Source organism: Macrosteles quadrilineatus, unplaced genomic scaffold (genome assembly GCF_028750875.1).
Source record: "Macrosteles quadrilineatus isolate MER2022 unplaced genomic scaffold, UCM_ALF_1.0 Scaffold_1__1_contigs__length_201487025, whole genome shotgun sequence".
Taxonomy (NCBI): domain Eukaryota; kingdom Metazoa; phylum Arthropoda; class Insecta; order Hemiptera; family Cicadellidae; genus Macrosteles; species Macrosteles quadrilineatus.
In genome coordinates this window covers 128,568,763-128,712,941 of record NW_026542594.1, presented here as the reverse complement: position 1 = coordinate 128,712,941, position 144,179 = coordinate 128,568,763, and the positions used below count along the sequence as shown (strand labels likewise).

Below are 144,179 nucleotides of genomic sequence, written 5' to 3'. Positions count from 1 at the left end.
TCATAATCGGTGAGTTTAAACTATCAAAAGGATTACTGCGGACATATGTTCCATCTCGATCAGTAAAAAAACACATTTTTTACAGAGTTTCGAGATCTGAAATCTGATCCCGCCCTCAGATGACAACGTATCAAAACATTACAAGAATATGTAATATAATTCTAAATATTAAAGTACAAAAAGGACAATATACAGGGTGTTTTTAAAAAAACTAGTTGTTGCTCTGCCCGTGCTTCGCTACGGGGTGAGAATGCAGAAAATAAAAATTCGGTTTTACTTTGAGATAGGCCTACTATAATATACTATGAGAAACAGTTACAACACACTTACCAGGAAACATATATGCAAAAGCTCAATTCTGCTTATTGATTATTTAAATTAAGATCTCTTAATGTATTACAGTACTATCATTTTATATGGTGTATAGCATTTAAAATATATGCAAAAGTATAATTCATTGACCACATGGCACCAAGAAACAATTCTCCTAGTAAACAAATTAAATTAAATAGCAGAACAGCATTTCTGACAAACAGCTGTAGTATAATAACAATGTTTGTTTCCCATGTTAATCTTATGGAGAAATACGAAACTTTAAAGGGCCCCAAGGCCTCACTCTCTAATTATTTTCCTATAAAAAGAAAGTTTCCTGCACAACTTCACGTTACGCTCTTTCCAATGACACCAAAAACATGTCAATCGGTTCAGTAGTTTCGGAGGAGTAATTGTCACAAATTAATAATTGCGTATTAAATAAGTATAGTTGCCGGGATTTTAAATGATAATTGCTTGGGTACTATTCAAGGTAACTATACGTTTTATACGTCTAAAAATTTGATTGCCCGTCGAAGTCTTCAGCTGAACAAACCTAAATTGGTCACTTTATGATGTTATCTGTTAGTGCCTAAAAAGGTTCAGTTAAGACATCAGATAAACCTGCCGATCGCCTTAAGCGTACAGACATTGCCAGTTTTATGCTCATATAAGATTGACGAAAACCTGAATTTTATTAAATCATTCTGAATTGTATGAAAGAATGAGGAAAAAACGTTGTTCTTTTCCCTTCAATTTGACTTTAAATCGTTTAATTATCTTGAGTAGTCCCCGAGTGATTAAAATCCCGGCATTCTTTTAAAAACACCCTGTATATATATATATTAATGAAAACAATTATTATATATTGGACTTATTGTACTTTAAAAATTTGATTGCATTAAATTAACTTGCCAATATCTCCAAAATAAATATTTACAAGAATAGTACACAAACTCAGCTGAAGCTGGGTGGAAGACAACATTATAGTAGAAACTTTAATGTTGATACTATAACACCCACAAAATTTAGGAGGTTTGAGAGGAAATTCCCCCTACAATTTTTTTGCTTAGTGATACATATGTTGCAGCTTGACAGTTCTGTTGTTTTAAAGGTAGGATCAAGTGGAAGGGTTAGCCATCCACTCTTTGTGTGAAAATATATAATGTAGTTGGATATGTTTTGGTATAGAAGAATACAATTTAACTTTAAAGTACACTATGCACATAGGGGTAACGGATTTTTATCCCCTTGGAATTATACCCCCTTGGCAAAACTGACATCACTAACCAGGGGGTAAAATTCCGCCGCGAACTTTTGAGTTGCACAACATCAGTCCGATGGATTAAAGGTGGAATTAAACGTATATTTTCACAGTTGTGAATTTAATTAATCAGAACACATCAAATTATAAAACCCTAGAGTGTACAGGCCGGAGTACAGCCTCGGGTACAGCCTCGGGAACTGTCATGGCTGGTGGGCAGAACGAAGATATCTGTCCAGTCTGTAAAAATGCTGTTTTAGATGATGGTAAAGGAGTTTTCTGTGAATTTTTCTGCCGTAAATGGTATCATTCTGAATGTGTGCTAATAAGTTGCGAAGAGTACAATTATATGAGTTTATTAGGTAAGAAGTCCAAGTGGGCTTGTAGTGCATGTGAGGTTAGGTTTGAAAAAGTCATTGAGAAGGCTGAAGATGTCGAAGAAATTAAGTCAAGTATTTTGAATTTACTTAAAATTGTTAACAAAGTTGTTTCTGATAATGCTTGTATCAACAACAAACTAGATTTAATATTGGATTCACATACAAAGCCGGTTGATCCTAGTGTCAATATTGGCCTAGAAGCTAATATATCTAGTCAATTAGTTTTACCTGAGTCTTTCACCAAAGAGGAAGATCTTGCTGTACAAGTAACTGACTTTCCATTAACCTCTCAGGAGTGTATAAACTTAGACCCAAACAACACCAAGTTATCTGATAGGCCTACAGTGAAGGCCAAGTCCTATGCCCAGGCTACACAAGGTACTGGAGATAGGGCTACCGCGAAATCTGGTAATCAGGAGTGGAAATACAAAGTGGCTAAACAATCCCGACCTAGCAATAGAAAGCAGTCTATCATTATTGGGAGTAAGTTAAACGATTCCAGTAATTCCCAATCTAAGGTTAGGGCGGTTGAGAGGAAAAGTTGGGTGTTCGTTTCTAGATTGGCCAGTGACACTAAACCTGATGAAATTACCTCATACCTCCAAGACAGTAAAATAGCTGGTGAGTGTGTAAAATTAAATACTAAGTACGACTCGTACAGTTCTTTTAAAGTAGGAATATCTCCAGCGGAGATTACCAGGGTTCTCGATTCGTCCTTTTGGCCAGTAGGTACCTTAGTTAAGGAGTTTGAGGTTAGGCCTAGACAAAACCGAGACTACGTGCCCTCTCGTACTTTTTTAGGGAAAAGGATGTGATCTGTCAGCCCAGTGCTGCTTGTGAAAATATCTTAAACTTTTGTACTGTAAATACCCAAAGCTTGAGAAACAAAATTCCTCTTTTGGAAATTCTGTGCATGGAACAAAAAATTGACATTCTATGTATTCAAGAGCATTGGATGGTAAACGATGAAATAGACTATTATAGTAAAATTTCAAATCTCAACCTTGTATCCCACTTTTGTCGTTCACGCCCCTGGGGTGGTGTGGCATTGTTTGTGCGCAATGAACTAACCTGTATACCTTTGGACCTGAGTAACTTTTCTATTGAAGTACAAGGTGAATTTGCAGCTGTAGCAATACATGAACTATCTCTTGTTGTTGTTACCATGTACAGGTCACCAAGTGGTAGTATTGTCACTTTCTTAAGACTTCTGAACCAATGTCTTTATTATCTCACCACTCTTGGTCTCTCTGTGGTTATTGGAACTGACCATAACATAGATTTACTAAAGCCTACAAGTGAGGCTCGTGATTTTTTAAACCTACTACGTAGTTTTAATATCTATAGTAGTATTATTGAGCCAACAAGAGGTAAAGCATCTCTGGACACATTCTTAACCAACTTTGACTGCTGGAACTATCGTGCTTGGGTTAGCAGAGACCAGATTGCTGACCATCAACATGTCATCCTAAGTTTGTCTACTGGACCTAAATTTGACTTGAAGGGGGAGGAACTGTTAGCTGGTAAACTTAGTTTTAAGGTTAGCTTTAGGTTACTCAGCCCATCAAATGTTAAGGCATTTCACGATGTGTTGAAATCATATCAGAATTTATGGAATGAATCTCTGGCCTATCTTCCAGCTTGTATGTCATTTACATATTTTTTTGACAACATTAAGTATGCTTTTGACTCTTGTGTCCCCCTCAAAACAAAGATAACTGATAGTAGGCCTACTCAAAACAATAAAATTAAGAAGTCTGGTAACTGGTACAATCCAGAGTTGTCTAAGTTGAGAGATCAACTAATCCTAGTTAGCGATATTTCAAAAAGTAGCCCTGCTCTCATACCTTATTTAAGGAGTTTGAGGACTGATTATAAAATAAAAGTAAAAGAGGCAAAACAAGCTTACCTGGCCTCATCTATCTCACAGGCACCTAATCCCTGTAAAGCAGCTTGGGATTTTATTAAGGGAACTAGGACTAAGTCAGCTCCTGTTAGTTGTGAATTTGCTAAAGCAGAGGATTTTAATGAATATTTCCTTAACTCTGTGGAGGAACTTGTAAACAGCTGTAGCACTGTAAATAATATTTCACAAGGGGCTAACCCCAATGTAGACAGTACTGGATGTAACCTGGAAAAGGTTCCTTTGGTTCCCTTCGACTTTTCTTGGAAGCCTGTTACTGCCCTTAACATAATTAAAATTGTTCACAGTTTCAAGCAATCTAAAAGTAAAGATTACTTTGATATGTCAACTGATCTACTAAAAGGTTTTGTCCACTATGTTGCAAATCACCTTGCAAATGTGATCAATGCTTGTCTGAAAGAGGGAATTTTTCCTGATGCAATGAAAATATCCAGGGTAGTCCCAGTGTTTAAGAAAGGAGCCCATGACAATGTCAGTAGTTATAGGCCTATTGCTATTATCCCCATATTTGCCAAAGTGTTTGAAGCTGTTATGCTAGAACAGTTGTACGAGCACTTTGAGGACCATCGCCTGCTTGTGCCAGCTCAGTTTGGTTTTAGGAGGGGCAGGTCTACTGTCTCGGCAGTGGACTCCCTTCTCCAGACTGTGCTCAACTCACTCGAAAATAGATTAAATGTCTCAGTTTTGCTTTGTGACCTTTCACGAGCATTTGATTGTGTTTCACACAATATCCTAATCCTGAAGCTGGAAAGATATGGCGTACGCGGCGATGCACTCAAGGTGCTCAGATCCTATCTTAGCAATAGACAACAGGTAGTATCTTGGAGAGGTAGAAACTCCTCTCTTTTGTCTGTGAATCATGGTGTTCCTCAAGGCTCCATTTTGGGCCCATTTCTGTTCCTTGTGTCTATTAATGACTTGTACTACCATGTGTCTGGTAGAGCCATATTTTATGCTGATGACACAACCCTGTTTGCCAAGGATCCCATCCTCAGTATTTCTAGATCTAAGGTTGAAAGCCTTCTTGTCATGGCCACCTCATGGTTCAATGATAACAAACTTGTTTTGAATGAGTCCAAAACCCAATCAATGACCTTCAGTCTGGACATGGCATGTGAAAAGACTGGACCTGTGAAGTTATTGGGCTTCACTCTGGACCCACACCTCACCTGGGGAGACCACATAGAGTCGGTGTGCGGTAGGCTGAGCAGGGTCATATTCCTGCTCAGAAGACTGAGTACTGACTTGTCTGGGGAATTCATTCGAGCCTCTTATTTTGCTTTTTTCCACTCCATCATTATTTACGGAACCAGGCTCTGGGGCCATTCTTCTGGTGTAAGTAAAATTCTAGTGTTGCAAAAGGAGGCTGTCAGGGTGCTGAGTGGAGCCCAGTACCTGGAACACTGCCGTCCTCTGTTCCAACAAAACCACATCATGACTGTATATAATGTATATATCTTTCAATGTCTTTTAGAAATTAAGGCAAATGAAGTGCACCTTTTGAGAAACAACCAAGTACACAACTATGCCACAAGAAATTCTTTAAATGTTTTTGCACATAGACACAGGCTGAGCAGAACAATTAAATGCTTCCCTGTTTCAGGTTACAGATTTTTCAACCACCTACCAGTAGCCATAAGGGACTTGCCTATTTCAAGGTTCAAGGCAGTAATGAAGGACTGGTTGACAGAAAACCCTTTTTATGACCTGTCTGAATTTTATAAAGTAGGACTACCAGTTTTGTTATAGGTAATGCTCATGCACTGACTGCCTTGCATGGCTATTTTCTTGCCTGTTTTTTTTGCATGATTTTGCTACAGTTTTGTTTTGCATGGTTTTATTTGTTTCCTTATTATTATATTTATCTAACATGCATTCATTTGTGAATCAAGAGACTATTTATTATTTAATTACTTTGTATTGTATTGTATTGACTTAGCCTATTGCTTTGCTTAATGGCCGAATAAATCATTGAATCATTGAATCATTGAGTTTCACGGACTTTTACCCCCTTCGTATGAGGTCAGCTCAAAATGTATGGCCCAGATTTTTATCCCCAGAATTTTACCCCCCAGACTCTTACCCCCGGATTTTGATCCCCGGAATTTCACCCTCTGGCCAGATATAGAAATCAGTGAGAATGATTTATTTTCTTCTTTCAGTTTAAATTTAATATTACACATTTTATTATTAAGTAGCCTATCTTTATTTATTTGTAATCTCAACTTAGTAAACAGGTTTCGCCGTTTAAGTTTGATGTTTGTGGCCAACTGTTGGTTAATATGTATGTAAAATAAAATGAGTAGCTCAAATTCTGGGGGGTAAAAATCCGGGAGTAAAAATCCAGGGGTAAAATTCCGGAGGTAAAAATCCTGGGTTAGAAATCCAGGCCGTACATCTACAGTTGCCTAAACGCTAGTTATATGGACAGGGGGTAAAATTCCGGTTTTTATTGCTAATCCAATTTATCGCACTCTGTATCTATTTTCAGACTTCCAATCCGCCCGTGAACAAACTTTAGACTGCTCAGGAATTACTACGTCATAGTGACGTCAGCTTTGCCCTGGGGGTAAAATTCCATGGGGATAACATTCTGGCGACCCGCAGTAAAAAGGGCCTACCAGTATAGAAATTGGTGACTGCCAGATGCAGGATTTTTTTGTCCTAGGACACTAGGCACGAGCCTGGGACTGTTTTTCACATTACTTCAGGCTAGACCTAGGGGTTGCGGCATTATCACTTAGATCAAATCCATTGATGGCTTGGTCTTGGTGGGGATCGAACCCGGGACCTCAAGGACTGAAGTCCCGCGCTCTAACCACTACGCCAGCTCGCTCCCCAGATGCAGGGTTAGAGCTTACACAGAGTAACGTACATTGTTAGTAGTGTTAGTACTGTATATGATTACATAAAATACGGAACCTACACTACTAGGACTGCAATAGTCCAAATTCTAGTCTAATCCAACCTCAAGGTTCTTAGATAAAAAATATTGTTATAACTTATACTGTGAATCAAACAATATCTCTGCTATTATTGAGTAACATCTAACATCACGGTTAATTAGATAAAACAATCGTCTGTTTGTTTTAATCGTTGGTTATTATTTTCACTCAAGCTATTGTGGGCAACCAGCAGCCTTTTGATGAGACTGCAAAACACATTATTCTGGATTGCGATAGACTTTGGGTCAAGAGAAGGGCTATGTCTGGTTTAAAGCAGCCGGGTTCAGGCAATGAACCATAAACGCTAACATTAGCAAAAGCTCCTGCACCTGGTCAAAAACACGTGTATAGGATTTCCTATAGTTAGTTGCGATTGGGGCATGAAAAATAACCTTTGGTTGACATGCTGGCCCCTCCACAACACAATTTTACACCATACAACAACTAATTAAGTTAAATTGGAACCTACTAGTAAGACTACAAGTAGCGTGTAAGATATATCAAGTAGCCATGCTGCAGACGGAACAATCAATTCCTCAACGTCTTCAAGCCACACTTACAAAAAAACAACCTTATTCTACATTGGGATGAGAGGTCTATTGTTTTTTAGTTAACCTCTCCCCAAGGTGGTCGAGACTCCTTGTCGGGGGAACCTAGACGGGAGCGTGCACGACAACCTCCCACCTCAGATAATTTTTTTATGGCAGGATGTTGGGGTAGCACCTTAATGGCGGCCTGCAGCCACAGCCACCTTTAACTCCAGGCCGTGGCCTTCGAATTGGCAACATCGCAAGTAGGGTTGTAACAGCTGTTTTGTTTGGAGGCGGCTAATGGTAATTTGTGTATTTTTTAAGAATACAAAAGCTTGTTTACTGGGCTATGAAAATATTGACTCTAATTTAATGTACAAAAATAGATTTTCAATTTAAACATTGTTTTGGTTTTCAATTCTGTATATTTTATTTTCAATCTTTTAATAAAATTATGTTCATAAATTTAAATGAATAATACGCGAATTAATGAGCTGGTGTCACCTGTCTGCCATGTAATCTTATGGGACGACTAGCGCTAGACAACACCACTTGCAACGTTGCCAATTCTACCAGGCCGTGGCCTGGAGTTAAAGGTGGCCGTGCCTGCAGCTCCGCTCTCATTTCATCCTCCCTAGAGTTAGGCCAACTTGAAACAAATTTGACTTATAATTTTGCACTATAAAAATCCAAATTAGGCAATGTTACACTATTTTATGATTGTACGACGAGAGACTTCATATGCATAATTAGTCTGACAAATTATTGACAACCAGGCATTTGGCACGGCCGCCTCCTTCAGGCCGTGGCCTTCGAAGTGGCAACGTCGCAAGTAGGGTTGAACAGCTGTTTTGTTAGGAAGCAGCTAATGGTATTTGTGTATTTACGAAAGATTGGTTACTGGACTATGACAATATTGACTCCGCTTAAAATGTACATAGATTTTCAATTCAGATTGTTTTGGTTTTCAATTCTGTATGTTTTATTTTCAATATTTTAACAATTTATGTTCATAAATTTAAATTTAAATCAATAAAGTGCGAATTAATGTGCTTATATCACCTGTCTGGAGTTAAAGGCGGACATGCATTTAGTCATGTACTATGAAACACTTGTTATAATATAATATGTTATGTGATGTCACTTGTAATTTATGACCATTTTAGCAGAAGCTTCATGACATTTAGTCAAACTTGCCAAAATAAAACCAGAAAGAGAGGAAATAAAAGTAAGTTTCAATCAGAGTCAGGCACTACTTGTCAGTTGTCAGTGTCAGTTGTCATTTCCATAAATGTTGGTATGTCAAAAAAGTGTGTTGTTACACTGACTAGTTGTAGATGCTTTGCTTTGAGAGAAAGACGAAATGTGAGGTCAAAAGTGACGACGATAGAATAATCATGATCATTTCTTACCAAATCAATCGATAAAATCATTTATAAATGGAAGTTATCTGACATCAAGATCATTATTGTAAGTTTTAGTTTAGTACTGAAAATCAAATGTTCCTCTCAAGTATAACCTAACTTAGATAAAATTGTTGTATATTTTAGACAGAGTTATTCAACCTCTGAGACATAGGTGTACATTTAAGTCCCTTAACATTTTTCCACCATTTAAAACCTAGTGAATGCCTTTTCCCTTTATTTTAGATTGCATCATTAATTAACCTGTGCTGAACACTCAAAACTAGGAAGGTGCCTAGTTGGCCTATGTTGGCACAATTACTTACTTGTATTCTTGAAGGTATCCCACTTAGTTTCGAATTACACACTAATACCACCATCTCACTAGTCGCAGCCACCGTCCTGTACAAGTTGCAGCCACGCTTGTCCCAGTTATACAACAATTATACAGTAGGCCTAAGAAATATCTGCTATATACTAGGATTACAATTTATTGCTAAGCCCGCTAATATTTATCCTCTATTATAGTGGGGGCCACCAGCCAAAATCTCGTCTTTTTTACACATAACCATATGGCCTCCCTACTGTGACCTTCTCGCTAAAAAGTACTCCGTTTCGTGTTGTATGATTCTTTTATCAAGATGGAATCAATATCCTGCTTTTTCCTTGTCAGATACGTTTCCTTTCTTCTTTGGTTTACCTAAAGATTCAGAAGGCCTATCCAAGCTAGGCTTGATTACAAACTTTCACTTTTATCAAAAAATGTATTGTCCTCTTTAAATCCATATTGTTCATAAGCTGCAATAAAATGAATACCAAACAAGCGCAAACCAAGAAAGTATCATAGGTGTGTGTGCAGCTTCAAACAAGTGGACATCAGTGACAGACACATGTACAGGGAAGGTAGTCAGATGACAATACAAGTTGCGTGCATCCCCGAGAGCTAGGTTGCAGCTACCTGGGCCAGGTCCCTATATTACAGTATTAAGGAGTAATTCTGAGAACCTAATGACTTAAATGTAAGCCATCAGAAAATTCTTAACAAGTAGAGTATCGTGTGGTGAAACTTGCTGCATATGTATCAGCAGTTATTATAACTCCACCATCTTCAGGCTTAACAAAAGGATCCACTTATTGGTCATCAAGAATGAGTTTCACAAAGCTTACACATGACATAAAAATTAAGACAAACATGATAGGCCTACATGCATGTACTTTGCCGCAGAAAGGACTGGAAGAGTCTGCTATCGTATAGGCCTAATCCTTAGGCTATAGCAGTGAATGAGCCAAATAATTTGTCATCTCTTAATTGTGCTACAAATTTCACAGCTAGGCCTAATCCTTATTAATAGCAATGAGCCAATGGGACTTCTTGATTCCAGAACTATCCCTGATCATGGCGACCAAGCAATATGATTATCTCCTATGATTACAGTGGCTTCATGATTATATCTTGCAATCACAGCAACATTGTAATTTTTTGATTGTAAAACCTTGAAGTTGTCTCAAAGAGAGTTAATTTCATAAGGCCTCACTATCCACTTTCGCTGGTCCGGTCAAACGGTAGCCATTCAGCAGGATGATTCAAACTCATAGGTTTTAATGGGCGCAGTCACATCGTTGAGGTTGCGGTGCGTCGACAGGATCCACCGCATGCTGCGGCAGTGTAGTGGGACGACCGGACGACGGGACAAAAGTTGAAACACATGCTTTTAAATGAGCGCAGCCACACCATCCTGTTGTGCCGTGTGTTTATCCCTACTGTTGTCGCTATCAACAGTGCACAGCATGTGATGCTCACTCTCTTCACTCAAAGTATATTGCGGTATAGCAGGATGGTGTGACAGAGTAATGTCAATGTGGGAAAAGCACATCCTTCTCAACTGCATCCCACTAAACGGGATAGTGTGGCGCCGGCCTAAGATTCCCAAAAAGCAGGAATATCAAAATAACTGCAGCTCAGAACATTCTGCATACCGCTGGAAGGTTTTAGGAAGATGGCCAGATGAAATTTTATGTTTTTGGGTAGGCTTTACAACTGCAGGGTTAGAAAATCCTATATTGCTAAGCATTTGGCCGTTCAACTAGAAACAGATCCAAGAGCATTATATAGTGAAGTAGACCCTAGTGACTATCAACTGCACACAGCAACATCGCTGCAGTGGCGCTAACACCTAAGTCTAACCATCAAATACATCAATGGAGTTCCAAATATTGTGAAAGGTTCTTCAAAAAACGAGTAAAGTCTGAAACGATGTCGAAATTAAATATCTACTTCCAGAATGTAAATGGACTGAGAAGTAAATTAAATCAATTGAAGCTTTCTATATTAACCCATGATTATGATATAATTGTTTTAGTGGAAACCAACTTACTACCTGAGATAAGTGATGCTGAGCTGGGTCTCACTGACTTTACTGTTTATCGATGTGACCGATCTGAAGGGACTTCCCAAAAGCTGAGTGGTGGTGGAGTTTTGATTGCCATAAGTAATAGATTGGTTAGCAGGGAGCTTTTCCCCCAAATACAGTCTGTTGAATGTGTTTTTACGCTTATAGAATTATCAAAATCCTATCTGCTCCTCAGTGCTGTGTATCTTCCTCCAAACAAGCCTGTTAATCAGTATCTCCAGTTTGGTTCTGCATGTGAAGAAGTTATGCTTTCAAATGGTTCTAATGGTCCCATTCTTCTGGTTGGGGATTTCAACTTACCTGATACTATATGGGATGATACCGACAATACTATATTTGATCCAAATTCTGTTCCCATTCTCAATTTAGCTCAACTTTTTGAACTTCAGCAATTTAATGGCATCAAGAACGACCGTGGAGTTTTACTGGATCTGGTTTTCTCATCTTTGGAGCATGTTGAGGTTACTCAGGCCTTGGATCCTTTGGTCCCGGTTGAATCACACCACCCTTCCCTTGAAATTGAAATTGAATGCCCGGGTAGATTACGGTCAAGAAACTTAACATACAAGCTAGACTTCAACAAGAGCAACAAAGAAGAAATATTCAATAATCTACAAAATTGGGAGTATCCATTACTGAATTGTGTCGAGGACATGGAATCGTCATTTATGGCTTTTTGTTCCAGGCTAAGCCTCCTAATAAAATCATTCACTCCACTAAAATGTCTTGGTAAATCTACATTTCCTTGTTGGTTTTCTCAAGACTTGAAGAGACTAGTTCTACAAAAAAAACTACTTCATAGAGATTACAAAAGGACCTTAAACTTACAAATTTATATGGATTTCTGTCGTGTACGAACTCAATGTAAACAACTCACTGTGATTTGCTACAGAAACTACATCAATCGGGTAGAAGATTCCATGCAAGAAAATATTAAGGCCTTCTGGGGTCACATTAATAACACCAAGAACACTTCCAAGGCTGTATCTTCGATGTACCTGAATAGTGAAACTGCCGACACACCTCAGCACATCTGCAGACTTTTTGCTGAACATTTCTCGTCTGTCTTTAGACCACCATCAACGTCTCCCTCATATGAAGACTCAATTACAACCCTCTCATCTCTTACTGGGTTTTCTGTATCATGTGAAGAAGTTGAAGCTGTCTTGTCCTCTCTGAATGCTAATAAAGGAGCAGGACCCGATGAGATTCCTCCATCGCTACTCAAGTACTGTAGCTGTATTCTTGCACCGCACATAACAATCTTCTTTAATTCATTTCTTTCATCTGGTGTTTTTCCTAACTGCCTGAAGACAAGCTTCGTTGTACCAATTTTAAAGAGTGGTAATCCCTCGGATATCAAGAATTACAGGCCTATTGCGATTCAGCCAACGCTTGCGAAAGTGTTTGAGTCTCTGGTTCTTACTCGTCTGTCTTTCTTTGCCAGAAGTTTTCTGTCTACAGCTCAACATGGATTCTATAGTGGCAGATCCTCAACGACAAACTTAATAACATATCATGACGACATTATCTCAGCTTTCAATAGAAACCACCAGGTGGATAGTGTGTATATAGATTTTTCAAAGGCATTCGATAGAATCAGCCATGATCACCTTATGGCAAAGCTTGGTATTTTGGGAGTGGCTGGACCTATGCTGAAGTGGTTTCGGAGCTATATTAGTGGACGCTACCTTATTGTAAGATATAATGGGTTTGAATCGGAAGCCTTTCCTGTGTTATCTGGAGTGCCACAGGGCTCTCTTTTGGGTCCTGTACTGTTTTCAATCTTTATCAACGACCTAGTCCATGCTGTCAAGGATTCAAGAGTGTTGCTGTTTGCAGACGATGCTAAAATCTATAAGGAAGTAACAACGGACTTTGAATGTGAGGAGCTGCAAAGTGACTTGGACAATGTGCTGCGGTGGTGTTCGGAGAATGAGATGGAGTTGAACATATCTAAGTGCGTTGTACTCTCTTTCTCTCGACGCAGGAATGTAACGGTGTTCAACTATACCTTATTTGATTCGACTCTCCGCCAATCTTCTACAGTGAAAGATCTGGGAGTAACTGTTTCCTCGAATCTAAGTCCAGAACCTCACTTAAGAAACATAAGTAAGAAGGCTTATTCTGCTCTGGGATTTGTTGTCAGAATGTCTCGAGATGGGTTTTCACCTCATGCCCTAAGGACTTTGTATGTGCAGCTGGTTCGCCCTTTGTTGGAGTACTGCTCACCAGTTTGGTCACCATACCTGATATGCCATGTTGATCTTCTCGAGGGTGTACAGAGGAAATTTCTCCGAGTACTTGGAGTGAGTCTGGGCTTTCGCTACCTTGAAGTACCACTGGATGAGATGGAACGTCAGTTTGGACTTCTTCCTCTGAGTTCGAGACGCAAAATCTTTGATCTGCTGCTCTTAAAGAAGATCATCACAGCCTCGGTTGATTCACCGGATTTGCTGAGCAGGGTTGATTTTCGCTGTGCTCGTGTGGTTCGATCCAGAGGACTCTTTGAGAGAGCTCATTGTTCGACTCAATATTCTTACCACAGTGCTCTGCCTCGCCTTCATCGTCTGGGAAACAGCCTGCCCAGTTACATCGACCTCATTCAGTTCTCCGAGAATCGTCTTAGGAGGGAGCTAACCAGCTTCTACTCGTCAGAGGAGCATGTGCATGTTTGATTTTTTTTTTTTTTTTTTTAATTAGCTTTTCGTTAGGAGTGTGGCGATGACTTAGTGTTGGGGCCGTCGACTCCCCTCACTTCCGAGCCAGTGAGTGCATGTTTCTGTGCAAGTGTGTGGTAGTGTTGGGGCCGTCGACTCCCCTCACTTCCGAGCCAGTGAGTGCATGTTTCTGTGCAAGTGTGTGGTAGTGTTGGGGCCGTCGACTCCCCTCACTTCCAAGCCAGTGAGTGCATGTTTTGTTCAAGTGTGTGGTAGTGTTGGGGCCGTCGACTCCCCTCACTTATGTGCATTACTTTTTCATATTTATTAATATTATGGTCTGTCTTGTTGTTACCTTATTGTTAAGTTTTTATATTTCTTCAGAGTTTACCGTACCTTTTGCACATTGTTTTTTTTCTGTAAATTTGCTGGTTTTGCCTCCATTTTGTAGTGTTTCATAATTTTGGGTTTGCGTATTGTTAGTCTCTACTTCGTCAATATTTATTGTTATTATTGTTCCTGCATGTTAACTAGTCTCTACTCTTTATTGCCACTTGCTGTGATATTTATCATATATTTATTTTTTTCAACTTTGTTTTGTAATTCTAAGTGTAGGTAGTAGATAGCTGATCTTTTTAGTATTAGATCTTTTTTTTGGCCATCTGTAAAAAATAATTGCAATGTATGTACAATGTAAAATGGTGTTTACCGTATATGGATAAATAAATAAATAAATAAATAAACACCGTTCGCTTAGGCCTATGTGTACCATATGTGTTCCATTTGTCTCTGAGGTCTGCAAAGTTTCTGCTCCTGAATTTGTAGCTTATGTGTGCCCAACATAAGACCCCTGAAATGTAACCAAGATACCCCTTAAAAGTGTGAATTTGATTTTCAAGTTTTAGCGAGTAGGCCTACTGTGTTTTTAGATTATGAATTATAATGTCATAGACTTCATAAAAACCTCTGTCAAAACTTAGAGGACAAGAAAAATACCTGTTAGGCTCCTTGCTATAAGGTTATAAGAATGAAAAACCCATTAACTTAATTACATGGTAACCGACTTCAGTAAATTGTATTATAGGCACAGAGGTTTTTCGGTTTAGCTTGGATCCAACCTTAACTTGAAATGGTTTAGATAGAATAGTTCTTCAATTTTCTAAGAACAAAAGTAATTGTAACATTTCAGAACTCATGAAGTGGTCTAATTACATTAATTTAGTTAGGCCCTACCTAAAAATAACAGTATTTTATATGTTTTAGTTAAACAGTTGTGGTTGTGAAAAATATGTATTTATGAGAGTCCTTCCCAAACTGTTGACCTAGAAACACCTTTTCATATTTTTACTAGTGATACTATTCAAATCAAAAAGAAACTTTCAGAAAAACCGATTGCACTTTGTCCTTATGACATGAATTCATTTTTATCCTGTCAACTGTAATCTTAATATTTTTATATATTTATTATGTGTAATCTATTTATAATGCATGATTTGTACTTACATGTCACATATTCATTGCTGATATTTAGCCTGTATTATGAATTTTTGTGATGAATAAATTGATTTGATTTTGATTTGAAATCAAAATATACTTTATTCATAAAGTACAGTTTTGTACATTGAATGGCGTCAACTAAATCTATCTTAAATTAATAATTTACAAACTTGCATATCAAAGACCATTATTTACATTAAAAACCAAGAACCAGTAAATGCAAATAATCAAAACTAAATTAATTACCAACTAAGGCTATTTATTGTAGGCTACCACACAAGTTTCACTTATTTGTGGTGACTAACATTCCATTTGATGCCATCTTATTCTTATGTATGCAGTAAAATAAGTCTTACAGTAAAGGACGGATACATTTTGATATCTAAGGTAGGCTAAGTATACTTAATAATATTGTATTTATTAACTTAATAAGGTTAGATTAACATCTTATTTCATGTAAACTGGGCTTAGGCATAGTTCTTAAGTTTTTATCTTTTCTTCATTCCTTTCAATCTATTGCAGAAAGAAATGGAGGCACAAGTATCAACAGTTATCCATGATGGTACAAAAAATTTTGAAAATGAAAAACTAATTAATATTGCTGATGACATCAAGTTGAATTTTAAAACCAATTATGATATTGTAGAAAATCAAATTGCAAAATCAGATGAATTAAATATCACTAATCTATCAGAGACAGATAACCCACAAGATGCTCAAGGCAAGAATCAAGCCCCAAATTTTGATCAGGGAAAGTGCGAAGGAGAGATCAGCAGTAACTGTACCGATGTTGGAGTATCAAAGGAAAAATCTGACAATGAAAATGAAGAGAGCAAAACCAAACAGATTGAAGAGGATGAGAAGGTAAGAATAATGTCCTGTGTATTTATGTATATTATAAAGTACAATACTGTAAACCACCATTAAATTGGGCTAGAGTTGAATGTAGTCCAGATTAAATCAAATAATTTGATTAAATAAAGGCAAAGCTCTTCTGGTTTTTTTTTTGTACCACTTTTTTGTAATAGCCTAGATCACTCTTTCTTCATAGAAAAACGCTAATTTGTCATTCAACACTTTGGACTTGGTATTAACATAAACATAAAAAAATTATATCCAGATTTTGATTCATACTGTTTGTGAAATTTCATTCAGATTTTTATTTTGTTATTTGTGAAACAATTTAATTTATATTTGGATTTTTTAATTTGTGAACCTGCATAGTAAAGGTTCATCTGCATATACAATTACTCATTAATATATATATATATATATATATATATATATATATATATATATATATATATATATATATACAATTTATAGTAACCTTAGGAAAATTTTATGTGTAACACAAGCGCAAAGTCTCTTTGCTGCACTCAAGTGGCTTGTGCGTGAACATTTCTCTCAAATGCAGCAAAGTGTCATTTTGCGCACTGGTTACACAAATAACTATTTAACTCCTCAAATATATCAGTTTTTTGTTTTTAATTCCCTTTTTACTACACACTAAAACTAAATATCCTAACTATCCAAGTAAAAAGAAAATCAGAGTCACTATAGACTAATTATAATGGATATTGAACCATAAGTAAGGACTTACTCTAAATAATAGTCTCTAAAACTTTCAGGCAATGCTACTTTCTTTCATTAATGAAGTGGAACAAAGAGCTCAAGCAAAACTACAACTGCGAGAAAAAAACCAGGCACCTTGCAGACCTGAAGAAGCAGCGCTCGCTAAACTGGATTCTAGTCTAAAGAAAAATACTGCATTTATCAGGAAACTGGTGTGTTAAAATTATAATTTATTTTTATAATTCTAAACTAGTAACTTACTATGGTTGTATTTTGTAAATAAAATTAAGGGGTATTATTGGAAAGAGATAAAAGTTTTGTTATCTTACAAGAGAAAGTTTGAGTCAAGGGACTGAGAGCACGCAATAAAAGGTTGCATAACATAACACTAATATTTTGTTCTAATACAGAAATTCTTTAGGGAGTAGATTGCAGGAAATAAAGAACTCTACCCCATTTCATAGTACCCATTTTGCAGCCACTTCTTTAAAATTCAGCCAAGATTCTTCAGAAGTTTTTTATCTAAATTTTTAAAGTGTTAACTAGTAAAGCTGTAAGAAGATAATAATATGTTTAAACACTTTGGATGCATGGGTTAAGTGAAAGAAAACCCAAGTCTAGACATACTACCTTGGGGGATCAGTAAATGAAGAACATTGGCAGTGTCAGGCTAAAAATGGCAACTTTACACATTTTATACGTTTTTAAAAGGGGATGAACCATATTATGGTATTGGTACCATTTCATGTCGACCTTTTGTTACATAGCATCCTTAATTAATAGCCCAATGAAAAATAGCATTTGGGTAAGGAATCAATCTTCTCTTTGATTCAAACTAGTGACCTTCAAATTTTAAGGCGAACACTATAACTTTTCAGCTACTCATACAATCACCGGCCTGAGAAACGTCAACTAAAAAAATATCCAGCTATTGCTCAGGTGCTCTGATGATGGTAGAAACTACACCGGTGTAGGGTTTGCTGTTACAAAGTATTTTTTCTTAGAATCTGTAATGGTTTATGGCTCAAAAGAGCTGTAGCTCCTAAAAATGGGGGAAAGCTGAAAATCATTTTAATCTGCTCTGGAGATCCTAACTAAGTTAAAAACGAGATTGCGACAGATTCTGAAGTCAGCTAAGTGGATAGGTGGCAAAAAACTAAGCCGATTTTGCTCATTTCTTTAGCTTTTCGCTTATAATTGAAAAACAGTGCATCTTAAAAAAAAGTGTTTACATACTTTTACAAAGAACATTAAATTCTGTGTCGAATGACGTTAAAATCATTAAAATCGGTACAATCGTTCTGCTACAACAGGTTATCAAACAGGGTGGCTAGTGACCGGGAAAACCTGGAAATGTCAGGGAATATTACATATCTGGAAAAGTCAGGGAATTTTGTCATAAGTCAGGGAAAATTGTAAAAGGTTTAAAATAATTTTAATAATTGTTAGGAAAGGTCGATCTGGTGAGAGTACGTGTGGGTGAAAACTAAGATATATGTCTGTACAAATAAATTTTGTGTTTTTGTACAAATTAAATTTTGTTATAAACTGCGTATCATCTTATCAAACTCAGTTTAATTTTATTAAGGTAAGTTGCAAAGTTTCAATATAAGCTAGCCTGTATCTAGATTTTATGTATGTTTTTCATATAAACAAACCTAAGATATTCTTCAGATAAAGATTAGTCCTTTTGAAGAATTAGTTAGTATTAAAATTGTAATTTTGAATTTGTCGATCAGAGAAAGTTTAAAAAAGTCATGGAATTGTCAGGGAAAAGTCAGGGAATTTTTCAATGTGATTACACTAGCCACCCTGTAAAGATCAGTAATTTTAACATTCTCCTTGTCATCGTATTCTTGATGATTACAGCGTGTTCCGCCAAATAGTGCTATAGTTTTAGGTTAAAATTACTGAACTTTGACGACCTGTAGTAGCAGAACGACTGAACCGATTTTAACGTCATTCGACATGGAATTTAATGTTCTTTAGAAAAGTGTAAAAACAGGTTTTTTGTAGGATGCACTGTTTTTGAGTTTTAAGCGAAAAACTAAAAAATGAGCAAAATCGGCCTAGTTTTTTGCCTCCCATACACTTAGCTCACTTCAGAATCCATCGTAAACTCATTTTTAACTAATTTGGGATCTCCAGAGCAGGTTAAAACGATTTCCAGCTTTCTCCACATTTTTACGCGCTACAAGTCAAATTTGCCTGGTCTATTATAAATCAGTGAAAGGTTTTTCAGTTTATTTTATAGTTTTATCTTTGATTTAGGTGCTCTGTAGCTATCTGTCTTTACTAATATGATTGCCACGTCTAAAAGACATATGGTATTATTCTCTGATAGCTATTTTGTGTGTTTGTCTATGTTATACCTCTTTGTCAGTGCTTGTAATTAATAGCAAACCCTGTAATTCTAATGCAAGTAATGGTTTGTTGTTTTGTTCAGCGGAACTTCACAGCACCACAGCTGGCAAGTTTGATAAAAGACATGTCTACCTTGAATCTGTCCAAGTACATAAGTGAGGTGGCTTCAGCTTTAGTAGAAGCTAAACTTAAACTGAACGATGTTCCTGCAGCAGTTTTGCTTTGTAGCCAGATGCATACTACTTATTTAGAGTTCTCCAAAGTGCTGTTGGAACATTGGGTGAAAACTCTATCTTTAAAGAAGGACGAAAAGGTACTATGTCTATCTATTTTTATCTTATTTGGTTCTTAGAATGTTTCGTTTTAAATTAATTGATTACTATACTTGTAAATCTTAACTTGTAACTGCATAATATTCATATAACCTTGTGTTTACATTTGTTGAATTATCAATTATCAATTATTTAAGATGGGGACACCACTATGTGCGTATTTTAACCCAAATATGAGTGAAGGATGAGTGTAGGATGAGTGGCGCGATCTTGTAGTCTTGTTAGTGACTAAGGCTGACATGTTCCTTAGACACAGCTGTTAATTAATAGCCCATACAGTTAATGGCAACTAAGGGACCTACAGTTTATTTTGGAATCCGAACCACATTTTTTCCTCATAATTAACGAATTGGTCTAATTATTAGGATAGTACTGCGGATAGTCGTAGTACTCACTAGTGCGGACATTAATCCACACCAGGGTGCATCGCATCCACAGTGCATCCCTATAATTATCCACAATACGTGACCTCCTAGTAGCTGGATTACAGGACGACGTTACCTGTCCCAGTCATATGAATGCAATACTATCCTTGGTTATACAGATTGGCATTGTGAGGACTCTTGATTGTACGGATCAATGTTTAAAAAAATACACAAATATATTTTACTTACAGTCACCCGACAAAGTGGGCTTCCTTGCATAGATTATAATACAGAAAGCCTTACTTTAGCGGACAGTTTTTAAAATTTTTATTTCTCCATTCATGTATACTTTTGTATATTTATGAACAAAGCATATTTCAGTTGTATTGAATCAAATTGAATCTCCAGGTCTCCAATTATCTAGATGACCCCAAAGAGAATAAAATAAAATAAGACGAAATCTAAGTTTATTGTATTTTTTGCAGTTAACGAAAATCTGTTACATATTGTAATGTGTGACGCAAAATTCTAGACATATTGTAATGTGTGACGCAAAATTCTAGGGGGGAATAAACTAGTATTCACCAAAGTCAGGCTAGGCCTACCCCTAGAACCAGTAACACTCAAATTTCTTCCCCGGAGTGCTCAGAAGGAGCCGAGAAAAATCCAAGGGTTGATATGAAGTTGTCACGGCTTAGACTGATCAATTTATTAGATTTAGTCTAAGGCTCAGAGCTCTAGAAGCGCTCAGGAAATCCTGCAGACGCTCAGTTGGAGCTATATCATTCCAGCCTTTGTTAAAGTGTTTTGGAGAATTTTGCCTAACTTTAGGCTCCACTCTGTAGGGCAGGCGAGTATTCTATCTTAGCCAATGTGATATAATACTCGTATTAAGCTTTAAAATAGTAAACTAAAGGCTCTAGTTAAATAAATAAAACTACACGATCGAATGAACAAAATATAGTGTAAAAATCCCTACAGAGAAAGTAATATACAAACGAAGAATTTGGCGTGATGTGGTTAAAATAAATTCAATACCAATATTCATAATTAATTGTTCAAATCTAAACACTCCCTAGACTTGGTTCTATCACCTGACAAATACTGGGTTTGGAACTCAGAAACAAGTCTCGGGGTATCAAAACGGTGAAATAACGGGAATCAATCTAAACGGTGAAATAAAACGATAAATTTAATAAACAAACGGGGACTGTTATAATTTTGAACGAATTAAAATAAACGAAGCCAACTTACGGCCACCGCTAGTCACTGGCAGGCGGGAACTGGCGGGTATGAAACAAGTCAGCAAAGTCGTATGTTATAAATTTAGGATTTAGAATAGAATAAAAATTAGATATCTAAAGTTGAATTTGGAAATGTGGATGCGTATTATAAATGAAAACTAACGTAAACGTGATTAACTATCAGCTAACCTTCGGAATATTGGAGATCGACGTGTAAGTGTAAGTAGTCTTGTAACTGCGATGTTACTTCGTTGAGGGCGTGCGAACGAATAATTCTGTCTTCTAGTAAAATCCCTCATTCCAGTCCGGTCGAGGCTTACACGCTCTGGTGGTGAGTTTAAGGACTAGCCAACAGCTGATCGGACATTTTATGTTAGGCTAGTCTTCGTCTGCCGTCTGTCAACAAACACCAGTTTGGCGTTAAATACTCGTAAAATCTGTCGGTTTAACTTTATTTGGTGAAATGGAGTGCTATTACTCATAAATATGTCGTTTGAGTGTGTGTATGTACACTGTGATTAAAAATAGGCCTACGTTCTTTGGCCCATAGCCCAAGCTATGGCCAACACATAGGCCTAGGTGTAGGCTATTGTGGATGAAAACTGGTAAGTTATGGTGTTTGTTGAATAGCAGTACGTTTTAACCCCCCTAAAATTTTGGTACCTCACAATGCAATGCATGCTTACTGTGCCTATGTTGTTTCAATCGTGGGAAATGAGTTTTTAAATATGCTGCTTTTTGCCTCTATCTTTTACTAGGTATTTCAAACGTTTACCCACTTTAGTCGGCACCACCGTCCTGCATGCATTACTATTACAAGATAGGAGGTGCACTAACGGTCTGAAATACAACGGGTATTTATAAGTTTGGCCGTTGACAAAGATAGTTATTACTGTGTGCACCATCAGATTATGTCTCTTCATTTCTGCTTTAGTATTGTACTGCCATGAGAGATTAGTATGGATTTAGTTTAGGAAATAGAATCCATAGGATTTAGCCATAAGAGATTGCATGCACTTATTCGTCAGTATTGGGCGTTAAAAAACTTCATCTTGAAAGATCTAATCATCCATTTATTTTACCATCCAGGTACTGGTCTGGTCCCAGTTTATCGAGATGATTGGAATTCTAGTCTAGATTGTTAGGTAAAAACTTCAGTTTATATTTTCATAAGATTTTTCACACTTTTATACACTTTGTGCTACTTTAAAAAGAATGATACTACGTAAATTATCAATGTGATTTTGCAGATTGCAAATCCTAGTAAGCTGCGAGTGGACCTCAGATTTTATGGGGATTTGATCACTTCAGGGATATTCCAGTACAAGGAGGCTCTAACACTACTTGGAAATGTACTTACGTTTCTCTCAACATCAGATAGAGAAGAGCACAATAACATAAGCATCATTCTTAGCTTCTGCAAACATTGTGGAGAAGATTATGCAGGTAAGTTCCAAATACAGAAATCTTGATAAGTTTAAAACTACTGTAGACCCTCTGATGACACACTCTGGATCAAACCCTGTTCAGATTGACCACCTCTGTCCTGGAAAATACTGTCAGTTTATCCAACCTGAATTTGGAAACTGGTTTGTTTAAGTCTACCTTTTTGAAGTCTAGACACTTCAGTTCCTATCTTTAACACTATAATAAAATAGAATTGTGCCCTTAAAGGTCTAGTTTTGTCATGAAACACACGGGAAAACTATAAGGAAACATACTACAAACACTTGCCATGGTTGCCGTGACATCATCATGGTCTCCTTTGATCATGGTGAAATTGTGAACATCACCGGCTTTTGTGAAGATATCATCATTGTCTCCTGCAATCGCAGAAAAATTGAACATTTTTGATCATTAAATTTCTGCAGAAAAGCTTGGCTTGAGTTTATTGTAAATTAGTACTCGGTCACTGAAGGTTTTAGGCTAGGTTCGACTCTGCTCAAAAATCGAGCAGCTTGACATATGCTTCTTTCATCATGACATATGATCTTTCACAAACACAACTTCACTCAAAGTGAGGCAACTGTACTGCTCAGTACAAACACATATGAAAACTGCTATAAATATAATATTATAATATCAGTTTCTCAGACTACAGGGTGACGGGATGGCCCAGACTAGTGCAGGCAGAATCACAGAGATTTGACTGTACTTTTATGCCTTAGCTTTTTAAATATTTATTAATTTTGTAAGAATGGCTAACTTGGATCTTATTTTCAGGTCTTGTACCAAGAACTATGCGAGTTCTGTCAGATAAACACAATATTCCGATCCCTAGAAGCTCCATGCTCCCTCCTGAGAAGCAGAAGAATGTTCGGTCACTAGTCAAAGACTACTACAGTTCACTTTGTAAACATCTTCTAAAGGTAGGAAAGTTTGTCTTGGGAAGTTAATAGTTGAGTTACTTTCAATGGTAAGCGTGCAATTCAAAAACAGTTAATTGTGCTCAATTCTTATTTTAAATGATGTGAAACCCTGTTCTAGTCTTACTTTGTGTTTCACATGGATCTTAGATTTGTGTATGCAAGTAGAATTAATTGTTGATTGTCTGCAAACCTGGGATTTGAACCAACTATATACTTTGCAGGTTGCTAATGCAGTTTAACTTCAACGTAAGTCAAATGCTTCTGCTCTGACTTACGTTTTATATAGTGTTGATATAGCTATTTTGTCTTCTTTTAAAACAATCTGTAAAGGAATTTTATATTTCCATTTCCTCGCCCAGTAACTTTAAAAAATAACATTGCGTCTCATGTTTACTGTTATTCCAATAGATAAATTAGTTGATTTAATATAACAAACCTTGATTGAAAGAAGCGGTATGCGAGTACCCAAGCTGTAGAATATTTTTGAGTTGAGCAGTACATGAGCACTGTGGGTTCAGTGTTAACCCCTTCCTTACAATTTGTACATTATCACAGAATAAAAGCATGATAGTTAAAATACAAGCTATTTTATAACTCTTAACTGTCAAACGACCTAAAAACACCCTGAAATAAAGTTATTAAAACTAAGAAGAGAAGTATACATTTCTTGGTTTGAATACTGCAAAAAAAATACTTGAATGAAATGAGAACGAATGAAATGAGAACGAATGAAATGAGAACGAATGAAATGAGAAACGAGGGCAGCTTCCTTGATTTTAGGAATAAATTATAAAAGCATATTTTAAAGGTTAGGATGTGGAGACTAGCGTTTATTGGTGCAGTAGAACCTCGATTAACCGGGGGCTGATCAACTAGGTGGTGGATTAACTGTGGTCAATACATGCCTCTAAACATAACCTCATTATTCAAGAAAAGTAACAAGAAAATTAAATTTTTTTTTTTAGTCTAATCTGTTGAAATGCATTGTATATTCTACTATTTCTGGCCATTATTTATATGTAGTTGACTCCCACATCATTGTTTTTAAAACATCACACTTCATTTTCGAAAAAAATGGAAGCATAACAAAGAAATATCAGTCCACCACTTCAAGGTCAAGCTATGCACTTGTTCTGACAGTCGTCTGCTCCTTACACATCTATCGTGTGCTATTTTACAACAGTTTTGTTGACAACATAATGCTTGTGATTGGGTGAAGACAACTTAAGTAGTCTTGGTTGGTTGATTGATTAGTAACCATGGCAACTTTATGAATGTGTGGACAAAGAGAAACCCAAGAAAAATAGAAGGACAAAAAGGAAGAGTAACTTGTTTTTATGGCATTATTATATTTATCTTATTTTTACTAATGTTGTTATTATCTTTAAGTGCCAGTATTATGATTTTATACTTTTTTAATGAGTTATCTAATGTTTTATCAACATTAATATTATTAATGTAATATTACTATGACTAGCAGCAGCTTAGTAAACTTTCTATTGGTCAGTTCTTTGCGTAATTTATTGCTGTACAGTATTAGACAATTTTTGTTTGTTTGAACAAGTTACGATTTTTAACTTTACAGTTTTTATTACTGAACCAAGGTTAATGACTTACCATTATATGATTGTGTCATACTAATTATATTTTGATGATGTAAAATGTAATATATAATCACAATTAATGTCCATTTATACAGTACCTATTAGGCGGTTTTTATGGGTTTGTAATATATGTTTATGTCATGTTGGATTAACCGTGATTTTTAGTTATCCGTGGTCTCCCTCCCCCCATTACCCTGGATAATCGAGGTTCTACTGTAATCTTAAACATAACATCACACACAACCTAAACTGGAATGTAACATCCCTTAGCATTTTTGTCTGTAGATTTTTTAGGGGACATGTTTAATCTATGCTATCTGTTGCATTAGACTATTAGGTAATCTGATTTTCCATTTACATGAGAACAGTTAAGTTAAGTCAGCTGAAATTTGTAAAATATTTTTGTATTTTAACCTTTGGTATGACGGTATGACAAAAACTTTCAATTTCCAGGAACATGGTGAGTTGCAAGCTTTTGAACGACAAAACCGAAGAATTCTGCAGACTAAAGGAGAGCTTAGTTCTGAGAGGAAGGAGCGAGGAGAGGCCCTTGCTGCTTCGTTCCAGAAACTTCACAACGGGACTGTCAACTTCGCTGAGATTCTTGATGAAGATGTTCCAGAATTACCTGAAGAAAGTGAGTAAAATCAGAATTAACATTTTAAATCGCTAAGATATACAATACATTTTGTGATAAACTCAAAGCTCGATTCATTAAAATTGTAAAAAAACCTCATTTTGTTTACCTAAGATATATTTTATTATACTTTAAAGGTATCTTTAGCAGTCTGATTTTGTTGTTGTTTGTTAGGTTTGATTTTAAAGTTAAAACTACTGCGAGCCAGGTTATAAGTACATATTATAGCATCCATGTGTGGGTTTAGTCTTGTAACTTCTGTAGAATACAACTGTAATCATATGACCTTGACATTGATAGCGAAGCATTGGATTTCGGCGATCAATAACATAATTTCTTATTTATATTTGCAAACGCCATTATAATTTTTATGGAAACGGTCTAAACCCTGGTCCAGTCCACATCCAACATCCAACATCCTGGAAAAAAAACAAAGTTTGGTCCTGGATCCAACATCGACATTTAATCATTCTTTGATACCCCAATGACAAATGAAGAATCCGTCTCCTTGGAATCGTTCCAGTGGACTTCAGATTCGAAAGCAAAACTACCGAGACAATTTGTCTCAACCTATAACTTGAATTTTTGATCAATCCACTATAGCCATGATATCTCTATTGTTGTCAATCTCTGTACCTACCTGATTTATTACATTATAAGTTATTCGTTATAAATGTTGTAAAAAGGACAAGACAAAAATCCTCTTCTTGGTAAATGATTGGGCTTATATATTCCAATTAGTGATGGGTTAGTTGCTGATTTCATCAATTCGGTTTTTGGTTGTGTCAATCAAAAGATTAAATATGATTAGGCTATCCATAAAAACATATTTTAAGTTATAAATATGACTACAGATTAGTTAAAAGTTAAATAACTTAAGAAACCATCAACAGTTTGACAGTAAGCAGAGACCAGTGGCGAATTGAATGGACAAGACAAAATACTGTACTGTAGAGTCAGAGGTGGAAATTTACTTACTAGCCATCTTAAAACTAATTCCAAGATAAAATCCTTAAAGGTTTGCGATTGTATAGTTACCCTAAGAAAGTCATAAACGAATAAAGTGGCAAACTATTCAAAGTGATAAAACTTTTACGAGATCAACTACTGGACTGATGGTTTTAACAAATACTTGAAACTACTCAACCAACCGAACCTACCTTGAGTATTCAAACTGACCTTGAGTACTCTGCAGAATTGTTATTGTCTTGTTGAATTTTTAATGGAGTTCCTAGTAATAAATTACGAAAGTTGTAAACAAACATCCGATAGACAGTTCTTGTTCTCCTAACCAACAACCGAAGCACGGTAGAATTGTTGCACAGCAACTGATAAATCTAAAACCAACTTGTTATGTCAATTCTAGGTTTTCGGTCTATTTGGCAAATAGCAGACAAACAACCGACCCATCCCTAATTTTAATGTTCCTGTTTCTGTAAAAGCTAGCAGACGATAAGTTTTAACTTCAAAATCAATCCTACGAGGGTAGTTTTTTAAATAGGGGCCGTTTCGCGTATAGCTCTGCAGTTCCTGTGTACGCCTTGCAATGAGGCTCCTTGCCACTTACTGGCATCATTTGTGATCAGAATAACACCATTTGCAGCTCGACACCATTTGCAGCTCTGTAGCTGATGTGTACGCTTCGCCGTATCTTTTTAAAACTTTTTAAATTATTGAATCTCCCGCCGCACGCGAGATAAGGTCAGTGATACCTTTTTTGATTAAAAGAAACGTATATAATGCCAACACTCATCGCTAGATGACTGAAGGTTATAGCCCTAACGCAATGAGTGAGGGTTAAGTGCCACAATGGTTTGTGGAGTGTAAATATGGCTGTGGGGACCTTTTTCCTTTAGTGGTCTTCTGTGAGAAGTCTAGGTACCCACAAAAAAATCCTTCCTAAATGAACATTTGCAATGCCATTTGTAAACTCCCTAGCCCATTTCTGCACTTTCCCTTCTATAATTGCACTACGGTCATAAACTTCAGTCATCTGCCAACTAATGGCTTCTGCCCATGTGTTTCTTGTGGTTAAAAACGCATCACTGACCTTTTTCTCACCCGCGGTTGAAGATTCAATAGTTCAAAAAACACACAGCGAAATGTACACATCAACTACAGAGCTGCAAATGGTGTAATTTTGTTCACCAAGGATGCCAGTAAGAGGTGAGAACTGATGCTGTGGATACACAATCTACAGAGCTATACACAAACACGGCCCTTACTTGAAACACTACCCTTGTACAATAAATCAGATTACCAAGGAAATATGGTATGAAAAAAGCTTGGTTATTTTCTACAAGTGAAACTTGTTTGTATCCAATATGTCAATGTACCAGAATAGATTATGACAATGCTTAATTAACAATTGTAGCCTAGTTTAGTGTTATCTAATCTTCAATTTTCAAGCAGGTATTTAATAAAATCTCAAATATATGGTTATATATTTTTAATTACGGTAGTGCTGTTAAAATATTAATTCTAGTTCTTCTGTTAATAATTTTACAACTAATTCATGTATAATCTTGAAGTTCTTAATAGATTTTATAATCATAACTATTGTAATACAGGTCTTGCATCAAGGACCAACACTTATACTGAAAACTTTGGCAATTTTAGAGGTATCGTCCGTCTGTTTGCTAAAACCATGCCTATTTTTTGTGGATTTTGTCACTTTGCATGTTGTAACAAAACATATGCTACCAAAAAAAAAGCTCTGTGGTTGTTTGCATTTCTTTTTAATTTCATGTTTGGAATATTTTTTGTTGTTTAACCAGATTTTTTATGTTTATTTTGTTTTGATTTTATGGTAGTGAGTAACACCCCTTGATTTTTTTATTCGCCAAAAAATACTTATGTGACAGATGGCATCTTTCATTTAAATATGTACAATGAAACAGTGGTTGTCTATATATTATTATCAGCAACCTATGTACAGGGTTTAATACACAGAATAAGTTAGAACCCTCTGGTAATATATTTACCTACTGACCCACCAGTCTATAATCCGAGGTCAACTGTATGACTAGGTAATTTATAGATTGTATTTATGACTGTATTTGTATGTGTGTTTTTCATGAATCCTTTAGCAAATAAAAAACTGTTTCTTGTTTAGGTTACTTAACTTGAAATTTTGCTCAAAAGTTTATTAGTTTAGTAAAATAGTTACTCAGTTATGTTTGTATATGGTTCCAGCAGTGGTTTCAAAATTGTGTAAATTTAATAATTAATGTCAAATCTTTTTGAAACTGTTGAAGTCAGCCACACAATTTTTTTACACATACCAAATAGTAAAAGGCCATCAAAATGATTTTTTTCAAAATGAATTGCAGATTGACAAATTTTAAATACTTATACAAAAATCATTGCTGAAATTTTGAAATAATTCTGTTTTTTTAGAGCTTAGTAAAGCAGAAGCAGAAATGTTCAGTATTGGAGGTATAACAGACTCAGACGATCCTTCATGCGCCATATGTCTTTGGGAAGATGAAGAAACACAGCGATTCTATACAGAGTTTCCCAACCTCAAAGATTACTTGCCAAACTACAAAGTTGTCAAATCAGATAAAGCCTCTTCTGCTACGGTATAGTACTCTTTCCTACGTTATTCAATTATTTTTAACTTTCTCACTTAATATAGGCTCCTGATTATCCATAAGTAGATGCCGTCGTTTACTTTGCCGACTATTGATGAGTCATTGATTACAACAAGCGAGTTGATAAATTAAATTTCATTTGTGTTTTACCTTTATTATTACTAGATCTATACATAGTCTTTCAAATATTATTTGTTTTGTAAATAGACGTGTGTGAAACAAAGTTGAAAGGTATTTAAACTGCATTTAAAATGTTTTCATTTTTACCTAAATGTATATTTAAGCTTGAACAACTTAACTATAAATTTAAAGTCAATGATAGTTTCTTCTCGGCCATTTTAGGTTAGAATTACGATCATGCATTACTCAGCCACTCATTATCGTTGATACTCGGGAGTCTACGGTACACAGGATACTCATTTGCTTTGCACTTTGTAAATCTTCATACTTCTTCACAAATGTGATGTCTCATTTACTTGTTTATTTGTCATACTTGTTCAGAATATATAAAAAAAATATAAAAATACCGTACTAAGTGAGATAAGAGAAATAATATGCATGCATATATGCTCTCTATCTGTTCAGTTTATATCTAAAAATAATAAAAGATAAAGAATCCTCATAAAAAACAAACATTTTAATTGCCTGAGACTTGGCCCATACATTCCACACACACATTTTACCGTAACAAATTCACAAAGCCTCACTTACCTACACAAACACAAATCAAATCTTACACTCACCAGTCACCACTCACTCAGATCAAACATTTCACCGCCACTACCTTCACCGTACTCACCTTGCAATGGTTCACAACTAGGTCCAGCTGACCTGGCTATGACTAAAGAACCAGCTGGTCTTAGCCAGTAAGAATGATAAAATAAGAAGACTTTTACCTGGAATACATATTTTAAATAAAAAGTACGTTCCGTTTAGAAATATATAAAATGTACTAACGATTATAATAATTTCTTGTATATTTTAGATGACGGAAGAGAAACTCGATGAAGATCTCAAAGAAGAAGAATTGGAAGATGACAAGAAAGAAGAAGAAGTGGTGGCTGAAACTATTGAAGGTACAGCTAAACGTAGCAAAGTGGTATTTCATCAAGTCTTATTTTCATGGATGCAAATAACTATAGTTCAGCTAGCCAGACGTATCACTTAAGAGATAAGGAGACTTTTAACTCATAACTCATAGGAGGTGCACATACGCATAAATACCATGAATAAGAATAAGAATAATAAATATTTATTTCCATTGATCTTTATAAAAGAAATAGGACACGTCATTTGTTATACATAGTTACAAGGTGATTCAGTGTTTACAGTACAATATATCTAAATTTAAATGGCCACTTGCATGAAAATAAAAGCTTCAACTTGCTCTTCAAAATCTAAAATTTATTTCACAACTTCAAAAATCATCAATTTTGTAAAAGGGATTTTTAACAATCCAGTCATACAGCTTATTTTTAAAAATACTGTAAGAAACTAACTTTGCTTCTTCAGGCAGCTTATTAAAAAACATTATACAATTTAATTTATGTGAATGTTTGGTTTTTGCCAATCTGTGCTGCAATATATCTATTTTATCTTTTATCCCTACCTCTGGCATAGTGGTTGTGTACGTCTTTTCGGAAAGAGAATTGATCTAACTTTGACTTTGTATATATTAGAATTTGTAACCAAAATATAAAGATTTTCCATGGTTGGTATCCTGAAATTAATGAAAAGAGGTTTATAGTGTTTAGCTGAGTATTCTCCAGCAATGCTTCGAATCGCCTTTTTTTGGAGTAAAAGGATGACATTAATATGTGGAGAGTGGCCCCACAAAATAAGACCATATAGTATGTGTGATTGAAAGAGTTCAAAATATGCCAATCTTAAATATTCTTGACTAACAAAATCCTTAAGTTTCCACAGCAAGCACCTCACTCTTGAAATGTTGTTACAAACAGATTGTATGTGTGCAAACTGATTCAAATTTCTGAAAACCAATCATATGCTCTCAGTTCAGCCTCTTGACTAATTTAGTGCAGGGTTGTTAAATTAGAATGGTTAGCAAGTAAAGTTGTATCATAATCAAATCAAATATGTCTTTATTCATAATATGTTCAATGTACATCCGCATATATAACAGATTGTGTATTTATATTTATAGGGAGATCATTAATGTAGACGTTAAAGAAAAAGGGCCCTAGTACAGAGCCCTGAGGAACACCGGTTTGAACTTTTTCAGTTTTAGAACATGGAGTTGGTGGTAAGTCAGTATTGGATGGTAAACGTTATTTTCTTTATACCAACCACAATGTTCTGGATGCTGCAACTATCGGTAGAATCTCACACATAGCATACAAATGCAGATCCCAGGAGTTAATTGTGTCGGCTTCTATCAAAATTCGTACAGTCATAATAATTCGCTGATATTCCAACCACTGTTGACTAGTTCTCGAGGAGGATTGCAAAGGATTTGTCTTTATCTCCAGAGCAGTGTCAATTAAAGATAACACATAACTTTGCTCAATGTCCTTTTTTGTTTTTTGACCGGTCATAATACCCTCGAGTATGTCACAAAGTTTTCTGGACAAATTCTTGGAAAGTTCCATGTTCATTGGGAGGAAAAACCTCTGACACTATTAGGGTATTGAGGGCTGCATCTACAATCATACGTCCTCTCTTCGCCCTAGAAACAGCTTTTCCAGTCATCAATAAAAAATAAATACTCCTGATCCATTCATGAGAGTGCCAATTGCACCCAATACATTTCATCAGCCTATGGAATGTTCCAAGCATTAAAGTAATGTCTTGAAGCTCGTTTTCAGTATTCATGATTTGAGAAGCTTTCCATAATAAAGGCTGATCAAAAGTAACTACACATGGAAAACTATGGTTGTATGCTAATTTGTTAAAGTATGTTAGTGTAGAAAAGATACAACTCATGTCTCCCGCTGCCATATCAATTTTAGGATGAAATAAAATTGAAGATTTCCCTGGGTGTGTAATATCAGATTTTATTCAATTATATTTCAAGAACCCCTCGAGGGAGGGGAAACCCTATGTGAGTTACCTCGTTTGACACCTAGAAGCATCGGTCCACCCGATTTTGAATGCATTATCTGCATAGCTCCAGACCAACTCAACTTTGTCCAAGTTTTTGATGACAATATCACCAACATTATCCCTTTTCACAGTAGGGTAGATCGTGTTTTTGGAGCAATTGCCCCAATCACACCATGAAAGGTAGCCTATTCTTATCGTCAAAAATACAAATATTGTGATCCTCATTGCCTGCTGCTAGGAAAGGGGTTGTGTCTTCAGCAACATTAAAAGAAGTGCAAGCACCTGAAACCGCTGTTTTTTTTTAATATCTAGATACTTCAGCGTATGATGAACAAAATCCAAGATTGTGTAGACCGTCAATAAGGCCCCTTGATCTATAAATGATGAAGCTGAACAGACTGACCAATTTGTAAATGACATAGTAATGCTCTAGGGTGGATAGATTGCATGATGGTGGATAGATTGCTCTATTTTATCTTAAAAATAAAAATAAAATACTATCTCATCCTCTTATTCCCTTATTCCCTAGATGATTTTATAAATTTATTTAGTAAGGGGTTTTATGTATGGATTTATAAAAGAAAGTAATGTAGCATTAAGGTAATTTTTGCTAAGGTAGTACCTAAGGGTCTATCATAAACAAGTCATATATGTGTATATGTGAAAATCAGAACTTTGTAAACATGAAGAATAAACATTTCATTTAATTACGTTTTATTTACAGAGATTGAAGAGTCAGATAACAATAGTGCCAACAATAAAATATTGTTGGATGGATTTTTGAACCTGCTTTCAAATTGTGTCAATCGGGAAATGATTGACAATGCTGCGATTGAGTTTCTCATGTACCACAACACCAAACATCATCGCAAGAAACTGGTCAAGTAAGTAAAAGTAAATATTTAGTAATAATTTAAGAGGTTTCGATACAAACATACATTGATTCTTGATACTGTTTTCTATATTAATTGCATCACAATTAAAGCCTTTATAACATGTGTTGATGTGAAACCAAACAACAAACAAACAAACTGCTTAGTTCATAATAGGGATAACAACTGCATAGTAAAACCTTGTAAGCAATAACAAATTAGTTGGCTATAAAATATTGAAATCAAACATGTTGTATAACTCACGTTCAACAGACAATTTATGTTTTTTAAATGGGTGCTATAGTTTACACAGTTGTATATTGAATGAACTATTTCTAGTTTATAAAGCAATAAATTCCATCCCACAAAGACCAGCCCAACAGCTCTCTGAAGGTATTACAGACTCCAGACATCTTCCTAACGTCAACCATAGACTATCCAACACAAGTATACTTCTCACTCCATTGTAAAATCTCAAGTTTGGTTTTCATGTCTAGTTCATGTTGGTGACACTGGGCACTAGTGTTGACAGAATTTTTTTTCTATTTTTTAGGACGAGTTATTTTTTATTACAATTTTTTTTTATTGGATAAAAGATGTTTTTAATAGCTGAAATAACAAGGAACAAATTATAAACAAAAACATGATCCTAGTGGCACCGGACGAAACTATCAAAAAAAGTGTCAAGCATACTGTGCACAAGTTTTTATCAACTTTGTTCTTGATATTATATTGTAAATGTCTTGTGTTTCTATAAAGCCGTGTTTACACTGGAGTTAGGAACACGTGTTTACAATAATGTTTCTAAAAAACCAAGAAACACAACTTTTAGAATATAAGAATTTTGATGTCGGAAACAGTTTTTCAGTGTTTACAATAGAAATTTGTTTTCCCACCAGTTGTCGGTAAAGATCAAAGGGTGTTCCAAACATAAGAAACATTTGTTTTGGAACAAAATGTTTCTATATGTTTTTCCTACAGTTACCTAACAATGTACATGTTCTCTCACTGATTTGAGAAAGCAAAGTGGCCAATTCGCTCATCAGTGAGACAATGTTAACCCTTTTAAGGCCGACGGCCGTAATAGGCACCCGCGGGTAAAACGGCGTTCACGGCCGGCGGCCGTAATAGCCCCCCGCGGGCAAAGTCACGTTCGCGGCCGACGGCCGTAATAGGCACCCGCCTCTTTCTTTCCATTCACTGGCTGCTTAATTTTTCCAAACGCCACAAACCTTGGTATTGTTGTGTAGGGGGATTTCCAGGCTACATGAATAACAGCAATGATTGCCGTTTTCGTAATTTTTTTTTATTTCTGTGCATTCTGCTAGCGAAATCAGCTTGCTTACTACGTACCGTGGTCTTCCGTCGTGAGTGAGGTATTGTTTACATTTCGTTGTGCGTTTTGGTAATGTTTATTGTTGATTGTACCTTTAACAAGATTGTTGTTTGTACATTTTAACATAAATTATGAGTAAAAGACATCGTGAAAAGTCACCCACAAGTGAAGGTACTCTAATACAGAACGTTATTACAAGTGGTGTTACTTTTATTGATGATGGTGACTTGTGTCCTACTGTTGAAAATGAACTGAGAGAAAATGATTCTGGTGAGGAGGATAGTGATTTTGACATAGCCGATGATACGGATGAGGACCCCGATTTCATTCCAGAGGATCATGAGGTAGAAGAAGAGGAGGGCGAAGATATTGATGATCCAGGGCCATCAACTTCCTCAGGTAGGCCTAGGCCTAGGGGTAGACCGCGATCATCTAACCTAGGTAATGATCAAAATAGTGGTGGTGGAAGTTTTGAAACTAGGCCTAGGCCTAGAGGTAGGCAAAGGCGTGTGGTAAATGATGACAAGGATGTCTACAATGTTCAATGGCCTATATTTGAGTCAGACGCCAATGCAGGGTGGAAAATCGTTTCGGAAGAAAATGATCTAGGTAATGTCACAGAGCAAGGATTTTATGAAGAACCAGGACCTAGACATTGCCCTGCTAACAATGCTAGGCCTATTGATTATTTCTACCTTTTTTTTACTGAGACATTACTGACAACCTTTGTTACTATGACAAACTTGTATGCTGCTAGGTACTTGGAGAAATTCCCAAATTCTTCCATAAAGTGGTCACCAGTTACATTGGCTGAAATCAAGGCTTTTATAGCAGTCATACTGAACATGGGCCTAAACAAAAGGCCTACAATTGACTGTTATTGGAGAACCAAAAGTAAAAGCCAATCCTTACCCTGGTTTAGAGAGATGTTCAGTCGTAACCGCTTCGAAATTATTTTACGATTCTTCCATATAACCGATTCAAGTGTCCTCCCTAAGCCAGGAGAACCAAATTATGACCCATGCTCTAGATTCTCCCTGTTAGTAGAACATGCCAATAGAGTTTTCCGACGTTATTATGTACCACATCGAGAATTGTCCATAGACGAGAGTTTGATTGGTACAAAAAGCCACACAATGATGACACAGTATTTGCCCAACAAACATCATCATAGGTGGGGAATCAAATTATGGATGATGTGTGATTCTGTCAGTAACTATTGTTTGGGCTTTTTCTGTTATAAAGGGAAAAAAGAAAATGAACTGAATGAAAACAAGCAAGAAGGTTTGGCCCATAAAGTTGTAGTTAAATTACTAGAAGTGGGAAACTACCTAAATAAGGGATACCACATTTTCGTTGACAATTTTTTTTTGTCCATACCATTAGCTAGGTTTCTGTTCTCAAAAGAAACATATATTACTGGGACCATAAGGAGGAACAGGCAGGAAATCCCATACATAATTAAAGAGAAATTAAAAGTTGGTCAGCAGTGCTACGTAAGAAATGAAAATGAAAATATCCTTATGCTCAGTTACCGAGAAAAGAAGACCCAGAAAAACCCGGTTCTTTTGCTGTCAACTAAGTTTAAGGCAAAAACAGTGGAGAAAACAAAGAAAAGGCAGAATGATTTTATTACTAATAAAAAGCCAGAGGTCATAGATAAATACAATATGTTTATGGGTGGTATTGACACTTCGGACCAGATGGTGTACTGCTATCTAGATGAACGCAGAACTCTGAAGTACTGGCGTAAAGTAACATTTAACATCATGGCTCGAATGGTTTTGAACACTTATATATTGTATAAAGAGAATAATTCTGGTAAGATCCTGAATAGATACGATTATACAGCTGACATTATTGATCAATTAGCTGAGGAGTGGTTTGAAACTCGACAAGTTGTTGCGCCTGTGGGAGGAGGTGGAGATGGAATCGACCATTTACCTGGTAGGTTAGAGAAAAACTGTACAGTGTGTAGCCCTATCAGTACAGCAAATGGTGGACCAAGGAAAAGATCCAGATATTGTTGCAAAAGGGGTATCCATCCCCTATGTTTTGGACAACATCGCTGTAAATAAGCCTGTCGGCGTTGAAGATGTATATAATTTTTGTGTGTGTATATAAGTTAGGTTAGGTTGATTAACTCTTATTTTTTGTTTTTATTATGTGTAGCTGTAATTTATTTTGACTGAAATTATGGAACTACAAGTGATATGGAAGTGTTAGGGCATTCGCTTGCATTTCGCATTTTGGATGAAAATCAGTGTGGTGTCACCGTTCATATGATACGCCATAACTCAACTTCAAATAAAGGTAGGCACTTCAAAATTTGTAATTTTACTAATAATTAACTATAGTTTATATATATGTATGGTTACAAGTGATATATGAAGGTAGAATATTTTTAAGTGAAGGCCAAACATAAAATTTATAAAAAAAAATTAAAAAAAATATTATTTTTGAAATTTTTTTTTTATTTGTAGAATTTGTGGGTAATTTGTATATTTACTGAAAGCCTATTCGATTTCCAACAAGTAAAAAAAAATTATTGGTTTATGATAAAAAATAAAGCTGTTATGAATTTTTAACCAAAACTATGCTCGCCAGCTGGAAAATCACCTGGCCTTTCTGGGACAAACCACAATAAAACAGCTGGCCTTTGAGGGATGGGCGCCGTTTTGGTGCTTGGCCTTAAAAGGGTTAACATTGTCTCACTCTAATTACTTTGTCTCACTCCAGATTTGCAACGTGAAGGCACGAAATAGTGAGCGCGTAACATGCAGGCAACGTCGTATGCGCGCGAAATACGTTGGCAGCACTGGCTGTTAATCAGCTGGTCAGTTGTTGTACTGTTGTATTTGTCACTTCACATTTAATGTTATATTAAAAGTTCACTTCTGAGTAAAAATAGGTTATGTTTCTTCACCAATTTATTTGTTTAATGGTAACTGTAGGAAAAGTATAATGTGCAACTCGAGTTCAAAGTACAATTGCCTCACTCGAGAAACCATTCCTCACTCGCCTACGGCTCGTGAGTAAGGATTTCTCTCGAGTGAGTCAATTGCTCACTTTTCTCACTAGTTGCACAAATAACTATTCTGTACTTCTACGATCTTTAAAACACTTCCCTGCTACCCCTCCAAACATTTTGTTCCAAACTTTGGTGTAAACACGGCTTAAAACATCCACGCTGATGGGTTGATATGTCAAGCATTCTGTTCATAAGCTTGTTATCAACTTTGTTTCAGAACTTTGTTTGGAGTACCAAGGACCAGGCTAGATTTGCTTCCGTTCTATGCAAGATTGGTAGCCATTCTCAACCCATTGTTGCCTGATATTGCCACGGATCTCTGTCTCCTACTGAAGCACGATTTCAAATATCACGTGAGGAAGAAGGTGAGTTTTCATGTTGGTTCTTAAGTTGTATAGTTTGAATTTGGGTAGTTGCAACTACATCTCTTCAATTTTCGCATTTCCTCTTGAGGAAGAAACTTTAAAAGTCATTATAGTAATGTGTAGAATCAAGCCAGTCAGTTGTCTTATTAGGGTATGAGGACTCTAGAAATGAACATTGTACAGAACCAATTGAAGCTCAGTTGACAAGTTCAACAGCTGTAATCCAAGTTTAAGTGTAATCCTTAAAACCAGTTAAACTTTACTTCTCAGCTAGGAAATATTTCTTGATTCAAATCAGGAGTTCGGAACAAGACTTATTCTTGTAAGGGCAGCACGTTCAATTATAAATCATACAGTTTTGCGTTCAAATGACCATTTTTCTGCAGCTGTGGAAAATCTATTACACTAGCAGTTTAATTTAGGGATTAAACTAAATAGAACTGGGTATTTGTATATAGCTCGCAAAGAGGTATTTAAAAAGAATTTTTATTTGACACTATCCAAAACTGTACTAACACTATATAACTACTTTATTTCTGCGTACAGGACCAGATAAACATTGAGTCAAAGCTGAAGGTGATCCGTTTTATCGCAGAACTGGTAAAGTTTGAGCTATACTCCAAAATTGAGGGACTTTACTGCCTTAAAATTCTACTGCACGATTTCTCTCATCACCACATTGAAATGGCATGCACAATGCTGGAAACTTGCGGCAGATTCTTCTTTAGAAGTCCAGACACTCATCAGAGGACCAAGGTCTACTTGGTAAGTATGAATTGATGAGAGTTGTGCTAACAAATATCATTGTCCTTTATACTCAAAACTGAATATAAATAGCAATAATCTTAACTACTTGGCTATTTCCTACTTTTGAAGAAGTAAAGTAACTTACTTAATACATTCATCAGCAGTTTACCCTTCATGGTTGTAGTCTTCAAAAGAGTATCTATACACTGCAATTGCAAATAGTAGGAATGAAAATAAAATAGTTGTTTACTGTATTTAAATGGATTTGGAAAAAACTAATTGTTTTTTTTTTTACTTTTATGCTATTGGGTGTTCAAATGATTGTGTAGTTTCTGGTGCTTGCCCTCTTCATTCCTATGGCTACATTGGATGTAGTAATTTTACATATTCCCATATCCATGATATCTTATTTTCTTATTCTATGGTCTCCCAAAATGATTGTTGATAATCAACAAGCTTTTTTGTCAAATTCTTTGAATTAGAGATTCAGTTTGAAAGTAATTAAAATTCTATGAGATTAATTTTTTGAGTATAATGCACTCGGCTTAGGAATACATTAAAGGACAGGGAAAGGAATGCATCATCAGCTTTAATATTAAGTTCATAACTCTAAGTTGTAAAGTTCATTAACACTTGAGCACCCCTATTTTAAACTCTTTATTTTCATAACTTTCAGGAGCAAATGATGAGGATGAAGTCAGGGAAAGCGTTGGATTCGAGATATGTAACAATGATAGAGAATGCTTACTATTTTGTGAATCCGCCCGAAAGTCCAGCATCAAAAGTAAAAGAACGTCCTGTAATGCATGAGTTTATACGACATATTCTATACCAGGATTTGACAAAACACACTGAGTCCAGCAAGGTTCTTGACTCAATGAGAAGGTGAGTCATTAATTATTCTGTGAGTGGCTGGGTAGCTTTAGTCATATTGTCAAGTTTTACTTAGTTTATTATTGTTCATTAGTTGGACTTTACCTACTCTTCAATTGTTTAAACATTGAACAATCCTGTTCAAATCCTGTTTGAACATCTCCTGTGTTTTAGCAGATGAGAAATTCTTGGGGCCAACTCTCCTTAAATTTCTTAATGTACCAAATTTTATGTTCCATTATCCCTGCAGTGACTTAAGCAAATATTCTATACTATTGAAAGAATAAATGGTATCTTTCTATCTTGGTAAATATTTGGACCAATTCCGCTGAAATGTTGCAAAAGTATATGAACAACCAACTATAGATTAAAAACAATGTGGCTGCCACTTAATTTTTATGTTTATGAGTACAATTCAATTCTTCTATGCTTGACACATTCCAAACTCAGACTTTTGATGCCCATCTGAACGGGAAAATTCAAGGTAAAAAAAAAGGCCACTGATCTCTCCTTTAAAACCCTTGGTGATAGGGTGGCTCAGTTGGTAGCGCCATGTACTATGGCCCGAAGCAGCAATATATTGGGTTCGGATTCTGTTACCGATTAGCTCTAGTTCTAAGCTGTTGATAGCACACAAAAAGTTCACAATATAAATAACTTTTTTTATTTACAGTGTATTATTGGATATTTTTCTCCAAGGAGATTTCTTCAGAAGAAAATTAAGTTAGTTATGTATCCGTTCCTCCTTCCTAATTTTATTCTCAAGGCAAGTTTTTTCCCTGTAAAAATCTATTTATGCTCTATAATTAATTTTCAGACTGAATTGGAGAGACCCACAAATATCTGCTTATGCCATTAAATGTCTGACACAAGCGTGGAATGTTCCTTATCCCAATATCAAAGACTTGGCCAACCTCCTAGCTGGCCTTGTTGAATACCAGGTGAGTTGTGAAATCAATGTACCATTGCCAAACGTAAAAAGCCAACACATTGATACACTTACAAACAAGCGCCTTTTATATTGGATAATGGTTCAACGGGGATCAGATTTATTGGTACTAGTATTGTTATGTTTTACAATCGTATTGACCCTATTTATATGCATTATGTGTACCACTTAAATAAATAGAAATATTTTGAGTTTTTACTAAGCTATTGGCATTTTAAGTTGAATAAACACTTTTAAGGGAAGTGGTCCAAACTCATCAAACATAAAGAAGATCCACACTACTGGACCTTAGATTAAGTTATTGAGGATTGAAAAAAGTCACAGTACCTGACTCAATGTATCAAACTGTAATTCCTAATATGTTGCAGTTAAATATCGATAAACTGACACATGATAGTATGACACGCTCGGTAATCCGTAGGTGTAATGAATGAGTTTGTATCCATACTGTTATTGTATTGGCCGATATACTGGTATTTAATTTGTGTTGAGACAGGAGTCTCACGTCTTTCCAATCTGGTTCTGGGGACCTTACAATTAACAGGGGTTATTAGGTGGAATAAGTAAATTGCTGTGCTTTGTTTAGTTATTTGTCAACTGAACTGAAGTTCCTGACTTGTTAGCATTTCGCTATGTGATGCAGATGGGCAGAATGTAATTTTTTTTAGGTTATTGTGAACAACATTCAGGCTATGAGAAACAGCTGTTAGCAGTTAGCAGTTAGCAGTTAGTAATCTAAATCAAATAGGTTTTTGTAATGATAACAATTGTTGTTGTCAAAATAATGCCTAAATTGATTATTATTACTGCCAACATTTCAGTACTACATAGTAAACCTTCCCTAGTCCCACATTATTGAGCCAACCATGTATTTCTTCTACAGGAGTTTGTGGCAGCCCATGTTGTTGATGGGGTGCTAGAAGACATAAGAATAGGAATAGAAGTGAATACCAAAAATCTAAACCAGCGACGAGTGGCAATGGTGAAATACTTGGGTGAACTGTACAACTATCGAATGGTCGAAAGCAATGACATTTTCAAGGTAACTATAGTTTTAGATTAGAAAGTACAACTAAAATAGTAAACGTGTTTAAAGCCATGGAATATTTAAGTTTAACTCGTATAAATTATGATGTAATATCACTCTCATTGTTTTCATTGCAGTAATCAAAATTATTGAATTGTTTTTATTTGCAAGATATCCCAAATACAGAGACAACAAAAACCTATCCCTTTTTTATAGGTGGACACGCAGCTTCGTAAGAACCTAAACCACAGTTACCAAATGGATTTAATCGCAGGCCTCCTACATCGTGATGCCACACTAGACCAGTCGAGCCTCATTCATAACTGAACCAATTAAATTATTATAATTTTAGGCTATTTAATAGTTGAAAACATAATCAATGTTTTAGACTGAATGCAAATTTTTAATCATATGACTTATAACACACTGTATTGTTTTGTTGGAAAGGTCCTTTATTCTTTGATCGCCTTTGGGGTTTCCTTTGACTACGACAGAGTTTCACCAATAGATCCGCCAGATCAATTGTTTCGCATTCGCCTAGTCTGCACACTCCTTGAAACCTGTGGACAGTATTTCAGCCACGGACCCAGCAAAACAAAGTTGGACTACTTCTTTGTTTTCTTTCAGGTAAATTACACTTTACGTTAGGCAAGAAATAAAGCGGTTAGCGATTTTTTTTTAAATTTGTATTCAAACTGTCAAAATTATGTCGGGAAATAATAATATGAGGTGTAATATTTTTATTTATTAATTATTCATACAATTAACTAAATAATAATTTAATATATGATATAATAAGATTTTGTGTTCAGTTTACTTTTGCTGTAAAATGTAATGTAAAAAAAAAGAAAATGAAAACTGATCAATTGAATCCGGAACACAACTGAATTAAAAAGCAAAAAAATTACAAAAGATAAATATGTACATTTACTTAGACTTAAATAGTTCTTTATTGATGTGTTATCAAATGCTATTAAAATTGCTTTTATGATTGAAATTTATGAGATCTAATAAAAAATCTGTTAATATAATAAAACAATGAGCTATACTTAATTTATAGTTCTTAAAAGATAAACGTTACTTTTAAGATAAATTAAATAGGTAGTTAAATGTTAAATAAATATTTCATCATAAGTTACGTATCATACAAGATAGTAAACTATTTTATACAATGAGATTACAGTTATTGTACAAATATCACCCATACAACGTTCTAAAATGTTTTTTATTATCAGATTTAAAATTTTGTGTGTTTATTGAAGATCCACAAGTTACAACAATGTAATTGTCAGTTTATGCAGATTACAATGGTATACACTATACAATATATGTTACTAATTTGTTTTGACGATCAGGGACTGTTTTATCAAAGCGCAGCACCAAACCCCGCTTTATCCCCTTGCATTGCTTGGGCTGAGTTTCGGCGACTTGTGTGACGTCACCCCGCGGCTTGACTCTGGCCTGTAGTGTAGTGGGGTCTTGGCTTGACAATTTCTTTCTTGTAGAACTCAAAAATATTTTAAAATACCATTACGGTATTATATCCTATGTAAAATAATCCATGTGCCCCAGTATACCATCTTATGCCACTGTCTCATTATATAAAATCTTATTTTATGTTGAATATTTAGTTTACTGGCCTTTGTAAAAGTTAAAATCTACATACTACAACATATTTCTAAAATCAAGTTTTTTTTTACTTTTTCCTCCATGGATTAGATACAATCATATTTTAAGTTGCATTTTTGATTTTGCCATCCTTGTAAACATTGAATTTGATATACTACACCCTATATCTAAAGGTAAGTTCCTCCTGCTTAATGCATTCCTACCAACCAAGAGTTCAGTTTTCCCTACAAAAAACTACTTACAACCTGTAAAAACTGTAAGATTTATTCTGTTTTTATGGTATGATAGAATTAGAATTAGATTAGAACTCTGCCTCATTTTAAAATGTATAATATTCCCAGGTGACTAATTTAAATCTGTTTCTGTTTCAGCATTACTTCTGGTTCAAACACTCAGACTCAGTTTGGACGGATGATAATCCATTCCCAACAAACATCAATCACATGTTCAGGGACTGTCTTACTAGTCTCAGGCCTACTATCAAGCTGTCAGAAAGTTACCAGGAGGCTGAAGAAAGTGCTCGTCAACTTACAGAGAAAATGAGGTCCAAATGGGATCCACTCATCAACTTCCAGCATGTAAGAATGCTGTGTTATTGATAATTTTAACAGGCTTCGTTTTTTTTTTAACAGAAATTAAATAAAAATATGTCTAATAACACTTAAAATATATATTTACACATATACTGTTGACTCCAAGATAGTAAATACATGTAATAGATGGTAAGGTGTCCCTCTTATCCGGACACCTTTTAACCGGACATCGGTTTAACTGGACTACACGCGGTAGAAATGACATCTCTTTAACTGGAAAACTTTTATCAGCACATAGGTTTAACCGGACTAGATCAGCAGGAAGTTAGCGGTACTGAAACAACTGTTCTTGTGGGAAAGATTTGAGACCAGTGATTACGTGTCTAAATACAATGCTCTCCTATATTGAAGTCGAATATCACAGTAAATGGTCCGTTTATACGAGTTTTAGGGACGTCGGCTTAACCGGAAAACCCGTTATCCGGACTGGCCTCGGTCCCGAGGAGTCCGGATAAGAGGGAGTCTACTGTAGTTATCGATTTCAATTTGAAACTGCATTCAACATCAGACTCAATAGGCAAATGACAGACATATTTTAATTTTCTTTCTGTAAATTTAATAACATTTTTTGTCTACTGTATTTTATCATTGACCACTCTTGCTAAAATGCATTAACATGGTGCTTGACAATAAAGACCACATAGTTACTGCATCATGTGGCAACAGTTTGTTCTTCTGGGGACTTGAGCTGTAAACCTGATAACTGTCTTTTGGAGGGCAAAGATTTTTTTCCTTGGCTAGGTTATCCCATACCATTATTCTTATTCCATTGTATATTATTGAAGAAAATATGTATGATAAATCATCAAATTGTTGTAGCGTCTCAAATCAAGCACTACGTTTGCTGATTATATATACATATAACAGTCAAAAAGTTCCCAAAATGAATTTTTTTCAACATTAACGAGATCATCAGCGGGAGATTTGCCTTGCAGTAGTTGGTACGACTCCTGGGGAGGGCATATCGGTAGTGGGGGTATAACTGACGAGCCATAATGCAGCATTGGTAAGCGATTTTCGTGTACCTGCAAGTCTACTTTGTCGGTTACTGTCGGTCGTGTTCCTGCATTGAAAAATAAAATGGCATTTCATGAACAGAGTGCGAACATTAAAATGCTGCACTACTGCTTGTCAGCTATACCCCCACTACCAATATGCCCTCCCCAGGCGTACTAACTATTGCAAGGCAAATCTCCCGCTGGCGATCGCACTAAATGTCTACAGAAATTCATTCCGGGAATTTTTTTACTGTAGTAGTAGTTTGTATTGGTCATTTCCAATTTATATTTGTATCTATTTCATAGCAAGATAACTTATGGATTTTTAAACGTGATTAAAAGCTTATCAGCCTACTTGAAAGTAGTTAATGCCTTTAATGGAATAGTCTGAAGCCAAGGTATTTTGTAGCTGTTGGCCTCTTTGGTAAATGAGACTTTTTGCATTATTAATATTGATTTTTGTTACTTAACATATACAAACTGTTGTCAAAATGTGTCAAAAAGGTTCAAAAATTAAAAAAAAGTTTTTAACTCAAGGATTTTGATTCAATTTGGCTTGATTGAGCTGTGAGTTTGTGAATTTAAAACAACAGTTTGGCTTGGCTTGAATAGATAAATTACTATTCCCATACTTCTAGTGTTTGTGGTGTTCTTCAAATTTTAAACTATGATTTCCTCCTTATTAAATCATATCCATCATCATATTTATTTGTTTGTTCCTCTATATTTTTCTTTGTAACTTCAAATAAACTTATTGGGCTACTTTCTTACCACATTTTGTTTTTTATATTTAGGTTTTAAAATCTCTGATCCTGATCTACTGATTTTCCAAAATACTCCTGAATTTTAAGAGGAGTGAAAATCCCTTCCAATCCCAACCTGCAAATCCAATCATACCCAATCAAACCGCTAAAGGTAAGACCACAACTTTATATGAATAAATGTGAAGTTTAATTATTTTACACTTTTACAGAGGTATCTTTCTTCTTTCAGTAACTTAAAAGTTTGCGTAATGTAGCATTGCTTAAAAATTGTTTGTTTTTTGTTCAGAATGATGATGAGCTTAATCCAATTATGGAGACAGAGAATGAAAATGAAACAAATGATGAAGAAGAAGATGACGTTGAGGAAGATTTGACTGGAGTTGATAATACCAGGCAAGGCTCATTGTCTGATGAAGGTATGTTTATTATTGTTTGAAACAAAATATTGTTTTGTAGTCTTTTATGATTATTGGTTGTGATAAAAGAAGGGAATAAAGAAAAAGAATATCTTCTCTGAAGGATGTGAACAGGAGCATAACATAAAATATTTGAAATAAGTTAATGTTCTTTAGCCAAAGAAACAGCTGAAGAGAAATCCTGTTTAGAAAACTTTTGCCAGGAAGGTACTGTTGGGACTATTAGCCTGGGCGCGCGGCTGGCTATGGCACGTGAGGAAAGGAGGTGGATATTACTCGTTAAATCCAGTAGGTGGGGGGTCTGAGCCGTGTGCACAGACTAATGGTCCCAACTGTCTAAAAACTGTAAACCACTAGTTTCTATAAATATAGTCTACAAAACTCACAACAACAACTTTGAGTTACTGTACTATCTATATATATAAAATCCAATGTATGTTTGTCTGTTTGTCCTTTATGGACTCTGAAACCGCTCAACAGATTGTGATGAAACTTTCAGGCATTATTTAGCACTATTCAAGGATGGTTTGTGTGAAGTTTGGTGCAGATGCGTCAAAAGAGCTCCGCCCCAGTGGCTCTGGAGTTTCCCATGTTAACCTTAGGAGTACTCATATTTAAATGGAATTAAATAATCTTAACAGCTGGTTCAACTAAACAATTTGATTCTGTGATGTTAAATAGCATTAAAAAGTTAATAGGTTTACCAACAGGGTGCAGCACTATTATTTTTTTAAATTTATGACAACAGCTAATTTGCAACTGAAGGTGAGTGAGCGTATCGAACGAACTTTAACCAGGACGTGATTGAGCTATGCGAACGAGCTCATCTTGAAAATGAACGAGCATTTTACATAAAACCACATTAGGACAGGACGAAGTCTGTCGGGCCAGCTAGTTTCAAATAATTGCCAAGCTATATATCCAAATTATAATACAAATTGTGAATAGCTTTACTAATACAGTAGAACCCCTGTCAACCGAATTTGGATGAACCGAAACCGGGGTTAACCGAAATGGTTCTCTAAAATAATATAGGGCTGTAAAATGTCTTCAGTTATGTTAGTACAAAAACTTACTATATAATTGGTATCACAATGTTTATTAGATAAGCAATCAATAACTTTACAATTAGCGTAAAAAAGAAGAATTCATAAAGTTAGCTATAATTTCTCAACATAAAATAAACATACAGTAAAATCTCAGGAATCCGTCAGATATTGGATCGTGAAATTGCCGGATTACTGGAATGTTATCAATAAAACAAATAAAATGCACTTAAAAAATGTCTTCGAAGATCACGCGATCAGAAACCACTATAATCCGACATTCCACCGCGATCGGACATAACGACAATGATGTTTCCGAAATTCTTCTTCGAGACGATGTTAATGTTTACACGGCCGTGGGAGATGTTCATGACTTTGCCACGATCACCCAAGACGACGATGACGTTTCCGTGATTGCGGGAGTGGATGGTGATATTTACAGGCCCGGGGGAGGAGATCAGATTTTTGCCGTGGTCGCGGAAGACAACGATAATGTCTACATGACCACGGGATATGGTCAGGATTTTGCCGTGATCGCGCAAGACAACGATGACGTTTCCGTGACCGCTGGAGTTGATGATAATGTCTAAACGGCCGTGGGAGATGTTCATGATTTTGCTGCGATCGCGCATGATGGCAATGACGTTTCCGTGTCCGCGAGAGGCAATGATAATGTCTACATGACCACGGGATATGGTCAGGATTTTGCCGTGATCGCGCAAGACAACGATGACGTTTCCGTGACCGCTGGAGTCGATGATAATGTCTAAACGGCCGTGGGAGATGTTCATGATTTTGCTGCGATCGCGCATGATGGCGATGACGTTTCCGTGTCCGCGGAAGACAACGATAATGTCTACATGACCACGTGATATGGTCAGGATTTTGCCGTGATCGCGCAAGACAACGATGACGTTTCCGTGACCGCTGGAGTCGATGATAATGTCTAAACGGTTGTGGGAGATGTTCATGATTTTGCTGCAATCGCGGAAGACCTCACCCGCCAAAAGACGCCGGATTACTTGAGTGCCGGAGTGGCGCAGTGCCGGATAGAGTCTCCTGTACTAGACAATTTTACCCACTCAATGTTGGTTCAATAAAAATATAAATTTAAAAAAATATTAATATAAAAAATATAAATATGAAATAAAACTTGAGATAATAATGTTTTAGGGGAAGAATCAGATGAGGAAAAATCAGTCGCTCAAAGTTTGAAGAGCTTAAACAACGAAGACGAACACAACAACATAAAACACATGAAAATCATTGACAGAGGTAAGTAAACAGATTTAACCATAGGTTGAATGACAACTGTCTACTTTTATGGTTTTGAGGTACTTTACCTATTGCTTTTTATAACTGTCCGAAGTGGACTTAATGCATACCGGTAATTAAGTGTATGAATTAACTGTTTGTATTTAACCTAGAGTCATTAACCCAGATTAAGCACAAATGAAAAGTTTTACAACACCTAAGTTTTACATTTTTTATATCTGTTAGCTCTATATTATACATTACTAATATAGAGTATCATGTGCCTTCAAAATGGAAAACAGTTGAGTGTGAGGCATCACACAACGCAGGATTGGCATGTGCACAGATTATATTTTGAGAAACTTGATTTCAGCATATAAGGCTCCATTTTACAGATGAACCCTCATTTCACTAGGGACTCATTGTGTTAGGTCCAAACTGCCATTAAGTCAAAAGATTAAATATGGCTTTCACTATTTCAAAGATAATACATTTGCTGTGAAGATTAGGTCCAAAGAGGTAAAAGTCATTGCTAAAACATACAAGTTTGTATTCTAATACTAGTAATACAGTTTGTGAAAGTTTTAGTTTGGCCACGATAGTCACTGAAGTAAGTAGTAGTATAATGATAAGTGCTATTTTCCTATTTGGAAGTAGGTAATAAAATGTTAGGTCCTATATCTGCTAATGCAGTTTTTGGTATTCAAGAACCTTTCAAATGTTAACTACACCTTGTAGCACAGTTTAACTTTGTATAAACCCAGCATTAATGTAAACTAAAATACTCAAAATATGTTTATAAGTATCAATGATCAGGTACATGATCTTTGATTGATTCCACTGTTTGATAATCTACAGGGTGTTTTTTTATAAAACACAACCTAAATAATTAATTACAAGTACACATTGTCACTGTTTAATGACAAAATAAGCTAATAAGTAGCTCTGCTTTCTTTACTTCATTGCCGATCAGCTGAAATGCATTTTTCATTCTTCTCTCCATCTGTTATTGTTATTGGGGATTTATTTCTTATAATACTCATTATGTTTTTCTTCAAACCGTAACTGGTATTTAAGATTGATTAATTCATACTTGTGAAAATATCAGATTATTCATCTTTACATTTGTTACATGTTATAACCCTAGTTGAATAATTAGGTACTAGAACCTGTAAACTTAACTCTAACCATTTCTCAATTTATAAAAAAGTCTTAACGTTTAAAATGGTATTTTAGAATACATTATCTTTGAACTTGCAAAACACAATGTTGAGTTTTATTTACAATTAATTCCAAATTACACTAAGCCATTTAGAAAACAATGAAAAAATACTTATCAGTTGGTCGGTAACGAAGTAAAGGAAGCAGGGATGCCAACTTATGACCTTGTTTAGTCCTTAAACCACGACCCATTGTCCTTTTAATTTGGTTTAAGTTTTATAAAAAATATTCTGTAGAATATCAACCCCCTTGGTCATGTCCCTGATTCATCATTGATATATTTGTCCAATCGTTAATGCTTTTCTGTTGTTTAAAATTTTGATGTTAAATGTTAGATTATGGTATATTTTGTTATAGAAGAGACCCAAAATGATGCTGTAGTGGAGAACGGGAAAAAAGACTGGATTAATGACAACGATGATCTTGACGTAGACTCAGACAACGATCTATCGGACAATCAGGTTAGTATTACTCAGGTCCATTTTAAACTCATTCCACTTCGTGAGAATTTTTGTTGTGTTCTAACCAAACAGTGAGAGGTTTATCTTGTCAGAAAAAGGTTTAATAGAAGTAAAAAATTGCTGTAACCAAAATAGATTAATGAGTGCCGGCTGATGGCATGGTTGGCTGTACGTGAACAATTAATACACTAGACATTATGAGGTAAATAAAACACTTGAACACATAAAAAAATACTTGTGTATTCATGTTATAAAATATGAAGCTTCAGGTGTATTCAATAACTATGCAAAATATATTTTCTTTGTCTTGAGTATCGTCTTCATTTGAGAAATTATATCTAGTAATATTTTCTTCAGGGCAACTACATATATACTATTCTCTTATCAATTTAAGACTATACTCACTGATTCTAATACAGCTAGCCAACAAATGTTCCAAACGGGAGGGTTGGCTGTTCAATTGGTTTAAATAATTCTTGCAGTTACTGTACTTTTGGACATGATGAGATTTGGAGGTTGTGCAACAGTCGAATAGTGTATTTTGATTTTGAACGTCGTGACACTTACTTAGGCCTATATCATTACACGTCGTGCAACACTCCCCATTTAATTGTAGTCTATTCAATATTATTTGGCAGTTTATACACACTTTTTAACTTGGAAACACACTGTTATGTCTAATTCTATAATTTTTTTCATTGCAGAACTCAAGAAGCCATAGTCCTGAAGATGATGATTTCCTCGCAGCGTTCGACAAAATGGTTTCAGATAACCTTCAAGATCGAATGAGAGACAATGTCAAACCCCAGCATGTTGATATTCCCGTCCCTCTACATGTGAAAACAAATGCAAAAAAGACCTATGGTATGTGTTTGTTCTATAATTGCTAACTTGATCTTGAAATCAAACTATTAATTATTGTTACAAAAAGGACCATTTTTGTACAGTGATGAAGGAGTATAGGGTGCAGCGTTTCTTGTATTAGAGCACTAAACTTCTGTCCTGTAGGTCTAGGATCAAATCCTGCTATTCACCTATGAATGTAGTATTGGATTACTGGTGTGTAACCTTCACCATAAGTTGTGATTGGTTCAGTGCTCCCCTCAAGCTGGAGTTAATTCTATAAAGTAAGTGAGTAGTGTGATGTGTTGTTACTGAAATTTATCGATTCCCGATACCGAGATACCATAAAAATTGATTCTCAATTCTCGAAAAAAGTATCACATTTTCTGTATGGATTGGTTATGGTTATATTACACCAACCAATTATAACTAGAGTTGTGTATTATTCCAGCTTCAAGAACGAATTATTAATAACTAGTTTACCTTGTGGTTGCCAGATTCTTGAAATGTGTAGATATCTTGCTCGATGTACATTTCGCTACATGTGTAGCATCGTCAGGAGCACAGTTTGTCACATTAGGCTATTTAACACAAACACTATTTACAAATATTTACATTTTCGGTCGGATGACGATTTACGGTAAAGTCATAGGAACCCAGCGCGCGAACGCGTGCGCATACCGGAGGCACTACATGTGTCACTATTTGACTGACAACTGGCTTGAGGAGGTATGTTTGGGGAGGTTCGGTCAGGGGATGGGGGTGAGTTTACGATGTTAGAGCTTTCTCTTCTTGGACTGCGACGTTGCCAAGTCTCTGCGCTGTTGCCACAATGATCTTCTAGATGGTTTATAAGTTTGAAAATTATTGAATTGTTGTAATCAACAATGCAGGATATAAACCAGCATACAGAGTAAAAACAAATCCCGTCCCAAACTACAGAATAGCTGAGAAAACTGACATCCCAATAGAACAAGAAAGAGGCATATATAAAATAACATGTGCACCACCATGTCAAAAAGAATACATTGGTTATACTAACAGATCATTTAAACAGCGATTCAAAGAACATAGTGCCAGCCACCACGCCAATCCAGAATCATTAGTCGCCAAACACCTGAAAAGTAATCAGAATCACCACATCTCATTTCCAGAATCATTAACAATCCTCAAACGCACCAATTCTAAGTCAATAGCGAAAGTCCAAGAAAGCTACCACATATATAAACATACCCATATTTCAAATGCAGACACCCTGTTAAACAAAAAAGAAGATTACAACAGTTCAATAATTTTCAAACTTATAAACCATCTAGAAGATCAATGTGGCAACAGCGCAGAGACTTGGCAACGTCGCAGTCCAAGAAGAGAAAGCTCTAACATCGTAAACTCACCCCCATCCCCTGACCGAACCTCCCCAAACATACCTCCTCAAGCCAGTTGTCAGTCAAATAGTGACACATGTAGTGCCTCCGGTCCGCGCACGCGTTCGCGCGCTGGGTTCCTATGACTTTACCGTAAATCGTCATCCGACCGAAAATGTAAATATTTGTAAATAGTGTTTGTGTTAAATAGCCTAATGTGACAAACTGTGCTCCTGACGATGCTACACATGTAGCGAAATGTACATCGAGCAAGATATCTACACATTTCAAGAATCTGGCAACCACAAGGTAAACTAGTTATTTATAACTAGAGGTGTGCCAGTCTGAGATTTTTTGGTTGTGGAGACATCATCATCCTCTTCCCCATTCATTGCAAAATCTTGAATATCTCCCTCAGTAACGGAAACATCATAACTGTCGCCTGCGGAAACAGAAACATCATCATCCTTTACTGAGATTGTGGAAAAATCATGAACATATCCCGCAGTCGTATATACATCATCGGGAAGATTCTGATTATCTCCTGCGGCCGTGTATACATTATCGTCGTCTCTCGCGGTTACGGAAACGTTATCATTGTCTGTCATGCACAATCGCAGTAATATAACGATCACGCGATCTTTACAGACATGTCAGGTTTATATTGGTATTAACTTTTGACGATCAAATCTTAATACTGATACCAATGTCTTAGGTATAGATGGTATCGAGAATCGGTACAGAGAATCGACACATCCCTAATATAAAGTAAAAAACAGATATGTTGTGTGTCTATATCTGTATTGAAAATTTCTTCACAATATTAATTACATTAACTGTAGTGCAATACATAATTAGTATAGTTATACTTATTGTGTCTTTAGAGTTTTAGGGATAGTGCAACTGGTAGAAGGAGAATATAAATCAATTATCTTAGTGAATCCATATTGATTACCAAATATAGTGTTTGTGCTATATCAGTAGATAAATCGTTCATTTTTATATTTTTAAACCAAAACAATGTTTTTAACAGAACAACTTCAAGATCCGGAAACGGAAGAAAAAGGAACGGTCAATTTTGTTCTAATGTTGAGGAAAGGGAACAAACAACAATACAAGAGTGTTGCTGTGCCTACTGACTCTGAACTGGCTCTTAACCTGAGATCACAAGAGAAGGTATAATTGAACAAGATAATTCTTTCATATAAAATACCTAGAACTTAATTCAAAGTCTTGCCTAAGAATTAGGGAGCTGTAATGGGGTTTTAACAACATGATGAACATAGAGGTCTAAACGATCAACTCCCAGAGATTATTCACTGATTTCATGTATATTTCCGTATCATGTTTTCCTTTACCTTATATAGAATACAAGACAACAGATAAATAAAAATTCACATAGAAAGGTTTTTAATGGACATTGGACGTGCACACAAACACACACAGTTAAGATAAGTGAAAAGTAAGAATATTCTTGATTAAAGATTAAACCTACAAAGAGACTACCCATCCTGTCAAATTTCACTCTAGCCATCTAATGTTTATATTATGTGAACCTCACCTACCAAGTTCATGAGTGTCACACCAGACCTGACCAACACTAGATTTGACACCCTCAACCAAAAAATAATGTTTTCTCATGACCAGGGAGACTATTCAATTGTTGAACAGACCTAACAACATAGTTTAATACTGATAACACTAACACTAGAGTATTAGTTTTACATATTTAATCAAATATCTTTTACTAGGCGGAACGAGTAGAGATGGAAAAAGTCAAGAGGCTAACTCTCGACATAAACGATCGTCTGGAGGAGGAGGATTACCAGGATCAATTGTGTCAGGTAAGATTCTATGTTCTTTGATGAAACATTTATTTTTATCATATTTTGCAGTCACATAACCAAATATCTCAATACAGTAGAACCTCGATACCAAGACTCTCATGGGGACTGTTAAATATGACTTGTTGTTATCAAGGTTGACATGTTATCGAGGTTTCACTGTATTTTACATGTTTTCAAAGGTGTTCAGTTAGATTGAACTAATTATAATATCTTCAATCATCCAGGAAGTGCAGTGAAATTTAAATAAATTTGAGTTTTTTTGTCTTCTTGTGATGGTGAATTGTTTCAGTAAAATTTTTAAGATGTTACTTCCTCATCAATATTAAAAAGTTAAATCTAAAGTCTTTGCTTGTTATAGCTCTTTACCAACATTAATGTAGTTACTATGTAGCTTGAGCCGTTAATGACAGCTAAACGATTTTTGCCATTGTCTTTGTGTGAATCCTTCCGAGTAGTCTGTGGTGATGTGGAGTAGTATGAGTGTAAATGAAGATACCTGGGCCCTATATACCTTCCTCTCACCACTTCCAAATCACGCACATTTCCTGTCGTTGTTCAACTCTACTGGAAGGAAGCTAACTACCTTGTCAAAGTGCACAATATTACCTTAGCTGCATATCACAGCCAGCTTTTATGTTATTTAATATATCTAATTGTAATATAGTGAACAGTGAAATAAATATATATCTGGACTTATTCTGATTCGTGAAAAGTAACTAGATTTAGCAAATGTGAATTCTAAATTTGGGATATTGATTACCAGACCACGGCCATTGGTGAACCTAACAAATCACATAATTAATTATTATCTACCCTAACCTACACCCTTCCCCAACCCCTACGAACCTATCTAGACATAGTCTTATGCTAGTAGTTATCCGGGCTAGTCGACTGTTGCTGGTGGCACGCAAGACACTACTCAGGTACTCTACTCTCGCCGGCTCGCCGCAGTGCTTGCCGTAGCTGCGCGCGCACCTAGCTGTCTCACGTGACTTGCACTATTGTCTTGTATCGAGTCGCTATAAGTCCATTTTGGCAAAGATCCTAAATCCAAAATTTCCATACATTAATCAGACTTAAAAAAAAACTAGAAATTTTTTTTATATAGTAATCTAACTACCATTGTTAAATTCTGATCGTTTCATTGTCAGCAATTTCAACTAAATGAGGGGAGTAACGAATGTAAGATTCAATTCCTTCACACTTATCCAGTTTGGTCTTACATACCTGGCCAAAACAGGTTTGTAACACATGAGTTTTGTGTATAGTTGTCTATATACTGGCAAATCTGGTCCCTGACTCAACTTGGTGTTTAGGACTTTCATATTGACAAAGAATGTTTGGTCAATATAAAAATACGGTTTTTGTGGCACACTTAGAGTTAATTTGAAACCAGTTTGTCTCTCGAGAGTATTATATTGCAAAACCATACACGGTAATAAATTAATTTTTATTTTCAATTTACAGAATCAAAAACCAGCTATGGTCAACCTAAACCGAGAGAGGAGACACAAATATCAGCATCCCAAGGGAGCCCCAGATGCAGATGTTATATTTGGACGGAAAAAGGTCCAAAGATAATTGTTGTAAACAGGCTACAGATTTTAATTAAGATGAGTTTTAAGCAAATTTCCCAAAGGAAATAAGCTTTTTAAATTTTAATTTTTAATAAAATTTTAATTTTAACAATTTTTAATTTTAAATATTTTTTAATTGTTATATATATTTATTAATATTAAAATTATATATATTTTTAAGATATTTAAATTTTACAGACTTAACAATAGAAACATTGGATTAATCAACTTGTAATTTCCATCAGTCAACTTTACAAGGGTGAGTCCTTTAGCATTTATAGCCGTTATATTTTTTCTGGCTCTTTAGAAATCCTAGTCATTATAAAAGTGTTAACACCTGCCTTGATCCCTAATTTTTTTGGTGTAAATATATGTCTGTAATATTTTTTATTATATCAGCATATTCATGTAATTATATTTATTGTCTATGTATTAGGTATCTTTGATTTTTGAGGTTTTTGTTTGATAATTTTACTAATTTGGTCTCAGGTTATAAAATTTGTCTGAGGTTCCTTTTTAATTATGATATTTTTTTGTTTTAATTATTTACTAGTGATAATCATTTACATTTATTATCGTGTGTACAAACTTTAAATATGTGTTTTTTTCTGTTTTCATAGTGATAGTTTATTCTATACTAATTTAAAAATTATTTTAAGTGGTTAAACAAGTGAAGGTTTTTGTTTGGCTCCACAGAAACATTTATGTTCACATTTGCATCCGTCTCCTCTCATTGTGGCTTACAACTATTAAGGAATGGATTGTAAATACAAAAAAAATGTTTACAGATATAAGCATGTATTTAGACCTTAACTATACGCCAATGAATTGTCTTCTTAATTTGGATTTTTGTACCTATCTGTGTGGGTAAATCCTTTAATGTCATTTTTAAATTATATAAAACAATATGTCATGTGAAAATTAAATACATAGTATTTTCAGAAATGAATAACTGAAATTTCATGAGCGTTGTTTAACGTGTCGCACAGTGTTTATAAATTCACCACATCACAGGGAACTACACCGTCGTTTTACAGTTCTGGCCGCCAATCTGTTGTTGGTAAACTTCTATAGTATCCCCTTCCTCCATCTCTAGGGTAAAGGGGGTGTAACTCTCGTTTATTGCTTGGCCAACAAAGCGGAATCTGACAGCTGCCATGGCTAGCCCCGCTCGATCACTGTAGGCATTTATCAGTTTACGTAGCCGAATGTGTTTTTAAATTTTAAATTGAATGATGGCATTATCTTGTCCCATGACTTTCAGGTTGATGTGTTCAGTTTCTCCCGCTTTCTTGTCCTCGGCCATGTTGAATTATAGATGTTTGAAGATAAAGAAATCGCACAATAACTACGAGCTACAAGATCCCAAGTAGTACCTAAACATTTGCCCGACGAATAATCTACTACTTGTTTCCTCTCATTAGTTGCAGGTTTGTATAGTAGTACATTTGAAACTGGCTAATCGGGCATGTTTGGGACATCAGCAGTACAGGGCTATTTAAAATTCTTGATTGCTGCCATTTAAAAACTCCCATTATTGCTAAGATAGCACAAACACCCCTAAGTCATGGTCAAAAGGGCATTTTACTGAATACACCTAATTTCACCCAATGCTCGGTTTGACAATAGCACATGGAAGGTTTATTCAATGTAAAGGTAAATGGTTCCAACAAACTGGGAGAAAGTATGTTCCCTTTAGCTTGTCAAAAACCCTTATATGTCTACAGACTGAGTTTAGGTGGTATTATCAAATGTGAACCTTTACCACTGCTATAGCAAATTTATTACATTTCAAGGTAGCAGTTATGAAATACCTTTGATGTAAAATGTAACCAAATCGGTTAATTTTATCATAGTTTGTGCCCAGTAACTATGGATGGAAAATTGTATGCTTAACACAAACTCTTTTCCTAAAATTTTATCCAACATAATGATATTATCAATGGCTTTTTTAGAAACTGCCTTAAGTATTCCATCGTAAATGTATATTGTGTTACATCCAAACCCATAAAAAACCTTGTAAATTCGACTTGAATAACAAATTTGGAAAACCAATAAAAAGGGCCCCTCGACTTGCTCAAGAAATTTATTTTATACTTTGTGTTAAAAACTGCAAATGTTTTAAAAAACTGTTTGCATTTCAAGCTTTATAATGGTATAAAGCATGTCATATTTTATGTCTGCCTAAGTGGAGGCATATTGCGTTAAAAATAAAATTAATTATTTTTTCACTAATTGCCATTAATTACAAGAAAGCAGTTAATTACATTAATTAATTCAGTGAAAGTAGTGAGCAAAGTTGGCTGTAATATTTTAGTACAGTTAAAACTATTCATAGTTTATTGAATACTAGGTAAAATAAAAGTAGAGTATTTTCTAAATACAAGTTTTTTATTTTTACACCATTTGACAGTTTTCAATCTAAAGTATAAAAAAATACTCTTAAAAACTTTTGGCAAACTTTTCATTGATTTTTCCAAATTTGTTAATCAAGCAAAAAAATTGTGAAATTTTAATTTATAAGGTTTTTTTTGTGGATTTGGCTGTAACAAGCTATATGTTTTCTAATAAATAGAATATTTAATGCAGTTTCTAAAAAGGGCATTGATAAATATCATTATGTTAGTTAAAAACTGAGAATAATGAGATTTTATTAGGCCTTGTTATCAAAATGAAAGGTAAATTGGTCCTGGGCCTATGTCTTACCGTGCCACATACGGTAATAGCTACTTTCTCATTGGGACATTGGCTAAAATGGCTGCCAGTAGTAGCAATAAGATATATATACTAAACAATTATCACAAACAAAATAGAAATCGGACCAAAATGGCAGTTAAAAATTACTTTCAATAACCATTGTCTTAATAATTTTTAGCTGCCATTTTGTTATTAGTTGTCCGATTTCTATTTTCTTTATGTTTATTGTTTAGTTTTGTCAAGACCTGTAAAATGATACCAAACTCGACCATTCTTCTTGTTTGACAATTTTGAGCTACCCCCAACCCCTAAGGGCAAAATTTTCAAATTCAACCATCATTATTGTAGCCCCTCATATCTAAACAGGTTGCCGCAAACTGATTTCAAATATATCAAAAGGTTTGAATGTTAAGGGGGGTGCAAGTTAATTTTCAGTCACCCTCATGGTTATTTGGATTTGAAACGTTTTAGGGTGCCATTTTGTTATTAGTAGGGATGGACGAGATTGGATTTTTAGTTCGAGACGAGTCAAAACGGGATTTTTAATTTCTCATAAAATTTCGAGACGAGATCAAGACGGGATTTCCCTTCTCATACATAACAGGAAATAGCACGTTCCACATTTTAACCTGATTTTTTAAACATTTTTAAATACCTACTGATTTAAGACAGACTGGTTAAATACAAAAATAATAATAATAGACAAACATATTTAAAATATTTTATTCAAAATCATTAATAAAAACATCAGTATATAAAAATAAATATTAATAAGGCCTAACTTATTGAAAATAACTCTTCGGCCTGAGAAACATGGAGATATCAGTTAGTATATAGTTAAACTTTGAAAAATATCAAATTTATAAGTCTAAAACAACAGTATTAACAGTAGTTAAGTATCAAGTAACAATTTTTAAGTCTTGTGTTATTTTTAGAATGATTTTGGAGTGACTTATTTTGGCTATGTTTTCAGTAGTGAAACATGTCTCACACTGCTTACACTAACAAAACTTCTCATCATTTGCTATGTCAAAAAAAAATGATAAAACAATTGAAGCAATATTTTAATCTTGTCTCAAAAAAATCTCGACCAAAATAGAATCTTGTCTTGTAGAACAAGATTTCAAACTTCCCGAAATTTCAAGACCTGTCCATCCCTAGTTATTAGTGGTCTGATTTTAGTTTTCTTTATTTCAATTGTTTATTTTTGTCAAGACCTGTGAAATGATACCGAACTCGACTATACTTGCCATTTGAAAATTTTGAGCTACCCCCTACCCCCGCTACCCCTAAGGGCAAAATTTTTTAAACTAACCATAATTATTGTAGCCCCTCATTTATAAGAAGGTTGCTGCAAACCGATTTCAAATATCTCAAATTGTTGAAAAGTTAAGGGGGGGGTGCAAGTTACTTTTCAGCCACCCTGTATGGCTATCAAAATGGTGTCTTTTTAATGCAATTTGCACGTATAATAATGCCCTAAAGTTTTGACACTGACTTACCAAACACCCTGTCAATTTTAAATTTATCAGATTTTGGGTAATTTTTGCTAAATGTGACCTTTACTTTATCAAGATCACGCTGTATCATTATATCCATTTAAGCCAATGGAAGAAAATAGGGGGAGCGAGCTGGTCTAGTGGTTAGAGCGTAGGACTTCGGCCCAAGAGGTCCTGGGTTCAAATCCTGCCAAATCACCAATGGATTTTATCTAAGTGATATTGCCGCAACCCCTAGGTCTAGCCTGAAGTAATGTGAAATACCCCCGCTGCAGCAAACCTGCCGACTAAGCAAATTTCCATTTGTCTGAATTTATTTTCAATTAAATCTATTTAAATAACGTTAGGTTTAAAGAGTACCTAGGTTTGCTGCTGCAAGGAAACTAATGAAGTTGTATACTAATGAAGTATACTAATGAAGTTAGTATATTATTAATAGCTTAATTTAAAATAGAAAATTTTGCCAAGTTTGATCAAAATATGTCCATAAACAAGCAAACTACAACATTTTACAAGCAATCTGACACATACTTTCTCCCATTAGATTGTCAACAACCTTTATCATTGGAAAGTGGTGGGAGTAACTTTGATATATCATGGGGGAAATCATGAAAGTTGCAATAACTTTTGAACTGTACATTTAACAGCAATGGAGTGTGTGCCATTTCATTTAGAGTTAAAAGGGCGATAACATACTAAATTTTAATCCAAATCGCCGTCATTGATTTGTGGTCTGATGCACTGAGCCACTGACTCACCCCTGTTTACTGCTAAATAAACGGCGTTTAAGAAGTTTTGTTATTGTGATTAAATTCAAATAATTCATTTCTTATGTCTAACACTCTGATAAAAAATAAAATGACCAGAATTGTTAATTTTTAGAATTGTTTTTGAAATTCACATAATTAAAAGCTTTGCTTTGATGGGGGTATTTAACTGTAAATAAATGCATAGTACAATATTCCATTATATTTTCCCTAACCAAATCTCTACTTTATCTACCAAGCACAAATCCTAAAATTTGTAATTGCATTTTTAAGTTGTCATGTTATCATTAGATTTATCATATTACATTAGTACATGTTATTTGTAAAGATCAGATCATTAGTTAATGTTTCGAATGATTATTTTTCATTAGTCTTTCTTGAAAAAAATTTTTGTGTACATAAGTTAATGTATATGTAGTTGAGAAATGGTTCCCAAAGAGTAATTGAATGTCTAGGGTTGTAAATTTCTTTGTTTTTAACTTGTAGTATAGTAAGTGTTTTCAATACAAATTCTGTTATTTTGTAACAACAAGGTTTTTATTTTACGTATATTAAGGTTTTTAACAGAATTGAATGCTATTTTACATATATTTTTATTAGATTTACCAATTGAAATCATTACTTTGGCAGTCAGTAATCAAGGTCAGATTCCATCACTACTGTATGATGATGTAAATTTGTAATTTCAGTTTTATGTTTAAATTTACATCTTGGATGTTTGGAGGATAAATGCAATGATAATTAAATGTCTCAGTTTTTTATAGTAGTTTACAGAAAAGATTCATTTTACAGCATTGTTTACTTACTTTATAGCATTGTATTTTTACTTCACAACAATGGTAATGAACCAATGTGGTTCCAGGATTGATAGAAAATAAGTAAAATTGTTTCAAACGTCAACTAATCAGCTGTTGAGACCAATTTAATTGTTATTGAGTGGTGCAATTAGTGTTTGGTACATTGAGTCTTGTTGCATCACTGTCAGTGGCAATGAGAGGTTATAAATGAAAACATAACCTCTCTTAGAAGTTTTGAGTAGTGATTTTTAGTAATTAAAACACTGTCGTAGGTAAAGTAGTGTACGCAACTCATGTAAATAGTGTTAACGACACTCATAGAAGTTACTCGTGTCGTTAACACTAACCTAACGCAATTGTTGCATAAACTACTATTATGCAATTGTTGCGTTAACTACTATTATGCAATTGTTGCGTTAACTACTATTTTTTACTTTATTGTGATGATGTTTACATGGCATTGGAATGGGTACTCATTTATTTATTATTTTATTTTGGTTCCATTGAAATTATGATGATTAGCATGATGATGATGATGCATTGCAATTATTTGTTCTCACAGGAGATAAGCCTGTTAAAGCTAATCTATAGTATTAATTTGTATTGTTTGAATCTGATCTTGGATTTAAGTAGTTTAAGTTTTTACATATTTATGTGAAATATTTTAATAATTAATTAGTATCCTATTAATAAAAAATATTTTCTTTCGAACTACAATTAATTATATGACGGTAATAAAGGAAAACCCCCTGTTTTATATCATTTCACTGAAATAAAATTTTGTCGGAAAACATGTTTTATTTTCCTATTTGTATACATAACAAAGATGTCTTACAATAAATGGTGCCAAGCAAATAATATAATATAAAACACAAAACATTTTGCCAACAAGAAATTCCTCTACTATTAAACAAATTACATCTTTTTAAGTATGATGTAAATGTAAAACACAATGAATCAAAATGAAAAGGTTTGAGATTAACTAAGAAGAATCACTACAGTAATCATGTGACAATAAAGTTTGATTTGATTTGATTTTGCTTGTCTCCCCACTTAGGTGGAAAATAATACAAAGATGCAGGCAGAAATCACCAATGAAAGGTTATGTTTGACAAAGAAGAATCACTACACTAATCACAGAACATTTATGGAAGGTAAAATTATTTATTTAAAAATAATTATTATTCATAAATTCAAAATGTTAATGAATATTCAAAATGTAGACGTTGGCCAAAAATGTACTTATATTATATGATATTCAAAAGCATAAGTGTTGTAACTCTTTATAACATAATAAAAGATAAATCAGGTAAAAAAGTGTATTATTCCATTAACATAGAATAGAAACTAAACATAAACAATAGTAATCAAAAAGAATAAAGATCATATGATCAGCTGGTAATTCAAATGCAGTCTATTAGAAATTATAACAATAAGGCAAATTGTATGCTTTTTGGACACTAAAAATGTTCTATAAACTTTCATAACTAGACAAAAAAGACCTCTAAAGATTAAAATGTAATATATTTATGGTCTGAAATTATCTACAGCAAATAAAAATATAGATTGAACACAACTCTGGCACTATTTGGAACTTTAACAAAGGATTTCTTGTGTGTTTATGAACAACTTACTCGCCTACATCAATATTTTACATGTAAGTATACCCTTTAAGCACAAAACGATCATTTCTCCCAGGTCTGTTTTCTGTGTTCGTGTTTTCGAAATGTCATGTGTAGATTTGAACATAATAATTGTCATCTTACAGAGTACCGGATGATTTTTAATTAAATTGTTTTTATATAAGTTTGAAGATTTATTAAAAATTCTAAACAAAGACAACGATACGAATAGTATTTACATTGCAGCGGATTTTAGTATTGATGTTTTGGAAAGCACAAGTAAACCACAGCAATGATTTGAGTTTCTTGGTTTTATTACAAACATTGCTTCTCCCACAAGGATAACAAACAATAAGCTTCTTGTATTGATAATATACTTTCACTAAAGTTAAAATCATTTGAAGAAACTCCATCAATGAACTTAGAACTAGGTAAATCTGATCATAGGGCAATCCTTATGGATATTTCTAGAAATATTTCATCCCAGCAGAAAAAAAACTGCTATACCTAGGTTTAAAAGAGGATTTATTTAAAACTAGTGTACATGTTGCTCGAAATCGAGCAATTGCAAAGAAGTAAAGTAGTTATTTAAACACAAATAACTTATTTAAAAACTAATAAAAGTCACAATTTCCGATAAGTTTAAAAGACTCAACTCATAGATTACGTACCTAACAGTTCCATATAATAAACATTTCTTGTAAATATTTTATAATTTTTCAAAAGCTGATCTGGTTTTTAGTGTATTTTACAAATCTTTCCCACAATAGCCGCATTAGGTTGTCAATGTTGATCTTCGTCAATGATAATGTAGTCAGCATGGTACTACTACCCATTGTTGCCAGTACGTTTACAAATTTTAGTAATTTTTTATAGCGATTAAATTGTTTTTACATTACTTAAGAACTGCCTGATTTTCTGCATAACCTCTCTGTCACAATTTTATTTGCTTAAAAAATGACAATTTTAATTGGCATTAATTTGGCTAGTTACTGTTATAGCGTAAGTTATATTTACCTGAAAAAATGCAGAATTGAAAGGCCTAATGTTGTTCAGATGGGTTTTGTTTCCCTTGAATGTGAAAAGTGTGAATCCTTTAATGAAAGTTTTATTAAAGTTTCTTGGATGTAGTCAAATTATTTTAAAATCACTTGACTTTTATGAATACATATATTTAATGACCTTGCTTTAACAGTTTTATTCTGCCTTAGAGGGGTTTCCTTTGCCAATCATCATAAAGTTAAGGCCGTGTTTCCTACAAAATAGTAGCACTTCGGCTAACATCCTTCTTCATTGTTTGTGGGAATCTTCATATTTGTAGGTGTACGTCATAATATAGAATGATTACTATAGTATTTTTCTATTTTTTTAAATCTCTATTTCTTCTACTTGGTGGCGTTCTGTTACTTTCCTATGTTTACATGGTTAACAAATCTATTCTTTCAATGATTAGGCCTACTCAAGAATTACAGTACCCTGTCAATTTATTTTTCTTATTTGGTAAAATATATCAAAATGCCCCAGCTTTCTCGATTTTTTACATTGTAATATGTACAAATGTAAATTAAAATAGTAAATATTTAATTTCAACAAAATCAGTAAATGTACCGAATGCGTTTCATTGAATTGAAAAATAAATAACAGCAATTAAATTATACAGCTGATCAAAATGTAAACAATTACGTTCTTCATAAAGATAACATGGGAACTTTAAAAGCCACTGGGGCAGAGCCCAAAGGACTTTTTCAAAAATGTAAGGCCAGTTTGCAAATCTACGCGACACGCTCTTTCCAATGAGACGTCAGTGGTTAAAATCGGTTAAGAAATGGCGGAGGAGTTCAACCGACAAAGTTTCATGTAGCGTATTAATTATATAGATTAAAATATTAATTAATTTATTTAAAAAATCAATGTTACAAATTGGCAAGTTTCACTTGATAAAACTTTCAACAAAAATTGTTTAAACTTTTTTGTAGTTTTTAACGAATTTTTGATGAATCCTTTCCTTTGAAATTTTTTTAGTAATGGTAAGGCTTAAAATAATAAGAAATGGATAACAAATGAGTAAAGCAGTGGCAGATCCAGAGGGGGGACGAAGGGGGCGACCGCCCCCCCTCAGGCATACAAATACATATACTTTTTACTGCATGTAATACAGTATTGCATACACATTGTGTAAAATAATTTGTCAAACTAACTTTGGACAAAGAAATGGTATAAAACTGCCATTTTGGAGGCTTAGTCTACACAATTTTTTTTGGGGGGATACCCCCGACCCCCTCGTTCACCCCCCCCCCCCCTTTGTGACTGTTCTAGATCCGCCACTGGAGTAACCATTTTTTATCCATTTCTTATTATTTTAAGCCTTACCCTTAACTAAAAAAATTTCAAAGAAAAGGAAAAATGTCAAGTTTTAAGATTGCACTTTGCACTCGAGTTGCACATTTTTCCTACAGTTACCATAAAACAAATAAATTGGCAAAGAAACGTGCCTTCACGTTGCAAATCTGGAGTTAGACAAAGTAATTAGAGTGAGACAATGTTAACATTGTCTCACTGATGAGCAAATTGGCCACTTTGCTTTCTCAAATCAGTGAGAGAACATGCACATTGTTAGGATCAAGTAACTGTAGGAAAAATAAATTGTCAAAGAAAATATATGATTCTAGTCTTAAAAACAATTCAGAAAATAAGAGTAAGGCTGCTTGGGAAGTTGTGACATCTGAGCTTAGTTGTAATAAATCTTGTCATAACTTCCCTGATATTGTAATAGATGACAGTGTGCCTATTAAAAATGGAGATGATATAGCTAGTTTTTCAACAAAAATTATTTTGAGCTGAGCAATGATTCAATCTTGTGAGCAGGAAGCATTAATCTTAACTCAGACTGACTTTAATTTAAATCAGGCAAAGTTTAGTTTCACAAATGTGACTGCAGATGATGTTATTAAAATAGTAAAAATAAAAAAAATAAAAAAAAAATCAGCAAGATGGGATGTAATAACATTGGACATTATGAAAAAAGTAATGCACTCGATTGCTGTCCCTATATCTGTTTTAATAAATCAATCTTTCAAAATGTCTGTTTTTTCTGAAAATTTAAAATATGCAGAAGTAAAACCTCTGTTCAAGAAACTGATCGTCCCATTTCAGTTCTTCCTTCCTTTTTCAAAATGTTTGAAAAGATAGCTCTAAATCAAATTTCGACATTTTTAGAAGCACATTCAATTCTGGGTTCTGAGCAATTTGGATTTAGAAAGGGTCACAGTACAGTAGGGGCAATAAATAAACTTGTTAACGAAGTATCTTGGGCTTTGGATGGGTCACAGAATACCATGGGGGTCTTCTGTGACCTTTCCAAGGTCTTTGATTGTGTTAACCACATCATACTTTTAAAAAAGCTTGATGTGTACCAATTTTCAAAACAATCAATTACATGGATTAAATTATACTTAGAAATCCGGTTTCAAAGAACTGTAATTTTGAAAAATTATTTAAAATCAAAGTCTTCTTGGTAAAACATTAAAATGGGTGTTCCACAAATAAGGGTCTAACTTAGGACCTTTGCTCTTTTTACTCTATATAAATTATTTACCTAGAAATGTTTCATCAAAAATTATCTTATATACAGACGATACAACTGCAGTTATCAAAGCCAGGTCTCATAATGAATTGGGAGTTTAAAATTAATCAAACTTTCTTTGAATTGGCAAGCTGGTTTGAAGCTAATGGACTAAAACTTAATCAAGATAAAACTCAACTATTAAATTTCCGTTCTGCACGGTCTAAAGAAGGTTACAATTCAGAAATCATCTTTCAGAATCAGTTGATACCACAAAGGCCCTATTACACTTGGTCACCAGGCGACGTCACCGGTGGCGTCACTAGTGACGTCACCGGTTACTGTACGAGCAGCCTCCACTCCAGTGTCTACATACATTCAGCGCTGTCACCTCGTTGAATGACTTGTGCTCTGTTAATCCACGTCTTCTGTTCTATAAATTACTCTCCAGTTTAAGTTATTAAGTTATATAGTTATAGTTAAGTTATATAGTTATTTCAGTTATTACTCTTCAGTTTAAAAAATGTCCAGTGATCAAATATTAGTGAATAAGCGGGGAAGAGATGCAGGGAAAGGAAAAAGGGAAGACGATGACTCAGTGAAAGGAAGCCAGTCTAGTGTAAAATGTAGTGCTGAAAAAGATACCAAGAAAGGGGAAAACCAGGAGGATTGTGTTAAAAAGTCCCAGTCTAGTGCGATGGTTGTCGGAGACAAAAGTTGTGGAAGTGATGTCACAGGGAAAGGAAGCAAACAAGTTGATAATACGAAAAAATGTGAGTTGCTATTGGGCCAAAAAGTGAACACTGAAGATTTTATTTGTGCTGTTGAAGGCCATCCCTCGATTTGGGATGTAAGTTCCGATGATTATAGCAATAAACATGTCAAGTTGAATGCATGGAACGAGATCATGACTTCTTTCATTCAGGATTTTGATGAACGACCCTTGGCTGAAAAGAATACTCTAAGTAAGTAACTCAATTTAACTACTATACTAATTTTTTTAGGAGTCCGAAGGTATAATCACAAGGGTACTGTAAATGCTCTTATTGAAAATATAAGTAGGCTCGTGACATCTAAGCTGGCACTTGGCCGATTGCTACTAGCATCTATTTAAAAAACAGTATGTCTCGTCATGCTATACTGTATTTGTACCGAGCTGTGTGATTTAACGATGAGTGATGCGTGTACTGCAACTTGTTATTTATTGTTGAGTGGTGAATATTTTAAGTTAAAATTGAATAACTGACAGCTTAACGAGGCACATGTTTACCCGGTAGAAAAACGTCCCAGACTGGCCCAAGGTGGTCCTCGCTCCGACCTGCGCCTTTGATGTTTACTGACAACCTACCGGAAGTGACGCGCAACCCCACTCCGCGCCACTCTGGCGCTTGCCATCACGGGCATACCCTGTCACACCATGTGACAATTGTTCTTGCACACAACAATATGCAACACACACGCGTCGTGGTACCAATGAATACAGAACCTTATAACAAACAAAACCATTATATTAAATTAGACGACGCTACGAAAGATTTCCGCCAGCGGCAGTTCCCAAAGTAGGAAGCGCTAGCGTCGCCAGCCAAGTCCTCGAGAACTACCATTAGCGGCAATTTAAGTGTCACGAGTATACTTATATTTTCAGCACATAAGTGTGTTTATTAGTAGGCCTTAAATTGCACACTTAAAATCAATGTAAAAATGTAAAATCAATCTAGGTGCCATGGAGGCTAGAAAAATTACATTGTTGATGTAAAATACAGGTCATTATATTCAAAAACATATAAATATCCACAACACACAAACTCACTAGGTTATTTGAAAATTTTGTTCTGAAAAATTGTAGAGTTCTGAAAACAAAGGAATTGCTATGCTACCTATACAAGTTTGCATTAAACAAAATAAATAGTCCTGTCCTTGGAGGTCATACTCCAGTATCTGACTTATAACACCTTGTTTTAAGATTGTTCACTAAATTCTTTCCATTTGCCAAGGTACGGATCCTTCTTCACTGACGAAATAGTCACAGAACATGTCCCTGAGCTGTGTTGCCTTTTTAGTCGATGCTTGACAGCCGTCACTCCAATCATACAAACCATCGATTGATAATGTGTCTTCAACTTTGAATCCATCATGTTCTCTGACAAAATTATGTAATAAACAGCAGACTCTAATAATGCTCTCACACAATGGAAGGTCTACATCTAACGGCCGATGAAAAATTCTCCACTTGTTTGTCATGATTCCAAATGTACACTCAATGTTCCTCCGGGCACTGCTGAGTCGGTAGTTGTAGACACGTTTCTTAACATTCAAACATTTTCCTGAATAAGGTCTTAGCAATTTGGTCGATAGCCCGAAACCTTCATCCCCAATAATCACATAGGGCATTGGCTCATGGAAACCCTGATAAGACAATTGAGCTTCAGGGATATTTAAAGAGCCATCAATGAGTTTCTTTTTGAAGGTACTGTCCTTGAATATAGTAGAATCGGATGACTTTCCATAAGCACCTACATCCACAAAAATTAATTTATAATTCACATCTTACATAGCAAGCAGCAAAATTGGGAAAAAGTGTTTATAGTTTTAGTACAACGATCCACGTCCTATCGGCTTGGTTATTCTAACTTGCTTTCCATCTATGGCTCCTATGCAATGTGGAAAGTTTGTTTTCTCGTAAAAATCAGCTGCTGTTTTTAGCCAAAACTCTTTTGTAAATTCTGGAAAACAAATTTCTCTGACGTTTTTCCAGATAGAATCCAAAACTTGTCTTAGAAACAGTGAGATTGCGGGTTGGCTTATTCTATATTTGTAATGTAGATCTTTCATTGAAGTTCCCGTTGCCCAACACCTAAAAATATAGATGAATATTAATTAATTGAAAATCATCAGTCCGTACTAAACAAACAGTTACTGTATTAGGTCATCGCTCTCATAAAAAAGTCCTATGGCTGCAAAACAATTCATTTTATTGGTTTTATTCTTGATCTCTTCCACTTGCCCATGTTTATTTGTTTCAGTAACTCTCATCCAGAGAAAGTGGAAGTCCATCCGAGCTTGCTATACAAGGGAACTTCTTCGTTTGAAAGGTATCAAAAGTGGATCGGCAGCAACCAGGAAAAAACAGTATATATTTTTTGAACAACTCCGTTTTTTAGAAACCACCAGGAAAGAAACGATGTTAACCATAGACGAAGAAGAAGAAGAAAATGAACATACAATGCCGGCTGATAGTGAACAAATCAAACGTCAATTTAAACAGGGATCAAGGAAACGGCCAAACAATGACCAAGAACTGATTGGATTCCTAAAGAAAAAGGTTTTATCCACAGAAAGAACAGCTCAAACTTTTGATGAAACCAATGAGGACAAATTGTTTCTTCTCTCCATGGTATCAGAAATGATAAAAATACCTGTTGAAAGAAAACTGAAACTCCGAGGAGATATCATTTCCCTCGTTGCTGCTGCTCAAGCCCCCTTGCAACAACAATGGAATGCAGAGAGTCCATACAATAATAATCCAGGACCAATCGTGACAACAACCTCCTACTACCCATCAAATGTATCAGCATTCCATCAACCAGTCTTCAATGCATTATCATCCTACTATGAACCAGCCTACTTATCATTCGTTACCAACATACCACTTTACTTTTCGTCAGCAATCTGTGAACCAGCATAATAACAATGTCGAAGGCCATCTAGAAGGCCACAACACTAGTTGTAAGTAAAATTGATTTAAATTGTAGGAGAAAAAGAGAGAAAATGTTTAGTACATGTTTATTTGAAGGTAACAGTGGACTGTAATAATTATAATGTTGTTTTTAAATAATGTATAAACAAACAAAACATATGATTTGAATGACATAGAAAACAGTCTTTTTGATAATTAAATGCGTATAAATAAATTATGTGTTTTTACACACTAGTGACACCATGCAATCTTCATCATCCGGAAGAACATCTGTCGTATCCAATGAGAATTTCCAAACTCAAATGAGTGATAGTGAAATATTACTGTTTAAAGCTAACTAATTCAATCGTATTAGTAATATTGGTGGTTTTATTTGTAATTTCAGTATTAAATTTTGTGCCCTTGTACTAAATATTTTCATAATTGTAATTGTTATTATAACGCATTAATAATTAAGTAATTTTTGGCATGGCACAAAGGCATTAATTATTTTACCTTAGGTGTTAGTTAACTGTTTTCAATATAATTTGTAAGAAGATTTGGTTTGGAAAAATGTTTACTAATACCAATGTCAATATTTATCTTTGACAGTAACACGTCCTTATTATTATTACAGTTTATGCTTATTAAAATATTATAGCCCTGTGAAAACCATTAGCCTTTTTTAATAAAGACCCACTGTCATTCATAATTTAAGTTTGCCTATTTTAAATTATTTTAAACCTGTTAAATGTTTAACTAAGGGCAGCCTATATTTTGGACTTTTTTCATGTATATAATTTTATTAATTATATAAGTATAGCACCTTATATTTTTTTACACTAATAATGACGATGTCAATTACAATAATGTATTGTTTAAAGACTGAATAAATTACTATTCAATGGCCCTAGTGATTTATTATTAATATAATTTTGCAAAAATAATGCAACGTTTTAACCAAATAAAAGATTTACCAGGCAGCAAAGTCAAATAATCTATAATATATATAAATAATATTAAAATATTAATGAACTCAGCAGCTATGTATTGTGATAAAAATTTTACCACAGTCCAAAACTCTTGAATCATTTAAATCAGTATCATGGTTTGATATACTTAAATGAAGTAAAACACATTTTTTACTTACCTTAAAATAACTACAAGTTTTTCTTCTGGTGAAACACATTTCCTCATTCTATTATTTGTTCCGGTAATGTCTACCTTTATTAGTGAAAGCAGTTCAAAGAAGGATGATTTTGACATTCTCATGTAATTAAAAAACTTGTTTTCGTTAGCTAAAAGTTCATCAAAAAGGGATAAAACAATCCTTTTGTTTCTCTTAACACGTTCACTGCGCTACGAGATCCCGAGGTCTTGTATCGTACCTAGCCCGTAGTGCGGGACCCATAATTTGGCTTCTTTCCTAAATATACGACATCCATATTTCGGTGTACAGTTATCGTAAAGAAATGAAACTTGTACATATATAATGCATTTTTCTTGATGTATCAACTAGTAAACATTAAATAAACGAGATAAATAGATCTCGTAACGCACTGAAGTAATAAACTTTTACTTTATTACGATACGAGATCTCTGGATCTCATATCACAAATAGGCTAATGGAGTGATTAGTAACCATGGCAATTTGTTTTGTTGAATGCTTGGATGAATGAAGGAACCCCAAGAAATAATTCATGAACAAAGAGAAAGAATAATGGTGTTTTTATGTTGTTATCTTTATGAGTTAGGCCTATATCTAATTTTCTAATGTTTTATAGGCTTACATAATAATGGTTTTCAACTACGGGAACATAAAATTATTTTTAATTATCGATGTGTTTCTCTTCTGAAACAGCACTAACGGATGCGTAATAAAGGTCATTGGTCAATGACCTAAAATATCACGTTTGTGCATTGTTGTATTTTCATGTAAAAAAAAAATCATGGCAGTAATTCGATTTCTACTGGTTCCTATTAAATCATACAAAATCAATGCTAAATAATTGTCAAACCGGACAAGGAATTTTCGATAAACAACATTGTATCATTCTTTTGTGATTGGAATCCCCTTTTCCAGCCCTTTAGGGAAGTGGTGCAAGAATAAATATAGCTTCAAGCATAGATAAAACAGTTAATGCTTCAAGGTTGCACCCTCCCCTTCCCCTCACCCACTCGACTCACTGTGGCTCGCACTCATTTTGAGGTCATTGCCCAACCCCAAAATTATAACGGAATAAATACAGTAATTTTAAAACATATTTCATTTCTACTTTATTTAGCCTGAAATCAGCCGTAAAAGTGATAATAGAAAGTTAAAATATATATTTTACTACAGTTACGATTATTAGGAATTCGTAAATAAACAGTTAACACATATTTTTTCTTAATTTGTTATTGTAGGAAAAGAATAAATACAAATAAATAATGAACTACCTATTACAGCTGTGCATACGAGATCTCAGGGTCTCGTACAATGACGTCAGATTCTCTTCCTGAAGATTGTCAACATTGTACTGGTTCACATAAACAAACACTGTGCACTCTCTCGCCTTTCATTGTGAGGTTGATGCGCAAAAGATTACTGCGCAACATAATCTCGGGGTCTCGTATCACACCTGGGTAATCATAGCGGACGAGACCTATAGATCTCGTAACGCACCATTGGAATAATGCAAGAAAATATTCAGCACAGTGAACGTGTTAAAGATAATATCGGGTGCACGTGCATTTTCCTTGCTCGTCTCCTCCTTTTCCTCAACAAAAGAGCAAGAAGTAGCATTTCTTCATATTTTTCCGACATTACGTCCACTCACTACACTGGCATTAAACAATCTGAACTTGCAGAACACAAAAATACAGTGGTGACGCAACCGCGGTGACTGTGTGTAATATGTGCCATTTGATTCAATACCCAGCGACAAATCTTGGTCACCAGTGGTTACTCGTCTGGTCACAGGGCACCAAAGGCTGGTGACGCAACCGGTGACCCTAGTGTAATAGGCGCCATAAGAACCAGTGCCCATCAACCAGTCAGGTGTAAGGGCCCTATTACACTAGGTCACCAGGCGACGTCACCGGTGACGCCACCGGTGACATGACTGGTTGGTGGGCATTGGTTCTTATGGCGCCTATTACACTAGGGTCACCGGTTGCGTCACCAGCCTTTGGTGACGGAACGGTGACTCTGCCCCGTGACCAGACGAGTAACCACTGGTGACCAAGATTTGTCGCTGGGCATTGAATCAAATGAGACATATTACACACAGTCACCGCGGTTGCGTCACCACTGTATATTTGTGTTCTGCAAGTTCAGATTGTTGCCAGTGTAGTGAGTGGACGTATTGTCGGAAAACTATGAAGAATTGCTACTACATTCAGTTTCTTTTTCACCACCACCTTTCACAATACACTGGCTTTTTTACCGAGTCATCTTCCCTTGTTCCCTTCCCTGCATCTCGTCCCCGTTTAATCAATAACTTTTGATCACTAGACTTTTTTTTACTGAAGAGTAGTAACTTATATAACTAGATAACTTAACTTAACTATAACTTAATAACTTAAACTGAAGAGTAACAACGAGGTGACAGCGCTGAATGTAGACACTGGCTGGAGTGGAGGAACTTTGGGGGTTGGTCTCACTCCTGGTGACTTCTCTGGTGTTCAGGCTGGCTGCCCGTACAGTAACCGGTGACGTCACCGGTGACGCCACCGGTGACATCGCCTGGTGACCTTGTGTAATACGGCCCTAATAGGGCCTGTAACAGTGCAAAATTCCTTGGTTTGGAACTGAATATTATTTTTTCTTGGAGTGACTGTATTGATAATATTATCAGTAAACTAATTTCAGCCAGTTATCAAATGCTAGTACTATGTAATTATATTGACCATAAAACTAGAGTTAACATTTACTATGCTTTCTTTAAATAAATTATAGAAAAAAAGTTTTTCAGAATAATGACTTTCTCATATTTTTGGAAATATTTTAAATCACTGTTTAGAGAATTAAAAATATTAACTGTTCCAAATTTATACATATTCAAAACATTAGTAATGGTACAATCTAATTATGAAAGGTTTTTTATGAAAGTTATGACCACAGATAACACAAGGTTTTTAAATAATTTTCAGTTACAAATCCACCGTCTGCGTCTCATTGAGAAGACACCAACATACATAGGAAAAAGGTTGGACAATAAGTTACCAGTAGGTTTAAAAATATAGGCAATATAATTACATTTAAAAAGAATTTGTCAATGTTTTTAATAGAAAAAACTACTACCATATTAATGAATATTTGTTGTAAAATACTTTTAAAACTAAAGTCAGTCTCTTATTTTTAACTTTTATATTCATCTTTAAAAATTTAAGATTGACCAATTATGTATTTATTATAATTTGACAATGTCACCTTTTCTATAGCCATGCTATGTACAACGTTCTTGTGACAATTAAGTTTCATTTTATTTGATTTGGCCTGTCTCCCCGCTTAGGTGAAACATAACACAAAGATGCAGGCAGAAATCACAAATGTGAGGTTATGTTTGACTAAGAAGAATCACTACATTAATCACAGAACATTTATGGAAAGTAAAATGATTTATTTATAAATAATTATTATTCATAAATTCAAAATTTTAATGAATATTCAAAATGTAGACGTTGGCCCAAAACTTTGGGTAATTTTAATTCTAGTTTTTCCTACTCGATTCTAATAACTTTAGCAAGCATATCTGATACTGATGTGTCGAATCTTGATAAAAGCAGCCTGAAAATTTTGTCTAATTGAAAATTGACAATGATGCAGTAATTTAGGGGGATAGGTTTTAGAATTGGTATTGAATCCAAAGTCACAAAGTATAGAGAATTGGACGACTCCTCAATATAACCCGTGTCAAAAAATTTGATGAATTGGGAACTGTCCTTAGCAGTTTGGGTTTCAACCTGGAATTCGTGGCTCATTTACGGATTTAAGGTTTTCACAGTTGAATGGGTCCCGTGTCGATAAATAGACCTATAGAAGGATCGATAAAATCAATGTGCAAGACCATATAATCTACTCTCATTTTAGAAGGCATTGGATTTAACCATTTTAACCCGTTTTACAATGACCACACTAGATTTCTGAGAATGCCCATAGGCCTACGACTAAACGGTTTAACAAATTATAAATGAAAAACTCTCATTTTGTACCATAGTTTATTTGTGCAACTGTTGAATCGTAAATACTTTGTACAAAATTACATCTATAACAATAATACTTTAAAATTAACTTTGTGTAAACATTACAAATATATTTATATATACTTTACAATTACATAAAAATGGACGGAACAAGGCACAAAATATTTGTGTGGACGTCATCATTTCTTAAAATGCACTCTTTAAGAGAACAAGCTAGCAATAATATAGGTAAAAACAATACAATACCATTTGCCTAGTGCTAGCTGCCAGTTGTTTAACTGACAGAAAGTCATCTTAAGTGTATTAAATATATATAAAAATCAAAGCAAAAGAAAAAAGCAGAAACTAAATAATAAGCTAAGTGTGATCAACACATTACTTGGAAACTAGTTTTACAGCTTAAGAGTTACCAAACACTTTGATCAACTATCTGGAAATGTACAAATAAATACAAATTTGTTTCAAAACTAAATACAATAGGTATATAGTTTTGATAAGGGACAGTCAAAATTTGTTCTATTTTTGTTCTAAAAACTAGCTTAGAAAATAATATGCTTTATAATGTGCTTCACACAATCATATTCAAAAAATCAAAAATGTTAAAAAAATACAAAATTAGTAACCTAATACTATGACACTAACAAGGGAAATTAAAAGTATGGTTTTATACAAGATGAGATATCGATAGCTCCTCAAACTTATGTTTAGCTTATATAAACTGACAAAACATTCGAGATTTTGCATTTACAGAAATTACTTAACTAAAACCTTTGACTATTAATACAACAACTAGTCATTCCATCCCCATGTTAAAGTTGTAGCCAGGTTTTTAATAAAATAGTTCTTAGTATGTGAGCCACCTACAGATTGCGCTGATCTAAATTACTGATTTCTGCCAATTACACGATGGTTTTTACCAAGTCAAACTGATGGAATGACTTATTATGTGCTATAGCAACTGTTGTGACCCAGCAACTATGTCAATAACAAAAAATAAGGTACAAAATAGAGTTTTAGACACTAGTGCAATCTGTGACTGGCTCACACAACTACATTCTTTTTTAGTAAAAAATTGGCGACAGCTGATCCGTATAGATGGGATGTCTTCTTCTGTATCCAATAGTCAATGCTAAAACTCAATACATGATTGTTTTTTCAAAAGATTGTTCTCAAGCTTAAAAAGTAAGTACTAGCTAATTTTTCTTTCTTAAATCACAAGATATGTGAGTTTTAACTCATAATAACATGTGCGATAATCTAGCAGATGTAGAAATTTAATCCATGTCACAAGGACTTCACCATTAAAAAGTTACAAATTTAAAAAATTCTGTTAGTACATTTGGTCACCACACACCTCACTTGCAAAAATATCAGCAGTATGTTTTCTCTTGGTATACTGACACTCTTACTCAGGTAATCGTGGTGAGATCTTGATGGTTTGTTTACATGACTGGTTGGGTTGATACTGTGCTATGTGGGGTAGTAGGTCTGGACCCAGCCAACGAATGAGTGGTGGACGCATTCAGTGAAGCCATGGTTCCCATCTGAAACAATCATAATCATTAGCAGTTGACACTAACTGTTACATACGTATGTTGGTCATTGCCAGCCTTATGATCAACTACTATCAGGGAAAACATAATACACCTTAGAGACATGGTTAGTTTAGTGGTTTGAGAGCAGAGCTTCTGTCCTGAGGCCTCGATTCGAATCATGCTTTTTGCTATTAGGTAATGCCATGAGGTCGTTGGGAACTCATTAGCTGTAGGTCCGACTACATACTCCACAATGACTCGCACAGTCCTAGTTAAAACGATTTTCTATAAATGCAATTAATCATTTCAAAATCTTTTGAGTAAATACAGATCTGAAGTTTGTCTAGGACTATAGTATTTAATGTAATAACTCTGATTAGTTTTAAAATAAAATAAAAATGCTCAATTTACGCTGTAAGGGGTTGCAAAATTAAGTTTTTTGAGAATGGTTACAGTAAAAAAAGTCCACATTTTAAGTAGTTTCATCTACAGCGTATAGCAAGGACTACCTCTCGAAAATAGAAAAGGATAGGTTCGTCAGCCCCGGAGATATTTCCATCAATGCCATCTACTCCCCCTACTAAAAGTTTTAAAATAAATTTTTAATTATTTATTTCATTTCTAAACTATTCTGCAGTAGAGCAGGCCTGGTATTGTACATTGGGTTTCATTACTTCAAATAAATTTTGTTTATAAACAGATATAATACTTAAATGTCATTAATTATGAGTTCTGGTGAATTAGTTTTAGATCCAAGATTTTCATTGCCAAATAACTGTAAAAAAATTAAGACAAAATAATTTATAGCCTACAAGTATTTTATCCTAGTTTGTTAAACAGAAAAACATTAAAGTTACACACAGTAAGTTAGTGTGCGTAAAAGCATTGTCCCTACTCTCCCTTAAAAAAAAAAAAAAAAGTTAGAACAAACAAAACAATGTAAAATAAAAAAAATTAAATTTACGTAACAGATTTAAAATCACTTCCTAGTTCTCGAATATCAATTTCTTAATTAGATTAAAGAAGTTTTAGATGGCTTCAAAACAAAACGGGAATAAGAATAGGCATATTTAAAAGATTCCATGCAGAAGAGATGGAGGCTATGACAACGACAGCACTAATTTTCACAGGCCTTAAAACTTAACCCATATAAAAATAAATAGTGCAACAAAAGTAATAAACTGTTTAAAGCATTAAAATGTGATTTGACAAAAACCTACTCAAGACGCTTGCCTAAATATCTACTGATATCAGTCCTTTTCCAAATTCATCATTAATGTGACAAACAATGGGAATACTTACGTGGTGAGCAGGGTTCATAGACAACCCAAGCTGCTTGTGAAAAAATGTAATCAAATTACTAGCTGAGAATTACTACCAATTAACAACTACTTACTACTACTACAGTTATTTATGTCTAAATACACATTAGACATCGCTATATACATTGAAACCCAAAACCTTAGGAGTGTACTAGGCTACACCTTGCACCTAACAGCCTACATTAAAAGTATTTTGTTACAGATACTTATATACTTTGATATAATCACAAGGGTTTGGATATGCAATGTAACCAACTGATAATAAGGATACAATATTAAACAGATTTAATTTTCATAGGCTGTAAACAAATATAATCAATCAATCAATCAATCAATAAAATCTTTATTCAGAACGTACAGATACATCGTACATGAATGCGTCATTATGTTATTTTTAATATAAATAAAACCTTTGTTGTATTTAAAGCAAATCAGCTGTTATTACTTGCCAGTAAACCCTCATTAATCAAGATCCCTTTAATACAGTCTCTGCTTAAACTTGTCAGCCATTTGACAGTAAATAATAATTAAAATGACAGTAAATAATGAAAATTTCATTCGGCAAAGTTACAAAAAGCACTACTGTAGGGTACACAACACACCTAATCTGCATATATTTTAGCAAATAACTACAGTTTGTATTTTAAATTTAGAAGACATATTTTCAACCATGTATTAGTTAAAGTTGTAGCATTATACATTCAAACTACCTTAGAAAAACAATGTGTGTATTAAATTATGTTAATTATTTACTATAAAATACAAGTCACACCATCCCTCTAATCAGCTAACAGGTTTGAGAAGTATTTGCTAAGCCACAAGTAAATTATTTTCCACCAGATTATTTTGTGACAATTAACAAAGTTTGGAATGTGGTATTATACTTACACGCAAGTGAGCTAGGTCTTCCAGTTTAGTGAGATCGGAAAGTTCTAGGTACAGAGAGTAGACGAGGATCCAGCCGTAGATGTTGAGAGCAGTAAACACTGCCCAGAGAAGACACATGGTGATGTTGTAGCCGAATATCAGATCATTGACTATGGAGAAGAACAACCAGGCCAGGAACCGCAAGATTGTAAACACGGCAAACACATACAACCAAGGAACTATCTTGTGCTCGTACTCCTGAAAAGTAAAAAGGATGCTTTGGTTCTTGGACATAACTCTTATATTGTACATTTCTATTGAAAAATGGGATTAGCACAAAACAGATTTACACAGATTAACCATCTCTACCTTCGCAAAGATTGCTTTATCTGCCCTGAATTTTAAAACCAGATGATTTAACCAACTTTGTCTGGGAATCCAGAAACTGACCTTTCCATTTTTATTACATTAATACAGAAGGATTGTGTAAAAGCTGTGTACTCTGCTTTGTGTAAGAGAGAGTATACTGTAGCACTTAAGGGTTAAACCTAGATGTTTTTAACTCCCTAAACAATTACAAAACTACAAAGACAATTTCCAATCCCACAGTGTCCTAGATATTTCAATTACAATGACTTTTGTATTTAAAAAAATTTGGGGTGGTAAGTAATTCTTCAGTGGCTGTTTGAAATGAACAAAATTAACATTGCTCTTATGGCAAGCAAATCCAATATGGCCTTTAGATTCCATTGACTCCTTGGAAATCAATTACGAAACCACAAAGGACATTTCTAATCCCACAGTGCTCTGGATATTTAAATTACAATAACTTAGGTATTTGAAATATATTTGGGATGATAAATTCATCAACTGTTTGAAATTAATCCAAAATGGCCGCTAGCCTCTAAGGACTTAAATAAACGTCTGAAAAATATCTTAAATATGAATCTTGGTAAATTTTGTCTTATTAAAAAACAACAAAATCTGTATATAAGCCTAATTAACAAATACGTATTTTGATTATGCTATTAGGCTATACACTGTAATATCTTGTTTATGAAAAACTTTGTACAGCAGTCGATGTCATAACAAAGTCCTGTTTATATTTAAAATTGATATTCCGTTCATAAAATTGTGTGCATTCAAGGGCATATAATAACATTACATTTTCTTTATCCCAGCCATGCTCATATTCAGTATTCTGCATGACACTCTTTCCCTATAACCAACAAAACTAGCCCCGTATGCCTCATTGGATGCTCTGTTTGGTTACGTTGTCTACTATTACAACAATGAGTCATTGGATAATCTCTAGACTTACTCAGATTGAAAATATAAAAGTATATTCCTAACCTCCAACTTTTGTATGTTATCCATATGACTACAGTTTCGGAAGTTTAAGCTTCCACCAATAGATAGCACTCAATAATGTAGGCATTTTTTCTACTTAAAAAAGTGTTAACTAATGTAACTTCATAAAAGAAACATGTTAAACATATAAACACTAACGTGGACATGAATATTCAGTGCCTATATATATTAAAAATAAAAATACTGTTTGCATCTATTTACTATTTAAAAATTCTTTTATGGCCTGATGATGAAAGTTATGTTTCTGATACTGCAGTTGTCTTGTAAATATTGTATAACTGAAGACGGGGATTAGTAACCTACGTTTTATCATTAGAATCAGCTTTGGAAGCAACATAGCTAGATGAAAACACACATTTTTTGGGTGATTTGTTTATAAACCTTATTCATTTTTCTAAACTAAAGCATAAATAAAATATGAGATCACAAACCTTTCTTAGGGCTATTATAAGCATGATGCTGGAAACAAGGACAGCCACGGCTGCGATCAAGGAGAACAACGCAAACAGGATCAAGATGTTCCGCACTGCAAAAAAAGTTACTGAGTAAAGTCGTTTTCTGAATGTTTTATTACACAGCACATTCAGAAGGCCTGCTTATTTTATGGGTTTAAATTAAGCATGAGTTCAATTAAATACAGTATGTTCTAAGATTTCATTATCGGTAGCGAGCTGGTCTAGAGGTTAGAGCGTGGGACTTCGGTTCCAGAGGTCCCGGGATCAAATCCCGCCAAATCACCAATGGAGTTTATCTATGTGATAATGCCGCAACCCCTGAGTCTAGCCTGAAGTAATGTGAAAAATAATTCCGGGCTAGTGCCTAGACAAAAAAAATTTCATTTGTCATGTGTTCGTCTAGTGGTAGAGAGAGAGAGAGAGAGAGAGAGAGAGGGGCTTCCAATCCTTAAGTCCTGAGATCAAATCCCACCATTCACCAATGTATTTTATCCATATGATAATGCCATGACCCTCTAGGAGTAGCGTCCTCAGATGTGAGGTAGGACATAGAAGAAAAATCTTTAATTAGTAATACAGTGGAATTTTTATAGTCTTGACGTTCTTTAGTCCAACACATTAATAATCTGACACTTGTGCCGCTAATATCCCTCATTGAAGTTTGCTGACACTTATGCCGCTAATATCCCTCATTGAAGTTTGAGAGAGATCGGACAATCACATTATTGCACTGCCGTTTTTTTGTCAAAAGGTAAACCTGAAAATGTATATTTCATCATATACTGTTATTAAATAAGTACTCAATAAGTTTATGTGTTCAAGTTTGCTTTTTGACTCTTAGAATGAAATTAAAAAATTGTGCTTTGAGTGAGTCATCTACATTCAAATCAAATCAAAATATAGCCTACTTTATTCATAAAATGTACTTGTACAAAACATTGAACAGAGTCAATAATTTCTAAAACTACAATAATAAATAAAATAATAAACTATGATATTAATAAACAACAATAATATTTAAAAGCCCGAGTTAAGTACAATCGTATAAGAGTCAAGTAAGTTCTTCAAAAGAGTAAAGAGCACTAAAAAGGTAGTTGTTTAGTTTTCTTTTAAATGTATTTCCGTTTTCCTCTTTCTTTGTTTCGTTTGGAGTTTTCCCAATGTTACCAGAAAATAATGGATTTTTTCAAAAGAAAATTCTAATTTTGGCTGTTAAATACTTGCATGTCTAGCTTGTTTCTTTGGTATTGGTGGTGTGAGCTGTTTTCAGTAATGTTTTCCTTAATGGTCAAAACAGTAATGTACTGTCAAAAAACTGTTAATATTCCCAGATCTTTAATAAAAGCTGGCTTGACTAAATCTCTTCTCCTGAGTCCTAACACTATTCGTATAGGTTTTTTTTATTGTAATTTTAATAACATAATGTTATTGGTAATATTTTTAATAGTTTAAAGAGCAATTCTGATCTTAAACCTATCAAAATAAATGTGAGTATAATTTTAAGGTTTACTATTTAAGCCTGTTAATAGTTATATCTTCTCCCTCGCATTAAAATATTTATGACGAATTTCGAACAGAAAATTAGGTTTATCAAAAGGACAACTAGTCTTACTGTTATATATGTATATGCATGGCTTTATAAATGGATTCAATCCAGTATGTCTCAATTGGACTGGACTGGAGTAGAACTAGCTCCAGCGGTGTTTCAAGTCATTCTTCACTAATCCAGGTACAAAGTGAGATCATTTTATTACTACTCTTAAGTATATTTTATCATAGTAGTTAACATGGTGGCAGCGGTGATAAAACCCAACCATTATTGATTTCTTGAAGAATATATGATAATAGATGAAAAAGTGAAGTTTCTTTTAATCTGTGCGAGTTTTAAAAAGTCTATTTTTCGTGGTTGAAATACACGGCAAGGTAGTAAGTTTTACCACAAAACGTGTCGGAACGCTAGACTCAGAAAATCTCAATTTTGTTTCTAGAGCTCATTAATTGTAAATTACCACTAAAAGCTCTGTTGGATTTTTCTTTTACAAACTTTCAATTTTTGTATGCACTTTAGATCTTTTCATAGTAGGCTAGGCCCAATCAGTTGGCATAAAATTGAAAGTAGGTCATGGAAGTTTTCATGTTTGAGAGTGCAAGAAAAGTTCAAGTTTTGACAGGAAAGAAGTAAGCCTAGGCCAACTCTACTTCGATGTTTGAAATTAGTTAAACTTATGTTGAAAATGCATTGCTATGAAATTAATATGCAGTTCTATGCCTAATTTACTAGCCTACAAGTGTGAACAAAATATAAACTATTTAAAAGGCTAAAAAATTGTAGGCCTATGCCTAGTTTGTGAGATTTTTCTAAGAGTAGGTCTAATACTACCAAGCCTAAAATATCGGCTTAGTTTATTTAGGACAAGTTGATTTGGTAAATATTTAACTTCTTTTTATGCATTTAAGCTACATTTATTTGTTTGAATTTTTAAAATGCCTAAAGGATCTCAGACGGCTGGTTCTGAGGATGAACTTGTAAAGCCTAGTACGTTGGTAAATTTAACTATGAATTTGCCTCCACCATCATCTATGGAAATAAAGGGTGATGTCCTAGACAATTGGAAGTTTTTCAAACTTCAATTCGAAAACTATTCAATAGCCACTGGGCTGAATGATAAAGATGAAGAAGTTAAAGTAGCAACGTTTCTGTCTGTAATAGGCAAGGACTGCCTTAAAATCTACACTAGTTTAGATCTAGGCGATGATGACAGCACAGAAAATAAATTGAAGACTATAATAGCAGGCTTTGATAAATATTTTCAACCGGAAAAAAATGTTATTTATGAGCGATATGTGTTTGGGTCAGCTAATCAGTTACCGAATGAGAAGATAGAACAGTACGTATGCCGGTTGAGACAGTTAAGCACGACTTGTGATTATTCAGCTCTAGAATCTGAAATGATTCGAGATAAGTTAGTTTTAGGTGTTTCAGATCTAAGTCTCCGCAAGAAACTTCTGTCGGATAGCAAACTAACCTTGTCTGCGGCCATTGATATATGCAGGGCTCACGAGGCTACTGATAACCAGTTGAAGCATATCAGTAAAAATGAAGGTGCATGCGAACAGCAGCAGGAGGTAAACAAGGTTTTTATGAAGGAAAGAAAACATCAGAGCCAAGGTAGGCCAACACATTTCCCTAGTTTTAGAAATAGGAGAACTTGTCTTTTTTGTGGGAACAATCATGAAATGATAAGAGATAAATGTCCAGCTTATGGAAAAACTTGTGATAGGTGTAATAGACCAAATCATTTTTCAAAAATGTGTAACAGTTCCGAGTCAAGACCTAATAAATGGCCTAATGCACCCAGAAAAAATAAGTTTGCTAATAACAAACACTCTGTTAACATTGTTGATGAAACTGACAGTAGTTCAGAATCTTTGTACAAAATTGAGAGCCTTAATTTAGCTAGTAAATCTAATTCAGCTTCGGACAAGAAACAATGGGTAACTAACCTAACTTTCAGTACAAGGCCTAGGCCTACTCTCGATCATGACCAGGTTTTTTGTGACTTTGAGTGTCAGCTTGACACGGGTGCTTCGTGTAATGTTATGCATAAATCTGACTTTGATAAAATCGCTCGTAAAGCAATTTCAGAATTCAGCAAGCCTAGTCTTAAAGATTCTAGTACTATTTTGAGGTGCTACAGTGGCAACACTATAAAACCAGTGGGTGAGACTGATCTTGTTTGCTATTTTAATGATAAGGTGTATTGTATGACTTTTCAAATTGTCGACATTCCTGCGTATCAAAGACCCCTTATTTCTGCGGAGACTTGTAAACAGCTAAAGATTTTGCAGGTAAAAGCACAATTGTGCAAAGTTGAAGATGTTGATACTTCGCTGTCAAATAATACTAACCAGCAGGACAATGATATAATTGATGAATTTGATGATGTGTTTACGGGTCTTGGTTGTTTACCAGGAATTTTTCACCTAGAAGTAGATGCTACTGTGGATCCTGTTAAAAACTCCCCGCGCAAAGTTTCCATACCGCTTCGTAAGCAGTTGAAAGAAAAGATTGATGAGTTAGAATGTCAAGGCATTATTGTAAAGGAGAATGCTCCTACTGAATGGATTAGCAATATTGTAGTCGTTATGCGTAACGGCAAGATGCGAATCTGTCTTGATCCACGTCCGCTTAACGTTGCTCTTAAGCGATCACACTATCAAATTCCAACGATCGATGACATTTTACCAGACTTATCCAAGGCTAAAGTTTTCTCAGTGATGGATGCAAAGAATGGGTTCTGGCAAGTTAAACTAGATGAAGAGTCGAGCAAGCTAACAACATTTTGGACACCACATGGAAGATATAGGTGGACACGCCTGCCATTTGGCCTAGCTCCCGCGCCAGAAGAGTTCCAACGTAGACTACATGAAGTACTTTATGATCTTGAAGGAGTTGCAGTGATCGCGGATGATATATTGATTTATGGTTGTGGTGACACAGGAGAAGAAGCCTCAAGAGATCATGATAGGAAGTTGAGGATGTTGCTTTTACGAGCAAGGGAGAAGAATCTAAAGTTAAATAGAAAGAAGATGAAGCTTAGGCAGACAGAAGTATCTTTTATGGGACATGTTTTGTCGAACGCAGGATTGCGTCCAGATTTGTCTAAAGTACAGGCCATCACTGAAATGAAGAAACCAGAAAATGTGAAAGATGTCCAACGATTTTTGGGTTTTGTTAATTATTTAGCCCGTTTTGTTCCCACACTTTCGGACCTCTGTGAACCACTCCGACAGTTAACAAAGAAAGAGTCAGCTTGGATTTGGGACGAAACTCATAATCGATCCTTTGATAAAATTAAACAAAGCATTGCAAACGCATCAGTATTAAGATACTTCAATGTCCATGAACCACTGACTATACAGTGTGACTCAAGTAGTATAGGCCTAGGCGCATCGCTTCTCCAATCCGGGCAACCTGTAGCGTATGCGTCACGAACGCTATCCCCGGTAGAACGGAGATATGCACAGATAGAAAAAGAATGTTTAGCAATCTTGTTTGCTTGTAACAGGTTCCATTACTATATCAGTGGAAAATCAGATGTGACCGTCCAGACAGATCACCAACCTCTGGTAACAATCTTCAAAAAAGCTTTGCTTAGTGCACCTAAGCGTCTTCAATGTATGATGTTAAAGTTGCAAAAGTACAACTTCGAGTTGGAATATAAAAAAGGATCAGAAATGACCTTGGCAGATACATTGTCCAGAGCAGCAATACCTTATGATAATCGTAGTAGGAATCAAGAAGACATAGAAACCTCTCATGTTTATAAGATGATTGAAGAAGAGAACATGTTTAAAAGGATGGAAAAGGTGGATCCCACTAAACATCTAAATGTCACGAGTGAACGACTGGGCCAGATTAGGCGAATAACGCTGCAGGATCCAGTGTTAATGAAACTTACATCGGTTATCATCTCTGGATGGCCTAAACTGAAAAGTAGCCTAGATTTGTCAATAAGAGAATATTGGGGCTTTAGAGATGAACTTGTGGTCTTTGATGGAATAGTGTTTCGAGGTAGCCGTTTAGTTGTGCCTAAAGCTATGAGGCCAGAAATGTTACAAAGAATTCATGCTGGTCATCAAGGAATTGAAGCTTCTTTGCGTAAAGCTCGTGAAATTTTATATTGGCCTCGTATGTCAGAAGACATCAGGCAGTGTATTGAGAAGTGTACAGCCTGCCTTCTTAACTCTCCAGAGCAGCAACACCTTCCAATGCAAACTCCTGACACTCCAGACCTGCCTTGGACACACATAGCTATGGATGTGTTTGATTTTAGAGGACAAAACTACCTGGTAACTGTGGATTACTACTCTGACTTTTGGGAATTAGATGAGCTTCCAAACATGACCTCAGAAACTTTGATCAGTGTTTCCAAAAAGAATTTCAGTAGATGGGGTGTGCCAGTAAGTGTAACGACTGATAATGCACCGAATTTTGTTAGTTCAGATTGGTTGAAGTTTAGTAAAGACTGGGATTTTGAACACAAAACATCATCTCCTTATCATCCAAGAGGCAATGGGAAAGCTGAGGCGACTGTAAAAATTGCCAAAAATACTTTGCGTAGGATTGATCGTGATGATGCGGATCTGTGGCTGGCGATTTTAGAAATTAGAAATACGCCTGCTAAGGATGTGGGTGTTAGCCCAGCTCAAAGAATCATGTCAAGAAGGACTAGAACTACTATCCCAGTAACTAGGAGTTTGTTGTCACCCGAAGTACCAAGTGGAGTGAAGTCGAAACTTATTGAAAGGAAGAAGAAATATAAGCGATATTACGACCGAAAGTCCAAGAATCTGCCAGAATTGGAAGTAGGTCAAGGTGTAATCGTAAAATCAAGGCCAAATGTCAAGTATAATCAATGGGAATTTGGTTCAATCAGTAAACAACTATCAGACCGGTCTTACAGCGTAAAGACACCTTCAGGTCAGTTCAGGCGGAACAGAGAATGGATCAAAGTCACACCCCAACAAACTAGTAAGTCACCCACTCTCAGTCCCCACAACAGCCCTTCTCCAACTAAGACCCCATCAGAAGATGAAATGTGTAGCCAAGAAGAACACATAACTCCAAGGGAGATAGTTTCCCCTCAACGTAGGACTACTCGTTCAGGAAGGACTATCCGAACCCCTGAAAGATATAAACAATAAGAAAACTGAAGTAAACAAGTTGTAAATAGAAGAAGTTTTGTTTAATTTTGTTATTTATCTCAGAAGATGTTTATTTGTCATTTCAAATTTATTAAACTAGAGAAGAAGTTTTATTATTTTAAGAAGAGAATGTTGTTTATATATCATTTAAAAATTTGAAAAGTGAAGAGGAAGTTTTATTTGTTTGAAGAGGAAGATGTTATATATGTATATGCATGGCTTTATAAATGGATTCAATCCAGTATGTCTCAATTGGACTGGACTGGAGTAGAACTAGCTCCAGCGGTGTTTCAAGTCATTCTTCACTAATCCAGGTACAAAGTGAGATCATTTTATTACTACTCTTAAGTATATTTTATCATAGTAGTTAACACTTACTATGAATGACAGTAAAAAAATACTCACCATATCTATTTCCCACATAAACAAACTGATAACTGATGAAGTAGAAGCCGTAGTGAGTTGAGCCTGGTGCAGCCATTCCGAGGGAATAAAGATCAAAAATTGCTGTGATCAGTGTGAAGATGCTCAACAACTGCAATAGAACAGTCATAATGTTAACTTTTAATATTTACGATACTTTAAGTATGCTAAATAAATGTCAACAAGGGTTCTTTGTAGCTGATATCACACGCAGCTCCTTGCTGAGAATAATTCAGTACATTGTACATAACAAGATGAGTACACAAACATGCCAATACAACAGGTTACAATAGGTAATACATGCCAGATCTCCTGAAATGTTATGGAAAGAAATACTTACCAGGGAATAAATAGAGAAAAACAATGATCCCCTTTGAATATCGATGAAATATGCATCAGTCAATATTGGCCGTTGATACCAAGGCAACCGAACGGATCGCATAGACCGAGTGGACTTAAGATTCGCTGATGACCTTGTTGTGATGTGGGAGTACATCGATGGCGTGCCCATACTGGGCGACTTTTTGCCTGGATTCATCTTCTGAAAAAGAAGAAAAATAATTTTAAAAACTAGATAAAAGTTTTTACAATTTTAAAATGTGACCAAACTATCACAACAGAGAAGTAAGATACAGAGAAAACATGCTTATGGAACAACCGTGCGCTTTTAGCTGTGGAATGGTGGGTCGGAAATACACTAGTACCGAGCCAGGAAGAGCCCGAACGGCTATTGTTTCCAAGAGCAGTTGTAGCACACAGGCTCTTCCTACAGCATGAGCACTATAGTTCGTGATGGTGAGGGGGGAAAGGAGAGCGGAAGGGGACAACCAATAGAATTTGATCTAGATACAAGTGACTGGTGCTAGACACGATTAAAGTGTACCATTGAATTTATCCTCTGCTATCACTAACTGCACAACTGCCAACTAGAACTAGATAAACTATAAAAGCAATACGGTAATACAAAGCAAAAACAAAGCCTTGTGAATCAGTAAACTTCTCCTTTTAATAGTCTCGACTATCCAACCTAAACTGGGCTCAGCAAGGGCAGATAATGCTGAAAAGTTTATAGTTGATTAAAGCCATCATAAACATGTTAAATATCGTTGAATCAATAAAGCTTTTCTCCTGTTATACCTATTCAAGGCTTGTAATAGCCTACATTAAAATCATTAATCTTGCCGTTTTTAAACCTTGATCATAAATAACATAGAAATAATTTACAAAGTAAAAACACTAAATATTGTAGCACAACTGTAAAATTTGAATAGGCCTACTCGTCAGCTTATAAATGGGTGTCAGTTAGGCCTCTTTTATGCACGGCGTTTTTCGTCGGGCGGAATCTATCGAGCTTTCCGTCGGTTACTGCGTGAGAATTAAATTTCTTTTTAAATCCGCGGAATAATACAAACTTACTGTTTCGTAGAAATAATACGACTTTATTCCCGGGACTGACATGGGAATTTTTGAATCAAATGTATTACCGGGATTGATATGGGAATTGTTGTACAAAAGGCAATCACACCATCTCATTGGCAACCCTGCAGAACTGCCAACACTGTCATTGCTGCCAACCCTAAAACTTTCATTCTCCGGGTGTACACTGTACAGCCCACCTCCATTGCCGTCGTCTATTTTTCTTTACGCACAAATAGGTATAATAGTATAATATAAATACTAGGTAAATAAATAATTAGGTATAAATAATTAGGTATAATAATAAATAGGTATAACCAATAAACAAGGATCCATCTTGGGTCACTGACAATGGAAAAATGAACAAAGCTGGCAGCAATGACCACCCCCACCGCGGACATCATAAAAAACTAGCAGATTTCGCTCGGCGGAGAAACTGCATAAAAGGGACATCGATTCCGCCCGACCGAAAACGTCGTGCATAAAAGAGACCTTACCATGATTAAGTGGATAGCAGAGGTAGGTATGCAGTGTGTATGAGAAGTTGACATACTGTGTGGTATGTAGTGTGCTCAAACAATAAGAAAGTACAGCCAAGTGCAGATGCCTAAAGCCTGATATATTTCCCTGAGTACAGGCAGAAGTGACAAAAGAAGTTGTCTCAATGCACCCACTACAGTGTATTTTAGTATCACAGGGAGATAGCACAGGATTTCACATTACGATCATTTTATAAGAGGATCAGAATACACGGAAGGTTGTATAACTAAAGATCGGATAATCGAGACTATACTGCAGTTGCTTCAATTGATATACCACAGTTGATGTACTTGGGATCGTCCTGTTGAATCTCTGTTGTAGACATTTAAACCAGCCCTACTAGTTGCCTTGTTATTAATAATTATAATTTTCTACTTTAGACATAATATGTCTTAATCTAATTCTAATCGAACGTGATAATTTCAGTTTTAATTTTTCAAATCGTCTAGAACAGTTCCAAATAAAACACTATAGGGCTACAATAAACAAAACAAACAAGATAACATGAGGCAGGCTAAGTTTTAATTTTGCGCTAGAATATCCACTTCAAAAAATATTAAGTAAAAAAGTGTTAATCGTTAGTTGCAGTTCATGCTGTTACAATTTTATCAAGAAAATTAGGTCTATGTAATACGTGATTGTAATAACATATTGATAACTTATATAATACAATCGATGTTTTGGCCCAAAAACATCCACATTTTACCACCAATGTTTTGATGTCAATGTACCTAATCGGGAGTTTATGTTTTTCTAGATAAGTTAATATATCTTACCACTTATTCTTAATTAATAAATTGGTGTAAAATAGGCCTGCGCTACTTTCAATTTATGCAATCTGGTGTGTTGCAGTATGGTAACCGGTTTAAACTTACATAGGAGTCATCTTCAGACCAGTTTACTTTTTAAGATGTCTTCTCGCTTCATTTTAAGGTTGTAAATTACTAATAATTAGCTTATGGTACAATACCTCGTCAAGTAATCCAAATTTCTGATGTCAGGTTAATAACCTACCTACATGTTTCGCCGTAAATGTGGCATTGTCGGGGTGACCAAACATACAAAACATCTATGTCACAGGCACACAAAAAATACCGTAGACACTAAACATTTAATTAAAATTGATGGGCCTATCTCACGACGCCTTCTACCTGCTCTACTGAGCACTGGAGTACCTACTACCTGTGTCGAGATGGTCTGTGATTCCTTGACGAGGTATTGTGCCATAATTATTAGTCATAAGTTATATAGTAATTTAGGGGCCCTCAACATGGTATTTGAGTTGTCAATTAATCATAAATTAGAACACGCATACACATAAACAGGAACATTCGGATTGTAAAGAATTACTTAAGTCACCTTCTGTTCTTTTAATCCTAAATTTTTGTGTTTATGTATTTGTAAGTGTGCAGGTCCTATTTAAGATTTAAGCTTATTATTTGATTAATTGACAACCTTCAAATGAAGCGAGAAGACGTCTAAACTGGCCCAAAGGTAAATTAATAGGGTATAAGAAAGGAAAAAATATTTTATCGATAATGAAGAGTTTATCAATAATTATATAAATACTTAGGAATGGTTGGAGTGATTTAGTTCAAGAGTTTACTGTTGTGTAGATTTTGGCATAATGGTAAACTTATTGTAGATTAACTTAGTGAAAATGAAGTAGTCTAGGCTATAGATCTAAGTGTGTTGATTTGAGCAGTTGAGATAACGACCATCCAAAATTATGTTTGAAAGTGTTTTATGTCAGTATTGTGTGGAAAGGCCTTTTTTCTGATCCACAGAACAAGATAACGGGTAATTATTCCGTATAGGTGCCTGCAAACAAATTTTTAATTTTGATATCTTACTTTGTAGTTTTTTTACCTCTTGAATCCAAATATACCATTATTTTTCACAGCTGATGATTATTTCTCAAGATATCGCCGTAATAATATACAACATTACAATAAACAAGGTAGGATGGATGATATTTACAAGTGGAATGAACTATGGATTAAGTAAGCCAACAGCTGATTATTTTCAATCATAGTCAAGCAAATGGAAGTAGCCTAACAACTTTAATTAGCTAACTCTGATTCTGTAAGCATTTGTGAAAAAGTGATTTGATGTGTTTTTCTCAGGATTTTAATTTTACAAAAACAGTCTGCAGGCGACATAAACTAACAACTCGATACATTATAACCTAAACTTTACCTTTCTAACCTAACTTCAAAACACTTAATGCAGTCACCAATTCACATACAGCACGACCTACCACCCTGACATGCCTAAATAAGAACTAGTGATGTGCGTATCGATGGATACGTATCGATACAAGGACCGCAAAATATTGATATTTTGTATCGATACGTGGGAGTGTATCGATACACCTATAGCCAATATCGTATTGAATATTGTATTGTTTATTTATTAATATAAATCTTATTTTTAAGGTAAGAAATTTGTCTTCCCATCTTCCTCCCCTCAAAAGTAGTAGTGGAAGTTTGATATTTTACCCTACCATCCTCAAAAACATTGATAAAACATGTATTTTCAGCTATGTTTTGCAAATAACCTCAAAACTAGGGCCACCATTAATGGAATTGGGGTCACTCATTATCCATATTACCGTATATTATTTAATGTGTAAGTGGCATACCCACCATCGTTATAAGTACCTTTTGATTCAATTAATTATCCCTGTGTAAAAACAAGAAAAACAATAACAAAATGTTTTCCAATTTTGAGGTTTTACCGGAATTTGAAGGTTATGTATGTGAGTTTGATACAAATAAAAAGACACAGAAATGAAACGGCTTTTCTGAGGTAAGATTACATGCACTAACCCTCTTTACAAGCTTATAAGTAACATAGTATTTGTCTATGCAGCTTGTATATTTGAGATATTAAAATTTTTTTTTAATTTTATAAATAAACAATACGGTACGATATTTTATCCGATGCGGGTAAAAATCGATACATCAGGATACGATACGATACACGTATCGATGCACCACGTCCCGATACGTATCGATACGCAGTATCGATACATTGACCCGTATCGCACATCACTAATAAGAACTAAGTTACATGTAATTAGTCCACCAATCCATCTAACTTATATCTCCATAATGTGACGAAATTCCTATTAGCCTATAGAAAACATTAATGACTACAGAATCACTTGAAATGTTTCTACAACGATGTTATCATGTTTAATCATGATGTTCTTCTTCTCATCAATCATGTTACTCTCTTCACTTAACCTGGACTTGTAACGGCGTAGCAGACTAGCACTACACAGCACGTATGAATATTTTTGTTTTGAGTTCTAGTTGTAGTGAAGTAAAATGGTGTCACTAGGCATAATGCCGATGATAGAATCAGAGTGAGTTAATAAAATTCAAAAGTTGTTACTTCCAGTTGCTTGTTGTGTGGTTGAAAACAGTCAGCTGTAGGTATAGTTACCCACAGTTCATTCCACTTGTAAATGTTATCCATACTACCTACCTTGTTTATTGTAATGTTGTAGTATGTTTTTACGGCGATATCTTGAGAAATATTCATCAGCGGTGAAAAATAATCGTATATTTGGATTCAGGAGGTAAAAAACTATAAAGTAAGTTCAAAGACATCAAAATTAAAAATTTGTTTGGAGGCACCTATACGGAATAAATACCAGATAACGTTTAGGCACTCAAAAGATTCCCTGCAGGCGCTTTGCCGCTAAATAATGATTTGAGGTTATAATCGTAATGTCATGACAAAATCACACTGTTTTGTGCTTAAAAACAGGTTTAATTTAAATAAAAACACATCTCCTAACAGGTTTCATTATGTAGGAAATATTAATGTTTATAACTTAGTGCTCGATAGGTATAACTTAACTTATTTTTGGGATCAATACTTTGCCTGGAGAAAAATTAATACACCATCAAATTGAGAAATTTCACCATCCCTAGGTCTAGGGCACTCTTTCAGTAAAGCATAGCCAAATCAGAAAACCGATGACCTAAGTTTAAGTTAGACTGGAAGAAGGTGGATATAGGCCTAACCATGGTAGGTATTAAGGTAAATTTGGCTGGCATGCAAGATAATCAAGTTGAAATCATAATTGGATCAACAGGTAAGAATGATTTCCTACTAGGCCTAGGCCTAGATTTATGCCTAAAGTTATAGCATAGCTTTCGACAATAAGTTAAGTTAGTAACCATACAATGGCGACAATAAATTAAATTAGCGTATGGAATAGTATTTAAAAGATAAAACACAATAAATATTTGCCAGTAAATTATTAATATAGTACATTGCAAATGTTACCTTTTCAAATTTTTGATGTAACGAACAAAATTATTTCACAAATAAAAATGACAACAGAAAGGGACGAACGAAAGGGGTGTGGTATAGAGTAAGTCAACGAAAACAACACATTACACAAACACAAAATAAACTTAATTCTACTTGGTTCTTCTTACTCTCGCCTCCACCGCAATCTCACTCGCAATCACTCCTAATCTAATTTACCTCTAGTCTAGCTGCAGTTCTGTAGTTGTTAAAGAGTCATAGTCGGATTCCGATACGATAGATTTAAAACTTTTTGCTCCAGATTATCAATTAGCGAAAGAAAGTATCACCACCCATCAATCATAAATCATACTTCATTCATTTGGCCAGGAGTAACATCAACATTAAATTAATTCATTGGATGTATCAGAATAAAATAAATGCAGATACAGTACGATACAATACCTTTAATCTGCTGTGACGTTGTTGACCAGAATTTCTGGGTAGACTGTCAAGGATAGATCTAAAAATATTATGTGCACTATTTACAATACTTTAGGCAAGATGGTGTTGAGCATATACTCGGTGCAACTCATCAAAATATTCATCAACTGAGGGCCGTGACTGAGTCCAGTGGTCGGTACAATAGCCAGGCTTTGACTTTTTTTTTAAAGCGCACGGTTCACGAGTCTTAAATCTTTGGGGGAGATCATTGTACATCTTCAGCTTCAGAGACCTAATGCGGAAACAGCTATGTGTTTTGGACAGCCTGCAGTAGGGTATGTGAGGCTGGTCCCTGTTGCGAAGGTTTTTGGAGTGGTGGAATTCCCTTGCTGTGAGCTGGTGTAGGTTATCCCTTACATAACAGAGGCTAAAAAGTACATTTTGCTAAGAACATTGATGAATTATAAGAGCAGGATCATTTTTCATAGTTCTTATATAATTGATGCATTGACAGGTACTGTAAAAGATTGGTAAAGATAAGAAACCTAGGAGTCGACACAGCTCTTTGACAATCTCTACCAGCTGAACTTGAACAAAGAACCTTCATCGAAGCTCGAAGCAAAGAAACTCATTCAGTTTGACGTCAACCACAGGTTAAAAATAAATACTTAAAAAAAACACAGTTGCTAAATTTCCGTATCTTGAACCAATCTATTCAAGACTCTTCTTTATCACTCTTGAATCAAACTTTGGTTCAGCCAACAGAATCAGTGAATCTACCGTTTTACCTATCAACATCTAAACTTCAATCAACATGTTTACTACGTCATATGGGCAGGGTTGGCAGGGGCCTCCTTTTGTCCTGCGAACTTTGTTCAGAACTGCTAATACTGATTTATTTATTTATTCTCAACGGCAAACACCATTTTACAAACAACACATTATCAATTCTATACAATTAGCAAGCAAGCAATAGCAAAAGTAATTCTAAGGTAGCATATCGAGCAAAACAAACAGAGATGAAATAAATTAGAAGAATTGAGCAAAACTTGGGAACATGAGCAATAAAAAAATACAAAATTTAACAAGAGAAGAAGAAAAACCTTCAACAGGTGATAGGTAAAAAGAATAAACTACTTGAGAGAGAAAAAAACACAACAAAGGTGCGGCAGTGTAAAAAACAAAGTAAACGAACAGTGATCATTACAAGCCTGTGGCCTAGACTGATGATCTCCATTCAGACTATTGTTTGATATATATATTTTTCATATTTTATCATATGCCAATTTGGGGTGCTGAAAATCAAAGAACACTTTTCTTGTTTGAGGCTTCAGATAAACGCAGTAAGTATAACTATTTTCTCTCTAACACGTCGCAGTTCATGCAAGGAGGGTTTCAGCTCATCTGGAATTTTAACATTACTTTGAGACGCTCTAATTTGTTAGGCAAAACCTTTTCAAGTTTAATGACAATTCTCATTCCTGCAGTTACCCCTTGCACTTCACGATCAGCTTTAAAATTCCTAAACACGCACTCCTTTTTTTCAACATCACCTATTGTAGAACGGAATTTAATTTTTTAACAGTCTAACCATTATCTTAAGTTAGAGAAAGATGATCAGCTTGGATTGAAGACTCGAGTCCACGTTGCTTTAGGGATGTTGTTACAGCGTCCATGAGTTTCTGGCTAGTGGTTAATGATATTTCCTTTAAATTTTATTTATTGTATAATGATATATATTTTCAGTTTCTGAGTGTCATTCAGTGTATTGACGTAGCTAATACAAAAATTGTATTTATTAATTTGGCAAATAAATGACTTATTGAGTCTTTGCTGCCAGTGTTATATTGTCGTGATCGTGAATATGGAAATTTTCTTCTGGAGGATTCAAAATTGCTGTTCTCAGTTTTTTTCTGAGGCGTAGTTAGAAATTTCAATATTTAAATTCCAGAATGAGACAAAACCAAACTTAATAGAAAGAAAATAACCGATGGACAACCACAAATCGTATAACGGTACCTCAAAACCTCATGGAAGATATTCAGGCCGCCATTCATAATGTGACAAAAATAAATAAAACGCTGTTAGTATGTTATGAAATCCACCAGCCAATAGGGAATGAAAAAATCATGACGCATCGTAAAAAAAAATTGAATTAGGAGAATAGCAGAATAGGCAGAAGGAATAATGGAAAAAAATGGAACAATGGAATTGAACAGTAACCGAGAGAGGAGAAGGGAAAGAAGGAAATGGAATGGAATGGATTTAACACTTGTTTGTTTTTGTTGGGCCTTTCGTGATCGTGATTCACCACAGTATCTTTTATTTGGTTGGATCGATTTAGAATAGGCCTAATAGCATACCCTAAATCTGTTGTTCAGTTCATCAGTGTCAGTGATTCTTGATCATTGAAACAGATCCCTAACATTTTGTGCTGTGAACTATATTGCACATTAGACCACAATATTGAGAGTGCTAGCCAATTCACTAAGTTAGGCTACTCAAAATCTCACAATGGGAAGTTGTAAAATAATTTTAGGCCTTGTATTCAGTGGAATAGGAGTGTGTGTCAGTTTCTCAACATTCTACTTTTTCTTGGCAGCAAACTATCATGCCGCCGTGTGGGCATTGATTTCAGGTAAGCATAAGTTAATAACTTAGGTAGAATCCATTTTGAACCTTTGACCCTCCAAATCATTCCCAAACTGTGGTAAGCAGAGGCAACAGCGATGGTCGTTTATTGGGCTAGATTAATAATAACTTGCATTGTGGTTTCTGAAAACAATCTTTTGGGCAAGTGTCTTCTTTAAGCCGGGTTTACACTAGACCTATGTAGACATCTGCTAGCCTATATAACTTTTGCTATAGGCTATAACATTGTTACATAACTTTTGCTATGTAACATAGCTTGCTGTACTCTAGGGTACAGTTTCTTAACTGGGCTATGCTAATCGATTGAAACTAAGTTATCAAATTGAAAGTATTGTATAGAAGGCCCTAATCGTTATTTTTAAATATATCTAGGCCTATTATAAAATTAAACTAGGCTATCATAACCTAACCAACCAAACTTGCTGATGGTGAAAAAATCGCATGAAGGCTTACTAATTGAATCGGTATTTATTCTGTACATACATACATACATACATGTTCTTTGTCAGTGAAGCCAAAACTCCACGACACACCCGGTACCTGGTTTACACCCGGGACCTCTGATGCCGATTGGAACTGACGCTCCAACCTTTATGACACCAAAGGAGGATGACTTAAGGTCATCACACTCACCGGCTTGCCGAAAGGCAAAATAACCCATCGGAAAGAGGGTTGCCCCTCAATCCTAACCAGGGATACCGGCTACTTTATTTACACGCCCACCCCAATTAAATTCCAACAAGGCCGAAGCCCTTTGGACTAATGGGAGTGTCCTGGACGTGCGTTAGTGCAAGCAACACTCGGGACCTATCTCTGACAGGCAGAACCCACCATCAAAGCCAGAAGGAAGGGGACCGCCAGCACGCTGACGGGGGGAACCCCAACCTCCCATTACCACCACTACCCGATCGAGGCCTTACCCAGTTGCTGGGAAACCAGAGATAACCAGAGCGATAGATCCCCAGATACCCCTGGCGGGCTCGGACCCAGCACCCGATCTACTTCATTTGCCCGTCAGACCCAACATCACTGCCAGGCCATCAAGGTTTCCCAACAGGAGGCAGGTATAGAAGTTGGACCCACCCGGATGAACCTATCCACCAAAGGTGGCGACACCCTTAACTCAATTGAGGTTCCAGGGAGAACCCCCCACACTCTAGATAACCATACCTTCCGTGCTCAGAGACAGGGATTGGAAGGAGAAGTACCTACACCCGTTACCCTCACACTGCAGAAAGTTACGTTCCCTAGAGTGTCCCCGTGAGCTACGGGTACTTGCCCGATTTCACCTCCAGGTAAGGCTACTTCCAAAGTCGAGGATTTGCCATTGGAGCTGGTCGCACAGACAAGCAGGCCGAAGCCCAAAGAACCACAGACACAGGTAGGTGGGAGATATTGGTAGCGTACTTCTACCTCTCCGAGAGCTAAACATCCCGCCAACCTGGATGGAGGAATGTCACTGGGACCTGCCCAGTCGTCCATGTCTGTAGCCTACTTGAATGCCGATTCCAACACCGAGCAGTTGCCTCCCCTTTGGGGGCAGGATTTTTCACCTCCCAGGACGAGGCTACTTCCAGAGTCGAGGATATGCCTCACATAATGTCAGTCGAACACATCAGGCAGGACAAGCCCAAGAAGATTTATTCTACACAGATTTATTCTGTACAGGTGCCTCCAAACGAATTTTTAATTTTGATATCTTACTTTATAGTTTTTTACCTCCTGAATCCAAATATACCATTAATTTTCACCGCTGATGAATATTTCTCAAGATATCGCCGTAAAAACATACTTAAGTTAACATTACAATAAACAAGATAGGATGGATGACATTTACAAGTAGAATGAACTGTAGGTTAACTAAGCCTTAAGCCTACTTACAGTTGATTGTTTTCAACCACACAACAAGATTAACTCACTCTGACTCTGTCACCGGCAATATGCCTAGTGACGACGTTTTACTTCACTACAAATAAAATCAAAACAAACATTTCCTCCGATTGCGGTGAAATCATGAACGACTCCTGTGGTCGCGGAGAAATCATCTTGCGCCAGCGCAGAGACATCATACTCGCGTCCTTCGAATGACAAAATCCTGGATATCTTCCGTGATCGCAGATGTTTAGTGACAACTCCTATGTTAACGGCGAAATAATTATGAACTCGCAGAGATTTCATGAACGTCTCTAGTGATCGCGTTATCCTGGATTATTGGTAAAATTAATTTATTTAGAAAAACCATTTGAAGCCACAAGTGAGGCCCCTGGCAACCGCCGTGTCCGCCGTTGGGAAATACGGCCCTGAGCGAACGTGTTAAAATCTAATTAATCGTGTGGCTTTACTTCAGATTTCTGTTCTCTTAGTAGGCTAAACATCATTGGGACTAGTTACTGTGGGAATGAATGCATTTCATTATAGAAAATGTTAGGCCTACTTAAATCGAAAATACAGTAGACTCTCCCTTATCCGGACACCTTTTAACCAGACTAAACTCAGCAGAAGTGACATATATCTATCTCTTTATTCAGACAATTTTTTTCGGCACATGGGTTTAACCGTTTACAGTAGGTACCTAACTATTCCAAAGTGTCTAGTATTAACTTATTATCATACTAGCCTGTAAATAGTATTCATTAGACATTCTTAATCCAACGAGTTTTAGGGGATGTCGGTGTAACTGGAAAAACTGTTATCCGAACTGGCCTCAGGGTACTTTGGTATTATACGGAGGCCACCATTATACAGCAAGCTGCGGCTGTTATGTTAGGTTGGGTTATCATAAATATGTTTATAGGACTTTCCTTGTTTAGTTATGAATCGAATGATACCAGAGCGTGTGCATCACCTGTCGGCTGTGGCAGCTAGCGGTCAATGTGTCTAGTAATATGAGTTGACACATTCAACTCAATCCTCGTCGACATTGCTGCCTTCTGGAAGGCAGAGATCAAAGGCTACTAATCGTAATCATGTCAAATTTTGACAGTAAGTCAATTAAAGTATGTTCTTTCCAATTATGCAGTTAAATACCTCTAAAATAAGTGGCCTCCGTATAATACCAAAGTACCGGCCTCAGTTCTGAGGAGTCCAGAAAAGAGGTCTTCTGTACTGACAGGTTTTGTTTTCTTAGATGAGTTAGATAACCGAACACTACTGTCCGCGAGAATTAAGAAGTCCCCTGAGCTCCGGCCCATTCACAGTATGGAGGCGTTACACTCACTTTGCGCGACCATCAGAGCTGTTGTTCACTTTGCTCTCCTGTTACAACCCTTGATTTTTATTCAATATCTGTATGTCATAGTCTTCATTACAACTATGCATACACGGTCCAACTTGTTGGGCGAGCTGTTGTGTCCGACGGGTTGGGTGTCAGGTTGGAGGTTGGGGGGCGTGCATACACTGTCGAACTGCAGATCGAGCCTGCTTAGTAAATTAAATTATAAAGTAAAGTAAAGTATTATATCACAAGGAAGGTTCATACACCTCATCCTGTGCACTTCCCGTTTTATTTTTTGACTTATGTACTTTTTAATTTCAAACCCTACGAAATGAATCTATCAATGATTTGATTTTAGCTTTAATTAATTTCTCATCACATACAGGAAACACTTCCTTTGCTTTCTCTATCAAGGCACCATTACACTCTTTGCGATTAGGCCTATGTTTATTACAGTAACTTTTACTTTTAATATCCCACTAGGGGCGCTGCTCTCTATGTCTGTCCAGAAAGATTTATTGTCGTTGAAAGACATCTCTTATACTGTACTCACTACACTAAATACACCGCACAAAAACAAATAAACACAATAAACCGCAAATAAACAATACTTTGGGCAGAAAACACACCCCAATAGATGCGGATAACACTCCAGACTGGACAGACTGAGGCCGTGTTTGTCAAGCTGCTCGACGCCACCCATCTACGACCCAACTTGTTGGACGCTCGGTTCGTGTTGGCCCGTCCTGTCGAGCCAAGCGCCGAACTCAACATATCCGTCAAACCATGTTGGAACTGCGCTCATACACGGTTGAACATGTTGGCCGACTGTGTTGGGATCGAACGGCTCAGCCAACAAGTTCGACCGTGTATGGGTAGCTTAAGGCAAAAGCTAATTGGCCTGTTGCTTTTTGTTGTCTGTTTAGTTTCAATGTAATATTACCATGCTACCATGTTAATAATACCATTTATTAATTAATAATATTTATTAGGCTAATAATAACATTTATAAATGTTTAAAGATTTGAGTCATAGTGATATCACTGTAAAAAAAAGAGATAAAATTAAAAAAATAAAGGTCGATGTCTGTTCAGAACAAAAACTGTGTTTGTTAAATTTTGAAACAAGTTACCCTATTTAATCTTTATAATGATTTTAAAATTCTTTCTCCATTTTACAAAAGTATGCTAAGTATTTTAGAGTAGGCCTATATTTAAATAAAGTAGCCTACTTTATAAACATTGTTTCGCAAAATTTAGACTTTTATGATTTACTTTTTCTTTTATAAAGTAAAATAGCCTATGTTGTTTGGCCACGATAGTCTCTTTTGGCAATGTTTGCCTTATAAATGAGCCTAGGAAAAACTCTTGATGGACGATTGTCTACAAAAATCATGTGGCTTGACATGTTCATATTAGGTAATACACAATCTATCGTTAAAACTTCTGTCCATCCAAGTACCGTCCAGATAGAAAATGTTCCTTTTTTGCCCTCCCTTAGCTTTCTTGTTTCTCGCAAATACTTGAACCTCAAACCTAGAATAACAGGTCCCCTTCAATTAATAATTTTCTTTTAGAACCGCATTTCCTCCACTTGAATCCCATATCTTTCAGGTGTCGCTCCATTTAAGTTAAAATGTATTCTTTCCCTCAAAACCAGTAGCTTTTTACACACAATTTCTTTATTCGTGTAAAAATTGCATATTATATCTACGATTACATGCCTAAGCCTATTTTCCCTGCGATGTACATGAGCTGAGAGAAAAGTTTTTTAAGTATTATGCTTGCCTATTAATATATAGATATTTTCTCAATTTTTTATAGTGTGGTGAAAAATAGCAATCGTACCACAGGCCGATTCCTAAAGGGTTGATAACAGTTGTGAAACAGTTGTGTTTATATCAGAACATAGCCTATCAATTGTATTTGAGATCAGTCAAATATTATTTGAGAAAACGTCAAATGAAGTTGAGAACAGACAGTTGTATTTAAGAAGGCATAAAATGAATTTAAGAGCTGTGAATTCTATTTAAGAAATAGTTAAATATATTTGAGAACTCGTGATTTGATACTTAAAATTCAGCTAATTTGCCAACTTCTCAAATTAATAGCTCTCATTCTGAAATGAAATTAACAATTTCTCAATTCTATACAATACGTAATTTACTATTCTTAGCTACATTTGTTGTTTTATCAAATTCAACTGACTCGCCTAATTTAATTTGATAAATTCCCAAATACAAGTAATGAATCTCAAATACAGTTATTAACTTCTCAAATAAATGGGGAAAAGGTGTAGTAAGATTAAATAAGATAGTAATAGTGATAAAACTCAACTGAATTTCAATTCCTATTTCGGTCTATTTTTATTTTTCCCTTGATCTCATGTTCTTATTACAATTCAATTGTTTGTAAATTGTTTACATTCATACGAGGGTTGTTTTTTTTTCAACCTCCGATAAGGCTATGAACAAAAGACAATTTCATATAAAACATTAAATTTATTACCAAAAGTTTGGTCCATTTATGGTTACTTTTTTACATAATCACCAAAGAGATTGAGACATTTGCTATATCTGTGCACCAGCTTTTTAATACCCTCTTCAAGAAAAGCGGCCGCCAGTACATTCAAAAAACAAAAAAATTCAGAAAAACAAAAAATGTCAAAAAAATAAAAAAAGGACTTTAAAATGTCTAGAAATTCAGTAAACAAATCAATAATGGTGAATCTGTGGTTTATTTAACCATCCTGTCAAACTGTTGAACCAAGTCATCTGAAACGACAGTAATGAGCTGGTTCAACAAGTTGGCAGAGTGGTTAAATAAACCACAGATTCACCATTATTGATTTGTTTACTGAATTTCTAGAAATTTTAAAGTCCTTTTTTATTTTTTCTTGATTTTTAAATTTTTTTGATATTTTTTTTGTTTTTTGGAATGTACTGGCGGCCACTTTTCTTGAAGAGGGTATTAAAAAGCTGGTGCACAGATATAGCAAATGTCTCAATCTCTTTGGTGATTATGTCAAAAAGTAACCATAAATGGACCAAACTTTTGGTAATAAATTTAATGTTTTATATGAACTTGTCTTTTGTTCATAGCCTATTGGAGGTTGAAAAAAAAAACAACCCTCGTATTATGTTGTTCATTTCTATATTTTTTCATTCTATTTAAACTATATAAACTAAATATACTGAGTTAGGTTGGTCAGTGTACGCTGGCTATATAGTCTGCAACTAAACCAATATTAATTTTACTAAGAACTAATAAGCGCTAACAAAAAAAGTCATATCTGGGTTATTTTTTAATCGGTTTTTCAATATAGAGGTTTCATTGCGTTTGCGTTGAAGGTTAGAATTAAGTAGTGTTTTTTTTGTCACAAGTTTGTCAAAGTACATGCATGCATAAGCAAACTACACCAGTTTACGTATTCTCCATAAGAATAACATAGACATTTTTTATTTGCAGTTTTTTTTTTATTTTCTCAGTGTCTAATACCCTACAAAAATACTTCAATATACTCAATTAGTTGTTTTTTTTTACTCTAAAAGTAACCTCTTAAACTAGTGACACATTGAAGTGGAGATACAACTAGCTGTAGGTACAACTAGACGTAGGTACAACTAGACGCATGTATGCGTATGAGGGACAAATAGACGGTCGCGTACCCGACAAATTGTACATGCAGATTTTAAAGAGGTACATCTAGATGTAGAGACATCTAGACGTAGGTACAACTAGACGTCCGCACCACTGGCAAGTTGTACCTACAGATTTTGGACTAGGTACAACTAGACGCCGGTACAAGTACACAGCGACCCCTTTTCATATCAGCATTAAATAACTTACTGTCTTTACCACTACACTCATTGTCACAACACTCAATCACCCGACTAATGAAATTCCTCTCCACTACGTATAGTTGAACCATGTTTTCTTATGGGAATTGCAGATAGGCTATAGTTTTCCATAGCGACAAGCAACGTACAAATCAAAACAGAACTCGCTGCATGAAGACACGAGACTAGACTGAAGCAATTGACGTGACCACACACTCACCAAAACAAAGATATGAGGCCTAATGATGTGTACAGATAGGCTACATACAGTATATGCCTGGCGAGGCGCCCTCATGCTTAGCACCTGAGAATAGTGTGTGATAACCTCCAAACACTGCTGCATGTGACCTTGGCTCAAGGGACTTCTTAACTCTTGCGGACAGTATATGTGGGGCTTAGTTATAACTTTTGAACTCCCTTCTAAAAAAATAACAGCTTGTATATTTCCCTGACCCTCTTTATAAATAATATAATATCTTAACTATAATCTTAACTATAATATCTATTATTGATATTTGCCTCTTTCAAAGTTATAATATACGATACATTTTTTCAGGCATACTAGCTGCTATCGATTTCCACCTGCTGTTCTTGCATTTCCGAAGAAGTTTGAGCTCATGGCATTCCACTTCCACCATGAAAGATTTTGAAATCCTGGCTGTGCTTAGTTTATTGGCTGGGTTGGGTGCTGGAGCATGGTACCTTTTTCTCTTTTTCTACTACCAACTTCGTAAGTTTGTTTACATTTTTAGCGTTTTTTTAGATATTTAATTATTGGACCTTCTCCGTCAATTCACCACCACTAGGCTATATAAGTATCATAGCCGTATAACATTACACAATCTTAGGTTATGCCTCAGTTCCAACTTAACCTAACCCAACCTAAAATAACTCTAACCCTTAACAGATTTTGTAAATAACGTTAACATTTCAACCAGAAAAAACCTAGTGGTGGTGAATTAACGGAAAAGGTCTAATTTTATTTATATTCTGGTAACATACATTTTAAGCATTACTATTAGTGATGAATCCGATTTTCACTGGCCACATGTTATAGATTGACCAATAAAAAAAGAGGGTTTCCTAGCTAGATGTAAAATTCAACTACATGCTTAATGTCATACCAATGAAAGATAGGAGATAGAGCCAGTTATTATTGATGGAACTGGTCCTCCCGTATAAATAAGCATAATTGGGCTCTAGCCAGTTTTGGGATATAAATGAACTGAGATAAACTGAGCTATCGACCGATGATAATTATACTGATTTATGTTGAAAACTCCCAAAATTTTTGCCAAGCACAACTGAAAGCGATTCATTCTTGGCGGTAACATAGATTTTTATTAACGTTGTTATTGACCACTATAAAGAAACTAATAGTCACAAACGGGTGGAGACTTTCTAGAATAGTAGTCAGAGAAGTAAAGAGCACTGTGCAGATGTCAAAATTTAACTAACATGCTTGGCAGCAAATGGGGCTCTTTGGGCTCCCTTATTTACACAAAAGCCTTTTACTTTAAAACTCAATATTTAAATAAGCAGTTGTATATTGATGTTACCCCGCTAATCCAACCTCAGGTGGTCCGACTCCTCGCTTTATCTGACACTGCCATTGCCTATCGGTGACAATGTTATCGCTGTAATATTGTGACTATCTGTCAAACGTAATAGCGGCAAAATTCTTGTTTACTGCCCTGTGATCACAGAAACATTTATTGTCATTCTCTGCAATAGTGGCAAAATATTCAACATCTCCCACTGTCATGGGAACACGATGATTGTCTTCCGCGGTCATTGAGAAATCCTAGAAAAATCCCACAGTCACAATCAAATTTATCATCGTCTCCTGCAGTCGTGGCAAAATATTAAACATCTCCGGACCTCACAGGAACATCACCATTGTCAAGCAATTAAGAAAACTTTGTCGTTGTAGAGGTCTATATGTGATCGTGGCAAACTCCTTAATATCTCCTACCGTAAAGTAAACATCATTGTGTCCTGCGATCATGGAAACTATCGGTTGTCTCCTGCGATCATGGCAAAATATTGAACGTCTTCCGTGGTCTCGGGAACAGCATCATCGTCCGCTGTAATGGTGGCAAAATATTCGTCTCCTGTGGCCACAGGGACATTATCCGTGTCTACCGGGATCACGCACGATCAATAAATTAAATGTCAGCCATGCATTTAATTTGACCATTTAAGATGCTCCTTGGATAATCAAACCTATTCACAGTTCCCACCGGACCATGGCGGGTCTCGAAGGTGGCGGATTAGAGGGGTTGTACAGTACTGAATAAGGTGTATGGTTTCAGTCTAGCATTAAAATTAAGAAAATGGCAACATCCAGCCGTGATCTGCAGACCAAGCAAATTTTTCAATTGATTTGTTAAATCAAAAAATGTCAATCAAATAGTTTAAAGTATAAAGAGATTTTTCATCTACAGTAAAGCTCAATTAATACGTTAAAAGCGTACTGTGAAGATTCAATAGGGGTTTAGTAGAAATGTGTAAGTCTTGTTTGATTTGTCAGAACTAAGAATCACTTTTTCAAAGTCCATATTGGCTTCTGACCAATATGAAATTGCTTCTCAAGCTACGTTTCCATTACTGCAAGTCGCGGCCCATGTCGAGGCCATGTCAAGGCACATGTCGCACGTAGTTAATCATGCAGTTTTCATTCCAGGCTCATAGGGCACAAGTCCGCGACTATGACTAGCGTGGCAGACAAGGTAGTTGCTCTCTTGTTGTGATGTGATGAGGTTCGGTGGCTGATTTTGATTATATTGTGTTCTCCAAATAGCCATGGATGACATAACAGCATGTGCTTTTTTATTTATCACTGGTGCATACAATGAACTTAGAAGAAAAATATGACAACAACCTAGATGGTGGATAAGATGTTTTTTGGCTAAAAGACCATCGGAAGACGCCTTTAATTTCCAAAGTGGCTCCAAAAATTTCCTCCAACGAACTGAACGAAATTTGAGGTTATGATTACCTTTCATCTATGAGCATGCGGTAGTTCGTAGGACCGAGTTGCAGGCACATGTGCCCGGCCGATTCCATTCCAACTGGGCACATGTGCCCGCGACTCACGGCACATGATTTTCACGCAGTCGGCGGGCACAAATTTGTGCCACAACTTGTGCCAGGCTGTTTCCATTCCTACAAATTCGGAGGGCACAAATTTGTAGAAATGGAAACATAGCTTTAGTATACTGCTACCATCAGTACCTACCTAATTAAAAACTAACAATATATTGACTTTTGTTTATTTCACATATTCATGCCGTACAAAATACATCAGTTACATTGAAATAGCTGTCTTATTTTGTGATCTATTTGATGTGATCTAAGTTGTTTAAAATTTGATCAGGTTATTTTAAAAGGATGGTTTTAAAATTTTAGCCATATTATGGCCAAATCCAAAATTAATTAAGAATTTTGTGAGTAAAATAAAAGCAGGTTATGTTGTTTAAAAAGTATTGTAGTCTTTAATTGTAAATAAATAACAATTTTGTCAGCCAAGGTTACTCATTGACTGATAACTAAAAACTTCTATAATATTTGCCTTTTGGAAAGTCTGAGTTGTATAGATATTATGTAAATAGAATATTTATTTTGACTAATTAGTGCCCATAGCCTATCGCTGAGCGCCCATTTGTCAACAGCGTTCTGTTAGTTTTTTTTCTGTTGACGTTGCTGCGTTGAGGAAGAAAATTATGAACTCGGAAAGGTTTGTTAGTTTGCCAGGGATAATCTCAGATGTTGTCATGTCACCGTGATTGCAACAGATATTGTTCACCAATGCTTCGACAATCACGGAGATAATTATGATATCACAGTGATCGATGCTCTTGCTCATAGTTGTAGTTGTGCGTACTAGGTAGGAGAACGGGTTTTATTCCTATAAATCCACTACCAAGGGTTTCAACATAGCTTATGTACATATTTTATTTCGTACAATAAAAATAATTAAATGCCCCCTGCTGCAGCAAACCTGCAGATTAAGCAAATTTCTATTTGATTGGATTTTAACTAAAATATTTCCATAAACAAGACATGTTTATTCCCCAATTAAATAGCATTAGATTTAACGAGTACCTAGATTTGCTGCAAAGGGGTAGGTGAAAAGTGTTTCTTTCACCATGTTAATAGTATAAAATAAAATATTAAATTTACCAAATTTGATTTAACTTATTTCCATAAACAATCAAACTTCCATCAGTTTTCTTTTTATCCATAAGAATAACATGGGAATTTGATCTGTTTGAACAAACTTACAATAACACTTCAATGCACTTAATTAGATCTTCTGCATTGTTTAGAGAGAAATTGGGAAATCTTATGTTTTCAGGGTCTAAAATGAGAAAAACCCATTTTCACCCCATAAATCCCTTTACCATGGTCTGATCATGATGGTCCGCGAACTCATTCAATTTTATCACATTCACGGACACACATATATAGATACATAAAATATATACCATATACATATATACAAATTTGAACTGATAGTGTTTTTAACCTCTAGGGACATCAAAATAAAAAAGTAAGTCAGTCCCGGGCCCATGTCTTACCGTGCCACCTACATTAATAGCCACTTCCTTTAGGGAAATTCCTTAAAATGAAAACACTGTGCAACTTAACAGTTTGGATGAGTATTAAGATTACCTGATTGATTTAATGGAACATGATTTACTTATGTTGATATTTTATTGGAATATCATTTACTTATGTTGATAATTTGTTTTATAGCTGTCTTGCCGATCTCTGACAGTTATCCCATAGCGTCAGTGTGGGCATTCATGACGGCCAAGTGGGGGCTCGGCTTGTTCATCACTGTGCGCCACTTACTTCACGAGCTACAGACCAGCTACCCCTCTTTGCTGTCTTCACCCTCTTACATCCGGAACCGACCTTACTACCACAGACTTGGTATGTAAAAACATTCATGAATTGTAAAAGACTTCTAGTCCCATCGAGCATAATGAGACTGCATTAGTTTATTTAAATGTATATTTATTTCGCTCCACTGTCACTCCTACTTTCCATGGCGTACTATGCTAGCTTGAAAAAGTTGGCACATAAATATTTATTTTTACATATTTTATAGGATGTATTTTTGTAAGTCAACAAACCTATCCTCTCTTTAAGTCTTTCCATGCACAGGTGTAATTGTTAGTGTAGCCTACACCAGGATCTAATTTCTCTAAACAACCTGTTGATGAGAAATGGTTGCTCTGTAATATTAACCAGGGTGTGCAGTGCAGCCTACTAATAGCATAATGTACTGTATAAAACAAAATATAATATAAAAAACAATACTGTATGCCTGGTAATACTGCATGTATACAGTTTTATTGCATTTATGGCTGATCCGAACAATTTAGTAACTGAACAGGGTTCGGTCCCTAGTGGGACTCTGATATACTATTAGTCTTAAACTTGTAAAATTCATGATAGAAATAATTCGTTTACAACCATCACCCTCCTAGCACCGATACAGTTCCAAATTTGTTGTAATGACATACTTATTTTTATAACAATATAAAAGACCACACAGATTTAATACTTATGTACTCACTTTCTCACTTTTATAGCAGTTGCGTACATGTGTATTCCACATAGCTTAACTTGTTGAGATGTAGGCCTACTGATGTGAAATATTGAATAAACTAACGTTCTGGAATGATTTTCATAGTATTGTTTCAAAATTTTAAACCAGTTGGTGATAAAAGTGAGGATTTTTTAACTTTGTCGATAAGCTTCATATTTTCAACTTTTGCATCGTGAAGCCTACATGACTGACATGGATAGAGATACCAGTGTGTTAACGTTGATTTAGAGTAGGTTAGGTTATTTTGTATTTTTGGAGTGCTATCTAGCTTGGCAGTGGTGCTAGAAGTCTCATTCTGACTAATCTAAATTTGTAGTTACCCGCAATATTATTCTGTTATTGTAACTAATAAAATAAGATATAAGCTGATTCTGTGATATTCCCATTTAACCCCAGAGTTAGCTTGCTTTTGTTTATAATGTGTTTAGCTGTATTGTATCAGCAATTTTACTTTATGCAATAAGTTTTAACTGTGAAAGAAAAGAGCTAAAGCTTGGAGTTGTTCTTCCTCCTTTTAAAGTTTATTTTGAATGTTAGATAACTGTGTCATATTCACTTAAAATGCCCTGGACAGTTATTGCTTTGGGCTATGGCAGTAAATTTTATCATCCTCCATGTACTGTTGTATTTTTGTTTCTTTAAAGATGCTGATGAAGCTTTAATTTCCAAACTTTAACTTGATATAGGCCTATCTTCAGAGTAGATACACAATTTGAAGTCAAATTTAATTTTCTCCGTTATTACAATCTCCTTACGTTAGCTCTCTTCATAATTATTTTGTGATTCTTTTAGAACATGTATGTGAATTAATAGGCTTTATGTAATATATTCATGGTGCTGAATTCAAAGTGATAGAGATTGGTTTTCTCAGTATGTGTGATACATTCCTTCAACATTTAACCATAACTTTTTTAATTTTAGTTGGAATTATGAACAAATTTAATAGCTTTATTTTTTAAGAGCAGTATTTGAAAATATGTTAGCTTTCACAGTTCCCAAATTTTGTTTGTTTAAATTAGAGAAATGTTGCAGTAACATTGATTGCATTTTGTACTTTATAGTGCCTTGTGTTGTAATAAAACATTTTTGTACTGAAAGGAAAGCGTTGGTTTATTGCTAGCCTATTGCAATCCAATTATATGTTTTCTGATAAACGTATTTGTGAAGAGTGAGAGTTTTGGCATTCACCGAGTTTTACACCAAGTCGATTCCTCACTAGTGCCATCGATCTAATTTTACTCTCGCATTTGAGAGTAAATGAAATAAAAGAGTCAATGTACTCTGTTTAACACATCTGCTGAAGTCGCTCAATAGCTGGGCGCTGCCAGGGTTATAAAAAAAGTGCACAGAAACAAAAAATTATGCGAGATAAGTTTCAGTACGTAGTAAGCACGGTGTGCGCAATTAAAGTATCAGCAGTAACACCGCAGATCACACATTTTTTCAGATTTTCAATTTAAATTGTGGCCATGTAATAATAAAGTCATAAAAAAGATGCTTAACAGGTAAATTCTTCCTTGCAGAGGAAGTTTAGTTTTATATGATTTACTTTCTTCGTTGCAAAGTACCATATTAATCTTTTTAAGCTTGGCAGCCTCTTTTAATCTTGCAATTGCCTGTCCATCTGGGCTTCTGGGTTTGTATATGCAATGCATCCAGCAAGTGTGGGGTGAGCCAGTAAATTAAAGGAATGAAATATACTGATACACGTTCAGTAAAGCACCACGTAGAAGTAAGGTACAGTACAGAGGAGTCTTGCTTGTGGGGCGATCGTGTGCATTCAGCTCTGGTATGTTGTCCCAGAAGTATACTAGTGATGAAAAACTCCTATCTTACAGGGCATAGGGTCTCCCTCCACTGTAAACATTGTAATAAATGAGGGCAAGGGGGTTGTGTTGGACTTTGCCCTAGACACCACTTAAAATGTACCATTGAATGTTTCCTCTGAACCTTACTTTTCTGTGGCGGCACCAAGGTGCAAACCCATGACATAGCTGCCTTGGATTTGTAATTCGTCATGATACCAACTGAGCCTAAAAAAAAAAATTAAAATCTAAAATACAATCTTTTTTGTGAAATGTAACAATCAAGCCATCATGGTGCTTGGCTTGAAAAGTTTAAATTGAACTTGCTCTTAACCAAACTAAATTATTATCACCAAAAGTATGACTCAATTTTAATCAGTCACAAAGTTATCAGTGTGATGTCCTCATTGTTTGAATCAACTGATTACATTAGATAAAAATTGTTCATTTTCTGTTTAACATTTGAACCCTCGAAACATAATCTAAATCAAATAATTATGGAATGCACTATTTGTTCCATTTCAAATCAAACAGGCGCTTAGTCATAAAGTAGAATTACTGTATATTAACTCAACGTGACAATAAGTAAATTAAATTACATCTTTTTCCATTTGTACATAATTCAATAAATGAATAATACATTGTGAAAAGGAAAATTCAAATTTTTCACAATTATTGCAATTCCAATTTTTATTTTATTTAAATAGAATACTACCGAGGGCAGTTGTATGAAATTGTGCAGATAGAATCTTTTTAACCCTGTGCCCTTTAAGACCATATTTTGTGAAGATGTATTCATTTATCATAACTTGGTTTGTATTGTACTAGACTAATTTTATTAAATATTTTTTTCCTTTTGAAATGATTTTAATCAAATTTTTGATTTAAACACCCAAATTGAAATATTTTTAATATTAAAATACGAGTTAAATGATAATTTACCTCACAATTATTAACAAAACAAGGTTTACTAAATAATACTATGGTAAAAATTAACTGGAGCTTTTGCTTCATAAAAATACTCAACACAAATTTAACAAACCCAGATACAATTCAGTCTATTCAACTAAAAATATTATTTTGTCTGTAAATTGCATAGGACTATGAAGTTTCAAATTCCTAGGATCATTCTTTGTGTTTTTATTTGTGATCCATCAATACAAATCGTTAAAAATAACATTGGACCAACCTGTGTAGTGTGTCCTTCCACGCCTGAGACGTGTAGCTCTTTCTAAATCCACATCCTTACTTCACACACACACAGATATCACTTCGAAAACGACTTTTATGGGTTCAAGGGGACCCAAAACGGATGTAACCACCTGAAAACTCAATACCCCCGCCGCAGCAAACCTGCAGACTAAGCGAATTTCCATTTCCCTGAATGGATTTACACTAAAATGTCTCCTTAAAAATATCACATTTATTCCCTATTTAAAAAGAATCAGTTTAAAACATACTTAGGTTTGCTGCAACAGGGAGGGTAAAAGTGTTTTTTATGTAAAATGTTAATAGTTGGTAAGAAATAAAAACATTTTCCAAATTTGGGCAAAATATGTTAATAAACAAGCAAACTACAACAGTTTACTTATTCTCCATAAGAATAACATGGAAATTTTAAATTTACAATTTTTTGGAATTTTCTCCGTAAATATTAGGCGCATTATAACGCTTCAATATACTAAATTATTTGTTTTTTTAAGCTCTACAAAATAGTTTAGAAAGAAATTGCAAAATTTTATGTTTTTTGGGTCAAAAATGGGAAAAACCCATTTTTACCCCATAAAAGCCCCCATAAACCCCCGTTCCCATGGTCCGATCATGCTGGTTCGCGAACTCGTTCGAATAAACGTAGGTTTACACGTTTGTACCAAATTTCATCAAAATCGGATCATTTTTGCTCGAGTTATCGCGCTAACGGACACATATATAAATATATATATATATAAATATATAAATATATATATATATAAATATATATATATATATATATATATATATGAATTTGAACGGATGGTGTTTTTGGCCTCTAGGGACCTCAAAACGAAAAAAAAAATCGGTCCTGGGTCCAGGTCTTACCATGAGTACTACGGTAATAGCTTATTCCCTATATGGGAAATTCGCTAAAAGAGAAAGTAAAAAGGCTCAGAACACTGACTTATCTTGTTGTTTTCACCTATAAAAGTGCATGTTCTCACACCACTGTGAGAACCGATAAAGAACACTGTTACTAGACCTACCCCTTGTTTGGTTTTCATGTTTCATAGCCCTTTGTACAGTCAAGATTCTTTGTAAATGACAATAGACTGTAAATTGTGTGATGTATGCTCAGTCCACAGATCTCAATGCGACAGACTATGGATCCTAGTGATGACGCTAGTTTGTATCATGGTGCCACCACAAATATTTAAAGTACGCTACAGCCTATTCTTGAACTGTATAGGCTTATCGCTAGCTTTGCTTCATACTTTCCACACATAGGCCCGAGGCACATGTGGACAAGCAAACACAAGTTTATTTACTCCAACTTCTACAGGGTGTCCCGGAACTCTCTACCAATATTTTAGGGCATTGATCCTGGGTAAGAAACATACCTAAATATCATATTTAAATTGTCCGAAAGTCCTTTTTTACTCACATAGCCGCCATTTTGTTTTTTTTAGTTATTAATTTTTTTCTAAAGAATGGTTAAAGATACGTAATGGAAATTTTGCACAAACATTTATGCCAACTAGACAAAGCTACAAAAAAATTATGAAGATTTTTCAAATTCATAAAACAAAATGGTGGCCATTTAAAATTTTCTTTCTTAAATAACTAAAAAACCATTGATTTTACAAAAATTTTAAATGGCCGCTATTTTGTTTTATGAATTGGAATAATCGTGATAATTTTTTGGTAGCTTTGTCTAGTTGTCATTAATGTTTGTGCAAAGTTTCCAATTCGTATGTTTAACCATTCTTTAGAAAAAAAATAATAACTGAAAAAAACAAAATGGCGGCTGTGTGAGAAACTAAGGACTTCCGGACAGTTGAAATATGATATTTAGTTATGTTTCTTACCCAGGAGCAATGCCCTAAAATATTTGGTAGAGAGTTCCGGGACACCCTGTATAAGTAGGCCTATATACAAAAAAGATGCGCCAAACTGGTGGTGTGGTTGGTAATTTTTCAGTGGGAATTGAAATAGTTTTAGGTCTAACAAGTGCCCAAATGTTTACGGTAACTGTGAGGATACATAGTTTAACTAATACTCTGCAAAAGAATATTATTAAATTTCTGTAGCTTTATATAATCAAGTAAAACTCACTGTACTTTCTTAAAGTCGCAACACCGTCAACCCTAGTGTGCGAAGCTTCAGGCCCTGAGGTCCTGGGTTCAAATCTTGTCAGTTACAATTGGATTAATTTGTTAATACCGGCACCCTCTAGCCTGAAATAATGTGTAAAACAGTTCTGAGTTAGACCCTAGCGTCCTTGGAAGTGAAGGTGGGACATGGAAAAAAACTATTGCTAATGTTGGACAGAAGCTTGTTCATCCACAGATATCAGTGTAAGCCAGAGGCTGCCACAGACTGTCCATGTTCAGCGACCATTCTGGGCTGCATACATTGGTTCAACTACGAAACTTAACAAAGTGAGCAGACATATTAGATTCTTACGACACTGGCATACCGGGTACGTGTATTGTAAGGCGAAGGTGGGTAAACAAATGAATAAGTTGATAGCTTTGTTACTGACTAAGATCAGCTGGTTCTTTGACAGGATCATTATTAAAAGCCTAATGATCAAGGACAGTAAGTTTTACCCAAGTTCTTGAGTAACTTACTACTTTAATTCTACATGCTATTAGGTGCATCGACATTTATAAGTCACCTAGACTACAGTATCCCCTGTTGTAAAGTTGCATGTACAGTTGACTCCCTCTAATCCAATCTCGGATGTTTTAGACAACTTCTCAGGAAATAGCATCGTTGTAGTAATAGAGATTGATGGGTAAAAGTTATTTGTGTGTGAGGCTGGCCGCAGACTGATCCAGCATTTCACCTGAAGCAAGTGTTGCGAGGCAAAATGTTTCGCTGGGTACGAGCGCCCCATGTATTTCAATGGGACGCTGCACGCTGATCAAGCAAACGTTGCGAGGCGCCTCGCAACGTCTTGAAACATTTGAGCAGTTGCTCGACGAATGGATCCCATAGAGCAAGACGTTTGATGTTTCAAGAAGCAAAACGTTCTGCGCATGTGCCAAATCCCTTATAGCTAGTAAAGCTTAGTGGTTTTCAAAATTCAATTGACCATTTGTTGTTTAAAAAATAACTCTTCTTTGAAAAATTAATTTTGAAGTTTCGTTAAAACTTAACAATTATATTTTAAATTTTAAGTTTTATTTCCGTCGAACAATTTCCATTGTACAATATTGTTGTTTAATTTTTCTTGCTACCACTTTGGTAGTCATACAGCCCATGCAAAGTAGTAAATAATTAAGAAATTACCAAGGTTACTCATTTCATTAACACATTCGCCACCAGGTCTCACAAGAATTCTCACACAGAGGAGTGTGACGGTTAATAGGTAACGTGGTAATCTTAATCATTATTTATATAACCATCACGACATTATCTAATAATAATTTCTTACAGTATTTAAAATCCTTCCAATAAAATAGTATAGCAATTATTCAACAATAATTGTAAAATTCCCTGGATCTGATTTAATTTTGGAGAGGAAAGCTGTCTATCATCAGATTGATTGGGTGAACGCAATTTTTCCTTTCTATTTAGTCCAGCATTTTGCAAAAACTGATATACAGCAATAGCTTGACTTCATCGTTACACATGTTAAAACAATACTATAGTAGAATACCAGTCAAAATTATTATTTATTTTTTCTTATTTTTGCTTGAAACCAAATGCTGAATCATGCTTGAACCTCCCGCACTCTAGAGAAACAAAGAAACAAAACGCTTCAAGCAAATCGTTGTGCAACATTTTGCTTCAGGTGAAATGCTGGATCAGTGTGCGCCCAGCCTGAAAGGTTTTCCAACAGCAGAAATCAACAGGATTGTACCTGTATGTTTATTTCTAGTATAACATAAAAATAACCTCAGTTCGTTTATTGTTGTGTTCTCTCCAGATCTTTATAGACTTTACAAATGATTGTGTTCTTAAGTTATGGTGATTTTTGATTTTTTCACTAGGAAATTTATCTGTTAAGAGTCCTTGGAGGCTAGCGGCCATCTTGGGTAATTTCAAACACCTGCTGAAGAGTTATTTATCGTCCAAAAATATTTTTTCACACACTAGAGTGATTCATCAATAATGTTCTTGAATTTGAGTAAAAAACCAAACACAAGACAGGAAAAATTCAATACAGATTCAAAGAGCGAGACAGTGCAAAGTATTTGTAGTGAGCTAAATTCAGGGGAAAGGACAGTTGGCAGAAAAATAGAAAATCAATTGAGAACTTTTGTATGCAAATCAAAACGGAAATAGTCCTTTCCTTTTCGATCTACCTTGAAAAACTGGTACTATGGTATTATACGGAGGCCAGGCCACCCTTACATAGCGCGCTGCGTCGGTTATGTTAGGTTGGGCTATCATAAATAGAAAGTATGATTCATCTGGTATTGTTAGATTCATAACGAAACAAGGTTTGTGGAGGATGACCCTGTGCGATGGGCATTTCCACACAGTGCTTTTCCCTCAGGCTCTTCCTTGCTCGTCACAATTATATTTTCGGCATAAAATACCAGAGCTTAAAGCACACGGTTATCCCATAAGTGTGTTTCCTCTGTACCTTACTTCCCTGTGACATTTGCTAATATTCTGGGGTGTGTACAGAATATTTAGCTATTGACAGTGACTGTTTGTCGTGAAAAATCAAAACTTCTGAATATGTTTCACCCACAGCAAAATATGAAAATAGGATAACAGTAGAACAGTAGAAGTTGTTCAAGAACTCAGACGGTTAGGTAATAACATTATAAGGTACAATGTTGTTATAGGATTTTCTTGTATAGGCAGGTATGTTGTATGCTATTCCTTGATTCCTGCTATGCACATCCACACTCCTCTTGACATCCCTAGACCTTCTCATATCTCTAGCCTGGAAGCCTCCAAATGGTGTCTTCCATGGTAAGCCTCCCAACTCCCACTCCATGTCACACTGTCACTTGTTTAACCATCTCATCCTGAAATATGACTGTGCCTGAACTTAGAAATGCTCCAGCAGTTCTTCCACCCTTACTTTTCCAATTTCCCAGTAGCCACTACACAGACCCTAACCAGTATCTGTGATGCAATCAGGTCCCTAACTCGTGATACAAAATTGTTATGAAACACACACCTGTCAAAGCTCCCACCCTACCCAATACTTAAGATGACCTGCACCTAAAGAGTTATAGAGAGTAATCTCATTGAGCTCTCCACACGTTGAAATGTACTGTAAGGCCCCGGCCACACGAGGTGAAGTTCGGAGTTTTTTTTTTTTATTACCATAAATGTCAATAGAATCTTTTGAGGAGCTACCAAGTAGTCATTAGTTTTTTGTCCCACAAACATGACTTGTCTTTGACCAGTTCTATAAACTAGTCTGTATCAAACATTGTATAACTCCACACGACCAATACAAACTCCAAAACCACTGGAAATGTCCGAAGAATAGCTCCAACCGTGCGGTCGAACTGTATCGCGGGGCCACACTCATAAGACCATGTGTGTCATCCCCTCCAACGCAGTTTAACTTCGTGAGGTCGAGGGACGACATGGCAATGCCCACCTGCCCAGGTGGCTAAACTTTGGCTCGTGTGGCCTCTCTCATTTGATTCAATGTGTTGTCGAACCCCTTAAACTTCACGCGGCTTAACTTCGAGCGGTTAAACCGCCTCGTGTGGCCGGGGGCCCAATAATAATAGATAAATCTACAACCCCTTGCTTTTTTCCTATCAGCCAGGAATTTGTCTGACCAATTAATCAGCTAATCTTTTGTTTTAACCCCTAAGGTGGGTAGAATTCCAGCGGGGTAAGGTTCCAGCTCAGCTATTGGGGTAATTTTACGTGGGGGAAAGATTCTGGACTGTAAATCTACAGTTTCCCCTGCCCATACATATATCATATGTACAGTTACAGTTCTGTATACAATACTCCTTTATGGAAGATAACAATACAGTAACTGTACTGAAGCTACAAGCAGCACAAGTGGTTTGTCAATGAAACAAAAATATACAGTGGTTATACAAGTTGAAATAAATTCAAATGGACACAAAAATGTGTGTATCGTAAATAAAGATGTTACTGCTACATGATACAAAATGAACACTGATAAATATGCACCGACTGCTGAAATTGAGCGTGGGAAGTGAGGGACTGAAAACTTTCCTGTCCGTATGGACAGCTAAATATGGATAAAATACGATAAAATGGGTTGGGAATATGAAAACGTGATGTATAGATGTTATGTTTGTCATGTAGGTGTTTCGTACTTTGAATAATTGTTAAATAGAGGTAGGTATGTTTCTAAAGAAATAAGTGTTGTATACAGGGTTTTACACACATTCTGTTCACTATATAGTGGCCCATTTTCTATTGAATGGTATAATTCAGCGATTGCACGGGGACTGCAAAATATGTTATATAGAGTAATTTGTTACATTGAGGCAAGTTTTAGTGAGGTACCCAAACCCTGTCTATTTTCATTTGACTGCCATGAGTATTCTTCATCAAGGGGGGTAGAATTCCAGCTACGAACAAACTCTAGATCCCTCAGGTTACTACGCCATAGTGACGTCATTATAGCGCCTGGGAGGTAAGATTCCGGGGGAAAATTATGCTGGCCCATATCGACTACAGTAACTTAGTCTCTCTTGCAAATTCAACTTTGATGCTACATTTCAATGCAATATAAGAAAACAATCACAAATAGAGCAAAACATCGTGTTCGATGCCTATCTTCAATAATGACAGTAAAATTATCAAACAAACTAAAATGTATAAAACTGTTGATGGAATATTTGATAATACAAACTCTAAAGGACCAAAAATGTTTCCTGCATTATTAACAACATGCAGGGTATGTTAGGAGTTACACATCTGGTGGGGATCGTTCTGTTTGCTAGCCCATCCCTTTTCATCAGCCAAAATATGATAAGAGAGTCTAAATTCAAATTTTTCAAATCTTGGCATAAGTGATGAATTTTATTTGTCTCTAACTGATGAAATTCTCTGTGTAAATTACTTTTTACCCTGAGGAAATGGTCCCTGTGGCTGAAATCATTTTCTGTTATATTGTAGATTAAAAATTTGATTAAACTCATTGTGATACATAAGTTATATCAAGGCATTATTGGCTCATTTAATTCAAGATTGTGCTGTAGAAGAAAATATTACTTAAAATGGTTTACAATACCTGCATATAGTAATCCTTTGTTGCTGATTTAGGCAACTAGTTTCGGTTCTTGTTTTGAACCATCTTCAGGCCTCAAGGTGTCAAGTGATCACTTCATTTGATTGCATTGAGGCCTGAAGATGGTTCAAAACAAGAACCGAAACTAGTTGCCTAAATCAGCAACAAAGGATTACTATATGCAGGTATTGTAAACCATTTTAAGTATAATACAGTAATCCGGAGGCTAAACAACTATATTTAAAATGAAAATATTACTTTTATAAATTGTTTCCGTAAAATTATTACATATTTTATTCCTGGAAAAATTATTATTTATATACTAAGAAGAATGTTTGATAAATTGCAGCAGGACATGATTAATTTCTGTCAGTTTTAGTAGAATTTTATTTGTAAGATGCAGAAAGAGACTGTGTACTTGTGAATTATTAATTTAAGGGAATATCCCTAGGGAAGTAGCTATATTACCGTAGGTATGTGCTTCCTAGGCCTGGGACCGATTTCCTTTTTCATTTTGATGTCCCAAGGGCCATAAACACTATTCATTCAAAATGTTATATGTAAGTGACTCCCTCTTATCCGGACATCGGTTTAACCAGACTACACTCGGGGGGAAGGAAATCTATTTAACCGGACAATTTTATCAGCACATCGGTTTAACCGGACTAGACCGGCAGGAAGTGGGCAGTACTGAAATGACTGTTCTCTTGGGAAAGACTTGAGACCAGTGATCACGTGTGCTCTTCTAAATTTAAGTCAACTACTGTATACAGTATATGCATTTAAACAGTCTGTTTGAACAAGTCTTTGGGGACGTCGATTTAACTGGAAAACCCGTTATCCGGACTGGCCTCGGTCCCGAGGAGTCCGGATAAGAGGGAGTCTACTGTATGAATGTATGTATATATATTTATCCATGAATGCGATAACTTGAGTAATTTTTGTCCGATTTGATGATAGGTCTATGGGAACGGGATTTTATGTGGTAAAAATTGGTTTTCCCATTTTCAACTCACAAAACAAAACATTTTCTAATTTCTCTCAAAACTATTTTGAAGAGCTTAGAAAAAACAAATCATTTAGTATATTGCAGTGTTTTTGTACGGTTAATTCATTGGTTACGGAGAAAATTAAAAAGTTTTTAACTTAAAATTCCTATGTTATATTCTTATGGAGAATAAATCAACTGTTGTAGTTTGCTTTTTTTATGCATGTATTTTGATCAAACTTGGCAAATTTGACTAAAAACACCCTCCATTACCCTCCCTGTAGCAGCAAACCTAGGTAATAATTAAACCTAATGTAATTTTAATAGATTAAAGTTCAATCAAATCGTGGAAAGTATGGAGGTTTGCTGCGGCGGGAGTATTTCTAGGTTCATAGGTCCTCTCTAGTATTGTTTAAGTTGGGAGTATTGAGAGCTTTTTTATTAGAATTATATTTCAATCTTTTCGTCACTTTATTCAGACACCATATACGTTAAGTGTGTTTGAAACTGAATAAAAACATATGTAATAATAATAAGGTGAATACAGAATAGAGAGTAATTACCTGTGTAGCTAATTGTTACTGACTAGTGACTGTATATGAGATCAAATGCCTTTTTTAAAAGCCAATGATCAACTACAGCTGGGTCCAGATTGAAACCATATAAAAGCTAATGACTTTTCTCAGGCACCAGCAACATTGTTTTATTACCAGGCAAGCTTTAACAATAATTCAGCTACCCAGATTTTTGGCATTCAAACTCTTAAAGATATCAGTTTTTTTCTTGTTTGCACTGCTTTTTCATTATGTTGAACAGAGTAAATTAAAATTTTTGTTTGGTATCATTTAAATGTTGTCATCATTAAGGTGAAAAACAAATAATAGTTCATGCCCTAATTTTAATTTGTTGTAAGCTAATTGTGTAATATATACAGTGATTTTTCAATTGTGTCAGAGACAAAGTGCTCACTAGTCAATTTTTTTCTTTAATTGTTGTAAATCTTACCGTAAATTGTTAATAAGTTGGTTATTTATAAATCCGTCCTTAAGCATTGAGATTCAATAATATCATTATCAGAAGTAATCCCAGAGTTTGCATTAAACTCTCAATCAGTTGAGTAGAATTCAGTGTAGGTTTATAAAGTAGGCATCTCTGGGGATTGAATGCATCTCAAAATTACAGTTTTAAAATATTGCCATTGTAATAAGTTAAGTAATCGCTACTGGCCTAAGCTCTTAGGATCTACATACCCCTATTCCTGGGTTTGTTCTCTCTCTAGAACTTAGATACACCCTTTTATAATGTTAAAATGATTAAGTTCTTAAATTAAATTTATATAATATACCTGATTCTGAATTTTATTACCAATGGTCATTCTCCCTTTATTGTTTTTTTTCTGATTCATTCTTTAAAGCCCATTATTTTGCTCTTGAGAGTCAGACAATGAATCCCCTAGTCAATTATTGGTACCTATTAGATTTTTTACTTGCCAGTCATCGTACTAGAAAGGAAGCTGAATGCTCCTTTCAGTCAGCTAAGTGAGAGATTTTCACTTTGTTCTAAAATCAATACAAGTACATTGTACTTGACTTTTCATTACAGGACTTTTCACCACTTTCATGTCTGGTAAATGTCTGTATATGTACTTTAGCTCCATTTTGTTTTTATGACTTTAGACAAGTTGAGACAATATTCTTGTTGGTTTGAATATACATCATAATAGCTTTTACTGTGGAACATCTAAGAATGGATTGGTTAAGCTCAAGTATTTGATATTTTCTTTTGTATTTGACATTTTTGGTTTTTATAAATATATGGATTGTAATGGATTGAAAAAACCAGAAGTAACCATTAAAATAGTTTTTAATTAAATAAATACATGTAACAAATACAATTATAATTACCGTCTGTACCACATTAAAGCAATGAAAATCACCGTATACAAAAAGAATGTTCGACTATAACAGAAAAGATCCAGGCACACTAAACACAAATAAAAAAAGCTTACACGTTTTAGTATTTAGCACATATGAGAAGCTATTGAAAATATAATGCAAAAACAAAACACGAATTACTAAACATCAAAATTGTAATTTACTTTATTAAAAAAATATAGCGTCTAATATAAAAATAATTTTCATCTCGGTATCGTACATTATAATTTTCAAAACTAATGTAACAGTCTTGTAATTGTGTGTAAAAGACAGTTGTACAAACTAGCGTATAGTCCATTAGATATATGGGTAGATGAAAAGTAAAACTTCAAAATTAATGCTATAAAAATGCCGACTACTTACAAATGTTTGCTTAAAACTGGGTATAATATAACATCATCATGTTTAACTCTCTTTGGTGGTCCGAGATGGAAATATTAAGACACGGCTCGGCTGTTTACATGGGTTCTTGACAATCTTTCATTGGACTTGAGTGTTCTTGTAACTAAATTTAAAATTTACCAAGGGTAGCCTCTTGATTAAATTCGCTTCAACTATAGGATCTTTGCAAAATCATAAATTATATTTTAAATGGTTCTTCGCTTGAACCACTGAAATGATTTATTGTAGACTTAGGTATTTGGATCAACTATAGATTTTTTTTACCAAAATAAAGAATTTAATATACTTCCTAGGGTTTTGCCTTTAAAGAGGATTTAATTTACCAAACGTGTAAACCAATTTGACCTGAGTTTTAAAATTTTTTTCAAATTCGATTTTTATATTACAAATATGGTATTTTCTTTAATAATTAATATCAGTTCTTGATTGTTAATTTACTTAAATATTGGCTCACGTCTTTTATTTTTAGCGTGCGATCTTAGTTGTAAAAAAACTCTTATTTTGCTCTTAGTTAGGGATTACCATAGATTGATTTCTTTGACAATTAAATTAACTATTACTTGAAGCTGATCCCATTTTGTTTTCAATTAAGAGCACTTTTGTTGGTTTACATCTAAGTTGTGGTGAAGGGGCTGGAATGATCAATTCTTAATTTAAGTAATGAGGCAAACATTTTAAAACAGTTTTTGTTCTCAACTTAGAACGTGAGAATGAACAGCAGATCAATCTTTTAGAAAGTTGGAATGGTTTATTAAAATTATACCTTTCCCCATTGATTAGGAGAGTTTTTTTCTATGTTTGAAAATTAGCAAGAATAAATCAAATTGATACTAATGATATGTTTTAAAATGTTGAATTTAATAACTTTAAATAAATTTAGCAAAAGTTAGCAGAAAATCTATCATCCAACACTAGACTATTCATTTCTTTAATTCCAGGTAAGCATATTTACTCATCAAAATAAAATAAAAAAATTAGATACTTTTTGATCACAGAAGAGTGAAAGTTAAGATAATTAAGGTTTTTGGTTAAAATGTTTGACTAGGACTAAGTTAACATTTTTAAGTGCCCCTTCACCAATTGAGAGATATAGTTTATTTTTAGGATATTATACTCTACATTCTTTATTTTATAATACAATCTAAAAGTATATTCCATAGAAAAATATTGATCCGGATCACACTATGAGGCTATCACAGAACGTACAATTACACCATACAAAATCTCATCTCGCGCCAACTGATTTTAAATATTAAATAGCGTTTCTAACATATATACAATAGGTCTTACATATATAGTTTACAACCATGGCAATAATTTAAACAGTTTAAAGAAGAATTTGCATACAAATAACAAATTAACACTACAAATATAAATACAAAACAGATACAAATCAAATTGAGATATTTACAAAACATTAATACATAAAGTACACTTTCATTTCCGACTGGAAAATATTAATTCTTAGAAATAATTAAATACTGTACATTTGTTAAAAAAATAAAAAATAGAGTCTTAAGTAATCAATAAATAATAAAACACTGGAAATCATTTATAGGAGAGAGAAACATAATTAATTAACAGTAATAGTAGTATGAGGAGCGGGTTTCTTCCTCGATAAGATGCTCTTGAGATTTGCGACCTCGGATGCTAACCTGGCGACCTCAGACTTGAGGTGTGAGTCGTCCGGAGACTCGGTGGATGGAGGTGTGGTGTTAGGTCGGCCCCACTCGGCTCCTAGAGAGATACCGGAGTCTCTCTCATCGCTACTGCCCTCTGCGTCCCAAGGCGGACTGGCGCGAGACCCTGGCTCCTGCTTGATGTTCTGCAGGGAGAGCAGAGCCGTCGCTGCCACGTCCTTGTCTCCTAGATGACTCTTGTGGCGCAATTTGTGTGGAAGACTATTGTTGGGTGCCATCAGTTGCATCGGTACGCAGCCTTCGTCTCCGCTACCACTGGATAGTTCGTAAGGTGAGGACGTTCGGCTCCTACTCCTGCTCAGATTCAACACGCTGTTGCCAGCGGCTTCCAATGCAGGTGGATGAAGGGGTGGCAGTACTGGGTGGAACGGGTATGGGTACGGCTCTGGCTCGTTATAACTATCTTGTTCGTGCATTTCACGTTGGAAGATGAGTCCGTGAGTTGGTGGCGTATGCGTGTTGACTGGTCTGTGTATGACGGGGGTGGGGATGGGGTTCGGGTCTGGAGGGTACATTAGGGGCCCAGTTGTCGGGGGGCAGCCGGCCAACTTAGCTCGCTTGGCGATATTCAATACTTGTTCGTTTGTCGGCAAAGTCGCCATGACTTGTTCCACACTGACCACATTCTCTCCGTTTATTCCGAACTTATCTTTTATAGCCGCTAACTGAGCTTTGAGAAGATGGTTTTCTTTGCTCAACTCGACTACTCTCTGCTCTAAGATCATATCGTTAAACCTTCTCTTTTCTCTGGAGCGTTTGGCAGCCTCGTTGTTTCTTCTTCTCCTGTCCCAGTAGCTCTCGTCTTTCTTATTGTCGGGTATGAATTCCCGCTGTTTCCTTTGGGAGAAAAGCTCCTTCCTCTGAAGTTGTGAGGCGATGTCGAAGCCTGCTGGGTAGTTGGTCTCCGTACTGTTATTGTCATGGTCCGTGTTGAAGAGGTGATCTGCAGAGCAGTACTGGTTGGAGGGTTGGGACGTCTGCAGACTCCCGGAGCTGCTGTTGCTGTTGCTACTATGGCTCCCTGGAGCACTGTGACTGTATGGTGTTTCCCCGTTGATGGGTGACCCACTCTGTCGAGTGATGAACTCTGCCACCATCATTTGATATCAGACCATCTGCAACAAAACAAATTATGTTAAAACTCACTGAGGTTCAACTTATAATATGTATGACATTTGACTAAATCAATCCCAAAAGGAGTTAATAATTTGTGAATAACCATGCAAACTATTTATCAAACAATTAGGCACAAAGAAAATACAACATGAGGAATTGCCCAGTGTTTTAGTAAACCCTATTGCATGGAAGCTGGAATTAGCAATTTGGATTAGACTATATTTGGATTAGACTATATATTGTCTGTGAAGTGTAAAATGTTTAGTAAACAAACCAACAAAGTTATTTATTTTATTTGCAAGCTTAACAACTATTTCTATAACGAAAAAGGAATACCATATGGAGCATTTTCAAATTGCATTAGCCCATAAGTCTTAGGAAAGACAATTTTATGGGTTTCTAATTTAGATATCGAAACACCTAAAAAATTTATTCAGATATCCCATTTTAAATAGTAATAATATGTGTGTTTACTGATGATGCAAGAATAGTGCTGAAGGCTATATCAACTGAATGGTTGTGATTTGCAGACAAGAACTGAAAAAGGTTGTCAAGTCATAATTAGACTGTAATAAGTACAAACTAATAACTTTGCAATAAAAAAAAATATAAATAACACGAATATTCCAGATGTGTACAGTGTACAAGTCGGATTATCGAGTTCTAACTATAGAAATGTAATGTTTAGGATAAAGTAAGGATAATTAGTTAACCGTACGTCAGTGTCAGTTGCGGCAACGTGAACCCAAGTGGTCCCTCACGCGGCAGACCCTGTACTCGGTCACGTGTATTGTCCACGTGAGTCGAGCGCGCAGTCGCTGGGACGCACGCGGCCGAGCCACATGTCTGCCGCAAGACGTCGACGACCGCACCGCACCTCAACCGCCCCGCCGCGCACTGTCCGCTGCGGTTATGCAACAGCGCTCGCAACGTGAGCACACACCACACACCCTCCCCCGCAACAACTTATCTCTTATGCAAACCGGCCGTAACACTCATTGTCTCCCACAACGTGACGACTCTACCTTCAAGGTTTTACTGTTTCGGTTGAGATTGGAGGGTAATAACGCAGGGATTTCTTATTGGGGCTCGTGTGACTTTTACTTTAGTTTTTATACAATTATAGTTTAGCAAGACATAGTAGACTATATATAGATTATCTGGTGAAGTTTGAGCATATTTATGTTTATTTCCATAGTCAGTTGACGGTTTTACCTTGTCAAGTGAGTTTTGAGAAATCAAATTAAAAATATCAATATACTGTATATGAAAAAATATGTGTGACTTTAGTGTTATGAACACTTGATGCTCTTAGCTTTACTCTTGTTTATCAAATAAAATAAGATAGATTATCGACCAAATCAACGTGATATGGTGGACTATTAAAAGCGTGTTTTACAAACCATAGTGGCATTATAAATTGAAAGTAATAAGAAGTCCTGAACCTGAGGAGATTCAGTGTAAAGATTTATTTAAAGCTCAGACAAGGGCAAGGGAACAAAGATTTGTTACTCTGATGCTATATATAGTTGTCACTGAGGAAGTACATCAGAGGTGACAGTGATCCCATGTGTGTCGTTATATGACGCCATCTTTATAAAGAGATGAAATGTTGTGGCAAAGATAGTCCCTAGTGTAACCATTGTCACCCTGAAGGATTATTACCTATATATATTGAAAATGAATTATATTGTGAAAATGCGACAAAGAGTATCTCTGTATCTGTATCTAACGCACAATTATATCAGAACTTCAGTGATTATAAAAGGCGACAAAGAGTCTGTAATGCACAATAGTATCAGCACTTCAATGATAAACGTCGACAAAGAGTTTGTAATGCACAATAGTATCAGCACTTCAATGATAAAAGGCGACAAAGAGTCTGTAATGCACAATTGTATCAGATCTTCAACGATAAACGTCGACAAAGAGTCTGTAATGCATTGTATCAGCACTTCAATGTAAGAAGGTGATAAAACGGTAAAGCATCAGTCACACGTCACCACTTCAATGAAAAAAATTGGAGATGGGTCGCTAATGTACAAGTCATATCACCACTTCAGTATCAAGTTACAGTATACTCAAAACTAGATAACTAAATTACGTGATACAATAAGTTCTAAGCTCACACCATAAGGTCCTTGTTAAATACGACTAATCTTAAAAACAATTATATTTCCAAATGTGGGTCAAAATTATTTCGATCTTTACGTGTCTATAGCGCAAAGCAAAGATGAATCAACTGTGTAGAGAAGACACCAAGACACGATAATTTTGTTGACTCCCACACAGAACAACGACAGGTAGGTAACGAACGTCCAGGTGCTCGGGTGCCCAGGTATACAGACAAATCTTTATACAGTCTGGTTGCTGGTACAATCCTCGCACCCGAGCCTGCAGCGTCGAAAGGCATTGACCTTCCCTTCCCCCACCGATCACCGACACGGTCGTCCGTTCTGGTCTTGTTGTTTCTCTGCGATTTCATGATCTGTTGTAAGCCATTATCCAAGCCGATCCGAAATTCCTCGAAGAATAATCCGAGTTTAACGCGGTTAGAGTGAATATTGTAACTTGGCAATTTTTATTGGGTTGACAATGGGCCAGGAATGTTATTCTTGAATTAATCTTGGATTGTCCCATATTGATTATATTTTACATACCTCGCCTAACCTGACTGAATGAAGTTATTTGACTCTCCTTGTTTAATGACCGGCTCAATTTTGGGAAAGTCTGAGTTTTTAATTTTTCGAAATCGGGTTAAGCTGCCCTTGATTGTTTGGCTTTTAAAATGGTCCTTTATAAATAGACAGCTTGGGGATAATTACGCACCGCTTTTCATATTCGGAATTCAGGTAACATACGTTCACTATCTGCGTCGCTGTCCAAATTAAGGGATTAAATGGTACACAAAGTTACCCAAATCTCAACGTAACGCATGGTTGTATAAACCTTTAAAATCCACCTAAGGTCCGCGAAGGCAATTACTGAATTCAATTAAGTTCAGTTATCATTTTCTTACGGGAAGAAACTATAGAAGACATAAAAGATGCCAGCCTATTCGTTTGGACATTGTTTCTAAGGTCTAATTTGACTAAGTTTTTGAGAGTTAAAATTCAGTATAAAAAATAAATTCTAATATTTAAAAATCCGGAACTGGAGCTATGTAAAATATATAGCATGTACACAGCACATTACAGAATACTCAAATGTAATAGAAATTTTCAAACTCACTGAAGTGAGTCGCAAACCATAAAGTGGAGGAAAACAATGCCAATGTATACGTTTAGTATCCTCGGGAGATGATGTAACCTTATCGAACGGCGAGTCCGTTTTGAGGCCAATGCTAGTAGGAAATGTCGGGATAAAATAGGTTAGTGACGAATATAAAGTGGTCGTGCCTTGGCGTTTGCCATAACAGGGAGAGGTTCGCCCTGAAGTGGCCTAGAGATGGCGCGGAAGTATCGGGTCCGAGGTTGGTTCCGGATACTCACACACACACGCGCAAAACATGCGTCTTGTGGGGAACTGAATACACATATACACACACGTTGTTGTGGAGATTTGGTTTAACACAAGTATACGTTGCGAGGATTTGGATACACACAGACATACCCTACGTTTTGGTTACTTGTACAATTTACATATACACATTTAATATACACATACACGATGGGAGAAGTTGGATAAACAATTATAACGTCTAGATATATGTGTATTCTAGAACTTTATTAAATGGGTTTAAAATTCAACGTCGAGGGGGACCTTAGATCCGCAAGATAACAACATAGGTACGTCCTGAATGGATACACATATCTACAAACTGTAGGGGATGGATCGTAGACCGTATAATAAATGTACCAAAACCATAAAACAAAACAAACACACAAGGATGTCTAGTCACCACGTCCAATAGATTAGTTTATTTTTGTACGACGCTGACGCATAATTATGTGAATTTTAAGATAAAGATTAATTGCAGGATGCTTTGCTTTTGGCTAAGATCAGCTGGTCCTCTAGCAAAGGCCATTTAAAATATCAGGGTCAAGTTTTGAACCAAAACAACTACTGCCTTTCTCAGGATCGAACTGGTAACCTGATTAGATGAATCGACCGAAGACGAATGGAAGATGTGATTTTCTGTTGTGTTTCCTCCAGATAATTTAGTCGACCGTGGGGAGGGTGGAAGCTTTGATTTTTATATGTACTCCACCACGTACTCCACTGTAAAATCGACATCTCAGTAGTCAAAAATGTGGCGATTTGTTCGCAAACTATGTGGTAATTCATCAACATACAAAGTGAAAATCCTAATAAAACACACACGGGGATCACCACAAGATGGTTGTGTAAAGTCAACTTTCAGGGATGCATGAAATACTAACACCATAAATTGACGGTTTTGTCCCAAAACGTACCAGTGGCTACTTTACCACACAATGTACATTGTACACGTCCCATACAGATACAGCAAGCAACGAGCTCGGAACGGCGACATTGCAACACATGGCAATGACTTAACATGCAATATGACCCTGAAGGATCTGACGATTGACTGTAAAAATGCGGCGTTGCCAATTCGTTACCAGCAAAACAGTCGCAGCGAATCATGGTTCGAATCGTGGTTCAAGTGGTCGTATACCATTAAAGGATTTCACGAATTAGTGGGCCTCAAAAATTGTTTTAGCGATTGATCTAATAGATATTTCAATTGTTAATTAATTGTGGACTCAGTTGCATTTGCATGCTTTACATGAAAATTAAAGATTATTGTTCACCAACCGATTATTAGGTCAAATTAAATACATACTGGTCGGATGGTCTGAAATCGATAAAATTGTCGAAAATAATATTTCGAGCGGTTAAATAAACAAAAAATACGGGACAGCTGTTTAACGCGCATATGTGGAAGAGCCAGAAAGCATTTTACAAGTTATGCAACACCTAAATAAGCTATCATAGTTTAATTAATTACATAATCGCTCTTAAATTATGTTAGACTATTTTGGCAGTGCACAGCATTCGTTTAACACGTGTCATGTGTGTGATGTGTGTTTTATCATATGTCATGATAAAGACTTTAAAACATTCACTTGAATAAAGCATGTTTGTGCTAGTTAATTTCTTTAAATTCGTATTTTTTTTCGAAACTAGCGCACCTACATTTTTAACACTAATAAACAATTCATAATGCCACAACCATTAAGTGGACCATATTTGTAATGACAACCAGTTTTAATAATAAAAATACTACACGATGCAATATTAACACAGGATAACGAATCCATAATCTGTACTATTAAGTTCTCAAATAACTTATAGAACGTGAATGGGCTGTTATAAACAGTTTTTACTAATTGTTACCTCTGTATAGATTTGTATTTATTTCGTATGACTAGTCAAATGGCACTTTTATTTTAATTTATTTGATTGTACTGTACAATCGGATTTTAAGAAACTTCTATCCAGCAAGAGACTTACAGTATAATAGTTAAACGAGTCGTTAACACGTGGGTCTCCCGTTAATGAGAAATCTAACTGTTGTAGATGGCATTCCTGAAGCTAATTGACAAATTAATTTATTTTATTAGTGGAAAATTTAAGCGTACAAGAAAAAAAGTAATCATAACCAACGTATCGATAAATCGGATATGAAAATTCAATAGTTTCTTGTATACAGACCGGGGTTAACTTACCCGAAATGCACACAATCAAGTAGTACATTTTTGAATTGTTTAATGATGAAACGATAAAAAAATTCAGATTTGTGTGCGATCTAACGATGAATGATCCAACTTAACATCGCATTAGCAGAAGTTTAGTACGAATTAACTGCTCTGAACAATCAAACACACTCTTGCTAACCTAGTTTCTTCTCGGACAGTTAAGTTCGGCAATGAATTCGTTACGATTACGACACAAGGGCCAGTGGCCAGTGGGAGGAAGCGGTAGGCTGTGGGTGTGTAGGTCACTAACGGTCAAGAATACAGACCTGTTCTACGCCACCCTACATCTCATGGGAAACTACACCCCCACCCTTGTACACCCTCAACTGTTAACTGACAGCTCTAAGTAGGTAATTGGAGTTATATTGTGCTACAACTGCTCAAATCACTCATAAAAGGTTGGTATTTGGTTGCTAGAAGTACAGTGTGTTATTTAAACGCAGCCCAAATTACAAGTGCCGTTAGACACTTTTTACGAACAGAAAAAAACCGCATATGCTGGTACTGTATCCCTGTTTTCTTTCCTTCATTCCCAATATGCTAACATAAATTGTTGCACGGTGATCTATGAATTAAGTGTTATTTGTAATTAATTGTGAATACGACTCAACATCGTATTGCAAGCTCAAAGAGTTAAAATTTTAAAAGTAAATTTTTGGTTTAATGTCAAGATATGTTAGAAATAAAGTTTCATGTGTGATTACATCACCTAAAAATCATTCATAGAGTTGTCAAAAATATAAGGATATTGGATCTGTAGAAACACAAAAAGCGTAAACCTAGACCTACAATACATACTCTATGTGAGCTTGTGAAACACCACGTTGAATCATATTTACAATATATTCTCACACTAAAACTCATAGATATATGCAACAATGCATATTATCAGATCGGCAACATAGTAAAGAAAACATGGGGAAACACGGATACTGTACCAACATATGCTGGTTTTGTTGTAAAAATTGTATCGCGTAGCTGTTATTATGTGGGTTGCGTTTAAATCCTCTGTATTTGTGAATATAATTTAATTGGGGTACTATAGCTTTGGCGTCTATGGAATACGTATTTTTCCTTGTTTTTACGTCATTGCCATTATATTATAGTGTGTTTTATGAGTGTTCAAATGATCGTATTGTTACTAACGCCAATCAGCATAATAATTTTATATCTTTAAGAGTAACCGACAACCGTGACTTTCTACGGAATCATTCCCTTTGGGATCACAATGTACATGCAAATGGAAAATTTATTTCTTAAATCTGACAGTATTCCGTAAATGGAGAGCGAGTATATTTGTCAGCTGTTGCCGATCGTTTTTGAACTGGTGAAATGGCCAAGTCCATCGTAATCTAACATTCAATAAACAGACAAATAATTCAAATTACATTACAATTTATTTACGTTTGTCTTCAGTAGTGAGGGATAAGATGGCTGAAGAGTAAAGTGGTGCAATGAGATCATCAGCCGTAAATCTATGTAAACTCTAGAAGAGTGGTGTTAGTTGATGTGGTTGTTTGGTTTGGTGGAAGGCTGGCCTCTGGTGGTATCAAAGAAATAGACACACAGTTTAAACTCTAGGAGACTTAGAAGATCATGGCTGTCCTGTAGTGACGTAATATAACAACACTAAACTCTAGGAGGGTGGATTATCTAAATTCCGGATAGATATTCCGCACACAAATCTATGATGATGTCGAATGTTGTGGAATGCTGTCTTCTAGTGACATCAAATAACAAAACTGTTTAAACTCTAGGAGAGTGAAGTTGGACGACTCTAGGAGAGAGGAGCTAGATGTGCGTTGAGGAAGCCTGCCTGCCCTCAAGTGACGTCAGATGAAAGCGCCGTTTAAAATCTAGGATAGTGGAGCTAGATGATTTTGAGTGATGTGGAAGGTTGTCTTCTAGTGATGTCATAGGACAACACTGTATAAACTCTAGGAGAGCGGAGGAAGAAGATAGACTTAGTAGAAGAAGATGTAGTAAGTGGAAGACCTCCGGACAATCTCATCTCTCAAAGTCAATTCTAAACACATATCATTTTCATATTTATCATATCGCATTTGTAATATATAAAAAAAGACGGAGAAAAAGTGTCATGCTCATGCAGCATCGTGATAAAGGAGTACACATATTCCCCTAGTATAACCAACAAAACTGTGATAGTCTAAAATAAGTGTTGCAAATTATCGAAGGAGTGTTAATTTTTTATATCTTTGTTATTGAAATCAAATTGACCTTGGTATCTACTCAAAGAGCAGTTCCACATTTACGTTGTGTTTTTAAGCTGTTAAACTCGACCTTCGGAGTCAGTGACCTCGGGATGCCGCAGTTATATAACGCTGACTGTGGCAGAGACACTGAGGCAGGCTCGAGGAGGAGGTGCTATGTGCTATGTAGCTGTAGAATGTCGGCCGCTGCTATGCTATGGCTGTGCTGGAGATATAACGGTCCGTGGTCAAGGCCTCGCGCTTACATCACATAGCCATGGCTGTTGCGCCACCACTCTACACTCAGTCAGCACTCAACACTACCACTCTACTCTCAACTTGCTACACTCACACTATAGACGTCGCAAAATAAAACCTGCCAATTCCGTACCACAATTTGAGAAGCATTTTTTTTATTGGAGCATATATATCCCCTAGCGAATTTTGGTTAAGATTACATTTGTCACACAATGAGAGCTTCTTTCTCGACGTCTACCCATTGACTTTTCGATACTGAATTAGATATCTCATATAAGTTAAATGGAGAAGCAGTAGCAGTAGCAGATTTTCTTTGTTCAAATAGAATGTGGTTGAAAGAGCCTTTCTATAGTAGTAAATGATGCAATATTTACAAGTTGGCCTTATAAAAAATAAATCACCTTACAGGGTGTAAGAATACTGTATAAATGGATTCAAGGAACAATCATTCGTGTGACTGAGAAGTAAGGACCAAAGTTCATAACAATTTTTTTCTTTGTTTTCGTCTGCATATAGTATTATTCAGCAAACTAAAACCTGACTCACAAAAAAAAAATACTAATTGTAAATGCAAAAATACCTATGCCAACCATCCCCAACTTCGCATGAGGAAAATTGATATTTTTCATCATGCGACGAGTATTACAAATTTAATGGACGAGCACACAACAATTCTTAGAAAAGTCGAATGAAATCGTTTAATTGGAGTCTTTCACTGGATCATTATTCTTTTCGTCTTCCAATTTAATTGGTTATTGAAACTGTGAAAAGTTATACAAGAGACTCATCAATTTATGTTTTGGCGATACGATTAGGTAGGGAAATCCAAATCACCTAATTATAATATTTATTATCAAAGCCATAATTTAACACTGTCCTAGCAGCTTAGCCCACAATCGACCATATTTTACTACAGTGCTCTCATAAACATTTAATGCGCCAGTAAAACAAGTTAATGTTCATATAATGTTCGCGTTTATAGTGCTCCAAAAGTTTTATATCCCAATCCACATTGTTTAAGTTTATTATGTGTTAACTGGTCTTTACTTCAAGTTCATTGGTTATTAAAGATGGTATGGGATAACAGCTGATACTAGTAAACATATTGGTAATAACAACAATGCTGAAAAAGCAATGAAATCAGCTGATTTAATATTAAGTAATCAATATTTTGAGTTTGGCTGGTAAAACCACCCGAACTGGTTAACTACAAAAACGAATTGTCCAGCTGATCTTGACAAAGGCCTTGAAGATGTCGACCAGTTTAAAATACAGTACTTCCTGAATATAGGAATATTCCGAGTCCCTGAATTTCGACACAACACTGTTCATCAGTAAATTAAAAACAACAATTTTCGAGCTACATTGAACGAGTCTACCAGTTAGCTTTCCTATGAAATTTAGATTTGTGTTTATAAATTGGTAACACTTTTTAAGTGCCATTCTCTGTCAATCACAACAAATATTCTGATTTCTAATCTGAATCAAGGTTTGAATCGGTTTTAATTTAATAGTCCCTTGACTTTATGAATGAGGAATGAAGAGTATTTATGGTCAATGGATGTAGAGTATATATGATTGATATAAAAATTATGTTTTATCGATAACATGTTTAAAGTCAATACAAATTAAATTTCAAGTTGTGTGTAACTTTCAAGGCTTAGCACAATTCATATTCTTCAGGACATTATAGTAGGTATTTATTCAACGCCCTATTTCATTTCTAGAAACACAATATTTGATTCTTCAGGGATTCTCTACAAAATCTAAGGCAATCAATTGTTACCGCAGTATCCATCAATAGTGATATGCAACAATGAAATGTATATTTTAATCGAAAATAAGTTGTCCAACAAAAACGAAATTTGAACGTTTTACATCATATTCCAAAATCATGATAACGAAAACGCTGGTTGTGACAAGGCTTTTTCAAAATTCAAGAATAAGCAAGTCCCTGACATTAGTTTATGGTTTGCACAAAGTACGATCTGCATTGCCGACACCCAACAATGAGAATGGTTTAAAGTACGATCTGCATTGCCGACACCCAACAATGGGAATGGTTTGAGACTCGCTGCCGGTAGGTAGCAGCACCACCACCTTGACTGTATATTCAAGACTTTCCGATGACTAGAGAGTTACATAGAATTATTGAGTAAACAGTAAGAATATCACTTTGTTGAACATTCAGTTCGTTGAACTGACTCCGCGCTTGCTTGAACCGCCTTTGTCAGCGCGCTCAACTACTATGTAACTAACTACCTTACAACAGTTTGATTTTAAATGTATGATTTTAATTTGAGTAATTAAATTACTATGGACATTTTGAGATATGACATTTGGAATCCTATACCCAAATTTTTGCCAATTTTACCACAAGAAAAGTTTTAAATCACTTTTGGATGGTTGTAACTTGATTCAGCAGTGAATAATCATTGCTAGATAATCAGCTGGTTTAATCATGACTATCAACAATGTTGTATCTATTTCCAGTGTATATTTATAGTATAGTCAATTAGTCAGAATAGCATTCACGTTGTTCATACAACACTAATAATTAATTCATTGTCTTTACATAGGTGATGTAGTTTGAAATGATGGATTATTGCATAGTTGTGTCTAATACGGATTGTACATAGAATTAATTAACTATTACAAGCAACAAGATTCTGGCGAACTTTTGAACTTTAGCTTAGTCAACCAGACGCAAAATATGCTCAGCTTTTCTCCTCTGCAGATGCAAAACAACAAAATTAGCTGAGTCAAATAATCGGCCGTAACACGATCCCATACTTTCCAACTACATTGAACTATAAATGTAGATTTGTATCAATCAACGCAGTCTGCGTCTAGTATAGCTTCCAGGAAAAATATTATTATTAGCAAACAAAATAAATAATTCATTTACTTTATATACTCACAAACTATTTCCATGACAACCGGCGAAAAGGGTCGAACTCAACGCCCAAATAAGTAAAAGGACAAGTTTAAATAATTACGACTTACAGAACGTTTAACAAACTGAATAGTTTGGATACTGATATACTTAAACCGATCAGGTGAGTAAGAAGTACACAAGCAATTAACTATTGCGATGAAGGACTGGAAGCTACAACTGTACGAGATATAGGGGAGCGCTCTTCACTCATCAGACGAAGGAGAAGGACGAAGATCCTGCGTAAGTGGGTCTCCTGAACTCAACCGGACGTGGATGTGGGATGACCCCCCTCCTGCTCCCCCAGAAATAAGGCCAGATCTCTCACCGAGTCCGAGTTACAACGTTACCGTAACAGCATAACCCTCCTTTCCCTCCAAAAACTAGGTCAAAATTCGCACCGTGCAATGGTTACCTACATTATGTAGGTTGGTTACCTCTTTATTCTCTAAAACGTCTTCCTTATACATTTACGAGGTTACCATTCAAAGTCATTATGAATTGCCCTAAAGTTAAGATTCCTGCTCATTTTTTACATTCGACAGTTTCTTTTTCTGTATATTAACGCTTTTATGCCAGCCAACTGTGCAGAAAAATTAGCTTCTAGATAAATGATTAATACTCCTTGATTTCGACGTAGAGCTATCGCACGATGGATATAATCTGCCTGTATAAACGTGTACAGTATTTATAATAGGGTGAAAGAGTAAAAAAGGATCTTAATAGAGAAAACGGTTTCTAACATAACTTTTCACAGTTATTTAAATATGTTGTACATCCCAATATGCATTGTTCTCAGTGGCGTGAAAGGGGCACGTCAGTAAATATCAAAACAACACACAACAATCTCTAAACGAAACATGCATTTAAACACCTCTAATAACTTACAGTTAAAACATACTACATAGAACTTAGACAAGCCTCTTCCGACTCATAAAAATCAAAACACTGACACAAACACAATAGGTTGGATAGACAGCAAAGCACGCGAAACAACAGAGCTATTTTGAAAATATTTGAGTGAAGGACATCGCTGCAAGACCAGAACATTTACTCTGAGCGATGACGCAACGGTTACTCAACAGTACAGCCGAGTCATTCAAAGGGACCAATCTTGTATTTTCCTTCGATGACTCGAACCCTAACCCTCACATTGAAACGATGTAATAAGTCATTACGGATGTGTTATGTTATCCAACTCTCTCGGAAGAGACTTATCTCAGTTCTATTCTTGACAGAATTACATAATCTCTGAGGAGATAACAGCTGATTCACGTGGCCAGCTCACGTGTTCTGACACTAGACATAATGCAACCTAATAACTATGATGGAGATAACGAAAGGTTTTTAACTTTTTGTAAATATTTTTTATTGTTTATATGCTGGTGTAGAAAATGTGTATACGATAATTTAATTTTAATTAAAGAGTGATGAAAACACTATTTTTATAAAAAATTGTTTAATTTAACAATATGTAGTGAAAATTTTTAAATCAAATTGTTGTTTTTTATACTAATATTTATCAGAATAAAAACATTTTTCAAAAATTTTAGTGTTTGAGGAAAAACATTATAAAATATTTCAACGAACAAACAAAAAGTTTTTAATAGAGTTTAACTACAATTGTGTACAAAGTATAAATTTCCATAATGTTCTCCTATCAGAAACTAAACATTTTCGAAACATAAACAAATAAAACATCAAAGTGTCAAAATCTAAGAACACCGAGGACCACTTAAAAAATTAGCAATTAAGCTACAATAAAATAAAATATTTACCAGAATCGTATCCAAGAAATAAACCACAACTGCGTTGTCAAAGTAACACATGCACTACACTAGCACTGGACTGAAGTAATCGGTGTACGTACAGTCGCACTTACAGAACTGAACTGAGTGTAGTCGGCGCTTCGGCTCTAGCAGGTAACGGAGCGGGGCTAGATGGCGTCATCCAATGTCAGCAAGGGGGGGCGGGGGACAGTGGTGGGGGGGATCAACACCCTCTGACTCACTAATCATCGCACCTTTAGGTCACTTTGGCCTTATGTAATGTGGCAACTTTATTTTGACTTCATAATTAACCTTGGATGTTACCTGGCGCAGTGCGATCACGTTGATTTGCAAAGGTACCAATGAAATAATACTTTATCTAGTTTCGGAAGGTATTTGACATATGACGCAATAATATTGTGGATTATGTTTGACTGGAGAATAATAGACACCTCTTCTCTACAATATTTGTAGCTGGGGCCGAATAAAAATCAATGTTACAAAATAAAATACTGATTTATGTGATTCATATTTATGTGATAATATTTCAGTTGTATAAGCATAGAAAATTAAGGTGAAAAATGTTTTGACAAAACCACACGCTCTGTAAGTGGCTTATTAAAATAAAAACTATTTTATTAAGGAATTGGCTACAGCCAACCCATATAAATAGAATGTGTACCCTCGTATCATCCGCAAAGACGAATAGACGATTACTGTAATATATCCAGTGGCGAAACTTACAGTAACACCAGACCACAGAAACTGGGAACCCAGATGGTTCACACACTTTTTGGAGTCTTCGGAATTTTTGTCGTCGAATATCTTGACGTCCAAAAATATTAACTACATTTAATTTTATTATTTCCTGGTATTTTCAAAGCATGAACAATTGGATTCTCTACCAATTCATTGATTTAATTATTAATTCTTTCTCTCTATTTTTGGTATCATCAGTCATAAAAGGGGGCGCGGGAGAAATCGTATGGTGTAATCGGAAATCGTCAAAAACATTTATTGCAACCAATAAACTATAATACGTTCGGCACAAGTAAGAAATATACTTACTAAAAGCACAGACAACAGAAACCATTAAACATTAAAGTATTATATTGTCTGTGCTAAAAGTGTGAAATGTACAGAAAACTGTGTTACAACTTACGCTTAAAGATAAAATATGTAAGTATTTAAAATCAATTAAATGATCCTATGATGTTTTTAAATTATAGATAGCAAATTCTAAAGTGTTAAAATCATTCAGAACTGTTATACATAAACATATACAACATTGAACAAGTGAATTACACTATTATACGCTTCTCTCACTAATTCGCTGTTCTAAAAATATTTGCCGAAAAATATTCGTGAATCTGAAACTATTATTTTCCTTACATAACGACACCCAACAAAAAAATTCCAATTAAGGAATTAACTTCACCCACCAACAGTACTAAAGCTAAATACGTGAGAAAAACCTTTCTTTATTTTTCAATTTAATTTTGAAGTTTCAAAAACATCTTTCGTACAAGGAAACCCCTATAAATTAATTATCTTAATCCAATGACATAACACCCTTGCTATGATACCATGCACGTTTTCACACTCAGCTGTTTTCATTTAATGCTGTAAACATTGTTGTTATCAATTCTTACCTGTAATTGTTTAACAATGTTGTTATCTCTAAAACTACTTGAAGGTAATATAGGTGGGTGGAGTTCAAGTGTTTTTGTTTATCTAAGATATTTCCAGCCTTTTATCTCTCCATATGGGGTAATATGGGTCAATGGGGAGTATGGTTTGAATTTGTTACTCATACAATTTTATTTGCGAGAATTTCCCATACGGGGAATAAGCTATAATCATAGGTCTCCTGGGCAAATTATTCGTTAAGATGTAAATCGAAAACAACGGTGTACCCTAAAATTACCAATATATGTTCTAGAAGTTACATGTTTCTGAACTTATTATATTTTAAAACTTCAATAAACAGTAAATACCTAATTTTTTTATATAATTTGATCGACTGATGAATTTTTTTAAGAGACAAGATTTGAAATTTGTTGATTATTGATTATCTAATGGCAAAAAATTGTCAAAAATGGGTCTCTTGATGGGATTTGGTTATTTAAAATATGATTGGGATTTTTTATTTATTTATTTTTTTCAATTTATATATTAATTAATTAATTAATTATTTATTTATTTATTATTTATTTATTTCCTTTATTTTATGACATGTTGTTCAGTTGAATACATTATGTTATCTTTGTTTAGGACTTTTAGAATTTTAATGTTATTTGTTAAGATTGTGTAATTAATTGTGGTTGGTTGAAAAGAGATGTTCAGCAAAATTTGACTTCATGGATGTTTTATTATTACTTATAAGAGCTTGTATGTACTCTTTACATCTAGATCAAAACGAACGGTTTGACTACAGTAATTTAGAATTTTTCTCAAACCTTCAGTCAATTTATTAGTTCATTTAGTTCAGGTAGTTAAGTATTTAGTGATGTGTCGTACATATCTTAATAATCTATTAATAAATAAATTAAATTAAATTCTTTATAAACTTCTTCATAAACTTAGTATGATATAAATAAGTTTGATCAAAATATATCCATAAACAAGCAAACTAGACTTTATTTATTCGTCATATAAATAATCCGATCTTAAAATTAAAGTTTTTTTAGAATGCTCTAAAAAAACTAGTTTTTTAAAACTAGTTTTAAAATGCTATTGGACGAAAAACAGCTTTGGAAAATAAATACACTTTTTTAGTTTGCTTGTTTATATTGTTTGATATTTGTATCAAATTTTGCAAATTTGTCTATTTTATACTAATCTCTTAAATAAAGTATTTTAATTATTTAGTTTGGCTTGTTTAACATGATTTAATATCATTTAAAAATATTTGGGTTAAAAAGTAAAACATGCTAATTTACTAACCTAACCTGACTAAACGTATGCATGAGTGATGAAGATGGTAAATGATCACGATTTCCTACAAAAGTTAAGTATTTGCAACATATTATGTTGGCAGACATGTTTACATCACCTGTGGTTGTGTGCGTAAGTTTACTGCGACGCTACGTAACCTATATTGATCGGATGGAATTTACCATAGACCGATGGCCGGCCCACGTGCTGCCTTGTTGACCCAAAGACTTACAGATTCACGTGCCCGACCTCTTATTACATTATTTAATTTATCGATTATTTAACGCGATTGTAAGATGTTGGTTTAAATGTTAATATTGACTTTCCCGGACGCACGGTCTTGTACACGTGAGGGCTTGGTGTGGAACTTTACTGGCAACCGAGTGATCCGAGGTCAAAAACGTTTGGAGAAGTAGTTTACCAGCTAGCAGATAAGGTAGTGTGAAAATTGTGCTAAGGTTTAGCTTAAGCGAGTTTGGAAATTCAACAATAGAGTCATATTGACTAAACTAAGTTAGGTTGTTAAACTAATGTAATTTGTGAAAATCTCTAACAACACATGAATGGTAAAAAAATATTGTCTTTAAATGGAAATGTAAAGCGAGAAATTTGTGAAAATGTTGATTATGTTACTAGGCGTACAATTTCCATAAAGATGAGTCAAAAAGTGGTTTTCACGACTTTTCGGATCTGGTATCTGTACCCGTCACCATTCCAGAAGACGATAAGTTATTAATTTTCTGTTTTGTGAGGATTACGTTTTAGCGAATTTCCCTATAGAGAAGTATATATTACCGTAGGTCTCATGGTAAGACCTAGGCCCGGGACCGATTTACTTTTTCATTTTGATGTCCCCAGAGGCCAAAAACACCATTCGTTCAAATTTTTATATATTTGTGTGAGTGTCCATCCAGACGATAACTTGAGTAATTTTTCTCCGATTTTGATAAAATTTGGTTTAAAGGTGTAAGGCGGGATAAACTTGAATGAGTTCGCGAACCAGCACGATCGGACCATGGGAACGGGGCTTTACGGGGGGTTTTATGGGGTAAAAATTAGTTTTCCTCACTTTTGACCCTCAAAACACAAAATTTCCCAATTTCTCTTTAGACCTTTTTAAAAAGCTTAAAAAAATAAATAATTTAGTATATAAAAGTATTTTTGTTCGATTATTAGTAACGGAGAAAATTAAAAAAATTGTAAATTTAAAATTCCCATGTTATTCTTATGGAGAATATTGTCTTAACTAATTTTCTTATTTTTTTCCTTAAAACACAAAATTTATAAATTTTTCTCCAGACCTCTTTAAAAAGCTTTAAAAAAAAACAAATAATTTAGTATATTAAAGTGTTTTTGTGCGGTGTTTGGTTACAGAAAAAATTCCAAAAATCGTTAATTTAAAATTCCTATGTTATTCTTATGGAGAATATTGTACAATGTTGTACTTGGCTTGTTTATGGATATACAGGGTGAATAAAAGTCAAGACCCCCCCCCCTCTAATATATTTCCAAGTAAATATACAGAGATATCCTTTTGGTGGTCGTGCAATATTAGCAGGAAGTTTCCTTTCATGATTTTAAAATTTTAGAGTTTCCCCCCAAAAAGGGGGGATTTGGGGGGGGGGAATTCAAATATTTTAAATGTAAACCCCCTTCAAGTGACACCCCATTTTGAAGTGTTTACAAAAACTTAAAGAATTGTGAAAACTAGAGGTCACTATCTCGTCTCTGTCCAAAATGGTAGCGCGTCAAATGTTGTGGAAAATCAATGGTAATATTGGTTCGTAATGGTAATATTAGCTACCATTTTGGATAGAGAAGAGATAGCGAAC

At 35.2% G+C, this 144,179-nt stretch overlaps 4 protein-coding genes and 1 pseudogene across 6 annotated transcripts; 2 read left to right on the top strand and 3 right to left on the bottom strand.

The window, feature by feature from the left end:
- The first annotated feature begins 8,746 nt into the window (after nucleotides 1–8,746).
- LOC128982831 (regulator of nonsense transcripts 2-like) lies at nucleotides 8,747–55,697 on the top strand. 2 transcript variants are annotated; one of them, XM_054401858.1, is made up of 25 exons: nucleotides 8,747–8,825; nucleotides 15,849–16,190; nucleotides 16,958–17,113; nucleotides 19,348–19,578; nucleotides 22,457–22,652; nucleotides 23,430–23,575; nucleotides 25,633–25,816; nucleotides 28,387–28,437; nucleotides 29,216–29,400; nucleotides 30,398–30,488; nucleotides 33,200–33,359; nucleotides 37,932–38,079; nucleotides 38,626–38,844; nucleotides 39,503–39,711; nucleotides 40,517–40,640; nucleotides 41,532–41,690; nucleotides 42,123–42,302; nucleotides 43,676–43,882; nucleotides 45,946–46,075; nucleotides 48,295–48,396; nucleotides 49,954–50,057; nucleotides 50,762–50,921; nucleotides 53,298–53,440; nucleotides 54,016–54,108; nucleotides 55,579–55,697. In XM_054401858.1, the coding sequence occupies exons 2-25, from the start codon at nucleotides 15,855–15,857 to the stop codon at nucleotides 55,690–55,692; spliced, it is 3,828 nt and encodes a 1,275-aa protein (XP_054257833.1). In that variant the 5' UTR covers nucleotides 8,747–8,825; nucleotides 15,849–15,854; the 3' UTR covers nucleotides 55,693–55,697. The 2 variants fall into 2 exon arrangements, with proteins under 2 accessions (XP_054257833.1, XP_054257834.1); XM_054401859.1 differs by lacking the exon at nucleotides 28,387–28,437.
- Nucleotides 55,698–56,706: 1,009 nt separating this feature from the next.
- On the bottom strand, nucleotides 56,707–56,994 carry LOC129000523 (small ubiquitin-related modifier 3-like; annotated as a pseudogene).
- Nucleotides 56,995–75,510: 18,516 nt separating this feature from the next.
- Nucleotides 75,511–94,530, bottom strand: LOC128984728 (uncharacterized). The gene is made up of 6 exons (XM_054404073.1): nucleotides 94,438–94,530; nucleotides 88,517–88,717; nucleotides 88,159–88,288; nucleotides 81,022–81,116; nucleotides 79,241–79,477; nucleotides 75,511–77,039 (listed from the first exon to the last, which is right to left on the bottom strand). Exons 2-6 carry the CDS (start codon nucleotides 88,712–88,714, stop codon nucleotides 76,938–76,940), a joined length of 762 nt encoding a protein of 253 aa, XP_054260048.1. The 5' UTR covers nucleotides 88,715–88,717; nucleotides 94,438–94,530; the 3' UTR covers nucleotides 75,511–76,937.
- Nucleotides 94,531–97,216: 2,686 nt separating this feature from the next.
- LOC128984718 (uncharacterized) lies at nucleotides 97,217–111,235 on the top strand. The gene is made up of 3 exons (XM_054404064.1): nucleotides 97,217–97,483; nucleotides 105,106–105,279; nucleotides 109,311–111,235. The coding sequence occupies exons 1-3, from the start codon at nucleotides 97,360–97,362 to the stop codon at nucleotides 109,496–109,498; spliced, it is 486 nt and encodes a 161-aa protein (XP_054260039.1). The 5' UTR covers nucleotides 97,217–97,359; the 3' UTR covers nucleotides 109,499–111,235.
- An 11,973-nt stretch (nucleotides 111,236–123,208) lies between these two features.
- On the bottom strand, nucleotides 123,209–139,535 carry LOC128984703 (NFIL3 like protein-like). 2 transcript variants are annotated; one of them, XM_054404047.1, is made up of 2 exons: nucleotides 139,420–139,535; nucleotides 123,209–126,514 (listed from the first exon to the last, which is right to left on the bottom strand). In XM_054404047.1, exon 2 carries the CDS (start codon nucleotides 126,497–126,499, stop codon nucleotides 125,273–125,275), a length of 1,227 nt encoding a protein of 408 aa, XP_054260022.1. In that variant the 5' UTR covers nucleotides 126,500–126,514; nucleotides 139,420–139,535; the 3' UTR covers nucleotides 123,209–125,272. The 2 variants fall into 2 exon arrangements, with proteins under 2 accessions (XP_054260022.1, XP_054260029.1); XM_054404054.1 differs by lacking the exon at nucleotides 139,420–139,535 and adding an exon at nucleotides 137,628–137,706.
- Nucleotides 139,536–144,179: the final 4,644 nt, after the last annotated feature.

Bases quoted from the DNA above. Each gene is read 5' to 3' on its own strand.
- LOC128982831 (XM_054401858.1), top strand. From the start codon at position 15,855: ATGGAGGCACAAGTATCAACAGTTATCCATGATGGTACAAAAAATTTT. The intron at 38,845-39,502 runs GTAAGTATGAAT...CATAACTTTCAG, and splicing joins AGAGGACCAAGGTCTACTTG to GAGCAAATGATGAGGATGAA. The intron at 43,883-45,945 runs GTAAGAATGCTG...TTTTTTGTTCAG, and splicing joins CACTCATCAACTTCCAGCAT to AATGATGATGAGCTTAATCC.
- LOC128984728 (XM_054404073.1), bottom strand. From the start codon at position 88,714: ATGAATCCAGGCAAAAAGTCGCCCAGTATGGGCACGCCATCGATGTAC. The intron at 88,289-88,516 runs GTAAGTATTTCT...GTTCTATTGCAG, and splicing joins TTTTCTCTATTTATTCCCTG to TTGTTGAGCATCTTCACACT. The intron at 79,478-81,021 runs GTTTGTGATCTC...TTTACTTTTCAG, and splicing joins TTATAATAGCCCTAAGAAAG to GAGTACGAGCACAAGATAGT.
- LOC128984718 (XM_054404064.1), top strand. From the start codon at position 97,360: ATGGGAAGTTGTAAAATAATTTTAGGCCTTGTATTCAGTGGAATAGGA. The intron at 97,484-105,105 runs GTAAGCATAAGT...ACATTTTTTCAG, and splicing joins CGTGTGGGCATTGATTTCAG to GCATACTAGCTGCTATCGAT. The intron at 105,280-109,310 runs GTAAGTTTGTTT...TTTGTTTTATAG, and splicing joins CTTTTTCTACTACCAACTTC to CTGTCTTGCCGATCTCTGAC.
- LOC128984703 (XM_054404047.1), bottom strand. From the start codon at position 126,499: ATGATGGTGGCAGAGTTCATCACTCGACAGAGTGGGTCACCCATCAAC.